Raw genomic sequence first — 137,097 nt, forward strand, 5'->3', positions numbered from 1 at the left:
GATTCTTCAAAGTTCCACCCACCCACCCAGCCAATCTTCTTCTTCGGGTGCATGGCGAATTTGCCATGACTTTGTCCTCCGCCCTCCCTCCTTTTTCTTCCACTGTAACAACAGCCGGAGACGACCACGAAGGCTGCGCCATTGCAGCCATGAAATTCCATAGCAACCTCACCTAATCAACCCTTTCTGTTTCTTGCGAGGATATTTCTGTGCACGTACAAATTTGATTTTCCAATTTGGGATTATTTTCTTGGCGAGGACATTTGTTGGGTTTCTTTATAAACTAAAATAAAATTAGAGTTACAGTGTAAGAAGGAGAACGGAGACATGGTGATTCACCATGGCACGAAGAAGATTGGCTGGGTAGGGGTAGACTTTGAAGAATCAATTGAAGGGGTGGCGTGGGTGGGTAGTTGTTTTTGGTGTTTGGCTGGGTGGGGAACTTGAAGGGTTTCAGTTTTTATTTTTAATTTTTAATTTTAATGTTTAAAATTAGTTTTAAAAATTGAAAATTATTTATTTAATTAGCAAGTATCTAAGGTTAGAAGGATGACACATGGCATTGAATAAGATGTACGGTGAGCATACCCTAAAGTTAATATGGGTTAACAAAAATGCACTCGTGTTAAAAAATTAATAACTTAAAAAATAAAATTTTTTAATACTTACATAAAAACACTTGATTTACTACTCGTGTTCTCATCACAATAAAAAATTTCTTCTAGCAATGAGTTGTATATGGCTTTACCCAACTACATCCTTCATGAGCGAACAAAATAATATAAGAATAATCTATGTATTTAAAAGAAGAAGGTACAAATGTTGAAACTTTCATAATCCCAAAACTGACAATCTTCCATAAGTATTAAAAAAAAATACAAAAATAAAACCACCAAGAAGTGGGACTGGTGTGATTAATTAGTAAGTTTATTATTTAAAAAAAAAAATTAATGAAAATTGTTTGAAAACTTTGAGTTTTAACTATAAAGATAAAATAAAGGGGTAAAATGAATAGTACCAAGATTAACTTTTGAGTGTAAAAATATGATTTTTTGTCAAAATGAACCGTACCGGAAACTTTTCGTTAAATTTTTTTTTTTTTTAAATATATTATTTACTGTTTTACTGTTTTTTGTTTTTCCTTCAAATTGAATAATAAATAATGAAATAACAATGTTAATTGTCTTCTTAAGGGCGTGTATCATGAGACTAGTAACATAATAATATTAACCCAAATTATTCATAAAATATGAGGAAAATTATAATTTCACTAATAAAATAATATTAATCATATTAAATGTTTACACATCGGGTCTTATATTCGCATATAAAATATCCAAAAATTGCTTTTCTTTCTACGCTAGGCGGAAATCACTTGACATAGCTGGTGATTTTTGTTTAAAACTGGATTATTCGCACCAATGACCAGGGAAAAGAGAAGCTTCTATGGCTTGGGGACCATATACAGTTCGGACCAAGTAAATCGAGACAGAGTCTACTCGTATATCCTTCAAATCTTTGAATAATGATAGCTTTCAATTTTGAAATATCTTGTTGTCAGCTGGAAACTTCTCAGTTAAGGACTGTGACAGGCCAGTCAATCTAACATAAATTTCCAATAGGCAACCAAAGACTCCATGCAAATGGGAACATAAGTGATAAGAAGCATGTCATACCTGTTTAATTTGTATTCATACAACTCTCACTTGAAGGTGACAAGTTTTTTTATCAAATAACTTGTATGCGTGATGAAAGAAATAAACTCAGTTGTTACAACAGGCTACGTTAAAGATTCGCTCCTCACAATACCTCATAGACCCTTAACTTGTTAGTGCAACAATCTTTTCTTTTCTTGCTTTACTAGCAAGAAAGACCACTTAAGTGATTTGCACATATTTTGTACACAAGATAGATATTTACTCTGGACCCAAAAAAGTAACTTGTCCACAAAAGAACAGAAACTGAGGTACATTAAGTGTAGGTTTGAAGCAAATCACTTGAAATCAGGTCATGTACTGGAGTAGAAAAATCACAAGACAACAAACACAAAGGTACTGACTGAGAGACGTAGGCCATAGAGATAAATGCATGACATGAACACATGAGGGCACACTAAAAGATCACACAGTATCTAAGTACATGGATTTGATAGAAACAAATCTCTCTCGATCGGACTGCTTGAAGGGGACCGTTGGATTATATCCTACATTGGATTGATACTCTCCTATACAAACTGACTACTCTGATTTCCAATAGATTGACTGACATGCTTTGTAAACAAATTCCACAACCAACATCTGAACGCCTTACAGTCCAGCCTCCACATGCAAACTTCACCTTACCTTGCAAAATAAAATAAAAATCTTTGAATACACCGATTAATTACATACCAGAATCTTTAGCGTTGGATCATCAATTGCATATTTCCAATCCTTCATTTATCTGATGTGTGCCCTACCTACACCAAATCATAGTTGAATTTCCGTTGCGTTTATTTACCCAAAAAAAAAAAAACTTAAAAGTTGTATTATAATACTTGCATCTCGCAAATGGAAAATGCACAAATCTCCCCTCTTATAGTTAATGTATCTTTACTATATAATTTTTTAATCGTTTAGTAATTCAAAAGTATAAAAGAAAAAAAAATGGTTTATCATGAATATTTTACTTGGTAATTGATATTTACATCATCTATACATTCCATACATTTAGATGTATACTCTGATTTAAATAATTTTTTTTGTAAGATTGTTTTTAAATGAAAATTAACAAAACGAACTATTCCAGTCATAAAATTTATATAATAAAAATACTTTATTCGCAAGAATGGATTATATAGATTCTATGAGAAGATGCAAGTATTATTCTCAATTGTGCAGGTCATCTCACGTCCCATCTAGAGGAGGATATGGGGGGTCCATATTTACAAAGAATATACTCTCGATGCTGGCCGCTCAATTATCACTGTTTCGTAAAGCACCACCACCATAATAGTATAATACAGATAGTATTCATAGTACGGGAGCTATGATGTAGTTATATGAGCAAGTTGCTCGTGTGGCTGTGTTTTGTCAAATTTGTTGAAGATTATTTTCCTCCATCACGTAAGCGTAAAACACCATGTATGCATATGTGCACCCAACTTATACTCAATAAGCTAGCTATACAAGCTTCTCCATATGCACATACTTAAAAAAATGTATGTACTAGAGAAGTTTTTATAGGTCATGTTTGGAGTTGTTGGTTCTGATTTTGGATGTTCTCTGCATCGGCACTTTCGTCTTGTTTTTGCTGGAGCCCTATTGGGTGCCATTCTTTGTTCAGTTTGATTTTGCTTGGCCTAATTTTTTTGAATAACCACAACCAATCATTATTTTCTATACGCACATACGTATATACATACATAGTATACCCTAAATCCAAAATTATAAACCCTAAACCAAACGTGTATATATATGATCGAAATGTTCCTTGATCTTGTTGGACTACTATGGATACAAACCACTGATTAGATTCATGAAATGTGAACAAAATAAGGATTTTCTACTGTCGGACTATTGGTAAGAAAACACTACATTATCATGACAAAAATTCGCTTTATATAAAGATAATTTGAATAAAAGTACAAGCCTGGCTAACAATAAAACCATTCCCCTTTTGCTTTTTCTGCCCAAATGTGATGGTTTAATATAATTAAATCTACAATTCATTTGATCTCACATTCCAAACTTTTCATCACCTTGCTACTTTAAGAAATAATTTTCTAGACTATGAAGGTTCGTTTAATAATCATTTTGTTTTTATTTATTTATTTATAAATGAGAGGAAAAAAGTGGATGAAGGATGGTGAAAGAGATGGAGAAGAAATGCAAGGACACAAAAAGAAAACTATAAAAATCAAAAGGAATTGTTATTGGCACTCCAAAAATCTTATTCTACACTTCAAATTTTCTATATTTGGAAAAGAAAAAACACTCGTGAAGAGTGTAGAAGTGCAAATAACACTTCCCAAACCAAAAACCAAAACAAATGTTGAGGTGTTTAAACTTCCTATGTTTGTTTTCATTGATTCTTCTGTATCTCTCCCTTTCTCTTTCATTATCCTTCTTCATCTATGTTTTTCTCTATATGTATACTCTTTTCATACTTCAATCACAAAAATGTGAAATAAAAAACAAAAAAAAATTTGGTTATCAAACGGGTCATAATATTACCGTTTTCTTTCTTTTAACTTTGGACCGTACATATGAACATTCACTGCGTTAGTGGGAGCCCCTGTTCAACATACATCATATACTACGTATACTGTCCTGCTCGAACTTCATGGTTCATGCACGTATGGACGGATACGAATGTATAGTATGTGAGAGGAAATCAAAAAAATACGACAGTAGATTTTGGCGGTAGGTGTGCATGCCACAGGTTTTTTGTTTCTTTGGACCACGAGATCTTGTGTGCTAATTGACTTAGATCCCGATAAAGATTTTCAGAATCTTAGACAGTCCCCTCCACGAGGCCTATATACATCTTTGTCTACAAACCCTTCTCTCTCTCTCTCTCTCTCTCTCTCTCTCTCTCTCTCTCTCTGTGACTCAGTCTTTGAGTTTAAATGCTGAAGAAGCGTAAAGATATCCACAAACTCAATGTTTGCGTTGCCATTTCGTTGTTAGAACTGATAGGCAAAATCTTGAGATCCCCTCAAAGTCCACAATTTGACAGGGTTAGTCCAGATTCATATCTGCTCGACAACCAAATAAATTAGTGAATATATTGGGTGAAATATAATTGTCACCAATTTACTAATCAACGTAACTCCTCCGTCAAAGTCGCCATAGATTGTTCAAGATTGAGAATTGACTTGGGTCAATGGAGTGCGTTCCATGATAAATCTGCTTGATATTGATTGAGATCAAAATGAGCTCAAAGTTCACCTGAATGCTTTGAAATCTCGCAGGTGAATTGGTACTATACTTAACCAAGTTATATTAAATATTCTATACATAAACAAAACTAAACTAAGGATTTCTAATGTAAAGCACTTAATGAGATTATATGTTATAAAAAGGAAGAAACTAAGGATTTCTAATGTAAAGCACTTAATGAGATTATATGTTATAAAAAGGAAGAAACTAAGGATTTCTACAGTTATCCATAGTATTTTTTTCTAGGGTGACTTTGGATGCGGTCCTTATTTATCAACGTTCTTTGATTGAAACTTTATTGGTTTTCGATTTTTTATTGAAGTTCCTAAAATTAACGCAATAATGCATTTCTATGTAGGTTATTATAATTTTTAAAATTAAAATTTGATATTTGTAGTTATTTATATTAATGAGATTTTATAATTTGTTGAATCCATAATTTGTTGAAAATATTAAAAGAAATTATACTTAAATAAAACCCATGATTTTTCATTACTTATATTAATGGCATTTTACATACAAAAAATTGATAATTCTTATACGATGCATTTTACAGACAAAAAGTTTGTACATTTTATACAAAAAAAGGTGATACGTTTTATATAATGGGTACATTTCATATAAAAAAAATGGATACATTATACATATAACAAGGTGGTACCTTTTTAAAGACAAATGGGTACATTATTAATAAACTATGGGTACAAACAAAAGGTCAAAAAAATATGAGTACAAATAAAAGTTTGAAAAATATGGACACAAAGAGAAATTAATATATGGGTACAAACTAAAACTGAATAGAAAATTGGCACAATTCAAAAAAAGGGTTGCAAATTAAAATGGGTACAAACTAAAAATAAAAATATATGATACAAAATTTAGCCATAAATATAAATATATCAAATGTAACGTTTCTAACACTAAATGAATAATTTAGAAATAAAATTTAATTATCTTGATATGTAAAATATTTTATTATTGAAATAACTAATGATGTTTATTAAAACCAAGGGACCTTGATTAAAATTTGAAAATGAATAAGGTTTCAATTAATGGAGTTGAAAAAAGAGGGATGTGAACCTAATTTCTCTTTTTTTCTATCCAAAATTTCTGCATATATAGGAGAAGTACATATTGACTATTTTGGAGTGACAGTAATCCAAATCCTTATAAGCACATGAAAGCCAATCATGGAGCCACAAGGGGAAACTCCGACCCCTTTGAATTTTTTTTTCTCAAAGTCTTTGCATGTGTACATATATGAAAACTAAATCCCTTAAAAAATTTAGGCTATGTTTAGGTGAGGAACTTCCAAGTCACAAGATAGAGATCAAGTTCGTAACAAATAGATCATAAAATGTCAATAGGAAGGAATAGAAATACACCGCATGAGTATTACAATGACATAAAGTGTTATAGTGTATATCTTCCTCACTTGGCCTAAAGCTCTTGTGTTGTTTGATCTGAAGAAATGTCCCGCATTGGAATTTTGGTAAGCCTTGCATGTGCTTATGAGGAGTTGGGTTACTTCTCATGTTGTTAATTAGTTTTATTGTGAAACTGCAACTTCTTCAAAGTAGGTTGGCAAATGTGAAGCCCAACAACCACACATGCTTCACATCATCCAATTTATTTTGTTTACATGTTAGGTTTGAACTTTATCATATGTAAAAAGGCATATGAAGATGTGAAGAAATGTCCCAAATAAAAAATTTAACATAAAATCTTCCCCATTCAAACATAACCTTAGACCTCCTCCTCCGCTTTTGCTTATTATTTTTTTTTGTTTCTAGAGATTGTAATTACAATATTTCCTCATTGACATATAGTTCTTTAATTAATATGAGTATATTAGTCAGAATTCATCAAAAGAAGTTGAGATTTCGTCGTAATATTTCATTAATAATATAAGGAGTAGTTTAATTAATTCTTATTAGTATATTAGGTCTCTTATTTCTCTGATGTAAGATTCATATTCTCAACATACCTAAGATTCATATTTTCAACACTTCCCTTCATGTGTAGCGAATTTTCAAGCCTAATACGTGACTAACACAAGTTTGATGACGGGAAGCACATGTAACTGCTGGGCTTCACATGTTGGACAACCTACTTTGATACCATAGAGAAGATTGAAATTCCATTATAAAATCAATTGACAATATGAAGATTAGTCCGACTACTTTTAAACATATCTACTTTCTCTTGTTTCTCCAATGTGAAATTCATATTCTTAAGTAATAATTTTGAATACCTTTGGTTAGTGAAGCATATTAGGTAAGATGATACCAAACTTGCCAATAAAAAATACGATATTCATGCATTCTGAAATTCTCTCCCATTTTCTCTTTTTTTCAATATATACATATACACACACACACACACACACACACACACACACACGTACATATACATATATATTATGATTTTACATGGTATAAAGGAGCCCTCAATCCTAACGTGAATTTATGGCTCCACTACTATAAAATTTCTTCATTTTTCAATGTGAAGTTCACACTATTAAGTTATTGACAAACAAAGAGCACCAAGTGTAAGCGGTTGTGTAGTCGTATCTAATAATGCTCACTCTCTTTCATTTGAAAAGCTCCTGTACTATGATTACATTTGACAACAGATATTATGTAATCTACAATATTTAAAATCCTAAAGTATTGGCAATGGATTGATCTTTAAATTTTTAATTTGTCTTCTCAACTTTATATGAATTCTTAAAGTAATGGCTAAAGATCACTATTTCGGTAGTATATAATAGATTTTGGCCTATATATATGCTAGCTCCAATACAAAAAGAGAAATATAATACAACCAACCTTTTCCTATATATATGCTAGCTCCAATAAAAAAGAGAAATATAATACAACCAACCTTTTCTGCCATATTTTCCAGCCCTTTTTGTTAGGCAGAAGACCTAACTATCACTGTTTATTCATGTGATAAGGTGTACTTGGTTTTTTCCATTAAGTTTCGCGATTTTATAAATTGTTCCTCACTATAATAACCTAATTAACCTGACAATCTATCAACTTATATCTACACATTCTATAGATTCTCTAATTATTAGTTATTGTTTTAATTTATAAATTAATTTAGTTAGCTTCAATAATTAGGAATATGTATATGTGTTCAAGATTACATTCTTAATTATACGAATAGTACTAATATATGATTAGACATCAAGCATGGTGAGCATATGCATATGTGTTCAAGATTACATTCTTAATTATATGATTAATACTAATAGAATGTTGTTTAAAAAAAAAAGTACTAATAGAATATGGATGCATGGTACCATGCATGGACCAGAGAATGGTGGAAGGTCTTGCCACCCGATAAGTCATCCTACCTGTGAGATCTATAGGTCAAAGATTATCTGTTGAATGGGGATATATATTTGTTAGAGTATAGTCCAACACACATTTTTAATGAAAATCCTTGCGATCTGGAAGTATCTTTGGCTATATATAAGGTGATGCTATACACATACTATTTTTTACTTCTTATACATCCTTTTAATTTTCAATCGTAGATTCAAATAAATTAAAGAATATTAAATCACAAAAATTAACAAAAAGTGTATAGGACGTAAAAATGAACGTGCAAATAGCACACCCGACCGACATGTAAACATGACAGTGCGAGAGTACAAAACCTGACCCAAAAATACAATTGCCCAGAACACAAATAAATTACTATATGATTTATTCTTTTATATATAATAATAATGATAATAATATGTATATTTCTGTTGCGTAGCATCAATGTATAAACTTGTACTCTATGATATAACTAAACAGGCAGGGACAAGTTCTGGTGAATTTTATACATCAGATTCTCTCGTGTGAATGGCATGCAATTGTTTTCTTGCTTTTTATTTTTTTATTTTATTTTTTATGAATGCATGCAAGACGCTGAAAAGTTATTAATTTATTAATAAAGTTATAATATGTTGCATGTCGAACACATTATCTTATCATTTTAATTAGGGTAAATTACACTTTCATACTTTAGATTTGGGATCTATTTTATTTCCTTACAACATCTTCAAAACATTTCACTTTCATACCTTAAATACTATTTTATTTCAAAATAATACCTCCGTTACATTTTCCATCCATTGATCTGTTAAATGATGACATGGCTGCCAAATGTCTGTCACATGGCAAATAAAATAATTTTTTATTTTTATTTTTTAAACCGAACAAAAAAAACCTGCAGCAGCAGCAGTAGGAAGAAGAAGAAGAAGGAAAAAAAACCCCAAACCCAGTTCGTCCCCCCCGGGCGCCGCACAACCTCCTTCCCATGACCCACCTCCCCCCTGGTGCTGCGTGACCTTCCCCCTTCGCCGCCCCCCCCTAGGGTCAGGATCTCGTGATTTTTAGTATGGGTGGATTTTGAAAATACTTTGAGTTTGAGATGATTTTTGGACTGGTTTTTTGGTAGATCCACCTAATCTTGGGTGGAATTTTTGTGGGTGATGGGGCATTTTTGGGAGGGGTGATGGGGGATGGGAGAAATGGGTGGCTCAGGTGGGACGAACTGGGTTTTTGTTTTTTTTTTTCTCCTTCTTCTTCTTCTTCTTCTTCTTCTTCTTCTTCTTCTTCTTCTTGTTGCAGGTTTTTGGGTTCTGGGTTACGGTCACTCGAGGGGGGGGAGGCTGTGATATCCCACATCGCCCAGGGGAGTGATCCATAAATGTATATTCCCATCCCTACCTAACACGAGGCCTTTTGGGAGCTCACTGGCTTCGGGTTCCGTAGAAACTTCGAAGTTAAGCGAGAAGAGGGCTAGAGCAATCCCATGATGGGTGACCCATTGGGAAGTTGCTCGTGAGTTCCCAAAAACAAAACCGTGAGGGAATGGTAAACCCAAAGCGGACAATATCGTGCTACGGTGGTGGAGCGGGCCCGGGAAGTGATTCGCCCCGGGCCGGGATGTGATAATTGGTATCAGAGCCTAACCCTGGCCGCGTGTGTGCCGACGAGGACGTCGGGCCCCTAAGGGGGGTGGATTGTGATATCCTACATCGCCCAGGGGAGTGATCCATAAATGTATATTCCCATCCCTACCTAGCACGAGGCATTTTGGGAGCTCACTGGCTTCGGGGTCCTTAAGAACTCCAAAGTTAAGCGAGAAGGGGGCTAGAGCAATCTCATGATGGGTGACCCACTGGGAAGTTGCTCGTGAGTTCCCAAAAACAAAACCGTGAGGGAATGGTAAGCCCAAAGCGGACAATATCGTGCTACGGTGGTGGAGCGGGCCCGGGAAGTGATCCGCCCCGGGGCGGGATGTGATAGAGGCACTGGTTTCATTTTTTTTTTTTTGAAAAAATTCAGGTTTTTTTAAAAAAATTAAAAAAATATTTTATTTACCACATGGCAGACATTTGGCAGCCACGTGGCATATATGTAGCAGCCACGTCAGCATTTAACAGATCAATGGATGACAAATGTAACGGAGGTATTATTTTGAAATAAAATAGTACTTAAGGTATGAAAGTGAAATGTTTTGAAGATGTTGTAAGAAATTGAAATAGACCCCAAACCTGAAGTATGAAAGTATAATTTACCCTTTTAATTATTACTAGCAATTGTTAAATAGAGCTGGAACTTGCATAGTATTTATGCCATTATATTTATGGTATATTTAGCATTACTCGTTCATGATGGAAAACAATTTGATTAATTTAATAAGCCAAGAAATAAGCATGCATGGTTATGTCATGTGTTGTTGCTGAGAAATTGAGATTATATAATTATATGCATTGAAACACAAGGGAATTTCGAATGACATATTAGACAAACACGGGCTGCATGTAATTATGCCCAAATTGACTTTTCCCCTAACTTGTAGCTGTAGATACACACAACAAATCTTTCATTGAAGAAAAACTTTGATTTATGTCTCCCACTTTTGTTTTTGTTAAAAATTAAATCTATGAATCACAAAATCCATCGATGCCTTGGTTCTAAAGTTCCTCTGTATCCCCGAATGGAAAATCTTATAGATTCTTTTGATGATTACCAAAATTTGACCGCCATCCATCCTTAATAAAAAAGGGAGGGGGAGAGAGAAAACAAATACACAAATAACGATCGAGTAACCATTATATATTGACCAACCTTGACATTTCTTGACCTAGAGATCACAATCCAACGGCCGAAACGCAGCTAACTTGGTCTCCAATTGGCCCACAGATGAAGAAATCTGAACCCTCCTAATGGCCCACAGGGTTAATGGAGTTGGAATTCTGTGGGTGGCCATCATACTCTCTGATGCATTCAAAAAACGTATACAAAACGTTAAAGAGTGAAAACTTTTATTCCTATTTCAAAACTAACATGCGTTGCTGAAATAGATAGATTTTGCGTAGTTCACGTTTATTATGGAGTGTGTAAAAAAATGTGTCAGCTATGTGAGCATTGGTTTTCAACTAAAAATTTAAAACTATTTATTTTAAATATTACAATGTGGAGTTATAATAATTTTGGGTAACACTATCACAAATTTCGTCCAAAATAAAAAGTTTGAAAGGCAAGTATTCCAATTTTCTCCAGTATTGCAATTCAATAAAACTATCTAGATACATTTGACTGGTACTCTTTAATAGAAATGGACACAATGATTATAATTATATGCATACGGGTTTCACCTATATTAGAGTACTGTGTATCAATAAATATATTAATTTTATATATTTAAATAACATTATCCGTTTTATTTTCATGATTCCATTGCACGAGTAATTCGTGAGATTGCAAGGAAAAACAACAGTGAGATCCAAGGCCTCGTCCTTGCGTATCTTTGAAAGAAAAAAGTATATAGTTGTTACGCCATGACGACGTCGCTGCGAAATTTCTATCCTGGTTCTCATGCAGCTTTATTTGTCTATTTATATGCACACCTCTGCCTTTATCTCCAAAACCAAACCTCTCTCTCTCTCTCTCTCTCTCTCTCTCTCTCTCAACAAAACCTAAAATGGCTGAGAGTTTTCCCTTCCCAACATTACTCATATTCTTGATCATTCTGAGCGGTCTGATTTTCACCATGGGTTATAAACTTCGTGACGATCCAGAAGCCATTAAATTAGCTTCTAGTGATTTTGGTCACATTCATAGATACAACCCAGCAGCCGTTTTGTACCCAGCTTCCATAAACGACATTTCAAGCTTGATCAAATTCTCAAACAAAGTTTCGACTCCTTTCAGCATAGCTGCTCGAGGCCATGGTCATTCCACCAGAGGACAGGCCATGGCCCCGAACGGTGTTGTGGTGGACATGACCTCACTGAAAAATTACCGTCCACATGTATCTGGAATTAGTGTTAATTCTTCTAAAAATTCGGGTATTAATATTAATAATAATGATAATTATGCTGATGTGGGAGGTGGACAGCTTTGGATTGATGTGCTGCATGCCACATTAGAACATGGACTTACACCGGTCTCGTGGACCGACTACCTTTACTTAACCATTGGCGGGACTCTCTCCAACGCTGGCATCAGCGGCTCGGCCTTCCGGTTTGGTCCTCAGATTACCAATGTTTATGAAATGGATGTTGTCACTGGTATGAATTATGTGAATTTATTTGTTCATTGTTTTTTTTGGTAATTAACTTATATATTGTTTTCTTAATCCTTTTTTGGTAATTGCTAATTTTCTAATTTCTGTTTTTGGTAATTATCGTTTCCTTAATTGTTATCTCCATTTTTGTAATAATATTAATGTGTTACAGCATAAAAACAACATTGTGGAATACTAAGATACAAAAATATGGTTGTTAAGAAACATGAATGTACAGTTGTTTCTGAACGCATTTTACTAACGTTTGAAGCTTGTCCCATGGTCCCACACGTTTGGAAAACGTTAGGGATAAGTTCACACCACCAGCTTGATCCTTATTATCAATTAATGATTTACAATTTGTGTGACAGTTGCATCGAAGAATCATTCAAAAATTAAGTCTAACTTACTGCATAATTTTTTGAATAAAAGTTAATGCAAATTTATAACTTTGCATGCAAGCACTAATTAGGTTTGTGTGTATTTTTCTTTTGTCTTGCAGGACAAGGGGATTTTGTGACTTGCTCCCCACAAAAAAACTCCGAGCTCTTCTTTGGAGTCCTCGGAGGATTAGGTCAATTTGGGATTATAACTAGGGCAAGAATTTCCCTAGAGCCAGCACCTAAGAGGGTAAGTATATACTAGTTTAGCAGCCGGCTGCAGCCATATTCATATTTTGACTTAGACTTTCTCTAGCCTAGTCATATATTTTGTTCCCACTTTCACCTAAGTAAACGAATTCCAATTTGTGATGCGGATGAACTCAATAAATTAATATTGCACTTTTCAACTTTTCAATATAAAATGACTTGTCTATGTTGCTTAGAGACATGATCATCAAAGCCATCACGTAATTAAGTTAAATTAACCTCTTAATTTAATCCCCTTTTCTTTCCCTTTTTATGTTTAGTGGTGGAACCCTATTAACACCATTTCTCCTAACATAAAAGTGTTGTTTACATGATTGATTATAATTTATATTTTATATGTCTCAATCAGTTAAATTTGGTGATCAATTTGTTTGTAGGTCAAGTGGGTACGAATGCTTTACAGTGACTTCTCTACCTTTGCCAGAGACCAAGAACGTTTAATTTCTCTCAACGGAAGAAAACAAAGCAACGCCCTCGATTATTTGGAAGGTTCACTTATGTTGAACCAGGGTCCTCCGGATAATTGGAGATCCTCCTTTTTTCCACAATCTTCTCACTCAAGAATTATTTCTCTTGTAACCAAACGGGGCATCATTTATTGTCTGGAAGTATCCAAATACTATGACGAGCACACTGAAACGACCGTGAAGAAGGTACGTTAATGTTTTAATAAATAAAATAAAAGATTATGCGATATTAAGTACACGGTTCACTGTGATAATTTCATATATATGCCTTGTATAGTAAATATATGTGTCAAATTAAGTGCGCGCGACCCAAATTTTACTTTTAGTGACTATAAATTTTGTTTTGATGTAGGAACTTGAACTTCTATTCAAAGGGTTGAGCTTTCTTCCTGGATTTTTGTTTGAGAAGGATGTGTCTTATGTCGATTTTCTGAATAGAGTTAGAAGTGGAGAGGAAAAGCTTCACTCACAAGGACAATGGGATGTCCCTCATCCATGGCTGAATCTTTTTATTCCAAAAAGTAGCATCTCGGACTTTGATGCAGGAGTGTTCAAGGACATTGTTCTCAGGAGAAACATTACCACAGGACCAGTCCTCGTTTATCCAATGAACCGGACCAAGTAAGATTAATTTCTAAGATGCACGCAAAATGAATAGAATTATTTAGGACCACATTTACAGACGGTCGGGTTTCCTCGTGATCTCACAAAGTGAGCACCTTCGTCTTTTTTAAAGAGGCCAAGTAAAATGACCGGTAAATAAATGTGGTCCATACAGAAGTGTTACTCAATTAAATCGTAAGTTCCGCTGCCTTGATATTTACACACAAATTAATAATGAACCTTTTTATGTTATTTAAATTGCAGATGGGATGACAGGATGTCAGCGGTTATACCTCAAGAAGATGTTTTCTACACCGTAGGATTTTTGCATTCAAGTGGGTTTGACGATTGGGAAGCATTTGAGGAGCAAAACGAAGAGATATTAGGGTTTTGTGACAGGGCTGGTTTAGAGGTTAAGCAGTACCTTCCTCACATAAAAACACAGCAAGGTTGGATAAACCACTTTGGCTCTAAATGGAAAGCCTTCCTGAAGAAGAAAGCTTTGTTCGACCCCAAGAGGATACTCTCTCCAGGACAAAGAATTTTCAATAATTAATCTTATATATTATGTTCGTTTAGTAAGCTAAGGTAGCTATAGTATTTGTTAAAATTAATTATTAAAGTTATCTTATTTTAGTTTTTGTAAACTTAGTTATGATATGGTAAAATATGAATTTAGCATTTCTAATTAATTTGTTAGATCTTGTTCTTTTATTATGTTGGAGAATGTAGATGAAGTTGTGCAGTACAATATGCTATCTGTAACCCCAGTAGTTGTTAGATTCCTGCCACGTATGCCCTACAAAAGTGAAAAACAGGCTGGGTTCGGAAGCCCTATTTAACATCTAGTAGTCAATAATATAGAAGTTCACATACAAAAAAGGATAATCGGTTTTTTCTGCACTTAATGGACGATATATGGAACAAGACAGTGCTAAGTTTCAACATGCCAACCCCTCATGGGACCCATCTAAACAGCTCCATCGAAATGGTCCTCCAAAACGACAAGAAAACTATATTAATTCATGGTCATCAACAAAAAATTTAATACATCCTTAAAACTCATAATATGACTTAATTTACAAACCTAAGAATAAGTTATTCGACCGAATGATCAATATCCCCTTTCTAACCTTTCATCAAAATCATTTAGCCAAACTAAATGCTTAATTTAGTGAGATTTTCGTATACATACTATACACTCACATAAACTGATCACGTTTCAAATGCCTTAAAATCGAACTATTTGAATCCATTATAAAGGAGTAACTATTTTCAGGAATTTCCCCATCCAAAATTGGACAAAACTGTTGGCTGAGAACTCTAGATATTCTGCCTTTTTAATAAAGTTATAGTACTGCAGTGATAAAAGACAACTAGGGTGTGTTTGTTGCACCAAACAATTAGGAAATAAGCTGGACTAACTTTAGTAAAGCTTTTAATGCAATGTCAGAAACAGGATAATGAAAAATTATATCACATTCATCGCCCAAAAAACCAAATTCGATGACTTGAGTCACTTGGCCAGAAAAGTAAAAATCACCCAACACAGCAATTTAGAACAAAGGAGTGACTATTTTCAGGAATTTCCCCATCCAAAATTGGACAAAACTGTTGGCTGAGAACTCTATATATGCTGCTTTTTTAATAAAGTTATAGTACTGCAATGCCGAAAGACAGCTAGGGTTTTGTTAATGAAGGGCAAATTAGATTGTTTTCCAACTCTCTCATTGCAGCCTGCTGGCAAGCAGGAGACATTAAAGTAGAAGCCACCATAAAATCTGGACTTTGCATCCTTTGCTAATGCTCAACTAATGAGTAGTAACAATATAATTAAGATGTTTTCTGAACTACTTAATTACAACTAAATTTCCCAGACAAGAAGAAAAAGCACATAATTGCTAGCAGAATATGCATCAATCCTTTTTTTTTAAAGCTCCGTTTTTGGAAAAAGGACACCGTCCCCTCCCTTTGCACTCGATCATGCTCTGCGATGCGCACGTTCACATAAAACAAACTTCTAAAAAGAAAGGCACTAATTAATTTCCCCTTTAGTTAAGCAATAAAGCAAATCATATCTCACAAAAGTTTTTATAATGTGCATGGTCGGTTTTGTAATAATTTGTTTCCACATTCATATCTGGAGTTCACTATCATTAAGTAATTTTAAGTTCATACGTAGAGGGATTTCTTATACTCACCACACATTGTATTTGCACCTTGCGTCATTCTTACAAAAAAAAAAAAATTTGTGAAACCATTGAGCCATCTAATTAAACTAATGCCTTCAGAAAGCACTTAACTAAATGGTCGAATAATTTCCAATTTGGAGTGATTTTTGTGGAGATGATTTTGAGTGAACTTAAAAATAAACTACTTAGATTATCATAATGAACTTCTAAAGAGTGTCCCTTTATTCAAGCTCAATCTAGAAATTTTAGGTGTAACCGGCACATACAATAATTTTTCTGATGTTGTCGTTTTAATCAATAAACAACGCCATATTGGACATGCTATACATGCAGGACAATTTTTGCTAGGGGTGTGCTATCCACACACCACATTTTACTTCTCACACACCCCTTGATAATTTATGTCCGTTGATCTTCTTCAATTCATTTGATCCGACGGTCAAAAATTAAAGAGGTGTGTGACAAGTAAAATGGGGTGTATGGATATCGCACCCCTTTTTGCTAGGGAAGTTACAGGCTAGTCAAAGAGAAAAATATGAGTATATATATTGTTTCTAAAATAATAGGGCTCATTTAGAAGTGCTTTTAAAATGACTAAAAGTGTTTTTAGAAAAAATTGTTTTATGGGTTATAAAAGCACTTACAATGCATCTTGCAAGAAGCATCATTTATGTGCTTCTAGCACTTCAAATACTTTTCCAGGATTCACTTGCATTTTTACTAAATATTGGTTCAAAAAACATTTTCATAAAAAAACATGTCAATCATTTTAAAAACACTTTTAAACCGAACCCATACTTGTTGCAAGTAGTGACTTATTCAGGTGGTTAGAACTTTTCTTTTCAACTCATTGCTTCATGGATTCAAAGTCTCCCTTTACTTTAGTGTAGATAACTGTAAAATATCGTTTGTTAATAAAAAGTTAATTGTTAATTACTATTTTGTTGGTATTATTTTAACATTTTTTATTGAATGGAAAATAAATAGAAGAACAATTGACATTTTGTCAAAATTGATGACAACCTTCTCTTTAAAATAGCTTAGAAGCGATGAAACATGTAATGATATTGCTTTCCCTTACGTCATTGAAGCAAAGTGACAAAAACCGACAATAATTAACACAATTACTAGACTACGGGGTGCTTAAAGAATGAGCTAAGTACACAATTATCTCATTAATTCATATTCTAAAACCCCACAGTGTAAAAGCTCCTGTACGACTCAATTGCAGCTTGCAGGCAACTAGGAGACATCAAAAGGGCCGTCATCACATTAGCTTTTTCCATGGTGTTCTATGGCTGTCTTCGTTGATTTTTGTTAGACAGGATCCAGACATTCACACACTGTGCGAACTAAAAGTGAAAAAAACATAATAATAATAATTAAAAAAAGACAGATGATGACTTTGTCCTCTCCATAGCTTCGAGGCAGCTGCATTATAAAATGCTATTCCATGAAAATGAAGCAACACAAAACGCTCCATAAAGAATTTGTAAGTAGGGATGGCAATGAAGCGGATTGGGTTCGGATGTGCCATCTTCATATCCAAATTCGTTTATTTTCTCCAAATTCGAACTTGTAGAATCACTGAACAGGTTTTTCCCATAACAGAATCTGTCGATTGACAGATTTTTGATTGAGAAACGGTTTTCCCCATTTGATATTTATATATTTATTTATATTATTAACTAAATGAAGAATATTAAAAAAACGATATTAAATAAATTGCTATTATTAATGCAATTGATACAATGCATTTAATAAGTAATATTAAAAATTTATTACTAAGAAAACATTTACACTCGTGAAATTATAAGCATATAATTTCTATTATTAATGATATAAAAGCAAATAATTAATTTCATATTTAATAATGCATGATTATTAACAACCCCTTTTCATATAATAAATATTTATATTTTTTTTATTCATAGATGAAATGGTTCCGTTTTGGGTATGGATTAGGGGCGGATACCCCAATAACCATAACTGAACCCGAAACCGAAAAATTTACCTGACGGTTACCCATAACATTAAAATACCCAAAATTTTATGCCCGAAACCGAACCATTTGGATCGGTTACTTGCGGGGGTTGGATTTGACAGGTTAAATTGCCATCCCTATTTGTAAGGTAATGTTAGCAGACAAAATTTGTAAACTAAATTACTTGGAAGTTAGTGATTGGATTAATACTTAAACGTTGATAAATATATTCATTTTTTTTTATCAATGAAACATCATTTAATTTATCATTTTATCTATAAATTTAGTCTTCGTGGCATTATTTAATGGTAAGTACCAATGAAAGCAACTAACTCTCACTCCCCTTTTGTTTATGTAGCAGTATTTGTTTTTTTCCCAAGCCACCTTTTTCATTCCTTGTTTTTTATCACATCACGTTTTTCATTCTTATGGTTAGAAAGTTGCTCCGATTCAAGAATATTCGTAAATTAATGAGTTAATGTCTTCTATGAAACGATAACGTGCACAATATATGTTAAGAAAAGATAAATTTGACGAATTTCTTACACGAAATCAACATAACAAGTTAACGGATCAACAACAATAACTACCATTATGTTTTATTATAATAAGTGAGGCCGGCTACATAAACCTTAGAACACTACTACACTCGGTTTTGCATTGTCTTCCGTCAACTCTAAGTACTCCACATCTTTTCTTATGGTCTATTTCAAAGTTCTCCTAGGTCTTTATCTACTCCTTTTGCCCTGAGCCTCCATTCATAGTCACATCTTCTAACCGAAACATCTGTAATTTGGTTCAGATGTTCAAACCACCTTAACCAATTTTTTCTCATCTTATCTTTAATTGTAGCCACTCTTACTTTACCTATGATATCCTTATTCCAAATTCTATCCTACGCTCATTTTTTCACGTGTTGCTAAATTCGAATTAGATGAAGAAATTATATGGAACAAAACTCGTTTGCCACCAGAACTTTGGATAGAATGGGATCAGCCCAACCCAAACTCATTTGCCGGCCCGTTTAGGTTTAGCACTCGGCGCCGAGTAAAAAGTCAAAAAAACCCCTCACTGAAAGTACCCGCTTTATTGACACCATCGACCCCCCGCTATCTACAGAGTTTCAACTTTCAGCTTTGCTCGTTTCTCACTGGCAGACACTTCTCCTCTCCCGCCCTGAGCCTGAGGTATTCTTCTCTTTTCTCCTCCTTCTCTCTCCATCCTCTCTTCCAAACTTATTTAATCTGGTTTATCACAATTTAATTTCATTTAATTCAGGGTTTTTTTCTGTGTTAGATTGGATCATTTTCTTACATTTTTTTTTTGTTTCTTTAATTCAGCTTTGCTTGTAGTGGCAAATTTGAATGCCAATTGGATTTCTCCCAATTGATTATGTTTTATTGGGTCGAATTAGATAGAGAAATTATATGGGTTTTTACTGCTTGATTCAGTAGTTACAATTTTTATTTTATTCATGTGCAAAATATATAGTAACAGAAGTTCCATTGTTTTATGTCTAATTTCTGTTTGTGGAATTGCCTGAGAGAAGGAAACATATCTCAGTAGAATATAGGATGGCAGTGATGGGTTTGCTTCCAAATAGCTATCTTTGTTGCTTTTGGATTCGGGTTTATTTACATTCCGTTTTTTCTTTATCTATTTTGTAATTCTTTGCCTTTGTTGTTTACAACCTTCCTATTGTCAGTAGCAGCAGTTAAGAAGGCAAATGCATCGTGTTTGGCGTTAGGCAATTGCTGCAATTTGGTTTGTCACCTAGCTTAGCTATCCTGGGGTTATCTTATCAAGTTATACAAACTAGTTGCATTGTCAGGAAACTATCATGTTATGCCTTCCATAATATATAGCTAGAACACTAAAGATATTGGGACATCCAGTACCATGGCGCTGCTGCTGGTCTCAGTGAATCCATCTACTACTAGTTCCTGTGCTTGCAGTTTCCATGCATCTCAATCTAGCTACTTTTTTTTTCAACCGTATCAAACGGTTCAAGCCCATTATTCCAAAAGTTGCAGATCTCTCAGGTTCAGAGTTTCGTGTAAGACTGGCCAAATTGACACGCAGGAGCAACCCCAAAGAACCAAAGTAGCTTTTGAGCCCACAAAGAAGAAGAGGAAGCCCAAGCCAAGCTTCTTTGAGCAAATACAGGACAAATGGTCTATGAAAGTCAATTCCCCAAGAGAAAATTTTCCATGGCAAAAACAAAATGTAGTATTGGAAGAAGAAGAAGAGGAGGAGGAGGAAGAGGAAGGTCAGAAATCTTCTGGAGTTTCTGCGTCTGAACCAGTGAAACAGACAGTGAGTTTTTCTTTGCCAAACCGTGGAGTTTATGCTCCTTGGTCTCATGGAAACAAACCCATTAAGCCCCAGGTTGATTATGAGTCTGCAACCTCACAACACAGTGTTGCACAAGGGAAAAATCTTGGTGGGTTTGTTAGGCACTCTGAGATTGATACTACAAGTGGTGGTGTTGAAAAAGAGAAAAGACTTGAGCAACGGTTTGATAGTAATAAGAAACTGGGGAGAGAAAGTGTTGGGGCAAATGGTGGAATTTCAAATGGGGTTTCAAAAAAAGAGGAGAAAATGATTTCAAATGGCTCAAATGGTGTTTCTTTCAATGAAACTCTATCTGTGGATGGTGGAAACGATGAAAAGATTGAAAAAGAGAAGAGCATTAAGCAACGATTTGATGGTACAAGGAAGCTGGAGAGTAAAAGTATGGGGGAAAATGGTGGAACTTCAATTGGGGTTTCGAAAAAAGAGGATAAAATGATTTCAAAAGGCTTAAATGGCGTTTCTTTTGATGAGACTGTATCTGGAGATGGTGCTAAAAATGAAAAGGTTGAAAATTTTGTGCATATTCATAGTGGTTCTTGTGATTCTATCCGGTTGCCTTGGGAGAGAGAAAGTGAGTTGGATTCTGAGGAAGGTGATAAGGCAAGGAAAAGGAGGAGCAACACAGATTTGGCGGAGCGAATGCTTCCGGATCATGAGTTGAAGAGGCTGAGAAATGTTTCTTTGAGGATGTTGGAGAGGATAAAAGTCGGAGTTTCTGGCATCACACAGGCATTGGTGGATACTATACATGAGAAGTGGAAGGTCGATGAAGTGGTCAAGTTGAAGTTTGAAGAGCCGTTTTCCCTTAACATGAAAAGGACCCATGAGATATTAGAGGTTGGTGTTGGTACATTGTTTACTTTCTTTGTTATCCCTTTCCAATATATCTATGGAGTTATTGAATCATTCTTTAGCTGTTTGATGATTAATGTCTGCTCAACTATTTTAAATTGGAGATTGATTCATGTATCATGTTGATCATAGCAGGCTCTTCTCTCTTTTTATATTGTTTAGTTGTTTGCAAGAATTGGTTACCGCTAGCACCTTATTTAGTTGATCATTTGTTCTCTGCCAGAGTAAAACCGGAGGTTTGGTTATATGGAGATCAGGCAGTTCGGTAGTGCTTTACAGGGGAATGACGTATAACATTCCTTGTGTACAATCATATGCTAAACAGAGTCAGACTAATTCACAAATGCTCCACCACACAGAAGATGCTACAAGGGATGGGATGCACAAAGTAGGAATGAAGGATGTGTCTAGGACTTCAGATTTTCCAAGTCTTGAGTCTGCAGAGTATTTGAAGGATTTATCTCAATGCGAACTCATGGACTTGAGTGTCCTAAACCATTTGTTAGATGAGTTGGGTCCACGATTTAAGGATTGGATAGGCCGTGAGCCTTTGCCTGTTGATGCTGACTTGCTTCCTCCCGTGATTCCTGGATATAAAACTCCTTTCAGACTTCTCCCTTATGGGGTAAGACCTGGTCTAAGAAACAAGGACATGACAAAATTCCGTAGGCTTGCTAGAACTGTACCTCCACACTTTGCTTTAGGTATGTAACACTTATTGCTTATGATTGTATTAGATAACCAAATCTTTTTTCTTGATATTTTTCGTGTATGATTAATTGTTGTAGGAAGGAATAGAGAATTACAAGGTCTGGCTAATGCAATGGTGAAGCTTTGGGAGAAGAGTGCTATTGCAAAGATAGCCATCAAACGTGGAGTACAGAATACTTGTAATGAGAGGATGGCGGAAGAACTTAAGGTGAGACATAATGACCATTGTATGCCACATTATCCTATCTATTTCTGACGACTGTTGCATGTTATATATGTAGAGGTTAACAGGGGGTACACTTCTCTCTAGAAACAAAGATTTCATCGTCTTTTACAGGGGTAATGACTACTTGCCGTCTGTTGTCACTGGGGTTTTAAAAGAGAGGAGAAAATTAAGAGATCTCCAACAAGATGAGGAAGAACAAGCACGACAGATGGCCTCAGACTTTGTTGAGTCAAAACCTGAAGCTTCTAAAGGCCAATTGGTTGCTGGAACCCTTGCTGAAACCTTGGCAGCAACCACTCGCTGGAGAAACCAACTGACCATTGATAAAGTCGAAAAAATGACGAGAGATTCAACTTTGGCTAGACATGCATCTTTAGTCAGACACCTCGAGAAGAAGTTGGCTCTTGTAAGTCCAAAATGCAATATGTCCAAGTATTTTATGTACCCCACAAGTCTAGGATGCGAGAACAAGTGTCATTTAGGAATTTCAATATTGCGACTTATTTCTAACCCTGGATGATTCTAGGCAAAAGGAAAGCTCAGAAAGGCTGAGAAGGCTTTAGCAAGAGTGCAGGAAAGTTTGGAACCATCAGATCTCCCAGATGATTTGGAAACCTTAACTGATGAGGATAGGTTCTTGTTTCGTAAGATTGGTCTCAGTATGAAACCCTTTCTGCTTCTAGGTAAGAACTACTACCTCTTTGGATTAAATGAACTTTTTGGGGGGAATCAAATGCTTGAGTGATTTATATTTCAGGGAGGCGAGGGGTTTACTCTGGTACCATAGAGAATATGCACTTGCACTGGAAGCATAGAGAGTTGGTGAAGATAATTGTTAGGGGACAAAGTTTTGAGCAAGTCAAGCATGTTGCAATTTCTTTGGAAGCGGAGAGTGGTGGGGTGCTAGTGTCTCTAGATAAAACTACCAAAGGCTATGCAGTGATTGTTTATCGTGGGAAGAACTATGAATGCCCTCTTCCATTAAGGCCTAGGAATTTATTGACAAGAAGACAGGCATTGGCTCGGTCAATTGAACTACAGAGACGCGAGGTAACATATAAACCAATCGTGTTTGTTATTCTTCAAAAATGATGGCTATTACATCAGTTCTAATATATTTCCCATCTTTCCCAGGCATTGAAGCATCATATCTCAGACTTACTGGAGAGAGTTGAGCTCTTGAAGTCCGAACTAGTATGATATCCTTTGCATTGTAGTAGTTTTGACGCAGGTAATGTAGTTTGCGTTTCCATAATATATATATTCTTCTGGCGTTAATTTCAGAAGGACACAGGAAAGGGGAAAATGGTTGATGGCGGAAGAACCTTGCCTTCAACAGTAGATGATTATTCTATCCCCAGTGATGACAGTGACGAGGTAACTGACCCATTTATCTCACTCTCAGTTAGTACAACGTGCCGCTTTTGTCAAAATGGCACTTTTGGTTTCCGATAACTGAGATGTTTCCCTATTTTCTTGAACCAGGAGGTAGGGGAGGAGGCATATCTTGAAGTATATGATTGTGGCAATGTGGATGACGATAACGAAAATGAGACTGTTGATCAGTTTAGTAGTTAGTCCGCAAGCTGATTGTTACTTCAGAGTTGAAGATAGGTTATGTCGGAAAAGGAGATGTATAGTTTCTTATTGCTGAGTGAATGAATGAGTCGGCACAAAGGAATGGTTTTTGATACTCAGAAGTCAGAACTCCAAAAACCTAACTGCAGAAATCTAAGTATTTATCTTCTGGCAATGAGGTAGACCGGCTGCTATGTTGGGAAAACTTTGGAGGGTACGACAGGATCTGAATGTCGGTCAGGTTAAACCGTAAACCTCCTATATACCAGTAAATGCAAGATAATGAAGCTGTTCAAACCAGTTCAGCAAATTCAGCGAGCTGATTGATACTTCAGAGGTGAAGATTGCAGATGTCCAGAAAGATGTAAATAGCTCCGATCAGCATCATTTAAGTAATAGTTGTAGTTTTAACGGCGTATGAATGTGTAATGAGGCCATCCGTATGGCAACATCCGGTTACATTCAATCATGTTCTTGCATACATCGTCGTCATTAAATGCTTCACAATTCAAGTTTTAAAACCCATTTGAGACCAACTAGCTATTCATCTAGCAATATTTTTCTTTCTTTCACAATGTCACAAGAGGCCTTCAGTTCAGGCTCCCACTCCCAATAGCAAACAAAAAGCACTCTGAGCTTGCTTTATGGATGCTTTTTTTATGTGGGTCGGGATCATTGTCACGTGGCATTCAGTTTTCCGCTTTGTAATATGGCTAAACGACAAAATTGATATATTGAGCTTGCAGTTGACGCTAAATGGGTTAATGTTTCCCATTTTCTTTGGGAAAAAAAGAGTAGAAATACCTATATGTCACCGTAGCGGTATAAAACTTTGATGGCTTTTTAGCCAAAATGGTTTCTGATATTTGCTTAACTCTTCATTTTGATCATTGAGATTTGAAATCAATAGAAGTGGCCCTTGTGATTGTCCACCATCAATCATTTTGATCATTCGGTGAAAAATTATGTTAAATAAGGATCCAAATGATAAAATTACCCTCAATATAATAAACAATAGGCTAAAATAATTTGAGAAAAGTTGAGGGTATTTTTATCATTTTATCCTTATTTTATGGAGATTTTTTACGAAATGATCAAAATGATTGATTGTGGACAAACTCAATGATCAATTTTATTGATTTCAAATTTTAGGGACCAAAATGAGAAGTAATGCAAATCTCAGATAACATTTGGACTAAAAAGCCAACTTCCGTTATAAACCCTTCGCCTTTCTCTCTTCACTACGCAAACAGACTTTCTTCCTTGGCACAACAGACTCAAAGAGGCAGCAGCAGCTCTCGTTCGCGCGCCTTTTTTCTCTCGATAAACAAAACACCCGTGAATTTAGTGAGTTGAATTCCTGTACAACCTCTTCAACCTGCGACTATAAACACTAATTTTTTCGACATATTTTTTGCCGAACAGGTTAGAGAATGTCATACCGAAGGTCTCATCTTTTTCGATTTCTTATGATATTTCTCTTGTTGGTTTCCAAATATTGTGTTTTAGAATTTAGGACTGTATATTGTGTTTATTTTTTTCAGCTCTCAGAGCTTTTCGTTTTCTTTTGCTTTTTTTTTTTTTTGGGTTGCAATTTTCCATTTTTCTGTTAGTCTGTTTAAGGCAGAGATTATGTTGTTGTTATTGTTGGAATTTGGGTTTTTTTTTTCTTTTTTTTTGTTGGATTTGGATTGGATTTTGGTTTAAAGTTTTACGGTGTTGTTAAACTTGAATTATATGTTTTTTTGGTTGATTATTAGGGATGAATGATGAAGTTGTTGTTTAATTTTATGTATTTGGGTTTCTTATGCCTCACAAAGCTGTCCATAAAACGCCTTGCTATTTCGAACTTGTGAAAAAACGAAAAGGTTAATGGAACTGTGAAAATTTTGTCTAAGTTTGATGTGTTGTTGCTTGATCGTGATTCATTGTACATAACCATTGTCTGCTAATTGCGAAGGAACCTAACAAACAAGCTGGGTTTTGTAACATATCAGAGACAAAGATGGTTTTAACAGAAGAAGAAATCACAAGGCTTTACAGAGTCCGAAATACGGTGATGCAAATGCTGAAAGACCGGAATTACTTGGTTGGAGATTTTGAGATCAACATGACAAAAGAACAGTTCAAGGACAAGTATGGAGAGAACATGAAAAGGGAAGACCTTATCATCAATAAAACTAAGCGAAGTGACAGCAATGATCAGGTGTTTCCCCAATGCCTTTTAATTGCAGTGGATGTAGTACCGTAACCGTTGGCCGTCTCTGATTGTTGGTTCTTGTGTTTCAGATTTATGTCTTCTTTCCTGACGAACCAAAAGTTGGGGTCAAGACAATGAAGACTTACACCAACCGCATGAAGTCGGAGAATGTGCTCAGAGCAATCTTGGTTACTCAACAAAGTCTGACGCCCTTTGCAAGGGCCTGTATCAGTGAAATATCCGGAAAGTTCCACTTGGAGGTTTTTCTGGTGAGGTTCATTACTTAAATCTGTTGTTAGTATGAAGCTTAGACCAAAGGCGAATTTGAATCACGTTATTATGGCTCGTCCATTGTCAGGCTTAGCCCACTCCCCACCCACTTAGCGTAGATAATATCGTTTGTTCAAAAAAAAAAAAAAAATCTGTTGTTAGTATGAAGCTGTGTTTCTTGAAATTTCATGAATATCACGACAATCTATTAAGCCTTACGCAAGAAATGTAAGGTACCACCGTACCAGAAATATCAGAAATTTGAAGGCTATACATTCAGATCACCGATGCAATAACTTGATTTGTTTGTTTATATTCTAAGCTCTAATGCCTTCTAAAGAGTGAATATTAATCTGATGATCTGATCAAAGCTCTTACTAGTATTGTTAGTCTGATGAATGGGTATGGCCCTACAGTGTAGAGGGTTGGGTTGGATGCATAGGGTTGGGTTGGGAAGAGAATTTTTGTTTACCCCACATACAAAATATTGGCTCCACCTATAGTTGCATCAGGTGCTTCAACCTAAGAGGATAATAATGTTTGCTCTATTTCTATGATTCAGGAGGCAGAATTGTTGGTGAATATTAAAGAGCACGTTCTAGTTCCTGAACATCGGGTGCTTACGAATGAGGAAAAGAAGACTTTGCTGGAGAGATACACTGTTAAGGAAACGCAGGTCAGTTCTGCACTTTATTGTTAATCTTGCATTACGAAATTTATATGCTACGTGAGACATGCCATGACTTTAAATCTAGATTTATGACTCTAACATGACTACAAATTTACCACTTCATTCATTGAACTGTTTGGGTTGAACATTTTAACTCAACTACAGAGTCATGCTTAATGCGTATTTAACACCATCCAAACTATTGTGACAATGCTTGCTTTTTCTCCCCTTTGTGGATGTTTTATGTTATTGGTTGAATCGGGTCATGCCCAATGCATCGTAATACCATCCAAACTACTATGACAAAGTAACAAAGCTTTGTTTCTCTCATCCTAATGGCTTTTTAACGTTTGTTTTCCAAACACATCTTAGCCTGCATATCTGTGGCAAATTAAGGAAATTTGCTTGCTAATTGTTACCCTTGTATTTGTATTCTTTTGGTCCAGCTCCCTCGGATTCAGGTGACTGATCCAATTGCAAAATACTATGGCCTTAAGCGTGCACAAGTTGTGAAGATAATTCGACCAAGTGAGACTGCAGGGCGATATGTCACCTACCGTTACGTCATATAATACTCTGTCAGCGCGACCTGATAATTTTTCATTCATGGTTATGTTGGAAATGGAGCTCTAAAGCGAGCTGTCGCTGCAATCGGGATTTTTTTAACTCATTTTGTGGATTCCTCGGTAGTTCATGTGATTTATGCATGCTCGTATGGAGCTGTAATCCAATTCTAGTTTATATAATTAGTCATAGCAACTTGCTAACATTGTTCTCTGCCTTTTTATTGATGTAAGGTATAAATTCAATGGTTATACCAAATTCTGAGGTAATAACTCAAATCGTGATGCAATGGCTTGCATCGTGTTCATCTAGTTCTGTATTTAATGTCACAGAACGTAGCGAAAACACAAACTTGCGGCAAAGCATGAGAATGTATGCATCAAACTACTTCGAGATAAGGAATCCACCCAGCCCTGACTCGTTGAAAAATTTATACGTGTCTAGTTGGAAGTAGCCTTGTCCTGCTGCAGAGCTGCCTTAATGAAGTTCAAGACAACCGATGCTAACTCGGCTTGATGCGAGGTGTACGAATGATTAGCGCCTTCTATAAGATGTAATTTGTGGTTAGGTATTATCTTGGCAAACTCTAATGCATCTTCAACGGGAATGATCTCGTCGGCAGTTCCATGGATTGTCAACACCCTGTATATACAGAATCGCCGATAAACTAGGTCAGGAGGAAAATGAAGGGAAACATAAAAGAATGAGAACCGAGTTAACTAAAGTTTGCTTACCGGCATTCTTTGTCAATCTGAAGGCATGATTCGTGCATATCAGTACTTAGACGATCCATCAAACTGTCCTCGGTCACACGATAACTAACAGCTCCTACAAACATGGCATCCCATCACTGTGTTAAACGCCAGCATGCACCTTACTCGGTTTCAAGTATATATATGTAAGGGTGTGTGTGTGTGTTACTGAAAGTAAATGGATACAAGCTGAAAACACTCAGATTTATCAGTTTATTTATCCATGCCATCTTCTGGTCTCACAAACAAATTTCACAAATTCACCACGCGATACGAATAAGCAAATTACCTGACTTATTCTTAACATCAATGAATCCTTCCTTCTTGATTACTTCCATATAGTCTTTCCCCAAGCGTTCTGCAATGCCTTTCTTCAGATCATAACGTCCAGAAACATTGACAACCGTACGAACGTCATGATACGTAGAAGCATACAGGAGCACATCATCACCTCCTGTAGTAGCAATTTTCAGCAATACCTTTGGTACACAATACGAAATTACTCTTTCGAAACATTCATCAATAGCATTTTGTCCTCTATTTATCAGAATAAAATCTCACACATCGATCGTGCAAAACAATCCAACGTACCTTTACTGTGTCCAAGAATTGAACTGGGTGCACGTTTTTCTCTAGAGAAGTATTCGACCACAGAGTGCAAGTCATCAGCCTCTCGCCGATAGTTACCATACTGAAAGGTGCCTTCACTATCCCTGACAACCAAAAATACCACAACTAATCAGCATCAATGTAATCTTAGATCTCAAATTGGAAAAATGCAAACTTTGCAAGTATGAACAGTATGATAAGGACAGAGCCAGGCTTGCAACTATGAAACTAACGAGGTGCACACAACAGAACTCTCCACAGAACCTGTTATATTTAAGAATTCAAAACCCTGTAAATCGACAGCATTACCCATTTCCGGCAAAGTCAAAACGGAAGGAACTAATCCCTTCATTTTCCAGTGCAACAGCAAGGTTCACCATAACTGAGCTTTCCTGGAAATCAAGACACACAAGCTTTGAAACTTTGCCCACAATGCAGCCAACTAAGCATTACAATTTTCCACGGACGAAGTACTACTCTATTCATTAGTTATTAAAACATAGTTGTCTTCAAATTACAAACCAAATCATTAACAAACAAAGTTCGCCGATAGATTGTCAATGAAATATTAGAAAATATAACTTAAATTAGAAGCCTAATCAAGCTGGAACCAAACGAGAACTCGTTTCCTCTTTGAGCTAAAGCTAGATCCCCCTACTCTTTCTTAATTAAACAACGTCAAATCCACTCCAGCATTGCTACCATGTAAAGACATTGTTGCGACTATATCAAAAATCCAACCTTGGTGGATCGAAAACCATGGCATAAGATTACAAGGTCCGGGGAACTGGTTTCGTGTAACAATCCCACAAGGTTTTCACCGTGTTTGTTGGGCACAATGATTTTCTGCTGCTGACCCACTGAAACATTGCAATTCAAACGAACAAAATCCACTGAAATTCTGATAAAGTCGGCAACTTGATGGCAATAACCACATGAATATTTCAAATCAAACATATAAAGCGTGAGACGATGAGATTTCTGACCTGGGTTTTTTGCAGCTTCTGCCATTTTCAAGATTCGTTTTGGGCTGCGATTGCGGGGAAGATTAAAGTTTGGTGAAGGGAAGCTTATGGAAGTGAAAGAACTTGAGAGCAGCATTTTAATTGAGATTATAAGTTAATTAACGATTAATTAATCCTCAAGGCAGTAGAAGTTTACCTAGAAACTTTTGCTTGCTGCTCTGCAATCTACACACCTCCGGTGGGTTTGGAACTGGGAGAGTATCGGACAAATCCAGTCAGTTCCCAACCAAATAATGTTCTGGGTTTTTTAGGTTTTGGTCCACAACAGTCTCTTTTTTAACTGTTGGACCCTGATTATTTATGGGATTCTTAAAACTGCCATGTTTCTATCTTTTCTTTTGAAAATGATAAATACACATCATTTTTAGTTTCTTACATACCTATGTTTGATCATGTCCGCTTTTTCTAACTTACTATTTTTGGTTAATCAAAAAATATACTAATATAATCTACACTTTGACAAAGAGAGGCCACAAGAACTACAAGTTAGTGATATTCCATTTATATTTTTTTGGGTTAATGGTTCATCTTCATCAATATAATCATTAGATCAATAGCTGAGCAACATCAGCACCAACCCTTGAACCCAAGACCAATATTTTCATGCAAGTGCACTCAACCATCAGGTTGGGAGGAGGGTAGATAATATTCTTCTTTACTCATAATTGGGAGGTCTCATATTATCGGCTCACATGGATAACGAGTAAAATACCCAATTATAGTTGACCCACTTTGAAATTTAGACAATCATCATTAAATTAAAAAATTATTGAATAAATAAAAAGACTATAAAGAGGCAGCATGGATTAGAATTTGAGTGCATAGGAAAAACACATCACACATAACTAGCTAGGTTCATATCAACTATGGCTTAATTGTTGTTATGATACAGTGAATTCTCATTGTGCCCCTAATGTCTCACTTAACCTCCCGTACTTTCCCCCAAGTCTCACATTATCCATTTCGTCAACTCTCATCAAAACCCTAATGCTTCAAATTTGAGTTGAATAGAATCAAACGACTGTCACTAACTCAGATGATGTGAGGTGTAACAATGGTTAGCTCCTTCTAGAACATGTAATTTGTGGTTTGCCATTATCTTTGGAAACTCGAATGCATCTTAGGCAGGGACGGCCTCATCAGCAGATCCATCGCCAATAAGCTTGGTCATGCGTGCAATGCAAGAAAAAGGAAAAGGAAACATAAAACAGTGAAAACAAAATTAAGTAGAGTTTGTTCAGTTACCGGCATTCTTTGCCAACATGAAGACATGATTCAGGCATATCAGTACTCAGGCGATCCATTAGACCTTCCTCTGTCACACAGTAAATCACACTTCCTGCAAGCACGGCATCCCTTAACTGTGTGAAAGGGCAGAATATGTACATATTGCTTGTTTTTGTGTGTTTATTTATGTGGCCTACCTCAATGTGGATTGGCGAATGGTCACCACGCATGATGAGAATACACACAACTTGTACATGATTTTTTTCATCAAAATTTGGTGATTCATACTGCAGAAATTGGCGATGAAATTTTTTATAAAAGTTTTAGGCTAAGCATGATCCAACACCGACTTAACCACCTATTGCTAAGTGTTCGGATTTATCATAAAAGGCATCTCGGTGATATTAAAGGTTGAACTTTCACTTATAACATTGTATATTATTTTGAACTTGTAACAAGCATGAACTATAAAACCACAATCCCAATTCACACAGACAAGACATGATCATGTATTTGGTAACTTCATAAACACATCGAAGAAAGCAAAATTGAAATGGAGGCCTAGTTTCCTAGTAGTAAGACAGCATGAAATATAATTAAGGTTTGCATGAAGGTTAAAACTAGGATCATAAAGCTTCGTCTGTTACATTTCAGCCCAGGGCGAGCCTTGCTTCACCAATCATAACCCCGGTAAGATGGGCTTCTGCATATCTAATTTATTATACGGAAGAGTTCAATAATAAAGCAACCATCCACTACAAACATTTCCACAGATTTTTCTCTACTCGTATCAAATTTTCACCATAGCAACTGCGACAATGTTGTTCCATGCTTCTAATGGCTTCGACAAAGCACTCCAGCAGGCAATGTAGATACCACAATTTAATTTCTTGCATGCGTTGCATGTTCTCTTTTCCATAGTGAAATGGCCCTATTGAAACTAAAATTTTGGAACAAAAGCTTTTTTATTATGCCTCCGTAATACGCTAGGGACTCTCAATATGCAACTACAAGCCGGGAACAAAGGCTGCTGGTGTAGGTTTCCTCGAATCGAGGATCCTATCAACTCTACTTCGCTTCTGTTTTCACTCAAGGAATGCACATTCACATTATTTTCTGCCATCTTGAACTCCTTTCTGACTCCTATTTAGTAAAATCTGCTTTTGATACAGGAAACTAAAATTCGAAACTGTTACATAGCTAGTCAGCAGGATTTTTTTCTCTCCAAAGTATTCGGTTTGCTATTTTTTTTCTTCTAAAAAGTGTAATGTTAGCAAGGGCTTGTACGTGAAAAAGACCATAATAAATGTATAGTTGACAACATCTTAGGATTAAATACCTCTAAATACTCTACGCACTACATTTAGGAGAACAAATAAATGAAAGTTATATACATTAATGCATCTTAACAAGTCGCTATGTTACGTTAGAATCGAAGCATCTTATGATGACATATCGACACATCTATTCCACAACCAAACTAGCCCACATATAATCGACAAAGGTAAAGACTAAAGCAAAACATGTTATTTAATTGCCTACATTAATTTGAGGATTTGTAGAAGAGACTTATGAGGATGATCGAGTTTGATGCAGTTCTCCGTTGCAGGCTCTCTCTTTAGCTTGGAGGGAACTTTGAGAAGGAGAAATTCCTCGGACTTATTATATAGTTATAGCTAGCTACTTCTTGTCTCCTTGATACTTTACGTCAAATTTCGGCCTTGTGTTGGGTCCACAATTGATAGAGAGCCATGGGACCTAAATCATACGAGTATATACGCTGTTAATTAGAAGTAAGCTTGGCTTAATTAGCTAAAAATAAGAATTTTAACTGTCTAAAGTACACAGATATACGTTATACGAGTATACACATTACTATTATTACACTAAATTTATCTAAACTACAGGAAGGGGAGAATTCAAACTTGGGTGCGATGGGTGGAGCACACTGCTGCAAATCAGGAACGTTATTGAAAACCTTTAAATCTTTCCAGAATTTTTCAGTTAGCAAACAAATCAGTTTTTTCTCTGAAATCACATACTTCTGTTCAAAACACGGCTCATTTGTCCACCGCGCTTCAGCTAATTCTGCAGGATCGTAAGCCTTCCGCATCAAATGAGTCTGGCATGAGGTTACAAGTAGACGAAGAGATTTTCACAACTTTTGGTGATATTAGTGATGGATTTCGTTCTTTACTACAAACACTAGCCATGCGTGGATATAAGTGCAAGTAACTGGAGGTTTCGGACGATTAACCACGCGGATGGAGAATACTTGCCCGAAGAGTAAAGCTCACTCTGATAGATTTTCTCGAAATCCTTGATGACCAAACAAATTAAACTTTCGCAGAATATTACGGCAATGCATGAATGTATCCGACTACTAAGGGAAAGGACCCAAAACTATATGCCGATTGGCATGACAGTACCTAATTAGATGTGGCCTTATAGTCCTCCTGCCAATAAAAGCTGGTGCTAACTGGGAAAATGGATACATTAGCACCAAAAGAACTGTCAGATATATGTCAATACATTTTATCCCTGCCATCTAAAACCTCACGTATGAATTTTGAATTTTATAAGAAATAGAAAATTACCTGTCTTGTTTGGTAGCGCAATTGAATCTTTCGTCCTTGATTATTTGCATGAAGTTAAGAAGGATCTCAAACAATATAAGTAAGTGTCCCTGGAATTTTCTCAGAAGTGACCGTGGCAAGATGAGGGCTCAACAAATATGTACATGTTATGAGAAAGCATGAATTTATTCAACTAGGGGAATAAGGACCTACGTACCTGGCCCTACCGTACTTCGAAAAATGTACAGCTTCAGAAATTTACATGTTGATCGGTGACTTACTATGTGAAGCACACTAATCATGTGTATGTGGTATTAATACAATAAGAAAAAAAATGGATTTCGTGATTTGCAGTAAAGTTGTAGCCACAAATGAATTTAGTGAAAGTAGTTAGAAGTTTATGAATCGAGTATGAATAGTACATTTGCCAGAAAAGGGTCATGCAAGTTATTTCTAGGTACAAAATTCGTATATATACACATACACATGTAAGCAATTACAGCCGTGGTTTATTTTGAACATACAACAGATTACAGCCTTGGATTTTACAGCACGAGCTAAATACACAATTCCAATTCACGATCATGTATATTTAGCAAAGTTACAAAGATATTGACAAAGGCACAATTGCACAGTGCATACCGGAACCCTAGTAGTAAGCCAGAACAGTATATATGGTTTGAATGAAGGTCATGCCTAGGATCATGAGAGCAGCAGCAAACGACAAGATTGACCACGGATTGTTAAAATAATCACGCCTGAGAATTGTTTGCCATCTGTTCCACCGGTCCTGATAGAATGCATTCACATTCTTGGTGAGTTCTGCGTAAGAGAAATAGCCAGGAATAGTGTCATTGTAAAGCCTAGTGAAGAAACAGGCTATGTCCTCCTTGCTCAGTACTGTAGTTATAATTCCTTTCTGAATGAGAAAGTCTACATCTTTGCTAGAATTGATAAGGTTATCCAACACCACAGCGTAAGAGGTAATGTTAGAAATCGAGATGCTTGGATTACACTGCTCGTAAGCTATGAGGTTTCTGAAGAGAGACTCTCCATTCTCTCGGATGTTTACTGGTGGAATTTCCAACACTCCATTCTCGAAGGTTATATCAAGCATGTTGTCACCGGTGTTTCTGATTTTGAATTGGACTCCAGCTTGTAGAAGTTCTGTTACAGAAGGAATTGGTTCCCAATAACTTTTAAACGTTAATTGTAATTGCGTATATGAGCCAAGTAAAGAGTGTCGTATGATGTGAAGTAAATGTTTACTTCCTGATTTTCCGTAAAGCTGTGTAGACTGTAAGAATGTGGAATTCCTAAAGAAGTTGAGAGCAAGATGAGACAGAGAATAGGCCGGTGGTTTGTCATTATTTTCCCTCGTGTGGTGGAATAAACAGTCAAGAACCTTCCAAGGAAGCTGGTTTTCGAGTAGAAACAAGTCATTTATAAGTGCCGAGTGCATCCATAACGTATAGAACACAGGATCATCTTTATTACTAGGCACCACTCTCGCATACTTGCGAAAGAGTTCTATAATAAAGCAACCATCAACCACCATCATTTCTACAAACTTTTCACTACTCATATCAATTTTTTCACCATAGCAATCACGACAATGTTGTTCTATACTTCTAATTAGTTCCACAAGGTACTCCAATCTGGTCTCTGAAGTTGGTTTTCGATCAAGGAGGCAATATAGATACCATAGTTTAATTTCTTCCATGACTTGCAGATTCTTTTGTCCATGGTGAAATGGCCCTATTGAAACTAAATTTGGAAGAAAAGCTTTTTCATTATGCCTGCGTAGTACGCTGGGGATTCTAAATATGCAAGTACAAGCTGGTAAAGGAGGTTGCCTATGAAGCTTTCCTCTAATCGAGGATGCTATTAACTCCACTTCATGTCCATTTCCACTCGAGGTTTGCGCATTCGCATTATTTTCTGCAACCACATTTCCACCACGATGACTAATTAGCATCGTGTAGAGATCATTAACGTTCTCTACCACCATGAACTCCTTTCTAACTCCTAGTTAGATGGATTCTGCGTTTAATATAGGAAATATGGAAATTGTTACCACTGAATGTCAAGAGAAGTACAAAAATTGGAACAATATAAGATCAAATAGCTTTAGATATATATAATCTTTTTACCAGGAAAAAAAAAACTAATCTGATTAATGTCTGCATGTAACACTAGTTTGTTTCATACTACTCGCTAACAAATCATGCTTATAACTATTAAGATAAATCAGGTTTCCAATATATAATTAACTCATCAAGAGTCTATCCCACTATGAAAAAACAAATATTTATCTTTCTCTTATTATTTTTACTTATGATATCTAATGAACAATCTTTATTCTTGCAAACCCTACATGGAAAACCAAAATCTAATTATCACAGTAATCTCCGAAAATTTTAGCATGAGATGATTGTATCACTACATGAGATTGATACATATGAAGAACAGTGGAGGGTATTAATTTGGATTGAAATTCGTTTAACAATCTAATAATTTACAGTGATTTTCAATACACATTGTAAAGAGAAAGCACCGATTCGCACGTTTATATATATATATATATATATATATATATATATATATAAAGGTCAAGATAATCATGTTTTCTTACCTGGTTGTATAATTTGTTGGAGAACCTTATGAGGATGATCGAATTTGAGCAACTCTCCAATTGCAGGCTCGCTCTTTTGCCTTGAAAAAAAAATCACAGAAACAAGGAAATGTTGATCCCTTTTTTTAGGCCTATGAAAGACAATTAATTGAACAAAAACCAAAAAATCCGAAAAAAACGAAAGTGAAAGAAGCCCTGTGGGAAAGGCTTGGAGAAAATTTGGCCAACGAGTACAAGCTAAACCACAATTATTGGGTCTACAAAACACAACACAAAAAATAACAGATTGGGCCAACAACAAAGAAACAGATCAGTGGACATCGGAGATTCGGAATTTCCACAATGCGAATTTGTATTTCATGGGGACGCGCTTGTAGCCGTTAGGTCAACGGACATTCTTCTTTACTAGAAAATTGATTGAATGAGAATACACACCGAAAATGCAGATGTCGATTCATAAGTATAACAAGAAAGCATAAACAATCACAAGTTAAATGGATTCAACATTCTGCATGCAAGGCTCAAACTGTAATAAATTTTCTGAGAGTTCTTGTCATCTTGTGGTAACTAAACAAATCAATTTTCTCAAAACTGACCATGTTAACTAAGAGGAGAACCCAAAATAAACACAATGGTATATATTAAAAATTAGCATGATGTATCAACAGGTACAATATTAACCTGAGAAATTTATAACTTAAAAGCTATAGAGTGCTTAACTAGAACTTAGAAGTAGCCGGGGATAATTTTATCGGCATTCTTTATCAATCTGAAGGCATGCTTCATGCATATTCGTATTTAGACGATCCATCAAACTTTCCTCGGTTACACGAAACACGTCCTACAAGGACAACATCCATTAGATGTGTTTATAATACTACCCCTCTTGCAATCATCTGTGACGTTTGCAGGGTAGGGCAGTGCTTGTGGCAGCGAGGTTTACTGTAGTTTGTTTGACTACGTAAATTTACTCCAGATCAGTTTCTTGATCATTGGAGCTATGTACCTGATTGGCAAACCTCTGTAATTGTTTGTGAAGTTCAATCAAATACCACTCTATTGTTTTAGTAAAAAAGAATAAATAAATAACAAACTGTACAAAATTCCTTTACTCTATTGTTTTTATGATTTGAGATTCCTTTATCTATATTTAGATCTAATTAATGATGAATATGCTTAAACCCATGTATCATGTAAACTCTACATTATTAATGAAAACTCATTTACCTTCGTGGACGTAGCGCAACTTAAGGTGAACCACATACACCTTGTGTTTGTTTCCCTATCTTTACCTCTCTACACACTACCTTCACTTGGTGATTGAAATAACCAGTGGCGAAACAAGGAATTGTCGGGGAGAGTGGCAAAATGTGTGGAAGCCAGACTTATGGCCAGGGGGAGATTGAAATGCCTCTGCGAGTCTTCCCAGCCTGCGGAAAGTGTGGATGATCGTGGCTTGCCACTAGTTATCCCCCTTTAAAATAAAAAAAAATAAAAAAAGGTATATAATATCAATTAATTATATTATATTAATCTATATCTTAATTTAAATTAAACTAACAAAAATTCATATAAATCATCAATTACTTTAGATTATGCAAATGAAATAATGTAAATTTAAATTATCAATTCAATAAATTTTATATTAACTTATCAATCAAACAAAATTTAATAGGGAACTTTAACGAAAAACTCCCGGTACCATTCACTTTAACGAAAAACCACATTTTTACACTAAAAAGTCAATCATGGTACTATTCACTTTACCTTGTATTTTGTCCTTATCGTTAAAACTCAAAGTTTTCAAGTCATTTTCATTAGTTTTCCTAATTTAATATGGGCTTGTTAATTGCTCTACTATTTGAAGGACAACTATGTCGATTATGATAAAAGAACACAACAAGACCTACAAATAAGGTTTTAAAAGACGCTACATGCTATCAGGGCGATGGGTTGGACCTAACGCCTAGGTGGGGCATAGGGGGATTTAAGTAAATTTATTATAGGGTGAAGTGTCGATTTAGTCACTGAATTATCACATCAGTGAAAATTAGGTCCCTGAATTATTTTTTCGGTAAAATAAGACCTTAAATTCATTAAAAATTGTTAATTTCATCCCTACTATTATATTCAAAGCTATTTTATCCAATTTTTCGTCAACTTAAGTCACTTGACACACTTTAGAGTGTAATATTGTCACTTTCTCACCTATAAGCCCTTAACATTTCATATGGGATGCAAGCCTATCATTTAATTTACCCTCCGAAATTAACTCTATACACTATTTCTTTATGACAAATTACCAATCTACCCTATTGTGTATCGCATGCAAGTAACGTGACTTAAATTGACAGAAAATTGAATAAAGCAGTTTCGAATCTAATATTAGGGATGTAATTGGCAAATTTTTATAATTCAAGGATTGATTTTTTTGAAAAAAAATAGTTTAGAGACCTAATTTTCATTTAGGTGATAATTCAGGGATTGAATTGGTAATTCACCCTTTATTATATATAGTATATATTAACAAAAATACATAATTGTATTGAGATACATAAATTGCAAAATAAATGACATAGAGTACAGTATTATAACATATTAAAAATATGGAGAACAAGTGTATAATGAGTGTTCATCCAAGTATTCAACAAGTCTCTTACAATATATTGAACAAATAAAATCCAAATTGAAAGTTATTGATTTTCTATCTAAATGAGAGTTGCAACCTAGTCGGGCTGAGTGGGCGCCTAGGAGGACGCTTAAGGAAGTTTAGACGCCGTTTCTTAATTTTCAAAGTCTAGAGATTAACTAGGGCGGTGAACAGCTGCCTAACGTTAGTAGGAATGTTTAGAACAGTGCATACAAGCATTCACAATTCGATCGATAAGTGATGCAAGCATATTGGACATCGCTGGAGCCACAATTCCCTCCCCTCCATTCATTACAACGATGGATAACAGCGATAGGCGAGGTCGAGGCCGAGAATGCAGTTTCAAGGCATTTAGAAGGCGGATTCTCGCTCTTAGAGTTGAATTTCGACGACCGGACGTGCGGCTGCAACTCCTTGAGCCTCTATGGCTTCACTAGTGGAAATAACTTTGCGAAGTTGTTCCATGACACTTATGTTTTTTCGGAACCAGTGGACGCATACGCGTTGAAGCTTAATTGTTTAAGGGTTTCAATGTGAACCCAATGTTCTATTTATTGGATAGTTTATAGGATCATGTTCTTTTTAATTTTGTTATTCATGTTGTCTATCAGTTTTTCACACCCAAAGGTTAGAGTTTGTATCATCCTCCCCGACGTCCCCGTTTGACCTTCCTTTAAAAATGAAAATAAAAATAAAATAAATAAAGAAACAAATGTGAAAGGGCAAGAATAAATTATAGCTTGTTCAAAATAAGAATAAATAATAACAAATTTTTTATTCGTCACCTTGGGGAGTAAAACCAACAAGTAATAGAAAACAATGATTGACGTGAAGCTATTCTTTGGCTCATGCCTGTTGCATTTAACTAATCCAAGAGAGGTTTGGGACAAGAAATATATTAAACCCTAAAACTATAGACTAAGAAGATGAGAAGACTTTGGCAGCTAATACTTTTATCTTCGGAGCGGAGCCAAAATGTCATGTTCGAAGGACCAAGGGCTGGTTTGGTATTGCTGTGCTTTGAAAAAAAACTGATTCTGTTGTACTGTGAGAATAAGCAGCTGTGAAATAAAGCAGCAGAGTGTTTGGTAAACTTTTTTGTAAAAGTGCTTTTGAAAGAAAAAAAAAAGCAGTATTAGAGTGTTTGGTAAACTTTTATGTAAAACAGGTGTGAAAAAAAGCCGGTTTTTCAAAGCTGGGTTTTGCAGCTTCTTGTTTTTTACTTTTTTTCACCCAAAACTGTGAAAAAAAACTGAAGCTGAGTGTTTACCAAACACAAAAACAGCTCCCAGCTTTTTTTTATAGCAGCTTTTTTCAAAATCAACTTAGTACCAAACCAGGTCCAAATATAAGATACAAAACGTAATATTATTTTACTCACAAGAGCACCAGGTGTAAAAGATAGGCGAGCGATTATCCTTTTTTTTATTTTTGCTTATGCATACTATATATGAATTACAAGATATAAAAAGAAGAGGAAAGGATCAGTCTCAGGCCCATCAGGGTCAATTGCGGTCAATGAACTGGTGGTGGCTACGATTCTCTCAACAATCGCCATTCGACGATTTCTCACCAAATAATATATGCGCCGGTCAAGCATTTGACTTAAGAAATTAAAGATGACAAGGTGGAGTGGAGCCACTATGTTTTTTTCTTCTTGGCCTAATTAGATAAATAATCTATGTGATCATAAGATATTCGGAAGATAACTCATGTGGTAATAAAAATTCAAATTTAAACTCATGTGATGAAGTCTGTTAGGATTCACGTCGAAAACTTAAACTTCTGTCATTCCTCCGTTAGTAACCTACACGTAAAGCTCACATTTGAGGCTAAAATGATCATTTCATCCATTCCATTCATCCATTCAATTCCCTCCCTTCCCTCCATTCGCAATGTGGAACCCAAAAAAGCAATAAGATGTGTTCTACTAGCTTATTAAACAACTAATTGGCTTCTTGCTATCTTGTTTGCTTTGCTCGTTTCTTTTTTGTTTCCTTCTTCCTTTTCAAAACCCTAGACATAAACTCCTATATCTCCATCATAACTGTCCCCACTGATCTAAGCCAACCCAACTAAGGAGAAGACCGATTGGAAAAAAGGGGAAAAAAAAAAAATTCGAGCAAAAGACCACACCAGGTGGATACGAATAAACCATTTTCAAAATAGAAAAATCACCTATAAAGCTATCAAGATTGCAGCAATACCCAAGTATTTTGGTGCGCTGTTTCCATCCACTCCATCCATTCTTCTCTTAGCCATCGATGTGGCTTTTCAACTGAGTTCGAAGTTATTTTAGTTTAGACAGTGAAGTTATGATGTTAGCATGCCCTAATTAAGCAGACAAATTATTTCCAACTGTTTATGGGACTTTTCTAGATTGATTACAGACTAGAAAAATGAAAGTGCTTATTGACCCTTAAGCTCGAAGCTTGTGTTTGAGCATAAAACTCAAAATTAGGGAGTGAGTCTAAAGTTCAAAATTTAATTATTATAATTAAATTTAATTTCAGAGTAACTTGTTTAAATATTTGACATTTAAACTCAAAAATTAATGTTATTCTTACCACATATTTTTATCAGCATTTGTATCATCTCTCTAAGAGCAACTCCACCCCTATCCACTTTGCGCCAGCACCCAGCCCATTTATCCACTTAATTGAACAGTAATAGACCCAATGAACAGTAATAGGCCAAAGCATCTCCACCTCAAAAAAAATGTGTTGGCACCTAGTCTAAAAATGCGCTGGCACAAACGATATCCACCCCTACAAAATGCACTGGCACCCAGTCCATTTAAAATATTAAATAATTTTTTTATAAAATAATAAATAAAAAAATAGTTTTAATTTCGGATAGGATTTTTAACCAATCTCGTCACGCCACGTGTCATTATCCGAACGTACTATTTTTTTAATAGATTTCCGCTAAGATTTTCAACCAATCCCGACAACCCACGTGTCACTTCCTGTTTACAATAATTTAGGCAAGATTTCGATAAGATTTTTAACCAATCTCGTCACACCACGTGTCATTATCCGAACGTACTATTTTTTGAATAGATTTCCGCTAAGATTTTCAACCAATCACGTAGTGCCACGTGGCATTGTCCAGAACCTCATCTTCTTCTTTTTTGTCCATATAAACCCTACATCCCTACATTCATCCTCACACTAAACTCAATCCTTTTTTTTAGCTCAGAATTCTTCTTTATCGTTTTCAAATCTTGAGTTCTTACAATGTCTTCTTCAAGGAGAGCGTATAAACAGTTGCAAGAGCAGCAGAAAAGGTTGTTGGCACAACAGGAAGAATTGGTCAATCTTGACCAAGGTGGAGGTGGAGATGAGGCATTCGCAATGGAGGAGGATGAGGATGATCACCATAGAAGGCGGAGGGCCTCACATTCCCGCCGTATCATGGAAGCTATGGGTCAGATAGCCAAACCCGGACGTGCGGCAAACATCGATAGAAGAAGGGAAAGACGAGGTAAAGATCTCTTGGAAGATTATTTTATTCCCAACAGCGTTTTCCCTGATCATGTTTTTAGACGTCGTTTTAGAATGCAACGAAGTTTGTTCGCTAAAATCATGAGTGATGTTTGCAACCATGATCCATATTTTGTGCAAAAAGATGATGCTTTTCATGTTCTAGGTCTTCTTCCTGAGCAAAAAATTACGGCTGCCTTGCGAATGCTTGCATATGGAGCATCTGCAGATCAAGTGGATGAGATCGCAAGGATGGGAAAAACAACAGTTCTGGAGTCCCTGATGCGGTTTTGCTCTGCGATTGAAGCCCTCTACACCAATGAGTACCTTCGGCAACCCACGACAAGGGACATGCGAAGGCTTCTGAGGAAGGGTGAGATGCGAGGCTTCCCTGGCATGATTGGAAGCATCGACTGCATGCACTGGACATGGAAAAACTGTCTAAGTGCACGAATCACGAGCCTCAGTAGCTGCAATAATTGCAATACGAGCCTCGTTCTCTCGATTAACTATTTCTCTTTGTCTCTCAGCCGCCGCATCACGAGCCTCAGTAGCTGCAATAATTGCTGCCATAGCAGCAGCTTTTTCCTCATCTTTAGCCTTTTCCCATGCCATGTTCAGTTCACCTTGACGAGTAAGTTCCTCCATATATTTAGTGTAGTCATTTTTGGAAGAACTACCTTTTTTCTTTGATGCCTTTTTACCTTGAAGCCTGAGGGACTGACGAGTCGGTTGGGTCTCTGGCACTTGTTCAGGCGTCCCTTCCGTGTCTTCAAATGTGTTGGCTTCTTGTTCGGCTGTGTCTGCTTCTGGCGAACTGTGTAGACCCATACCGTGCATGACAACTTCTGGACCGGTTGCCACAATTTTGTATCTAGGGCAATCTTTGACAATTTGCCAACATTCCCATTTGTTGAATGATTTGTTATGGTTCTTTGCATTGTAGAATGCTTGTGCTTGTAGTGTCTATAAAAATGTGGGATAAGATAGTATTAAAAAATACGGGTGTAACACAAATAAATAAATTAAAATATTGATGGACGTGGAATGCATATAAATTACATAAGAAATTACATAAAATATTGATGGACGTGGAATGCATATTACATAAAAATTACATAAGAAATTAAATAAATTAAAATATTGATGTGGGTGGAATGCATATAAATAAATAAATAAAAATATTGTTACCTCATCCGCTAAACTTGTCCCACCACGCAGATTACCAGAAGCATGAGAGAGGGCGTTTTTCCAACAAGTAAAGGATGCGTTGAGTTTTTTCCAACGACCTTGAAGACCTTGACTAGATCTGGCATCTTTTCCATGTACATCGCAAAACGATTTCGTAATTTTACTCTACATTTCTCGCTTATCCATCTCATTACCCGTAATCGGGTCATGAGTAGTGCGAACCCAATATTCACACAACGTAACATCTTCACCGAGCTTCCACGAAGTCATTTTTTTCTCTCAAAGTGTACAAAATATTCAAATGTAGAAAGTGTAGAAAATATTGAAATGTGGTGTAAGGTGGAAGATGAGGGTTAGGTATTTATAGAAAAAAATAATTAATTTTTTAAAATTTTTCTGTATTTTTTAAAAAAATTTTGACAATTTTTAATTATTTTTTAATAAATTTTAATGTTGTAATTAATCTGGACCGTTGGATTTGAAAAATAATCAAATCCAATAGCCAACACGTTGCCACGTGGCCAACGGTCAAATTTCTGATCGTTGGGCCTTTTTTTTTTTTTTTTTTAATTTTTGGTGAAAAACACGTGGACCGTTGATTTGTGATCGGACGGTCCAATTTAAAAGTGAAATTTAAATTTTTTTTACCGTTGGAAATCCAATGGCCTACAAAAACTAGCCGTTGGAAATCCAACGGCTCTGAGAAGGGCCACGTAGCCCTTTGACAGACGGAGTCAACTTGCCCTGCACGCGGGCCCCACCGCCTGCAGACGCTGTCGGCTACTCGCGAGGCGGAGCGCGTGTTGTGCACGCGTCAGGGAAACGGACCGACCTCTGGGTCTGTCCATTTTGGGCTGGGCTCTTGACTGGCACGGGCTGGGTGCCAATCACTTTTGCGGGCTGGAGCTCATTCACTTGGTGCCGGGCCATTTTCTTCACTTGGTGCCAGTCCATTGGGCACAGGCTGGAGTTGCTCTAATAGAGATGGGACTCATATGTGTTGGTGGCCTTACTACCTCTATTAAAGAGATGGTACAAATGATAGTACAAATATATAATAAGTGTAGCATTACTCTTTAAACCCATGTTGATAAAGAAAGTTCGTTTAAGGGTAGTGTTATCCACACACCTATTTTTACCTCTCACACACCCCTCTCAATTTTTGGTCGTTCGATCAGATGAATTAAAGAAGATTAATAGACAAAAATTAATAAGAGTGTGGGAGGTAAAAAAGAATGTGTAAAAGAGCACTACCCTTTTTTTAATTCATAGTATAGTTGTAAAGAGCACTACCCTTCGTTTAGAAATTTTATTGTTAACATGATTTTTTTATCGAAAATATATGTTTGTTTGTATACAGTGCAAAGTAATATAACTAAATGTTTTTTAATTTGAGTAAAAATTTACAAGTGTGATCTTTCAGTAAAATACAGTATAAACTCAAAACAAATATTTAGCATCGTATTAACTAACTTGTACTTGCTCGCTAAAACTAAATATATACACTAAAAACATAGTGTATATTAAATCAATGTAGTCAACTCAACTGCCCTCGTAGAACTCATGCTCAATGCATTATAATATGCCAAATCAAAGAGAAGCTTCGGGTGATTCTGTAATTCAATATTAGGTGCGCCAGAAGATCTACTCAAACAAAGTCTAGACAAACGTCACAAACCTTTAGACAAACCTTTGCATTGATCGATCCCTTTATTTTTAAATGTGATATAAGAAGGTGTTGCGAAAGAGCGTTCATACCCACATGGTGAAATTCATAAACCAAGTTCATTGGTAGATAAAATAAAGAAAACACTGAAAATTTTATAAAAAGGGGAAGAATTTTTTTTTTTTAAATGCTGGAATGTAGAAAAAAAAATAAAGAGGGGAGTCTGCCTTCCTCCCTTGACTCTTTTCAATTCAACATGTACAACTAATTAAGGCATATATCCTCTCTTTGAGTTACGGGTGGACTTTGACCACTACTTTTCTAACCTACCTCTGTCTCTCTCTCTCCCTCCCTTCCCTGGCTGCTTCTCCTCTCATCCTTTCTACTTTTCAAGTCCTTACGAACTAGAAACATCTAATTTTCTCTCTCATCATCTGTCTCCTTCCTCTTCTTCCTCTTTCAGTTTCTTCCATCACTAATATGAACGCTTTCTTTTAATATTCTTATCTATGTGTATAAATATCACCATTTTTCAAATCTCCCTCATCTGTGCCAGCTTCTTCCATGATTAAAGCCACTATTAATCTGCTCACATCTTTCCCCAACATATATTCATGCTGTTTGGCCCTATACTTTTCATTTTGACATGCGATAGTATATTCTACATTAAATTCATCTAGGAGAAGAACTTAGGTGTATAATGAGAATACATTGCTCTAGCCAACTTAGCTAAACTCAGGTTTGCTAAGCCCTATACTTGTTGTCTTATTATGACTTTCCCTTTGCCGCCTTCTAGTTAAACGACTCTTCTTATTCTCTGTAGCTCATCAGGTTCTGCATATAAATCAAGATGAATAAGGAGCACACATATTGGGTAGGGTCATCCTATAGTCATGACCAAAAGACATAAAGGTCGATTGAAGTGTAGCGGGGAGATCCAGAGAGACTCCCATTTCCCACCTTTGTCTATGGACACTGCCTTCCACCTAGATGAAGGTTCTCGCGCCAATTTCCTTCGACTTGTCATGCAATCTTTTGGCTGCTTTTACATTTGCCTGTGGTCTTATGTGCCACCTCCTTCTAAGTATGTATGCATCATTCCTCCCTCACTCTCCGTCTCACACACACATCGAATGTGGAAGGAGCTCGTATTAATGTTGGTTTGATGTGTTCGTGCAGCTGCTTATTCTTTCTCGATGGTGTCTATGATGAAGAAAATCAACCAAGCTCTTCTTCCGGCATTTTGGCTCGGCGGCTTTTCGATGAGTATCGGCTATCAGTTTTCAAAGTCCTCGAAAACGAGTGCGTAACTAAGCCTATTGGTTTGCTTCTAATTATTAATGTTGCTATTTCTCTCATAAGTTTTTTGCTGCATGTATATATGTACATGATCAGATGTGTTCCAGGATTCGCTTTCAGGAATAGTTTTTCATTTGTGGAGTTGCAAGAAATGGACCTACAAAGACTGGCATCAGATGATAAACAGAGGCAATTTTATCGGGTAACTAATTTAAAATATAACTGAAGTACATTCATTAATTTACTCAGGCAAGATATCGTGCGCTAATTGAGTATTTTTAATCTGCTTGTAACAGGAAGCAAGGATTAAGGTTTGTTCATATTGGTCTACAACATTAATTAATGGATAAAAATCTCCAAATTGAATACTTTTTGCACATATGATCATTAGATGATGACAAAGAGAATGAATTATTCCAATTATGATGTTCTGATGGTAAAGATTCATTAATCGAGAGGGAGGAAATAAGTAGGTTCCCGCATAAGGGGAACACAAGCATTATCCTTAATTAATCGGTATTTTCCTCTTATAGTTTCCTCTTAAATTACAGACTGCAGTTTTCATGGGGTGCAAGAGTGGAGAAATTGAGCTGGGCTTGTCCAATGTGTCTCAAGTAAGACCAAGTCATAACCTAACTTGGAATTATTTTTATGAAAAAAATTTGGTTACACGGAGGTTTCGAACCCTGAACCTACCATAACCCGCCCCCACCAGGCTGATCCAAGTGGCTTTTAATTATATTAAGAATCTTAATGCATAATTGAGGTTTATAATTAACTAATTTATTTGTTGTTGTTTTGCAGATAAATATAAAAAGAGAAATGATGAGAACCTGGTTGCCAGAAGTTTTTCCAGGACAATTATCTCCGCATACAGAAGTTGCCAGCAGGTCAATCAACGGTCAGCAACAATATCCAGCTTCATCATCTTCATCTTCTTTGAGATCACTTTCCACAATGGATAGTCCTGAATATTCCTCCCTCCTCTTCAACATTCCCACCACCACCACTACTATTTCTCATAACATCCCAGAACTCTTTACACAATTATCTTCCAATCCCTTGCAACCAATCAATACTAGTTCATTGGAACCTTTACCAACCATAAATGTCGTTACTACTACTTCTTCTACTGGTGCTACTAGTCCTCATCAACAAGCCATTCAAGCAATTTCTCAAATCCGAAACATCCAATTCCCAACTCCGGAGATCGAAGATGCCACGATGACAAGAGCCATCCTTACAGTTCTATCTTCTTCTTCATATCAACCACCCCCACAAACTAATCCACCTTCTTCTTCTACTACTGATCGTCACTTGCAAACTCCAAAGGCCAGTGCTTTCAAGAGTTACAACACCTCAGCTTTAGCCCCAAGAACGCAAATGGGTGCTAATTTACGCCTGCAAAACATGCACAAGCGATCCATTTCCTTCTTGAGAAGATTGAATCTAATGAGGCTTCGCGAAGGTATCCAAGCCACCCGCCCCACAAGCAGCCAGTTGCATCATATGATATCAGAGCGCAAAAGGCGTGAGAAGCTCAATGAAAGCTTTCATAAATTGAAATCACTACTTCCCCCGGGAACCAAGGTATTTAACATGCATATATACTCTGTTGTATAAAAGGATATTGGACCGTACTGGATTGAATTGGACTACAATAAACAATACTAAACTAGATTATATTGAGCGTAGTTTTAGTATTCCAGTTCAGTCAAATACGGTCCAGTATAGCTATATATTAATTTACACATTTGTTGGGCAATGCATTAGAACATCTTTCTCTTTTTTGCATTGGTATATATATTGGTTTCGTTGCAATCGTGATTAATTAAATTTTTTGGTAGTGTAGAAAGACAAAGCCTCAGTTCTTACAACTGCAAGGGAGTACTTGACTAGTTTAAAAGCTCAAGTTGCTGAGCTTAGCAAAAGAAACCAGCAGTTAGAGGCAAGGCTCTTGCCACTTACCAGCTTAGGAGCTAATGAAGCAGCAGCAGCTGCAGGCTCCTCAAATGAAAGAGTTAGTCTTACGGTTACGCGTGTATCAACCGAATCATCCCCGGATCAAGATGAGCAAATTATTGACTTGCAAGTGATTCTAAGATCACAAGAGAGTTGCACCGAAGATATGGTGATCCGCATTTTGGAATTCTTGAAGCGGGTTGAGAATGTAAGCTTGATGTCCATGGAAGCCAATACTTGGATATCAGAATCAAATTCTAACATCAACCGCGTAATCTTGAGATTAAGAGTTGATCAGGTATGTAATAAAATACTTACAAATTTCTTAAACGCATTGATTATTAAAATGCTCCCTGGTATTGAAGCATGTGTGAATGAAATTCACCTAGGGTATACAGAACACCTTTTATAAGCTTTTACAACTACAAAAAGTTAAAACAGCAAAAAACAATGGAATAATACGTACACGTAGGGATTTGAACATAGGAGATTGAGTATAAAGATAAACTCTTGTAACCACCTAAATTACAAGCTTGCTTTTGAGAGAGTTGATATGTAGCCTTGTTAATTGTATGTTGACCAATGTTAACCTAGGTTGAGTTTTCTTTGATTGTTGTAGATTTAATGTGCTAACTACACAAATAATTGAAGGGTTTAATGAGGTCACTGATTAGCAATGAGAAGGGAAATTAGAAGGAAATTGAGTAGTTGCTTTATTCTTTTCACAGGGAACCGAATGGAACGAGGCTGCCTTCCAGGAAGCAGTGAGAAGGGTGGTTGCTGACTTAGTACGTAGGATCGACTAGTCTTTATTTTTATTTTTTATGGTCCAAATAGTAGGACTAGTCAAGATTTTGATATATGGATTGCATTCTACTTTTGCCCATCGATGCTTCCCAATTCGAACCCTATCACATCCGGGATACCCACCATTTAATCAAACATATCAATTTCATTCATTTCATTGTGTTTATTGACCAAAAACTAATATATTTTTTTCTTCGATTAAAAGTGTAGAATACTTTTAAGATTTTTTTATTTTTTTATAGAAAGGTAACAGTTTTAATGGTTTCTTTCACTAATTTGTCTTTTCTTCATAAGAGATTTGTTAAGGAGTTTTTTTTTCAAAAAATGGAATCTTTATAGACTATCTGTTACCTTATGTTTTTTGCATAATTTTTATAATATTAACGCGAAAATTAACGTTAAAATATGAGATGTCAGATTGTCTATGAAATATCTCATTTTGAGAGTCTCCTGAACATTTCTCTATATTATATTTTATATTATTATTTAATCATCTGTTAATTATACCACAATTGTTGGGAGCTTGCGATGGTTTTGTTGGGAGCTCCAGCAGTCGGGGGTCAGTCAAGCCCACCAAATATAAGTCTTTGTTTTCCATCTTCTCTTTTTTGAGTTCTTTGTTTCTTGGTACGAATTTATGTTGCCCAAATTGACTGCAAATAAAAAGAAAACCGCCAATACGACCAAAAAGAGATTGGTTAATGATGCAGAAAAAGAGTATTCAAAGTATTGGACTATTGGTACGTCAAATATTCACTTTTTCAATAGTTGCTTCAAGAGAGGGGATTCTCACAGGATTCTGTTTGTGAGAATTTTGAAGATCTTTCAATCATATCTATTTATTATATATCATGCAGCCAAAGGATATCCATAATCATAAGTTAAAATATCCATAATATACGATAAAAAGATATAATCAAAGGATATCCAGAATCCTCATGAGGATCTTCCTGGTTGCTTCAAAACCGCTTATAACATTTTCCCAGTTGGCACCTACAGTCAAAACCACTTATAACATTTTCACAGCTGGCAGCTACATCCATCTGCCACGTCAAGTTGAGTGGTTGAGGCTGAGATAGGATTCATGTATCAAACATCTTAGATTAATGATATTTAAATCCCATTTGTCTTTAGTCATTTGGCCACGACATCTGCTTTGAAATTCTAGGGTCTTGTAAGGGAATCTGTAAAGGGGTTTGGAGACGGCGGCTTTGACCCTGTTGTGTGTGGCATGCACTTGTTCAAGAAATAGAATAGTTATGTTAGTTTTTAATTTATTTTTACGAACCTTCTGCCATCCTACTTAATTAATCTGTAGAAATCTTCCAATAATTGCAAAGATAAAAATTAGTAGTAAGTAGAGTAGAATCGATTTTTAATAAAGCATCTAAATATTTTCATAAAAAAAAAGGTAGAATTTGTTAATAATTCTAGTAAAATAAGATCAAAGTAATGGGTAACTTATGTCAAATCGGTGGATAACTGTAGTATTGTTAATAGCTGTAACCATATTTATCTAAATGGGAAAGTAATTTGAATACGAAATCTCAAGTGTAAAGATAAATACTTTTAACTAACTGAATTATAAGAATTATAAGCTATGTTAGCAAAGCTTAGAGTTATTATTTTAGTGGGCTTTTGGGGAGCAATACTAGTAGCTTTTTGCACTCTAAAGGGCTTAGTACTTTTCTCACTTGTAGTCCCCCTGGGTAGGCTGAAAGTTTTGGTTTACAATCTATTCCTAATTTTATATGGAAATGGTAAACCAACAAAGTTTTTTTGAAATTCATTAATATTGTTTAATTGTAGCATTGTTTGTTGGTTGTGATTACAATTGTAGGGGGGAAAAGAGTGAAGTAAAAGATTATCTAAAAATGCAAAGTACATGAAATGGTAATTTCGGATAATGAACAAAGTATTATCATTCTTGGATAAACATATTAATGTGGTGCAATAATATCAATCAATTTGTTAATTAGCTCATAATTAACACGCCTAGAACGGTGGTTCAGGCATCGATTCTCACTATGATGTGCTTCAGGCATAGCGGTTGCACCAGTAGGTCGAGCTTGATGATTCTTCATCAACAACTGATTCTGCACAAGAAGTAAAGAAAATATCAAATCCAAAAACTTAATGAACTTTTGAGCTCTATATTGTTGTTGCAAGACAATATTGGTCGTAGAGAAGGTCGAATAGGCCTTCTCCAGGAGATCGTCTTCGATCAAGTTCTCGTTATAGAACTTAAGTAGTGATCAGATTCGACAAACTTTAGAATTGAATTCATTCATAGACTTAAAAGTCCTCAAAGCACAAATGCTACCAGTCGTGTCTTGCTTCAAGCAAGAAGATGTCCCTTTAGTCATCAAAACGATCAGCCAAATGACCCATAAAGCTCATGGATCTTCCTCAGTAAGGTACTCAGTTTGCAGTGCATCATGAATGTGTGTCTTTAGATGAAGATCATGGCAGTGAGTTTCTCAGCTTTGCCAACCAAGTTATTCGTCTCAACTTCAATGGATGCTCGTAAATTCTTAGCGATAAGGTGGAGCTTCACATCTTGGACCCACTTGAGGTAATTTCTTTTCGAGACCTCTAAAGCAATAAAGTCGAGTTTGTATAAATTCGACATGTCCCTGTCAAAAATAAATGGACGAGAATGTGATTAGTGTAATGGAGACAAATCAATCCATTCACATAGCAGTTGGGTTCTAATAGACATGTATTGGTTGAAATTTACAGGAAAAACTTTGGTTTTCATGAGTGATGTTTTAAGAAAACTTTGGGTTTTCAAAATGCATATTTTTCGAAAGATTTATGAACTTCAGGTTCATGCGTTCCTGCAAACAAACATAAATAAATACAAAAAATATGCAACAAATATATGCATGTAAGTCTCGGGGCCTACGATAATGGTTGAATTAAATATAGGACTTGGGGCCAAATTTAGAGGTTGGGCGAAAAAATTAAAAACCCAAAAGGCCTAAAAACTAGACAATAAAAAATGGGCCAAAGCCCACGGGTGGTCTTTACACATAAGTACTGTGAGGCCCAGGCCCAAAACTGGGCTGAAATCGAGTTGGGCTAGTTGGAAGGCCCAATTTCATAGAGGTGTAGGCTGTAGGCCCAAGAGATCAGAGACCCAAAATGGGCGTGGATCCTGTGCGGTGCACCGATGCACCAGCTGCTGGCTGGGATTGCGTGCGCGCAGAGAACGAATGCACCAGCACAAGGTTGGGATCGAGTGTGGCGCAGGGCTGGGACACCAAAGCCCATGTGGGCTGGTGTCGCATGGGCTGAGCAAGAGTGGAAACGGGCCGCGACTGCAGGCAAAAAAAAAAAAATCTGTTTTTTTTTCTACTGCAGGCCGAGGTGCATCCATGCCCAAAGGGTCGTGGTTTGGTCCAACCAAAAATCCTAGCCGTGCTAGGTGAGTTCACCGGGGAAGAAAATTGGAGCCATCGTTTCCGGCGGCGATGCTTTGGTTGGGAAAACCTCATGGAAAGATCGTGGTTCAACGGTGACTACGGTGGTGAACGGAGAAAGGTTAAATCTCAACGTTTCAAAAACCAAAACCCTAGAAAAATCAAATCGGATTTTTCGAGAAAATCCGATGAGATTCGAAGTCAAGGCTCGTCGGAGATGAGCTTCTGGTCGTCGGGGACGGTGACCCGTGGGTCGAGGCATTGTTGAAGGCCAAAACCCTAAAGTTTAATTATTTTTTCAATTTTAATTCAATTCATGCATATTCAATATATATAATTCATAACAATATCAATTCACAAAATTTAACAATTATGAATATAATGCATATACAATTTATGTAGAATTTAAATTTCGTAAACGTAAAATTGGATCATGCATTACAGTGAATGTTCATATTCATGTTATCAAGGCTGCAAGAATATTGAGATAAAAATCGTTGTTTTGGAAGAATCTGATTGCATGATGATATTGATAAACTGGTTTGATGCAGAAAATTTCCACATCAGATTCTTTAGTGCAGCGAAGAAGCGTGCTGAAAACGTGTTGTGGACAATTTATCTGGCAAGGGAGAGAGGGGTGGAGAAATATGTGATATTTTGAGGGAGTTATTCCCCTAATGCCTTTATTTATAGTAATAAGGAGGAGAAGAATCATTTTCCTCCAAAAAAATACAATTTTAATGAAAAAAAATAATTAGTAATCAAATCTATCTAGAATTTACACAATCATACTTTAATATAATATCTATAACAATTTACTCATTTATCATTCACTGCATTTTCTGCGGGAGCCTGCTTGTTCTGGACATACATCATATATAGGCTTGAGAGGCTTATGGGAAGCCTACTCTTATTGCCCTACACGTTTTTGGTTCTTTATTTCCGTCGTTAATTTATATGTGAATACGGTATTTGGAAAGACCACCAAACGTTTTGTTGTTCCATCTTGGACCATCGCGTAGGGTTAAAGATTTTGATCTGCACGGATGGTATGATTATGCGATGCTCCGAGATCAACCGTTTCCAAATTTACGAAAACAGATGAGTGCGAATACCAGTCGTGTGTGCTTAAAGTCGCAGTGTGCCGGATTCAAAGTTTTGACGATCGATGTGGTAGTGCGTGTGCAGCGATAATGTTCGACTGCTCATTCCCAAATTACCACCCCGACAGGGTAATGTACTAGTCGGACGATGTGAGAACTACGTCAACAATTAGTCTGAAGTGGTGAGAAAAATCGGCAACGAGAGCTCGAAATAGAATTCACTAAACAATATATAACATTCCGTTTGGTAAATCAAATGATATATAACACTGACCTCACTGACATGCAAACTGTAGCTGAACAAGTAATGACAAGCTGCATCGTTCCCAAATTCCCCCCTTTTGAACCCAAAAAATTTCACCACATCCATGTCATTCCAAGGACAGCAGGTGATTCTACTAGCTGCTCGGGAGAATGCAGTAGCCGCTCCCCTATAGCATCGAACCCTGCCAGGTAAAACAGGTAAAAACTTATCTCCACAGTTTGAGGCCATCCGAACACTTACGCTCCTACTGCAGTAACTGCATCTTCGTCAGTAGAATCAGGTGAAACAATTTCCTCTGCAGGACCTTCACCCATGAGTTCTGTTTCTGCTTCCCTGGCTGCCACATCATCAACTAGCTTCTCCGTGAGCTTTGCTGTAAGTTCCTCCAGAGCAGTACTATTCTCGGACAAAAACCTTTTTAAAGCATCCTTGCCACGGAAATTTTGACCGTTTAAGTCATACATTGCACCAGCCTTCGAGATGAATTTGTTTTTCAATCCCAAATCAATGATCTCGGATTCCCGACATATACCCTTACCAAACTCAAGCTCTATCTGAACAGTTCTAAATGGAGGGGCAAGTTTGTTCTTCACTATCTTCACTTGAACTTGACTTCCTAAAGTCTGCATGGAAAATTAACTTGTTTGAAAAGGATGCATCAATAACATAGCATCCAATCCTCAAACCAAAAAAAGAAAAAAATGCACAAAACAACATGTAAATAGGCCATGTTACTCTATTCAGGTAATTTTTTTTATCAGATGACTGGATAGTCACTGAAAGTAGCCTAAATAAAACCAAGATAATTTCAGGCTTCATTAAATGGATACTCAACGACAATTCAAAGTTTCAAATAAGCCTAGGTAATGGCTACCAGGCGAACTACCTCACTCCAAGAAGCGAAGTTCAAATTCATGAACAAAATTGAAAAATGGTACCGGTACCTACCTCTTCACCCTTCTTTACAAGTCCTATCCTCCTCATATTAAGGCGCACTGAAGCATAAAACTTCAAAGCATTGCCGCCACAAGTAACTTCAGTTGGCCCACCAAATCCTCCAAAAGTAGAAAGCTTTGCCCTCACCTAAAAATAGACAAACAATTAGAGATGTCTAAGCTCTGAACAAATATTCATGAAATGGTGAATATCAAATTATCTTCAGATAATAAACCCATAAATTTTAGAAAATGGAAGTTTATATACAAAAGTTTTCACACAAGTCAAGTGAAACCATATAAATTTCACAAAATGAAAAGATTTGTATGTTACATAATATTATCACACATAATAGTGAAATCGAACGAACACTGGTACCTGATTTGTAAAGATTAATATTGTCTGTGATAGAGATAAAGAGTGACTCAATTTGCGAAGTGCCTGGCTCATTAGTCTAGCCTGCATTGCCATATGAGCATCACCCATCTCGCCATCAAGTTCACCTTTAGGCACAAGTGCGGCCACCTGTAATCATATGGAAAGCATTCATCTACCGTACAACGGAAAAGACAAACTCTGTCTAAAAACATATACAAAAGCCTCATGAGATGATATGAAGGTGAAAAATATTCAATAAGAACAAAAACCAAAGAGAATTTATAAGAACACATCTCAACGAACATGGAAAACGCTAATGTGAATAAACTACCCTGAAAACAAAATGTTACTGAAAAGCACCTTACTTACACTGTCAATAACAACAACATCAACTGAACCACTCCGGATTAGAGTGTCTACAAGACTGAGAGCTTGCTCACCACAATCAGGTTGTGATAGAAGCAGATTCTCAGTGTTTACCCCAATAGACTGAGCCAGTGTAGGATCAAGAGCATGCTCAGCGTCAACAAAAACACATGTCCCTACATAAATTAAGTTGCATAAGACAAGAAACTCAATATCATGACAGACAGCAGCCAACAGAAAAATCACCAACGGAAGATTATTAATATGTTAATTGACATCAACAGAGTAACCCACACCAAAGATGGTCTCATTGATTCTTCATTAGTAAATGTTGAAACATGAAGAATTTACATTTTACACACGAGCCATACCATTAAATGTGCATCAAACGCAAAGAGTAAATGCCCAATGCATGGCTCGCTTCAACATTTCAAACTTAAAGATAAGAGAAATTTACTAGTTTTTCTAGAGTAGATCAACAAGGAAAAAAAAAAGATATAGGTGCTGTAGATGCAGGGAAAGAGACACAGTGATAGATAGCATCAGATAAACACTCCAAAAACCTGTTCAAATTCTAAGAAACCGAGATGATTTGGAAACACATTTTAGATGTGTGTGTGTGTGTGTGTGTGGAAGTACTGTGTTAACCTATAACGAACAACTGAAACAAAGAACAAAAAAGTAAGTGTCTTTCGCATATAACAGCCATACCATGTTCTATATGTGAAGTGTAATATGTTAATTTACCACCAAATAATAGTAAGAAATGTCAGTCTAACCTCCTTGCTTCTGTGATTCGGCTATTACATGAAGAGCCAGAGTAGTTTTCCCAGAAGCCTCAGGACCGTATATCTCCACAACACGTCCCTGCAGAAACTCAACAAATGAAAATCACAAGAAGCAAATACATATTCTGTGGTGAAGTACAAGGTCAAATCTGTCTCGCGTCCTATGCCAAAAAAAAAAAAAACATTCATATGACCAAGACTACAAGTTATAAGCGCTATAATGACCCTAAACATTTAGCTGATTATGTATGCATGATACCTTCGGAAATCCACCAATTCCCAGTGCTATGTCCAAAGAAAAAGAACCCGTAGATACCACTGGGACTTGTCTAGGAGAGACAGACCGACCAAGCCACATTATAGATCCCTTTCCAAATGAGGATGTAATTTGATCAAGAGCTTGCTTCAGGGCTAACTCCTTCTTCGACAAATTCTCATCACAGGAGTCACTTCCATCCGACTTAGATTTCTTTCTACCTTCAGACAGAATTTCAAATTTTTTAACTCATAAGGAGCACAAACCATGTTTTGTGTCAGCACATAATGGATAATAGTGGTCCTATTATAACAAGTTAGTAATCAATCAGTAAAATTCCACGCCATACAGAATACACTTCATGCAATGCAATCGTTTGGACGAGGCCACAAAGTTATTGAAGTTTACAACAAATCTTAATACCATCACACTGTCTCTTTTTCGGTCCAGTTTTCACTCTTATTTTCTGATTAGCAATCAAATACAGTATTCCTTTATATACTTAAAACTCCCTTATAAAATGCGCGAATTCATTCGAAACAAATACAAAAAATGTAACATTTCCCGAATGCAACTTATTGAAAGCATCAAGAAAAATTAAATTTAAAAAATAAAAAAATAAAAAACTAAAAGCAAGCACCTTTAGAAGAAAAATTGCAAAACTGAGTAGATGTCCCTAATATTCCTCTCTGATTCACCTGCGAAACAAAGCAAACAAAAATTAGATGCCGGAAACTCATAAATCATAATTTTGATTAATTCAGACACTATTTTTCCTAAACTTTCCTAGTAACCAAACAGAAGGTTAAAATATTCAGAAAGAAAAACTTTCGTTTTTCACAAATGAAGAAATGGAAAACCTGTGGCGGGAATAGGAAACGTTTCATAGAAAAACCGTTTCGGAGAAGCCTCGCCATAGGTGACAACCTCCAAGCTTCTCTCCAGAATCAAATTCGTGAAGAGATGAGCGAGGTAAAAGGTGACGGAAAATCAATTTCCCGAAGCCATGCATATGAAGACACTGGCAGAGGAAGAGGGAGAGAGAGAGTCTGGGTTTTAGGGTTTTGGGGTTTATTTCCCTCCTTTTTGAAATGCTGGAGTATCGCAGTGAGAAGCGGAAGAGTGTCAGAGTGGAGAGTGGAGACCTGACTGTTGGGCTCACAACCCATTTTACAATGGGCCTTTCCCATAACCTCACTCCAATTTTATTTTCATTTTTATTATACAAAAACGATACTGAAGAAGAGAAATACGATAGTATAAACTTCGAATGCATGGATAAATGCTCGGATAATGTTTAGCTCTGGTGAAGGCCAAGTCATTCCTTCAATAGCAACATGACATTATTTCATCGCATTAGTATAAGTGAATAATAAATTGACTCACCATACAACTTAGAATGCATTTATGCCTTTTAAGTTGGTTCATTTGGATTTCCTTAGAAACAAAAGTTGAATAAATTGGAAGCCTGATTCCTCCACTTGTTTTTAAATGAACACTACTAAGCAGGGGTGGATGTTGGGTGAGTTGGTCAAGTTGGACTTCAACTTGTTAGCCAACCCAATAGGCTCGGGTTGACATTATTGAAACATATTTCCCTCCAAGAAAATGGACAAACCAAGTCAATCAAACCATTCAAAGGTGGGTTGGTTTTGGTGGGTTCAACGGGTTGTGAATTATTTACTTTCTTTCTTATTCTTAAAGTGAGTATGAGGATAAATATTCCAAAATACACGTCATAATAAACTTAAATAACGTGAATTTTGTTGTAGAATCACTATTTGTTACTTAATATTTAGATTTCATCATTTAACTAAAGTACAAATAAACAAGTGTGTTTAAACAACAATTAATTTTATGTATATGTAATGTAAATACATTTAGGTTTAAGAAGTGTTGATATTCTTGTAAGAATTATTGATATTCATGTGAGTTGATTTCAATCGGATTAAAAATACCTCAACCCAACCAACCAACCTATTGAACAGGTGGTTGGGTTTCAACCCGAAAATGATTTTTTTAAAGTTTACAACCCAGCCCTGCCCAACGAATTTCGATTGAGTTGGTCGGGTTGATTGGTAAACCCATTGAAGTGCCCACCCTACTTCCAAATTCTTAAAAATAAGCGTGTTTGAAGAAAGAGTGCGTTTAAAATGACAAAAAAGCACGTTTAAGAAAAGTGATTTTAGAACCGTTTGTAAAAAAACTAATGAATCTTTAAAAAACACTTGAAACATTTCTTGCAATGTGATTCAAAAATGCATTTCTACCGTTTTGGGAATAATACTTCAGGCGCCTAAGAGAAAAATAATGAACCTTTAGGCATCGGTTGCTATCTCGCGAACAACTAAACAATCCACTGGAAGGAAAAAAAGGCCACATCTCGAGTACAACTGATACGAAATGAGTACAACTTATACGAAATGAGTAGACGGACTTAACCCCCAACAGTGTCCCGTTTCAATTGTAGGGTGTTGAATTTCAACACATCATTGTTTTACTGAATTGGGTCACTACGTGTCAGTGAACCCATTCCATATAAGTCATCATACACAAATCATTAATAGATTACTAAGCAACGTTGTCCATCAAATTCCAACATAGGTCAACAGATCACAATGACATCCAAACCATCTTCGTCACATTCCCCCTAACCAACATGGAAAAGAAGACCAATGACTCCGACTATCACTCATCATATAGCGTAAGGTAAAAAAATACATTGACCATATAAAACTGCCCAGCAACCATTTTCTATCAAAACAGTCTCAGGGTCCAACAAGAACTCGCAGCTACTAGCCCGCCTTTCCGAAACAATCATATTCTACTGCTGTTTGCATTCTGGAGGCCGCTCACCCTGCTCCCCGACTTGTGCTCTTGCATTCTTCTACATTTATATAACACAAGTGATCAGTATATGCATACAAATAGTTCATTTTCGACGCAACAAAACTCGTATAAGATCTTCAACTTATAAACAAATTTAAGCAACTAGGCAACATACCTTGTGACTGGCCGATGTCTGCATCAGAATCAATTCCACAAAAAAACAATAACCGTCAGTTCAAACTACAATAATTACAAGGAAGAGAAAAATGCAAGCGGAGACAGATGATCCAAATTCTACAAACACTGCACCTTCTTTTTGGTTTTGCCTTCATCTTCATCGTCTTCATCCTCCTCGTCTTCTTCGTCCTCATCTTCCTCCTCTTCGTCATCTTCCTCTTCGTCGTCTTCATCTTCGTCTTCCAAGTCACCAAAATCTTCTCCCTCAATAGCCTCTCCAGTAAACCATGAAACAGCATGAGGGATGATCTTATCTCGAATGGTAGACCTGCACAAAAATGAGTGAGAAAAAACAATTTAAACAACGCACTGAATTAGAAAATTACCAAAATATGTAGCACTAGTAACAAGCTCAGAAATCCGTCTACGGGTAGAAGTTATAAACTCACCCAATGTCATAATCTTGTTCCATCTGGTTTTGGAGTTCCTCAGCCTGTTGAAAAAGTGGTACAAATAAGAAACTACAAAAAAAAAAAGCCTTAAAGACAAACAAAATCCCTTAAAGACAAACAAAAAGTAAAGAAGAGAGTGTTACAGCATCTTCATCAATATCTTCATCGTCCTCAGGGACTTGAGGTGGACTGAAAAAGTTGAAGAAACTTTCGCAATTTTCAGTTCTAGTTATTGGCTTAGCATTCTTAGATCCCTTCTTAGGCTTCTTCTTAAGAAGCTTCTGTGTCAAGCATTTAGCAGGATACCATTCAATCTCGGTCCTACAAACCACCAGGTACCAGATATTGTAAGTATGTACAAACAACCATGTATAAGCCACCTTGGTAACAGAAGTATAAACTAAGAAACCTAACTATTTAGCACAAGGCAAGGCGGGAACCGAACTTACCCTATTGCTTTCTCGAGAATGGGTTCATCTTCATCAATCATGTGGTATGTCTTTGTCAAGACAGAGTTCTTAAAAAAGGGATTGGTGTCAAAGTAGAACTCCAGTTTGAATCCCTTAGGGTTATCTATCCTAAACCACTTGATGTCTCTAAGATATTTAAGAGCACCTTCATCACGCTCAGATATCTGGTGATAGGAAAATAAATAAGAAACAATTGAGCTGACAACAACAATATAATTATAAACATCAAATATGAGAACTTTATGCACAAATAACCACCTCCTCAGCTAGCACTTCGTTGTTTTTCATTGCATTGAGCCAGAAATCAGGCACTCCTTTTTCTGCAAAATAAATACGCAAACAAAAGAATTAATATTTGCCAACAATAAATAAAACCGATATGGGTTCTGACTCCTGAATAACTATCAAGAGTATACCTTCAGAATCTTTACCCTCTTCATCTGTTGCTGCTTCATTAGTAACGCCTTCAGCTTCAACAACACCATTTACGATCTCGTATCTCTGCAGAGTGATCAGTACAAATTATTTTAAAACCAAATACATACAAAGAAATGCAGTTTTGCTCCTCATGCACAATATAGTAATAGACCTATAAGCAAAACAGAACCTAAAATGCAGTTAAAAAATAAGATCAATCACACTAACACAGGCTACGGGTGCCACATCTACCTCGCTCAAGTAGAGTTGTGACAAGCCACTAAACCACATAGTCGTACAGAATCCACATAAAGCAGCAAGGATGAACTATTCATGTTCCAATATAAGATACATAATCAGTGCGGTATGTAGAACAGTAGAATACCTTGGTATACAAAGGTTGATACAATTTCTGATACTTGGCTTCGAGAGCTGCTCTCTCCTCGAAAAACTTTGCCTCAAGTTCATCATGTTGGGTCTGTAAGTAAAGAGAATCTCAGGGTGTTTCACACTCGGGATAATATACGCACTTTTTTTCATATCCCATCACATAATACTAAAACAGTGCTCAAGAAGTTGCACTCAACAAACAACACCATCAGTTCATGAGATATCAACTCCAACCAATTTGTCAATTAAAATGAATATTTTGCACAATCCCAAGTAAAACCTCAACCAGAACTCCAATTGTAAAAAATTGTTAAACTATAATATGTAGCGGAAATCCGTCATATCAATCAAAATTATGCTAACTAAATAAAATTATAAATGATACAAGGGTTTAATCTTATTAATTAGTTAATCAAATAAAGTATGTAAAGACATGAAACTATGAGTAATCCAGTATATCAAAGCACTAAACTACAAGCTTCAGAGCGAGAGAGAATCATGCCTGGATTTCTCTAAGAACATCGACGCGCTTTCTGACAACAGGCGATAGGCTCTCGAGGATATCAGAGTGCTGCCCGGCCAGACTCTCTATCTTATTCTGCAAAACACACAAGAAAAACAAACTCCATAAGCCAATCAAACACTTAACTTCTTTGTTCTAACAAACAAACAGAAATCCAATCAAACTATAAAATTGAAATTTCCTTCTATAGTAACAGAATAAAAATCTGTTTGGTTGCCGAGAAAATTGAATACTGACTTTGAGAGCATTGACGAGGCCGGCTCGATCCACGTCGTTGAGAGCTTCAGAAACAAAAAAAAAAAAAAAAAAAAAAAAAAACAGAAGCCGAGTAAGATCACCGCATCGGATAATACAAAAATCAGAAGAGATAGGGGAGGAGAGAAAGAGAGTACCACCAGAGGAGAGATCGGACATGTTGATGTTGTCCTTGTCGCTGCTCATTCCGATTTGCAGAGAGAGAGGGAGGGAGGAGGAGGAAGAAGAAGGCGGCAAGGCTAAAACCCTAGAAGCGGTGGGAGGGGGAGGAAAAGGGCAATGGGGATTTCAAAACGTGGCCTCCGTTAAATCCTCTCTCCCCTTTTAAAAACCTAACCCCCTCTCTCCTCTCTCTCTCTCTCTCTCTCTCTCTCTCTGGGTATTATTGTGGATGGTAGTGCTGATCTGTCCAAAATTTAAAATATTTCTAATTTTCTTGTATACATTGGGCTTGATTTGGTGGCAATGAGGCCCAAAATTATGTTTTATCTTCTTTGTTCTAAAAACGTGGATCTCTGACAGTAGTATAAAATTTGGAAATGTTGGGTAGATTGAGGAAATATTCACTTAATGATTATACTCGTACAAGAGTAACGTTCTTTTTTCAAATATGCGGTATCATAAGTGATTTTAAAATCATTAGCTAATTAATAAGTCATAAGTGATTTTAAAATAACTGAAAATATTTTGGGATTCAAAAACACATAAAGTGCCTCATGCAAGAAGCATCAATGATGTGTCGTTTGTGAATAGCATTTCAAGTGTTTTTTCATGATTTACTTGCATTTTTTTTAAGGATTGGTTCAAAGACATTTCATCAAAAGTGCTTTCAACTATTTTAAAGGTACTTCCAAACGAACCAACAATGTTACCAATTACTTGTGTTTTTATGTTAAAAGGATTTTTTTTAGGCATGTTTTAACGTTCAGCTATATCATGGATCGCATGCTTGCTTACAAAAATGTATTGAGAAAATTTATAATATCGTGATGTGTTTGAAAGAAAAAGTTAAAATCATCTAGGTCATAGAAGCATTTTTTGAATAAGTACTTGTCATATGCTTCTTCAGGAAGCACTTGTGTTTCAACAAAAAAAATTAATGTACTTCTAGCAAAGCTGCAAAAGTGCTTCCTACAAAAGCAATCCCAAACTAGCCTCAATTATCTTTGCATTTTCACATAGAAAAATAGAAAATGACAACGATCATGAGGTGATACCAAGAACAAGCTTGAAGGTCATTACACAAACTAAACAAAATCAAACATTCAATACAATAGTATTCTGGAACACTTTAGCTATTTAGATAGCACTTATGCCTACATCTGAAGTTAAGTACTGGTTATCTCTTCACAAGCCGTTTAGAATTGACCGATATCAAGCCGCTTATCCTGCAATCCAATATGAAAGATTGTTTCTTGCAACCCCTCTTGCCTCCAAAAAGATACAAAGAAACGACCTTATAAATTTTGGGAAATGGAAGATCTTGGGCCGTCTTAACCAACGTTTTCAGTGCTTTCCGCATCTTTCCCTTGATCACCACTAGCTGCTGGCTTCTCAGGAGTCACGAACCGTCCACTCATAGGATCAACAGGTCGTGTGTCACGTGGCCCTCCCTTACGTCCCATTGCCACCATTGGTGGTGGAGGCAACAGCCCTGCTCTGAAAAGAATGCGCTGCACGGGATCTGAAGGCTGAGCTCCTACAGATAGCCAATACCTGCAAAAAGAGTGAACAAAAATTTATCGGATACAGTATATAAACCTAATTTCAAAACACAAGAAACTTTAGCAGCTAATACTCTAGCAAAAGAAAACTAAAATACGACAGGAGACATTAACTATCTCATAAGCCTCCTAGAAAAAGTTGTTTTGGCTTCTCAGTATTTCAAAACAATTTCTTAACTTTCAACTTAAAGTAGCCACAGAATTACAATAAGCACAGAATCAAGCACCTCCACGATTTTTTTTGGACGAAAGCAACTCCATGATTGAGATCTAGATAACTGACAATAATTTCCACAAACATAGTCCATTGATCAAAATGTCACAACTTTTCAGTGAGCACCGAGCACATATGCTCCATATGTATAGACTCGAAAAACATCTAGCCTCCGTCATCATTAGCGGGTCAAGATTTACACTTGATTAACGTCCACACGGCACACCCTTCAATACTGGCACATAAGCCATTACAAGTTAACCCTAACTGTCGAGCGATAATTTGTATATGCTGATATGCATGAGGAACAATAGGAAGCATATAATCAACTACATCACAACTTCCCAAAGTTAAAACTAAAAACATTGATTATGATTCTTGAATAACTGGGGACAAAAAAATCGAATTTTAACTGATAAACAAGTACCACTGCAGGCAATTCACAGATAATTAAACATACGAAATGAGAATTGCCGAAAGACACTTACTTCACTCTTTCAAAGTTCAGACCCATTCGTTTTCCACCATCTTGGCCTGTAAAATTACATAAACATTGCAGAGCATTAGCATATCACTAACTATATTACTCAGATGACAAAAAGCCCAATACTTTCTCTGACTATTCACATTCAAAATCTGGTAGACATAATTTTCAAACATTTTCTTCGCAGCCAAACACCATCCATCTGAATTTTGCACAAAATTCAGTAAATTCTGCTTTACCAATATAAACATGCTACTTCCATTAAACAAATCGCAATCAGAAACTCGAAAATGTTTGGAAAAAAAACTATAAATTACGAAATCAAATACAAAGACACAGAAGCCAGAGAAGACCTGGCAAGGGATTGTAGTAGCCCAAGACTTCGAGGTGCTTGCCGTCTCTCGGAGATCGGCTATCGGCGGCCATGACGCGATAAAACGGCCTGTTTTTGCATCCGAATCTCGCCAATCGGATCCTGACCACCATTTTCTCGGCTCGACCAAATCGCCTGGGAAAACTCAGTAAGTCCACACTGCGCTTATCTGCTTTCCAGGGTTTAAGGAACTGAGAATTAGAAAGTTTAGGATCCGTATTCTAGCTCTTCGGGTCCAATTTTAAAACCGCTTTGACCGAATAGTTCTTGGGGCCTATTTAAACTACGTTTGCAAAAGGGCATAATCGGGGACACACATTTTAATATCTATTTTGTAAGGTTTATTGGAATGTATTTTAACGATTTAACTGTTTATTTTTTAGATATTTTGTCAAATATCATGATTACAAAAAATTACTCAAATTCAAAATTATTTAACCATTTGATTAAAAGATAGTCATTTTAGTGTTAAACGAAAAATCGTATTCATCAATAAACTTCAATATAAAAGAATGTCTTAATAGTTTTCTTTTTTTTATTGGTCTAATGTTTTGTAAAGATGATTTATGAATGTTAAATTGAAAAATAAACGGTTTGATTTTTAGAAAAATTTACAAAATATGCCATACAAAATAGGTCTCAAATGTGTGTAAAAAAATAAATATCCCCTTAACCCTAACCCATTTTGAAAAAGCTAAAAGCAAAATGTATTTGCCAACTAAAAATGTTTGTGACATCGTTTAGAAAAAAAAAATTATGTAAGTATTTTCTAGATAAGTACTTAGGTCTCGTTATGAATTTACTTAGGTAGAAATTATTTTTGTTCATTTCAGAAAGAAAAAAAATTGTTTATGAACATTATTGAGGTATGCTTATAATAAATATGACAATTGTTATTCCTGAAAAAAAACATATACCAAGTGCTTTTATAAAAAGTGCTTCGACCCATAAGTCGTTTTAAGGTCTAACAAATGTTATTCGAAACGCTTCTGAAGTGTCAAAAAAATTCTTAAATGGAAAACTTAGAAAAATAACCAAAATTTACCTTCTAAATAGAATTATAGTCACTCTTTCAAATTTATAATAATTACAACCAAAAGTTAACATAAAAGTACTAATATACCTTTATTGACTGAAATTATTCATTGCTCTTAACCGTGAAAAAACAACGATTGGTTGAAATCTTGAGGAACGCAACCTCTTGAATACTACCCTACTCTCAAACCCCTCCATTTCTTACACTCTTCTTCTATATATCCCGTATACACACACACACACTGTTCCTCAACCTCTTGAATACTACCCTACTCTCAAATCCCTCCATTTCTTACACTCTTCTTCTATATATCCCGTATACACACACACACACACATATATATATATATATATATATATATATATATATATATATTGAGTAGATATTCAAATGTAATCAAAGAAAGCGAAAACTGAACGGAATAGTAAACTAAAAAGCCTAAAAATTAATCAGAAGCTGAACATCTGAAGCGAAATTTGAATATAAAAACAGAGGAGCAAAAACCCTTTTAAGTTGAAATCTATGTGAGGTTTCTATGCTGAGATTTGTACAGTAGTTGGGGAACAGGAATCCACCATGGTTTCGGCAAAGCTGCTGTCTTTGGTCTTGAATCTTGAACCCTACTGTAGCATATGTTTCCTGTGATTAGTTTTCCAATGGTCTCTGGTTTGCAATCTCTTACATTGTATTGCTTTTGAACCTGTACCTTTTCAGGTGGACGAGATTAATCATTTCAATCGGTTCGGCATTACTTTGGGTCTTATTTGTATCCTCTGTTGGAAGAAACTCGAGCACAAGTGCATTCAAGTGAAACTATTTACAAGGCACCAAAATTTGGCTAATTTTCCAAATTTCCCTTCTTAACTTGGTTCACTGAAAAATAAATAAAACAAATAAAAACTCTTAACTAGCCATTTGGGCTGGAAGTTCGAGTGTACACCCGGCCCATGACCCGGTGATGAAGGCGGTTAACGCTTACCCGCTGAATATCTGAACAATATTTCAAAACCCTTATGGATCGTTAGGGTTTCTGACTAAAAGAATTCGAATTTCTCTTGTAATTTGGGCAACAATGGAGGAAAACAAAATCGAAACCGAAAAGCCCTCCCAAACTCCAATCGTTTTCCCTCCTCACCGTCGAAGGCACCTCAACAGCGGAACGTACCGTACATTGGTACGAATATTCTCTCACTTCAAGGAGTCCCAGCATTCAGTTTCCGATCAAAATGTACCTCAAGAGCTTAATCGAGGTATTTGAATTTTCACAGCTCAGTCTTTAATATCTGTTTGATTACTGAGAAAATGAATTTTACTTGTTGAATTTGAATTGAATTGTTTATCATTTGGTTGCTCGAAACCCAAAAGTGAAAGATAGGTTTTTGGCGATTGGAATGTTTAGGTTTAGTTGCAAAGTTTTGGTTTTCTTTAATTAATGACCTAACCTTAGTTCTAATTGTGTTTTTTATTTATTCTGACTTTGATGTTCTTGATTTTGTATTAAGATAATGGCAACAACGAATCGGTGCAAGAAGCTGAAAAGGAAGTGCCGGAGAATGCTGAATTGGTTGGCCCTGACAATGGGAAGGGGAGAGTGGCTGATGAGTGTTGTAATGATAATGGTTTTCGAGAAAGGATAGAGCAGATAGAGAGTTTACTGAGCGTGGAAGAAAATGAGGATTTTTCGGGACTGGAAGACACGATAGACATAGAAAACATTCTTGCCATTGATTTAAAAGATATGGGGTTTTTTCCTAAGCAAATGCTGGTGGATGAGCCAGAGTTGGTTGTGAAAGGGAATCGTGAACCCTCCGTCGCATCATTGGACCACAACCAGAATGGTGGTGATAAGGCTGCATTGTTGACTAACGAAGAAGAACATGTAGAAACTGTGACATCTCAAGATTCGGTTCAAATGGTTTCTGTAAGCCATGGTTCATCTTTAAAAACTGTTGAGGTGACTGAAAGTTTAAATCCAAGAGAGTCTACTGAACACAAACATTCCTTGTCGAAGACTAGCGCATTGGATGTAGAGCCTATAATGCAACTGGAATCAATGGAACTACAGACTCCTGTTTCTGCCGAGGGTGCAATCGAATCGTCTATTCCAATTACTGAAGTTGGAGCGATTAAGGAGACAGAAATCTTTAGTCAAAATGTCCCTGAAGCCTTTGATTTTTCTTTGAATAAAGATATGTTTGCTGAAGCTTCAAAGCCTACTGATTATAGCAAAAACAAAAGTTTGTTACCAGAAACTAATTCCTTAGAAGTAGTACTTGAAATGCCTGAGAAGTTTAAGGAAACGGAGAAACCAGTTTGTGACATAACGGCAATGAGTTCTACCAACCATATGGATGATGGAGATATTGAAGAGGGAGAAATTTCTGGTGACAATGGGATGGATGGCAGACCAAGTGATGAGCTTTTGCAAGATACAGTAGTACTTGAGGAACAGAAGGTTCACAAGGGGCAGATATCTAAAGATGTAATTGATAGAAAAGAGCAGCTTTGCGAGGAAGTAAATGACAAGGATTTTGGTTCCAGTTCCTTTGTGGTGGACGTGGTTGATGATGGAAAAATTGGCAGAGGGGTGGAACTGAGGGAAAGTAGAAGGACTGATATGATTTGTAGACCGGGTGTTGTTCAGGGTCAAAATGTAAGTGACTCCCATCCTTTGCTAGATGGTGGAAGAATTGAAATGAAAGATAATCGAGTTGAAATGGGTATTGACTGGTCTGCAGCTGGAAACCATGGAACCGCGTCCGAAGAAAAGGTATTGTTTCACTTGTATACTCTTTTTCCCCTAAGATTGCATACATGTGGATGGTTTTTGTTTCATTGTTGTATGCTCGTACTGTTGTAGCTGTTTGAATGCTTCATTCTCTAGACTTTGTATGCAATTCAATGAGTATTTTTAATGCTGGATCGTCATCAAAATTTTGATCCATATGTTACCGGTCTCTTTTTTATTGTGTGCAGTGGGATTCTGGTGCCTGTAACAAAAGAAAGCGCGGTCCTCCAAATAAGGAAAAGAAAGAAAGGAAGAAGGTATTTTGCAGTTGTTACTTTGTTTTGAAGAGATCTTATTGTTATATTCGTAAGAATTTGTCCTGACGCATTCCGTTGCCTTGTTGGCTTGTATAAATATCTCCTTCATGAACAATACATTGTACAGGCAAAAGAACGAAAGAAACGGGCAGAGAAGAACAGGGAACTTGGTGTTAAAAGGCTGAAACTGCAACCATTACAAAAACCAAAGCCTGTAGCATATTGCCGCCATTACCTGAACGGAAAGTGCAATCTGGTATGTATTGTGTTCTCAGTTATATCATTTGTGTTTCATTATACTGAATGTTTAACTGACTAGAGTTTTACTTTACGAATCTCCTGGAGCAGGGTGCATTCTTGTTGCTTATTGTTTATTGACTTATTGTTATCATATTTTATCTTTGTTTGACAGGGTGACCAGTGCAAGTATTCACATGATACAGTGCCCTTAACAAAATCCACGGTACTCCCACTTCGACTGTGTTTTTAATACGCCCTATTTGCTAAGCCACTGCCCTTTTGAAGATACATGAAAGGTCTAATGAATTTTCCTTATTTTCTATTCTGGTGCTGCAGCCCTGTGGCAAATTTGCACGGAATGAGTGCATGAAAGGGGATGACTGTGGATATGATCATGACCTCTCTAAGTATCTCTGTCACCATTTCAGAGACAATGGTTTCTGCGGCAGAGGTGATAGTTGTCTGTTTTCACACAAGGTAAACTTTGTCTATATACTCTGTTAATTTCAGTCACTTGCTATGTAACTCCTTCTTGGAAAGGTATATCATTACACTATGTGACATCTTTATCTTTGCCAGCTATCTATCATGAATAGTTATCACTGGAGCTTACCTAGTACATTTGCTGCTAAATTAAGTTTAATCGCTAATCAAGTTTACAACGTTTCTCAGATGCCATCCAAGGAAGAGAGTGAAACTACTGCTTGTAAACCTGAATTGAAGCCTCCCATGGTACAGAGTAATTCCAGGTCTCAACAAGTAAACATCGGTGGTGCCTCCCAGCAGAATGTCCATGCCTTGGGCTTCTCAACGGGGATCCATTCTCACAATAATACTAAACAGAATGTGAGGGAGAATGTTTTGAAGAAACCTGAACTAGCTACCACAGGGATTAGCTTTCCCTCTGTTGAGAAATCATCATTGGTTCATTCTAGCATGTCTAAGCAAGGAGGCGTAACCCCCAATAGGAATATGGGTACCAAAGCTGGGAGCCAAATAGATCAAAGTCCATTCAGTTCCGTTCAAAATTCCAATGAGATTTTAAAGAGAACACCAGTAACCACTCCTAAAGGAATAAATTTTTTATCATTTGCCAAGGCTTCACCAGATGTTGCAAGAGGTAAAAGCCAAGTCAGCCATCAGACCAGCCCAGGTGTGTCAGAGACTGTACAAAACTCAAATGGGATGCTAAAGTCTGATAAAACAGCAGCATCTCTGGGAACAAGCTTTAATCCTTTTGGGAAATCTTCGGTAGCTAGTCCTACTGGTGGTCAAAACTTGAATGCGATGCTACAGGTTAATCTACCGGCAGCATCGCAGGGAACACACTTTAATCCTTTTGGGAACTCTTCGCTAGCTGGTTCTGGTAGAGACCAAAACTTTAAAGGCATTCAACCAGCAGCATCACAGGGGACAAGCTTTAATCCTTTCCGGAAATCTTTGGTAACTAGTTCTAATCCTTTTGAGAAATCTTCGGTATCTAGTTCTCGTACAGCAGATCCAGTTAGTTTGACTTCCTGCTGGGGTAATGGTAGTAATAGGGATTCCCATGAGAGTCAGAATACAGCTGATAAACCCCAAAATTCAAGCGCGGTCTCATTGAGGCTGCCACCTTCTCCAATTACTTCAGGTCAATCTTCAGATCATGTAGCAACCAAGTTTTGTAAAGGTACAGCAAATTCTTTCCAGAGGGGACTCTTTTCTACCCTAGCATTTGCAGCGAAGTATAGAGCTCAAAACATGAACCAGTCAATTGGTTCAACTGATACTCAAGTCGATAAAGGAAACTAGAATAGCAGCATCAGCTACAGGTTCGCAGAATGATTCAGCAAAAGCTTTTGAAATTTTGGATTTCTTGTCTCATATTGGGAGTAAAACCAATCGGTGAGTGTGTTGCATGGTGTTAAACAGTGAATGGCTCTGTAGACAGGATTGAGTTGCAAGAAGGGGATACTGCTGCCAGAACTGAGATTGTTGTTTGTTCAGATTGGTCAAATATACCGTGAAATATAGAAAGGTAGTAGGCTAGGCGGCATCTCACTTGCTCTTAGTCTGTGCAAGTAGCAAGTCATTCGTACAAATTCAGCTGTCAACAAGGTACAGTTTGCATTTTTTCAAATACCGTTGTAAGTAATATTTCCTTACATGTTCTTGAAGAGGTAGTAATTTGGCACTGTGGTTTAACAGGTAAAGGCTAACTTTTAATTTTATGTTGTTTCTATTTCTTTATTAAAAGTAAATGTAAGGAATTTGATGGTTCCAAATATAATGGATTTTGGCGACTCAGGATCTTCTTCATTGGATTAATTTCATCCTGGCCAAATTTTGTAAATCGATACTCGATGAATACCAATCTCATGTGGCTGCGTTCTTAAAGTTGAATTCCCACTCCCTAGCAATTTCTTTAGTTATTTGCTTCTTCGGTTGCAACTTTGTTCTTGTTGCCTTCATGCTTCGGTTTAGTAAAAACCTAAGTCTTATGCGCTATATTTGTGTAAAACAGATGTTCGTGATAACATTCTTTTGCGACCTTGCATCACTCTGGAAAAGTGGAAATCCATCCACTTTCTGCCACTGCTGGAAAACAGATCGTTTAGGTATCGGATTTACTTACTAATCTGCTGCTCTTTTCTAATAATCCAAGGAGTCGTACTATAAATGAACGTGTAGCATACATTGCATTTTAAGTGACTCAGATCGACTCGCTAAATTCTCTTAGACCCTTGAATTTCGGCATGTTACTGCTGTAAGATCATCCAGCACGTAACTTGGGCTAGTCAAACTACGCGGGAACTTTTGTAATGCATTAGCTATTGGATTGTATGTAAGATATTTGGCGCTATTGTGTTGTTAACTTATTTAATCTTCAAAGATTAGACTAAACATATTGCAACTTTGTTAATCTTAAGAAAAAATTGTCGAATACTTTGTTATATTGCATGTTGAAGAAATGGCTCGTTTAGAAGTACTTTGAAAATGATTTAAAGTGTTTTACCAAAAATAATTTGGGTTTCAAAAGTAAGTATTTCAACAAGCACTTCAAGTGTTTTTTTTTCTGGATTCATCTACATTTTTACTAAGAATTGGATTCAAAAATATTTTTACGAAAAGCGCTTTTAGCCATTTTAAAAAGGGAGCTTTAATGAAAAGGATTTGGGCTAACAAATATTTAACCAAAAACCATCCCAAAATGTTATTTAACCAAAACGGCTCAAAGTTTAATAAAAGTTCATCCAAAACTATTGTCCACCAGTCAAACTTACAAGTCCAACTCGCTACAAATCTACAATTCCGTAAATACCCCTAAATGATTTAATGATGTCCTGACTTTTCACCAACCTCAACCCATCACGAAACTGCCATAATAACTCCCTGTCTTCCTATCAAATTGAATTCCCCCATTTCAAAAGCAACCAAATCAAAGTTCAAATCAAAGTTGAAAAATGAAGCATTCATCGAAACAAAGCTGCCGAAACAAGTTCAAAGAAGTTTAATGGCAAAAACCGACAAAAAAGTGTCTTGGAAAAAAAAAAAAAAAAACATAAAACTGTTTCTGGAGATCCCAAAACATAACACTGTTTCACAAAACAAACACTGTATCTGGAAAGAAAATCAAAATCCAGAAACAGTCTATGTTTTAACCTTTGACTGTTTCTTTTCTTTTATGCATCAATTGATTATATTTAAGAAACAGATTGCTTATTTTGCTTTGAATCCAAATATAGTGAATTTCACTATTTCTTTTCTAGCTTACATTTAAGAAACAAAGTGTTCATTTCATTTGGATTCAGAAACATCAACTTAGATTCCAAAAATAATGTTACTTAAAATTCAAAAACAGTTTATTTTTACATTCCATAAACAGTGACTCGTCATTATTATTGAATAGCATGTAGATCTCAAATTTATTTTTTGGAGAAACAAACGATGAACTCCACTGATGAAGAAAAATTGAAAAAAGTACCTTGAATACGTTATGAATAATAATGACGATCACATTTAAACGAAATAATACAAAATATAAATTACATAGCATGAGGATCTATATTTTTGTTTCAAAGAAAATGAAGAAAGTCTGCAAAACAACGATAAACTCCATTAACGACGAAAATCTGGAACTCAACCTAAAAAAGTTAGAGGTAAAATCGACAAATTATAATTTATATAGTTGGGCCATTTTTAGTTGGACTATTTTAATGTGGGCTTTATACTAATCATTAAACAAAACTTATAACATGGTTTTTATTTATTTATTAAAACTAAAACTTTTCAAACATTTTTCATTAGTTTTCTTTTTTAAAAACACTTTCAAACGATTTATAATAAATGTAATGGTCTTTTGCTATATTGCAAATAAATTACGCATCAGAAAAACATTTTAGGTTGTCTTTTGCTATAACGGAAATTTTTTATTAAAATTAAAGTGTTTTAATAACATTTTACTAAATAAATAAAGTAAAAACACTTTTAAGTGTTTTAACAACATTTTACCAAATACATAAAGTAAATAAACACTTTAAAATTTAAAAGAAAATTCCTTAACTTCATTCACGTAATGGCACATAATGCTTTGAATGAATGACGTTTATGGAAATTCAAGTGACGTTAGTAGAGCCTTATACTTCGCAAATAAAGACAAACAACTGAGTGAATGCAAATGAGAAAAATTAACAAAAGTGATCGCGTAATCCTTACGATTTAAACCAAGGAAAACTAATGAAAATGACTTGAAATTTTTAAGTTTTAACGATAAGGACAAAATAAAGGGTAAAGTGAATAGTACCAGGATTGACTTTTTAGTGTAAAAATATGGTTTTTCGTTAAAGTTCCTTTTAAACTATCGAAAGAAAATCTAACAGTCGAGGAATTGCCACGTAATCTTCTAATGATGTCCGAAGATGGATCAATTTCATCGATTCAATTACAGGCAAGGTTCTAAAAGACGCTAGGCGCTAGTCGAGTGGCGGGTTGGGGCCTACGCGCTAGGGTTAGGTGGGCGCCTAGGCGGATTTAAGTAAATCTATTATATTTCATGTAAATAAATGTGTTTATACTTAAAATATATGTAATCACATCATAACTACAAAATAGAATAACATATATATTATGAAGTATTGGAATGTAATGAAAACATGGGGAACTAGCATATAATATGTGTTTATTTAAGTATCCAACAAGTCTTTTACAAGTTATTAAAAAAATAAAATGCAAAATGAAAGTTATTTATTTTTTGTCTAAGTAAGTCGCAACCTAGGCGAGTCTGAGCGGGTTAGGCGGATGCCTAGGCGGTTTAGGTGGACGCTTCAGTAGGTCTAGGCACCATTTCTTAATTTTCAAATGCCTAGACATTAATCGAGGCGGTGGCCAGCCGCCTAACGCCTAGGCAGCACTAGGCGGGGATTTTTAGAACAGTGATTACTGGAAATGGTTTTAGACTAATTTTTGGACATGTTAAGGGCAGTGATAATACATTAGCTGATATTTTATCAAGACTAATTCATTGGACATGAATGAAATATTGTGGACCATCATCCTCAAATAGCACAAGACCACAAGGCATAAGAGAACCTTTCAGTAGCATAATGATGCATTATGGACCTCTATTATTCAGGGGATTCCAAAATAGCATAAGTAGACCAGCATCCCCACCAATACCCACCTTTAACTTTATTGGCACTGTAGTTGAAAGAATGAAAAATCCTCCTTTGAGGCATAGGTCAAAGGTATCAGGACTCACTAATGAGTAAAAGTTTCTCTTAGATAACTTTTGGAATGTTCAAATTAAGCAACCAAGCATGAGCTTAGGTCATACAAAATTAATTAGAGCTTTAAAGCAAGAGTTTGATAGTTTAATTTTAATTTTCTTAAAGCCAGCACCGTATTCATTCTCTTGAACACGACCTCCAAACCTTTCTCTGGAGATCATGAGGCATTAATTAACCAATTCACCAAAATAAACCAAGAAGCAGTGGTAAGTAACACCTTGAAAAGAGAATTGAAAATTGAAAATGATAAGTAACATCTTAAAAAGAGAATTGAAAACCACAAGTAACACCTTAGAATGCAGCAGAGGCAAGTAACACCTTGAAAAGAGAATTGAAAATTGGCACATAATATAATCAGCATGAGAATAAAGAGAAAGAAGTTATTGAACCCATTAATAAAGAACAAATGGCTAATAAGCCCGTTGAAGAGAGATAGATTAAGATTAAGATTTTCAAAGGAGATGCTAAAATGGAGCAGCATCAGACAAGCGAAGAAAAAACATAAATATAAAAGATTTATTAGGACTATACCATTAGACTTAATAAAAGATGATATCTTATTAGAAGGAATTTCAACAGCAAAATTAAGAATAATGTCCATAGATATGCAATATAAGATCTTGAACAGAACATCATAGTTCATGAAAGAACTGCAATCACAATTACAATGTGCTTTGTATAATGCCAATAGATATGTAGTATGAGATCTTAAACAAAGCATCACAGTTCATGTAAGAACTGCAATTACCATTACAATGAGCTATATATCAATCCATCTTTGATCCTAAACCAGAGATAGATATTATTACAAAGATATCTCCACCATGTCTTTGTGATAGTAGAGAGAGTTGTATTTGTAAATCAAAAGTTAGCATAACTTTGACCATGATTAACATGAGAGATTTTAGATCATGACATTTTAATTATGAGCATCAGAAGAAGCATAACAGAGTACAAGTTACCACAACCTTACTATTATAGTTTGCCTATCTTGATAAAATATTTATTAACCATAGTCCCCAATTAGAATTATTCCTTGATAAGCTTAAGAAAGCAGTGCAAGATTACTTAGAAGAATAGAAAGATATTCGTATAAGTTTTATTCGTAGTTCTTTAGATGGGTATATGCATATGTATAAGGAATAAGCTAGGCATAATGTCATACTAAATGAATTGTCTTCCATAGCACCCTATAGATGGACTTCTTCACACTAAATTATTCTGAGATATCGAAGAATCCAAATGTTAGCCTTAGACGAGTTTGAAGATTTTAAGTATGATATGTTATTAGTAGTAGAAGATAAAGAAATGTACATTTACAACAAAACAAAAACCCGCCATCAGCCCTATTGGAAGTCTCAAAATTTCAAAGGAGAAACTGCAAATACTTATTACAAGATAAAAGAAGATAGAGAAAGAGAGGCTGAACTAGAAAAAGAAGATGAACAATACTGGAATAGTATGACAGAAGAGGAACTGCACATCGACAACATGATAGAAGCATAGAAGAGCTGGCAACAGACTAGCAAAAGATGAAAAGTAGCACAATAATGCAACAAATCACAGTAACATCATGCAAAATTATGTACAATAATTCAAGCATCAAACAAAAAAGTAAACATCATTGTGGGACCCACCATGATGAATAGAATAATGGCATAAGAGTAAATAAAGAAAAAAGTTTGATCCATTATGGACTTTTTATACTAAGAATGTCTTTAAGATTAAATATGAATAATACCAAAGGTGTTTCCTTAAAACCCCCTTATTTTAATACATTAATGGGAACCAAAGTCATCGTGTGAATAGTAAACTTTAATCATCTTTCAAAGTCTTCATTCATACTGTTTTTTTAAGTGGGCATTCACACTGCTTTTATAACATTAACTTCATTCACGCAATGGCAAATGATACTTTGAATGAATAACGTTTATGGGAATTCAAGCAATGTCTGCAGAGCACCATACTTGGCAAATAAAGACAAACAACTGAGTGCATGCAAATGAAAAAAAAATCGACAAAAGTGACCACATAATCTTGACAGTTTAAACTAAGGAAAACTAATGAAAAGGGTTTGAAAACTTTGAGTTTTAATGATAAGGACAAAATAAAGGGTAAAATGAATAGTACCATGATTGACTTTTTAGTGTAAAAATATAGTTTTTCGTTAAAGTAAACAGTACCGGGAGTTTTTCGTTAAAGTTCCCAATGTAACTATTGAAAGCAAATCTAAAGTCAAGAAATTGCCACATAATCCTCTAATTTAGACAAAAAAAAAAAAAAAATTCAAAACATAAACATATTGTTGTGGATGGGTGGGTTAGTTTGATTGGACTTTAATCCGTTGATCAACTCAATAAATTTCGGGTTGGAATTGTTCAAACTCGTTGTTACCTAAGAAAATTGGCAACACAATCCAACTAGAGACGAGTTGGATTGGGCAGGTTCCAAAGGTTAGGCTTGATTGGTTTCTTTCTTATTCCTTTTGTGATTATGAAAGCAAAGTAATCAATACTTATATAAAACAAGCCTAATAAAAAATTTCACTATTCAAATCAAGCATTCTAAAAAAGTGCAATTAAAAGTTATTAAATTTTATTTTTAAATCTATTTAATAAATCAGACTAACATACTTTAACCCAATTTAACCGACCTATTAAATGTGTGGTCGGTTATACCAAAATTAAAGTCTTAAAGTTCAAAACCCAACCCAATCCAACCCTTGTCTAATGGGTTGATCGTGTTGGTCTGTAAACCCACTAAAGTGCCCACCCCTACTGCGTAGTATAGGCAAGTGACCGAAAAATTATATCGTGTGCAACTCTTCACAACGTTACTGTGGACCTCTCTAAGGCCTAAGCCCCACATGTTGAAATGCATAAGAATTATTTCGAAGTTACTACAATGTTAACCTAATGCCTATATTGATCATTCCTTTGTTTAAAAAAAAATCACTAATAAAAAAGAGATGGGGAGAATTTGAAACTATTATAATAAACTTCAACATCCTTGAAGGGCATTTAATGTGACAACATGTCCCTACTTTTATGGTTTTATTAATTTTTAAATGAGTGAATTGACGATAATGCCCTAGAAGCAAGATTGTTGACTTTAGTTGACTATCTTTTAGTAACTTGTACAACCAATTATTTTATCGTATTCTCGAAGTACTCGACGAAATGAACGCGTAGGTACAAGCGGAATCAGAATTGGAGCTACGGTTAAACTTTTACGAAACTTTGAGTATCGAAGACAAATTGATAAATTTCATATTTGGGAGACATTTGTGTGACTTGTTTTAGGGAGCCACGTGTTTGGCTATGAATGGAAAGTTAGGGAGAAGAAATGAAGGGGCTACTGCCCAATCAGAGAAGAAAATAAAAAAAAAAGAATGGTGCAAGAGAAATGAGAGAAGAATGAAGAGGAGAGAGGAAGAAAGGCTGCCCAATCAGGGAGAAAGAGAAGAGAGAAGGACCAATCAAAAGAAGAAGAAAGGGGGGAAGGGAGAGAAGAGTGAGGCACGAGATCATGGATCATTTGCCTAAATCGTGCAACCTAACCCAGTTGGAAACAATGGAACTGTTAGTTCCTCTGGCCAAATTCTAACGTATTAACCCAAGCCACCACCTGGAAAACATCCCATAACCTCCCATCTTCCATTTTCATCCATTAATTGGTGGATTTTAAGCCTAGGTTTTGTGATTTCGCATCGACGGCTTCAAGGGCACCCACGACGGCGATCCGCCATTTCTGAAACAAACTCCATCAACCACCACCACTATTAGAATCTCCTTGAGCCCAGGAACAAACCCCAAATAACCTTGGAGGTGGTGAAGCACCGGAGAAGCCGAATCGAATGCCACTATTTTTAGGGTTTTCGGCGGGTTCGAGACAAATTGGAGCTTTTCCTAGCCAAATTGGACTTGGTCACAGGTATAAAACTTGCTCTGATTGTTGAGATGTTCATTCCTATAAAATTTGAGAATTTTTTGAAATAGTTGAATTTTTCGGCGAGTCGGGGCGATCGACCACCATGTGCAGCAGCACGTGACCAATGGGCCGACACTGCCTTTTTGAGTTAAATTTGATGTTCTGATGTCAATTTGATCACTATTTGTTATAGTTCGATAGTTTGAACCTAGTATGGAATATTACGTCATTTGACCATTTTATGTTTCGACAATCCGACCATTGGATCGTCACCAAACTTTAATACATTATGGTACGTAATATTTGTGGACAATAGGAATTGACGGATTGGGAATCTGACTTACGGATCTTCCCAAATTAGATTCCTAAGTTCGTAAAATAAAACATTGACCGCCATTTAATTTTAGCAATTAGCGGAGATCCGACCGTTGGATCATTCTAAAACTTTAGGATATTGTTATAGAAGCTTATTGAAACCCTTGGGAAGTTACAGATTTGAAATCTGAGATGTAGATCTTCCAGATCGAGTTACGTAGGGTTGTGGACCCTATCGTCAACCTTTGACCGACGGTTGACTTTTGGTCAATGGGTTTCAAATCATTATAGAACGTCCTTGGGGATGTTTTTTTTATGTAAGTTACGTGTTCTATTGATAAGAATTCTGAGACGTGATTTGATATTTGTTCTAGGAGACGATCGTTCGTGACGCCTCAATATTTGTGTTAGTGAATTGTAGTGCAGACTTCAGGTGAGTGGGTCTTTTCATTTTTATAGTATATATATAAACTTTATAGTTTTCACAAATGCTTTTGAATTGATTTATGCATATCATGCCATGACTAAATAATGTTACAAGATATGTTGCACTGTTGTGAAATGCCAAAATAATCTTACAGGATGCGCATGTAAGTTTATTATGTTGATTAGAATTATTGCATGATTATGACATGCTTATATTCATGTAGTATGTTCATCATTGTTGCACCCTAGTGTTAGTGCTCGCCCCGGGCCAGGGCTAGTCATTCATGTGTATGTTCACCTCCCGCACCGCACGCTCGCCTTGGATCCAAGTAGGTGCCAATATTGTCGTATAGGTCGCATTAGGCGACTCCGACTCGTAGGTGACCACGATTATCACCAGTCTTCACGTGATCATAGCACTAAAGCATATATTATGATTACACCCAGTCCTGTCGTACATGTCACATTAGGCGACTCTGACTCATGTGCTAGCTGTTTGAACCCGATTTTACACTATCGGCCTGAGCAATCGAGACCGTAGAATGAGTAAAATTCTGAGCCATTGGATTGGAAGAAGGTTGAGATAATTGATTAATAATTTGTCTAGATAATATTATGATTTTAATAATCACAATGTTATCTGGCGAATTATTAAGAAAATTATTTCTAAAAATGTGGAGATAATTAAGGAGTCCAAAAGATTGAATGCTACCGGATTAGAAGATCAAAGGTGGCTTAAATGTCGTGCGGCTATGCATTTTCAGAGAAGGTGTTTTGCATTTGTGCATGTGGTTGGAAGAAAAGCATGTGGCATGCATGGTTGCACATGGGCAAATAGGTGGTGATAGGCTTTGGCCTATCATGAAAAAGGGAAACATTTTGATGGTCTCCACGTGGAAGGCAACCCATGAGTCATGATCACCAAATGGCCTGCACCTTTGGAATTTGAGGGATTTTTGGCGGTGCCTTTTTTATGGCCAAGTCCTGTTGGAATGAATGCCTAAGGGATAGGCTTGCATGCTACTTATCTGCATGCTTTAGTTCCAGTGCCGTGAAGATTATCAAATTGGCTGATGCATGCTAATTGTTTGCATGAAGTAAGGAGATAATGATGACATCTAAAAGATAGGTTGTTGCTTATCTTGAGAAGTCTTTGACCTAGACTCTAGCTGGTGAGTTTGAATTAAAATCAAATTCTACACAAGTGAACCCGCACCACACATCTGCTTCTATAAATACAAGGCTGCGAACACCATTCAGAGGACCTCGAATTCAACACACAACTGCCCTGCGCAAAACCTCTCAAACATCTTGAGATTTTTTTATTTTCTTTTTCTCGCCAACACATCTTCAGTTTGGATAAACAGCACTATGAAGGCAACCGGCGAACATCTTCAGTTTGGATAAACAGCACTGTTGCCGTAGAATCAGCCGTTCTCGAAGCACCTTTAGTTTGGATAAACAGCACTGCATCGAGGCCGGCTGGTTATTTATCCAAGTCTCGGTCGAGAAGGATTTTCGAATCCTTATTGGCAGAGGTCATCTCATTAGCCTTCTGGGCAAAGTGAGGTGTTACCAGGTTACTACATTCGGCACCATAAGAGCCGAATTTGATATTGAACTTCGCAGAATTAGTAGCCTTGTCTTCAGGCTATAGAACCCAGAGACCGAGAGTGTTCCTTCCTTGGTCGCAATCGCAAGATAGAGAAGTCAACGACGCGCTCAACGCGACATCAACAAATTTTACTCCTCGGCCAAGCTCGGCCGACGAGTTGGCACGCCCCGCATTCAACCAAAGGACGTAGTTAGCTTATTAGTTACTCGGCCTGCGCGCCACGTAGGTTTTGTAATTTTTAGAGTCAACACTAGCATAGATTGATGAGCAATAGGTTCAATTGTACAGGTCGCATTAAGCGACTCCAACTGGTGTGCTAGCATAGGTTGTTGAGCACCTGATTTTACTTATATTACTGTTGAGATTTTGGGATGTCATGCCTTATTTACGTTTTGCAGGTTACGATAAGTATTTTCATACTATACGTAGTATGTATATTTTGGAAAATATACATGTTTTATGGCAAGGGGTTATAACGTTTTCAAAGGTTTTTATTAAAACTTTATTTTCAGGCCTACTCACCCTTGTTTTTCGCTCCCTCAGGTTTCAGTAGCTAAGCTCACGTATCGACGATGACTCTTGGCAAATCTTAGTATTGGAGATTACCTTTAATGATATAATTCTCACCCTATCTTACTATACTGTACTTATGCTCTGTCATCACATGTGAAATTGGTTCATTCCCGCTCACCAACGCACTCTTATGTTTAGGCACTTTTAGGTTTAAATTTATTCACATTTTCCACATCACTACACTTTATGGCTTCGTCACCTTCCAGGTGTCGGCCAGCACAACTCGATTTGGAGTCCAAGTGGACATTATGGGTTGGGGTGTCACTTAATCTTTAGTCTTAACTCTTGTGCTTAGATGTTGTGGGACTCTTGAGACTTATTGATCAAGTCTCACACTTGGCACTTGGATTGTGGGATCCTCTAACAAACTTACACTTTAAAGAGTGACTCATATGAAATGAATTTATCAGTATGTGACTTTGGATTATGGGGTTCTTTAACAAAATTAAACGTTGAAGCATAACTTATACAAAACGAATTCATCAATATGTGACATCTTGATTCAATATACAATGTGATGTTGAGCGATTACATTCAATAATACAATGTAATTGCCCAAGCACATCTCCACTTCTTACGGGGCAATTGACATTAACAATTTTTTTTAATTAATAAATATATAATATTATATTTAATTTCAAAATCTGTTAGTTTAAATTTTTTTCCATTTTTTTTTGTGTTTTTTTAATAATTTTTAATAATTATTTTTTCAAATGAATGGTAGAGACCATTGTGTCACAATTTTTTGCAATCCAACATCTCAGGTTGTGCCACGTGAGCTCAACCAGTTTTCAAATTTTTTTCGTATTTTATTTATTTTTTATAAATTAAAAAAGACTGATTAATGTGGATCGTCGAATTTAAGAAATTCAACGGCCCACGTTTGAACATAAACTGAATGCTAGCAACGCGGGTCCCACCGACAATTTTCAGTTGGCTCACTCCCCATTTGCGCGTGAAGGCCATGCAATCGTGGTTGACATCAGACCTACTCAGGCTAACAGACGAGCAATAATGGTCTATTGTTTGGTGTGTGGGGGTTAGGCTTGTTGAATAACAACGGGGATTTAGGTGAGCCAGAGCAATTTTTGTTAGGGTAGCGGGATTGAATCACCCGATTTACTAGAAGATCGGAAGGGGTGGAGTTGCTCTAAGCTGTGCAACATAGGATTCACCGCTCAATTTAAATTTTGAAATTAGGGTTCTGGTGAATGTAGGGGTGGGCAAACGGGTACTAGACCTGCGGGGCGGGTCGGGTACATGCGGTCCCGACGCGGGTCTTAAAATTGTAAAACACAAACGGGACGGGCCGGGGCGGGTTTAAGAAATTAACGGGGCGGGGCGGGTCCAAAAGGCCCAAGAAACAAGGCCCTGGCCGGACCCGTTTCTCTCAAGCCCACTCAATTTTCTGGTCCAAAAGTCCAAGTACTGCGTTGGTTTTGTGCAGTACACTAGTACTTGTACTACATTTCACTTATTTCTTTCACTCATTTCACCCTCTCTCTTTTTTCACTCTTTCTTTCTTTATTTTTGTTTTACTTTTTTCACTCATTTCACTTTTTTTTTCCCACTCAGACCCTCTTTTTCTCCATCCCAGGAGACCCACAATCCCCAAACTCCATGAAAGACAAGAAGATTGAGGACTCAATTGAGAGACTGCCATCCAGTGGTTGGACAACAACCAGTTATCGGATGCCGATGAGTTCGAAGACAAGACGGAATTGGAGAGCATCTGCAACCCAATCACAAGGTGAAATTATTTAGGTTTTGTGAACTTGGAAATTTTATGTTTTATTTGGGACTTGAAATTATAGATCAATGCTTCTATTTTTTCCCTATTTGCATAACCTTTTGGTCGATGAGTAGGAAGTGGAAATCACAAGGGAATTGATTGAAATTGCTTAGATTCAGAAACCCTAAGGTATTCCCTTTCTTTTATGATGAGAAGGCAAATTGGATTCGTAGGTTTGTATGAAAGAGTTATGTGAAAACCCTAATTTAATCCCTAATTTGCCTTGAGAGTGCAGATCTTGCGGTGGTTGTTTTGATGGAACCGCCGATAACGATGTTGTTCGAAGAAGCGAATCTTCGAATGAGGAGAATAAAGAGGAAAGACCACCAGAATTGAGGCGTGAGTGAAAGATTTGGACCCATTGGGACCCGTAAGAACCGGCCCGTTTCAAAAGGGCCTGGTTAGGTCCAAATCCTGTTTTAAAAAATCCAAAACCTGCCCCGCCCCATTGTATTTACGAACGGGTCCGATCCGATTCCTTCAATTTTGGGCCCGGCCTGGCCCGTGCCCACCCCTAGGTGAATGGTGATGCACTAGAAAATAAAAAGATGGAGTAATTAGGAAGTTTCTAGAAAGTAGAGGGACTGTGAGTAGGTTGGGTCAATTTAGTAAACCCAAAAATGGAATAAGCACAGAGACGTGGACAAACACTCGGATACCGACTGAAAACCCAGAGAGAGTGAAGAGGCAAATTCAAATAAAATCCAAAAAAATTAAAGAAAAAAAAAACCCAAGATTTGAAGAGGACAAAAGAACCCCCAAATAAAACAGAAATCTCTGCCTCTTGGTACATGATTTTCTGTGTTTCCGCATGTATATAAAACTCTGCAATGTTTCACTAACCGCCACAATTCATTTGTAAAGCATCGAAAGAAGAAAAAAACAAAAATATACGACCTCCAGTAGACCACCCAAGTCGATTTTTTCAGGCTTGCAAAATACCCTGTTTCTTATTCAAGAGAAAAATGGTGGTTCCTGACGGTGGTGGAAGTTCAGGCGGTGGAGACGGTGATGGGACGCCTTCCCGGCCACTGTCGTCGAAAACCCAGTTTCCAAAAACCAGCAATGGTTTGAAACAAGCAGAGAACGAGCTTGATCAAGTCAAAGAAGAAGTGACCGAACTGAAAAAAGGGATAAAGACATTGACTTCTTCCAAAGGCGGAAACTTTGACCTCTCGTCTTCCTCGTCTTCCTCCGCCGCTCCGCCGAACCGAGCGGCGGAATTGCTCCACGTGAAGGAAGAAACAGTAGATGTTGTGGTTGTGGAGGATGATGACTTCGACGGTGGAGGCCACTTCAACACCATCAACGGCTGTGGTGGTGATTTTGGGTCTTCTTCCATGGAGCTGCCTAAACCCATGGAGGGTTTGCGCGAGGTGGGCCCACCGCCGTTCTTGAACAAGACTTTTCAGATGGTGGACGACCCGGAAACCGATTCCGTCGTTTCGTGGAGTGATACTCGGCAGAGCTTCATTGTTTGGGACTTGTACGAATTCTCCAGGACTCTCCTGCCCAAATACTTCAAGCACAACAATATCTCAAGCTTCATTCGCCAGCTCAACACTTATGTAAATTTTCTATCTTTCTTCAAGTTTTGTTTTTTACTAATTTACTTGGTTTTTACTAACATACGAAAGAAAAAAAGAAGTAGAATTCAGCTTCAAATTGTATGCATGTTTCTGATTTAAATGATTATTTGGGTTGGTAGACTCAGAGTTTAGGCCAGTTGGTGAGAATAGGGTGTCTAACTCTTACTCTTACATGATTTGTTTGTTGCATGGCCTTTTTTCCCCTCTAATTTGTTATTTTTGCTTGAATGCTTATAAATTGTTTGTCATCTCGATTTGTTTAGGTCATCGAATTGAATTAATTGAATCACACCTTCTAATTTTTTTCTTTTTTATCTTTCACACACCTCTCAATTTTCGGTCATCGGATTGAATGAATTGAAGAAGATAACAAAAAAATATTAGATGAGGGTGTGTTGATCCCTTTGTTTATGCTCGAGCTTTCGTAATCTTTGAGTTTTTGAAAGATTTTGTTGAATGTTATGTTTTTAGGGATTCAAAAAGGTTGATCCGGACAGGTGGGAGTTTGCAAATGAAGGGTTCCAGGGTGGGAAGAAGCACTTGCTGAAGAACATCAAGAGAAGAAGAAGGTACAACAAGAAGCCGACCCCAGTCGCTGCCCATTCAACCAAAGCCAGGTTGGAAGCTGAAATTGAGTCACTAAAAAAAGACCAGGACTTTTTGAGGTTGGAAATCTTGAATCTCAGACAACAGCAAAAGCACTCTCAGCATCAACTGACTGCGGTTGAACAACAAATTCGAAGTTCCGTGTGTAAGCAGCAAAGTATGCTCTTTTTCCTCACCAAAACCACCATGAATCCCACTTTTGTGCAGCAGCTAATGCTGAAGAGAGTGATAAAGAGAGAGTTGGATGGAGGTGATCTAGGCAAGAGAAGGAGATTGTCTCCGGCCCAAGACATCGAAAGCTTTGATGAGTGGATAAATGCCAGCCTCAGATTTGATTGTAGAGGCCAAATTGAGGAAGAACTGGTGCCTATGCAGTCTGCACTTGCTGAACAAATCTCAGAGGGAATTGCTTCCAAACAAAATGAAACCCCGTTATCATCTCCCATAGTTGATAAATCATGTAATGCAGGTCAAGATCTAAATCCAAGTGTGATGGCCGGAACAAGCAGCTCGGAGGATGTGCCCTCTGCTTATGATGACATGTCCGATAAATTTCTGGAAGAGTACATAGTTTTCGATGATGAATGTGCACTGAACGATTCCAGTTTATACCAAGAATTGGAGGATTTGATTGTCAAGCCGTGCGATTGGAGCGCATATGTGAGTAACTCCTTGGTGGAGCAAGCTGGTTGCATTGGCTCAGTGCCTTGAATTTCACAGGTAGAATTCTTTTATCTTCTCTTCAATATAACTCTCTGCTGACTGCGGAAAAATATAATCTGTTTCGGGTATTTCACTTTTACAGTGTACATCTAAGAATGAAGATGCAACCACAGGTGAATCAAGAACTCCTCAATCCTGTTAGACTTTTTGAGTTACGGAGTAATGTTTTGTACTTTTGCTGTATTAATCCCTAAGTTTTAAACATTTCTCTCTGTTGTACTGATTTTGCACAGCATGGTTAAGAACGTAAACTCTGCGTAGTGCAAATATGTTCATTCTGTTCACATGAGGGGTTCGGAAATGAATACTACTTAGCACCTTACATTCCTCTTTAATTGTAAATCACAGTGTAACGCATATCAAATTTTGATCTATATATTTGACTTTTTATGGGTAAAGAGTCAAGTATTTTCCGTTGGAAATGGTCTCGTCTTTGGGACACAATGCCAATCGGTGAACATATCTAATACAATACAATACAAAACTCCTTTGGAACCACATTTTACAGAACAATATTGTTACTTGGACACATAAAATTGATCACATTGCTGAAATACTTTTTAAGTTTGTGTGTTAAAATGACATTATTTTTGTCAATGAGGGTTGGTTGAGTTCGTAAGAACTAAAATTGAGCTAACACTTCTCTGTAAGTCTTCGAAGAGACTTGGTATTCCCTGGCCCTAGGATGAGGTAGCCTTTTATCGCCTAAACTTTTCTTGATAAAGCACAAATAGTGTGGAGACATAAGTTAACTCCAAAACATTATACATTATTTGCTCCTCTTGCTATTCGAGTTCAGAGACGAAAATGCAACTCGGGACATAGTTCAAGAGCCATTGCTACAAAATTTATCTCGTATTAACCAAGAACGTGATTATGATATTAACAAAGGTACATGATTTAACATAGAATTACGATCTAAAACGAACAGTATACAAACGCGAAATCATCGCTACGAGATGCTCTCCTATAATCTATGTATCAAAAAGAAAAAAAGAAAAAATGAAGAGCAGGTGAGAGAGAGAATGAACATTCTACCTATTAGGTTTGGCAAAAACTATCTTATTTCTTGATGGTGATCTTACCACCATTAGACCTCACCACGCCTATCGATGTGGACGACGATGAAGAAGATATGCCGGACCGATCGAACTCCTCCTTGTCCTTGTCGAATGCCGGGGTTAGTACTTCCTGGAGTTCCATGTACTTTCGTCTCTTTGTGAGCCACAACTCTGGCGTGTCATTCCCCGTGTATTGAAGCTGTGATATGTCATCACCGTCCATGATCTTATTCGGTACTTCTGAGCAAAGAGGAAAGAAGCGTTTCCGATCTCCACTGCAACATGAAAATTTTCAGATACTGAAACTTTAGCAGACGTGGGTAAGGCGGGTTCAAATCCCCTCCTCGTAGATTAGAGTGATTTAATATATCGTCTTATCAAACAAAGAAAAGAAGTGATGGATAATACTGTGAAACAAGATTATACCAGCTCGAGATAGAGCTTGTAGACGGTTAAGGTGCTCTTCCTTGATTTTGAAGGGTGCCTCGTTTAAGTCCACAGTCGTCCTCTGAGAACTGGCCAGATCCTTTGGTAACTCAGAAGCGCTGCCATCGATTTGGGAGATATCCATTACAACCTTGGCTTCCATGGGGAACAGATACTTTGCCAGTCCAACTGACAAGAAACAATCAATCAGCAACACAATCAGATTTCATAAGCCAAAAAAGAAGAGCAAACTAACACTCATACGCTCTAATTTAAACACAAACAAGAGCGAATTTTACCTCTATTCTCAAGGTACAAGAGTTTCATGCGCAGATCATCGCCGGCCATAGCAAGCGAAAGCAAGGCTTCTCCAAGCAACGTAACCCTTCTTTCCGCTTGCTCCAAAATCTCTATGCACAAGCGATCATTGGAAGAAGACTTGCCGTCGTTGTTAGACTTAAAAAATTCTGCAGCCCGGGTAAGCCACTTAGTGATCCGCACAGCTTTCCTCCCATCCAGCATAAGATCCGAAGGGCGAGCACCCTTCGTGACAAGGGACACAATGATCTTAGGCTCCTCATAGCCGCAACGAGAAGCACAGTTTACCCCCTCGAATTCCTACAATTAACATCTGCGATTCCAAGATCAAGCAGATCCGTTGTGGTCTTTGCATCACAGTACGCCATGGCATAGTGCAGCGCAAAGGCATCATCAAGATTGGTATGCCCTTCTTTCAGCAGCATTCGCACCAACTCGACATCATCTGAATCCAAAGCCCGGTGTATCCTCTTGGTGTGTTTATCTGGGAAATGACTAGTACTAGCACTAGAGGAGCACTGCTAAGGGCTGTCCAAGCCGAATGCAAGCCTGGTGTCGGTGATCTGCTTCACAGTGTGTTGCGGCAGGGCTTTCTCCAGAGTTACAACATCGGCATCAGACTTCACTATCATCTCAATGCACCTCCCCGCCAATCTCTCGCACGGTTTGCCGCACATGTTGGCGACGTACAGAACCACCAGTGCGTCATCTATGACAACTTTTTCAAGAATATCTAGCAGATGCCTCTGGAAATTAATCATCAATACAAAACAAACTAACAACAAAGTTTCAGAAAGTTGATAAACATCATTCACTATTATAAACACACGTATGAACGCTGAAAGTGGAATGTTTTTTCGTCAAACTATTTAAGATGTTTACGTATTCAAACTATGGATCTCAATCTTTATTGTGATTAGGTGTTAACCGAACATGGTAACATAAACCTTCAAATTCAGACAACAAAAATATAAACGAAATTTTAGAAAGCTGATAGCTAACAATTTAAACATCATTCACTATCATGCATGTATACAAAAATGGCAGCTCCAAGCCAACGAGGCTTTCGGCGTTACGAAGATTGGGGAAACGTTTATCGTACACAACATTACCTTTGTTTTTCACTATTATGCACGTATATAAACACTAAAAAGTATCCAAATTTGTTCATCTACTAAACTATCAAAGAATGTAAGATGTCTATGTTGTCTGACTGCAAATCACAATAATTAGTCCGATTAATTATATAGAGTTCAAATTAATGATACGACAACATAATAATCTTCTATTATCGTTATGTGAATCTCAACCTCTCGTCGGAGTCGGAATAATTATTGGAAAATATCATTCAAAGTTCAAACTAATCACTGTAAAAACAACCCAACGCAATATGTTTTAGAGAAATGTTATTGGCACTCTAAAAATCTTATTCTACATTCTTTATAAGTGTTTTTTTTTTTTAAATATAGAAAATTTAAAATGTAGAATAAGATTTTTAAAATGACAATAACAATACCCTATATTTTATGGTCATACTATGGATTTTGACCTTATACGGGGCGAATAACTAGTTTGACCATGAAGTCGCAGTCCGACAACTTAAGCACGTGTAAGTATGAAAAAGATACTAGTGAAGTTTTTACCTGATAAAGTGAGACCAATTCGGAGATCTGAAAAGTTGCAGAAGCATATAGAATCTCCACCATGAAATCAACCACCGGCCGGCAAGCGACATGAGCGCAAGCGTCGTCCACGCAGACGCAAACGCCTTTGGGCAACGACCTAAGCTTCCCGCTGTACAAATACCCCAAAACGGAGAGGAGCGCGTCCAATCCGACGTCGTATTCCTTCGCGAGCTCCTTTAATTCAAACCGAGGAGCCGCCAACGATGATCATCTGTCCTTCGCCGAGAACACGTTCTTAAAAAAAACGAGCTCCTCGCCGACAAGACGCAGCGGTGGACAGGAACTTCCAGGGTGGCGTTGACGACGATATTGGCGTCGGCGAGTAGCCGAAGTGGGCGGAGTCGAAGATCGAATCGAGGTTGTCTGAGAGGCGGTTGAGGGCGGAGTCGGGCGGGGGAGGGTTGTGGGGTCATGCCATGCAGGAGATGCTACTGCTGTTGGAGTTTCTGTTGCTAACAACGTCGTTCGAGTCCGAGACGCCGATTTTCAAAAAATTCATCGGGAACAAGAGAACTGAGTCGGGTGATCCGAGTTTGTGAGTTGGTGGGTTGATCGGGTCGAATCGAAGTTGTTTAAATACATGAGTTTTGAAGTCAGAGCAGAGAGAGAGGGAGGAGAGAGAACATGGGTGACGATCAGTGAAAACAAAATCCCGATTACGCAAAAATTGCTGATCAAATTTTAAGAATTAAATTTTTTGTAACAATTTACAATTTCTTGTTTGTCCTTGCGTAAATTATGATCAAACACAATTCAAAAGTTCCAAGTTGATGGATGCAAAAAGTTATTCTGTGTTGGACTGCGACCGATGAGAACATTACGCTACTTCAAGTCAAAAACACGTTGTAATGCAATTTTCGATTAACTTGAAATATTGTTACAGTATCATCCCAATGCAAGTAAGATTCTCGAATTTGAAGCTCAATTTGCTGCTGCATGAGTGCATGGAAATCCGGATAAAAAGACTGCATTTTTGCTCACCCACATTAACTTTGGTGTATACTCAACATATATCTTATTAGCTGTCATGTGTCATATCCTTGAACCTAGTAAACTTGTTAATTAAATATATATTTTTCAAAACTTTAAACTAATTTTAAGCATTAAAAATAAAAATAAAAATCCAAACCCCTCAAGCGTTTCAACTTCTCCACCCAGCAACCCCATGAACACCCACCCACCTACTGCCAAAGATTCGATGATGACGATGAGAACGTTGTTTTAACCTTTTCTTCAACTGTGACTATATGATCGTCAACTCGATAATCGAAGACCATACAACAATAGCCGGAGACAACTACGACAGCTGCACCATTGCAGCCATGAAATTCGACAGCGGCCACACCTAAAGAACTAGCCCTTTCTCTTTCTTGGCGAGGACATTTCTGTGCACATTGGGATATATTTTCTTGGCGATGACATTTGTTGAGTTTTCTTTATAAAATAAATTAGAGTTACAGTGGAATAAGAGGGATGGCGGAGGGCGGACGATAGAGATGGCTGATTCGCCATGGCTTCTGAACAAGAAGATTGAAAGGATGGGTGGGGGTTGGATGGTTGGGGAAGTTGAAAAACTTCTGGGAGTTCACTTTATTTATTTAATCATGTTTAAATTAGTTTTAAAAATTAAAATAGTTATATTAATTAACAAGTTTACTAGGATTAGAAGATGAGACACATGGCAACTAACAAGGTTTATGATGAGCATACACCAAAGTTAGTGTGGGCGAGCAAAAATGCACCCTTGGTTTTATGTCACCGATGGCATCATTGATGGGATCGGAGTCTTCGGAGGATCGTCATGACCACCGTTCTGCAGGCTTTGCTAGTGACTAATTCATTGCTACAAAAGTAGATGTGTAGCACTCTAGCTCTGTTATGCATGAAAAGGCAAGGTCTCGTTGCTTTGTGAGACCTGTTTTTGCAAAATTTGGGAAGTCTCGCCACGTGTGAGATTCACAACAATCAACAATCATCGACAGATGAGCGGGTGATGCTAGAGAGATCCCACATCTTGTTTCTATTACGGATGAAGATTAAGAGACATTCAGCCTCTAAAGTTGAATAGGAACGGATAAACCACGATGTTAAAGCTCTTGAGGTGAATGAATTTCATTTTTGAGGAGATAGATTGGACATGAATAAAACTTATCACACCCAATCTTCCGTTTTGGGAGATTAGAATGTACAAGTTTCTGTAACGAGTAATCTATCTTCTCAATTCAAACTGGACACAGAATTTTCATTTTGTTCGTCAACGTGCAAGGATTATTTATAGTAAGTTGTCCATTCCGATCCAATCCCGGACTCCAAATGAGGCCATCAAGTGATAAGAAGGATATATGATGCACATGAATGCCATATAGAAACTAAAGTAACCAAAAAATCTTACAATTTTTCATGTATATCCCCTGATTTGTCATCAGGCAGAAAAGAATGAGGATGAAGTATCACACAACTTGACAAAAAACTCACAACTAATCTTTGTTTCCATGAGGGGAGCACACCTTCTCCAAACCTCTTCCTATTGACGCCCCAAACCCACCTTCCTTCTTAGGTGTGGAAACCGGATTTTTCTCTTCTTTCTTGGGATGGATCGCTTCGACAATGGCCTCGATTTCCTCCTTTGCTCTTTCAAAAACATTCGGACCCTTAACATGATCGATTGGGATGCTCTCGTCAATGTCATCACTCCTTCCGTGAGTTTCTTTGGTATGATGCTTTGGTGACTTCTCGTGTGTCTCTTTGTCATGATTCTTCGGCGACTTCTCATGGTGCATCATTGTCTCAATCTTCTCCTTGGCTTTCCCAATCAAACTGACTATCTTGACATGATTTTCTGCAAACATCAACTAAAAACTAAGAGCACACAAACTTTGGGTTTCAAGAATCCTCCACCAACAGCATTCAGACAGCATGCCACAAATGGAAAAGATTTCTTTTTGGTCGAACAGAGAAGATTACAAAGGTTGACATCTAAACATGTGATTCAGAAAAGCAATATGAAAACAATCACGAGGACCTTAACAACTAGAATATTAAATGTTTGTAGTCGCGGGCGGAACCACCTTAGGCTCAGAGGCTGCGGATGCCCCCACTCATTTTTTTTTTTTTTTTTTTGTGTATGAAAAAAAAAAATTTACTCTTTCAGTTATTTGTAGCATTAGTACTAACTTTTTCATATGCTATTTTTATTGTGGAAAGAGCATTTTCGGTCATGAAATTTATGAAGATCGATTGTGGAATTGTATGAGAGACTAATAGATAAATGATAACATGGTTATTTTTGTAGAGAGAGATGTTTGATGGTATTGGTAATGAGGTTGTCATGCACCGCTTTCAAAACATAAAAACGCATCGATGGATATTGTGATATGTTATATGAAAAACCTTATGGACTAATATATAAGTGTTTTGTTTAGTATAATTTTGTACTTTTTAATTTGTGACTTTGTTGTTTAAAGATGCCCCCATCCATGCATATCTCTGGCTTCGTCCCTGTTTGTAGTAGAACAACTAACAATGGAGAAGATCAAAGACTCAGAGGCAAATACAAACACAGAACAGTTTTTACCACAATCCATTCAAGACGAAGCCTGGGACGCTCAAGAAAATGAAGGAAAATGGGCTTTCGATCGAATTTCAATACAACCAATTGGGGAAACCAAATGTGACCTTCAAGGTGAAACCGAACTACGAGGACAACTACAGTATGTAAACCCATGCAAAAGTTCCGACAAAAAAATCTCATACAAGCAACATTGTCATGAACGTCATACCTGATAGAGAATCAGCTTTCTCCTGTTTTTTCGACTCCTTTTTACTTTCGTCCCTGCAATCAAATCAACAAACGCAATGAGCACATATTTAAGCACATCAAAAAGACCAAATTCAGCCTACATTTCAACTTTTCAATTTGTTCAAATTAAGGGGAAAATAAAAACCAACTTTTTTCCGTGAGTGGGAGACTCTTTCTTGGGATGAATTGCTTCAACTATGGCCTCAAACTCCTCCTTCGCCCTCTCGAACATATTCGGAGCTTTGACACCGTCTAACGGGGTGTTTTCATCGATATGATTTCGCAATCCATGAGTTTCCTTGTGATCATGATGTGATTTGTCAGTGTGCCGCATTGCCTCAATCTCTTCCTTTGCTCTTTCAAGCAAATTAGGTGCCTTTACGTCCTTATCTGTTACAAATTTTCGACATTTACAAGAAATTCATCCCATTAATTAAACGATAATCCTCTTTTCTACACAAACACATTATAATCTACCAAAATTAGATAACTTTAAGGAAATTCAGCAAAACTAATCGAATCCGAAACAATAATTAGATCCAGAAAATGATCAAATTGGATAATCTAACAAATGGGTTTCAGGGGTAAAACGAGAATCAGATATTTGGAAAAAAATCGTACCAGGTGGAGCTTGCGTTGTTCCAGGTTTGGATTCTGCCATTGGAGTTGCTTGTCAGAGAGAGAGAGAGAGAGAGAGAGAGAGAGAGAGGGAGATGGAGATGGTTAGAAGATCAGTTGGCGAATCGAGAGGATGACAAGTGAGAAAATAGAATCGAATCAAAACGTGTAAGATGCCAGATTGGGCAAAGGGCCTACCTGTTAAGTCTATTGCGGCGGCTTGGACCCGCTATAACAGAAAAGAATGCGATTCGAGATAGGACCGCTTGTCCCCTATCAGAAGGTTCCAAAGCATTTATAGTAGTGTATCGGGTTTTTAACTGCTAATCTGATAACGATCTCAAATGTTAACGGATTATTTAATAACGACATAATTCGTTAACAAGTTAACCTAAAATGTATTATTTTTGTGTTGTTTGATATCGAATTAACAAGTCATATAAGAAATTGTCAGGTCTAGTATGTATATAAACTGTCATTCGACCTTTTGAACTATTAGCCAATTGAAAACGACCTTGTAAACTAATCTTCTGGTAAATTAACCTCCTAATTTATTTATTTTTTCAAACGATAGATTTTGTTAGATTAGATGTTATATTAGTCACCGACACAGTTTTGAACCCACGCCGTCATGCAATAATTTAACACATTTCCATCATTTTGGTAAAAAGTCACTTGCTACCTCCTGGACTATTTGAAATCAACCAATTAACATTCTCATTGATAGATTCGATAAAATTTCATCTACTTTATCGTCAAATACTGGCGCGACTTTACTCTTAGGAGTGAATCACGTGTTAATCACCCTTAAAAGGCCTATATATATGACTCAAAGACGTCTAATCTTGTTTAAATTTGTAATCGGAAGAGAATATATGTATGAACATGATCAAATTATTAATAACAATTGAAATAAACAAATATAAAGTAAAAGGAAATTAAAATAGATAAAAGAAGCATAAAGCAAATTAAAGATGTAAGAAAAGAATAACACAACCTCACATTTATTATATCTTCAGTCAGAAAGATGCACACAGGGTAGTTACAACGGACGCGAAAGCACTGTCAGACTTTTAGACTATAATTTTACAATTTGAAGAAAAAGCTTGTTTACAACTGAGCACCAAGGCTCTATTTATTACAAAAACTAAAAACAAAACGATAAAGAAATAATCTTCTAGGTGTTGCTTAAGTAGAGGGTCACCATAAAGCAGTCTTATATAGTGGGTGATATATTCACTTTATTCAGTGGATCCAAATCAACTTCACATAAATGAACAACAAAAGGAAAGACTCTTAAATAAAGAATCAAACAGACAAACATAGCTGCATAAAAAGTAGCCAATTATTCAAAAGTAGAATAATTATTTACTTGTCTTGATATCAAGCAACATTTCAATTATTCTTATCTTGTTTGTTTTCATAAGAAAAGCAATTCATGCTTTTTTGCCTTAAGGAATGGGTGAAAGAATCCCATAACGGTCATCTCCATTATCATCTGCTAAGTCTTCATAGATTAGTTGTTGAGAGGAAGTGGATACTGATGTCATTTTTTCGTCCAAGTGATCGAGGTCAAGAATTTGTAAGAACTTTTTCAGGTCTGCTTTAGAAGAAGATGAGATAGATTGCTCAATTAAAGACTTTAGTTTTTCAACCTTAAGAGAGAATCTGGTACTAGAAGAGAAGATCCATCCTCATGAGAAATCTAATTTAAGATTATTTTTGCTTGAAAAGAATGAGGCTTAAGGTAATCTAGTTAAATTAATGAATATAAATTCGTATTTCTGGTTGGGGAATATGACACCCTCTCAATTTTCGATGATCAGATTGAACGAATTAAAGAAGATCAATGATAAAAAATTAACAAAGATATCAAGGGGTAAAAATTGAGTGTGTAACTATCCCCCCCCCCTCTCTCTCTCTCTCTCTCTCTCTCTCTCTCTCTCTCTCTATATATATATATATATAGACACACACACATACATGCTTTTTTTTTTCTTTTCACACACTTCCATTTATTTATTCATTTATTTATTTTATTTTATTCAGTTTAAATGTCTAAATTAAACATAAAAGCACAATAAAGAAAATGAGTATAAAAAATCGGAAAGGGATCCTCTATGATCCCTTTCATCAAATCCATCACTTCGAGCCCTTGAAATTTGATCCAACGGCTAAAGTTATTATAACTTTTAAAGTGAGCCCCTGTTTTTAGCCGTTGGATCAAATTTCAAGGGCTCAGATTGGTGGATTGGATGGATTTAATGGAAGGAATCCTCCCTAAAAAATCATCTCATATGCATATTTCGTCCTTGAATAAAAATTAAGAAAATGCCCTTTTTCCTGAGTTTATGCAAGAGACTAATATATGAGAATGTTATTAGCACTCCAAAAATCTCATTCTACACTCCTCACAAATGTATTTTTCTTTCTAATTATAAAAAGTTTAGAGTGTTAAATAAGATTTTTGAAGTGCTAACAACAATTTTCAATTAGGTAAAGACATTCACCTTGAACTTGAAATTTTGGGTTTAATTCTCCAAAATCCCGTGTCGCACCAAATCTCCAAGCCGGCCAGGCCCAACCTATTAAAAGCTGTAAGCGGGTCTTTTTCTAACCAATTTGTTAGAGAGATCTTGCATCTGCACAACGCTGGGTCCATGGACCTGGGTAATAGCTAAGATAGGCCCAGCCCATTTGACTCACATAATCAGGCCCATATATTTTTTTTCTTCAGTTAAATACTCAAGGCCCAGTTTGGCAGCACCCATTACTTTTTTTTTTTCTCTCTTTTTTCATTCAATTTTAATTTTTACTTGATTTTATGAAGTCTTAAATTGTTTCCTGATAATATTGCATTTGGTGGCGTGAGTTTGACCACTCAAAATTGTAAGGTTTGGCCACTTAGTACTATGGTTTAGTAGTATTCCTCTTCACTTGTAAATGAGAGATCTTAGGTTCGATTCTCATCAAAGTCGAATTTGAACTACATTATTACTAGCTCATTGTGAGGCTAAGCCCAACCACCTCCCTTTTAGTATAAATAGTATCAGTTGTTCAGAAAATTTGAAAGGTTTGAAATTGAAGGCTGCAGACATAACTTAGAAGCCCTACCTTGTAGGTAAAGCCAATAAACATTTTCAAACGTCTGCATAAATTAGCCTAAATTATATGCACTTGCAGACTGCAGCATTTGCATAAATACTTTAAAAATGGAAAATTATTGAGCTTATGGTCTATATATATATATATATATATATATATATATATATATATATATATATATATATATATATATATAGCTGCAAATTGAGGTTTTGTAATGTTTGATAAAAATTGGGTGCCTTGTGGGCTGCTAATTGAAATCAAATAGTCAACCTAATTTTCTTGTATTTATTTATATTTTTATTTACTAGACTGATTAGTAATTTAAATAGTCAGTTATTAATTTTGGAATAAAGTTAGTTATTAATTATTATGAAAGAGAAATCAACAGAAATTGAATACGCATCGATCAGGATACATAGTTTTTAAATAAATAGAAAGAGGAAGCAGTTGGAAAATCCGACCCCATTACATATTTTTAACTTTTTTTTATATTTCTGTTGGCATTTTTTTTTTTTTTTATTGAAGTTTTATAAATATGACAATAGCAAGCAGTTGGAAAATCCGAGTTGGTGAGGTATTTAATTCAGCGTAACAAAATATGAGGTATGTATGCCCCAAACTATAATTTGTTTGACACATTTATGAGTCTGAATATCTAGATATTTATTTAGGGTTGTGCACCTCCATGATTAATGGTCAAATAAATTTAAATTAGAATATAAAAATAAAGAAAAAATATAAAAAATATTATTAGCACTTTAAAATTTTAACTCTATATATATTTTTTAATATTTAGAAAGAAAAATGTTTTTTTTTAACAAACGATATTATCTACACTAAGGGGGAGTGGAGGAGTGGACTACGCCTCACACTGGCTAGCTATAATAATGTGGTTTAAATTCATCTTTGACAACAATTAAATTTAAGGTTTTTAACTTACAGGTAAAAAGGAAAATACTATTAGAAAGGAACAATTAAATTTTTGGAATTCTAATAATAGTTCCAAACAAATAATGAGCCATTAGGTCCAAAGACCTTAAGCCATCTCCAACTGATCCGTCCAGATGGCCGAAAATAGCCTGAAATGGCACGAAAACCGTCTTCAACCGAGGGCCAGGCCAAAGGCCTCGTGGGCCTCATCATGTCAAAAAAGGAGAAAAGGGCCAACCGGCTAGCCCATCCCAGCCAGCCAGCCTGGGGCTGGCCAAAAATTTTGAATCCAAAGGTAGCTGACTTCAGCGTGACACCAACTAGCAACGGCTAGTTGACATTAGTTACCGTTGGATTCAAAAAAAAAAATTTGGGCCAAATTTTTTTTTTTTAAATTAAAAAAATCCCCATTTTTTCCTATAAATACCTAAGTCATTCCTACACCATTTCTCACATAATTTTCACCATTCCATACTATCTCACTTCATTCTATTTCAATTCTTCACATTCTATTTTCTTACCTCTTCCAATAATCTTTCCTTCAATTTTTTCAATAATTTTCAAATGGTCACATCTGCAATGAAAAGTAGGGTTTGGACCCGAAAAGAAGATGAAGCTCTTTGCAGGGCTTATAGATGGATCTTGGAAGATAGTGTGAGGGGGACTTCTCAAACAAGTGAAGGTGTTTGGACTCGTGTGTCCAAAAAAATACTTGGAGTTCTACGAATGCACCACTCCACTGAATACCCGAAACCACGAGAGTTGTTCTTCAAGACGGAAGAAACATCTTCATCCAAGTTTGAATAAATGGCATCAAACACTGTTAACAGCAACAAGTAGACATGAAATCGGCGTCAATTACTACGACGAAGTAAGTGTTTTCACAATTTATTTTAAATATTTAATTATATTACATTTAATTTCATAAATTAATTTCCTTTAATTTTTGTAATTATATTTTCTAGGTACGCCAAGCGGAGGAATTGTATATGGAGGGCAACTTGAAACCCTTTCAGCATCAAGGTTGTTGGGAAATTTGTAAAAGATGGGTCTTATTTGAAGATCCACCTCAACATAGAGTAGGTCCTACGCCGGTGTTCGGAACTGCATCCTTAGCTATAGATGGGGATGAAGATGGATCTCCTACCATTCAAGAAATAAGGGTAGAAAATCCGTCTTCGGGTGAAGGTTCCATACCTAGAGCTATAAGACGAAACAAAGCCCGAAAATTGAAGGAAAAGAGCAAGGCAAAGGATGATATCGCCTTTCAATAGGAAATGGCAACCTCTTTGCGGTTCATGGTGGAGCAAAATGCCATTAATGCAGAAAAAAGGAACCGTAGGCATGAAGGACGGGCTAAACAAATACAAGAAGAGATGGACTATAGGAATATGTCACACCCCAAAACTTGAGGTGTGAGATTAAGAGAAATAAATAGAACAAAGTGGTTGTTTAAGGGTGTAAAACAACATTAGCTTAAGATTTTGTCAATGAAAATTTAAACTCAACAAATACATTAATCCAAAACTACAAAAGCTAACTTAAAGAAATAGAGTTAAAGACTTCTTGTGGTAATACAAACTGCAAAGATGACCTGAACCATAAAATTCACCAAAAATAACTCGTTCAACCAAAATATGTGAAAATTTCCAGATCCAAAGTAGACACATAAAACTAAGTTTAAAATTTCATTGATTTTTGAGTTCGGGAAGTCTAGGAAAATTTAAATCTAAAACAAGCATGCTGCTGTTTTTCTAAAACAAAACAGTTTCACGCTACAAGAAAAATGAGCACTGCACACAATAAATTATATGTGCCCTTTGAGGCCAAAAAGCACCAACAATTGTGCTCATAGACCAATAGTAAGAATTAGACATGGCATTTTAAACCCGACCCGACTCGACCCGTTAAAATGAGTATTCGGGTGAGTGTTTACCAGGTTAGGCGGTTAATGGGTCAACCCGTTAAGCACCCGTTAAATAATGGGTCATTTTGGGTAAACCCGGGAAACCCGTTAACTGCCTGTTAACACCCGTTATTGAGAGTTTTTGTGTAATTTCAATAGTCAATAATGAAACCCTCACTCTGTCTCGCGTTGCACTATTGCAGTATTGTGCACGCTGTTTCTAAGAACTTCTGCCTTATCGTCTTCCTAAAAAATTACCACTTTCTCCGGCGTCTTCTTCCATTGCGCGCGTGCCCTCATATTTTTCCTCCATGTCCTCCGTTTGCCCTCATCTTCCTCCACTCCGATGTCTTCTTCAACGCTCTGTATTACACAAGATAAAAGCAAAGCTCTCTCTCTCTCTCTCTCTCTCTCTCTCTCTCTCTCTCTCTCTCTTTTCCCCCTGCAACCCACTTTCATTGAATTTCTGAAGAGTTCATGTCATCAAGTACTTTATTGTGGTGCGTCTAGCCACACATTAATAATGCTAATTTCTTCTCTTTGTAGCTAATTTTGAAACTTTTGGATCCTTGATCTCTGACAGGGGCGCTGTGACAAGTGTTCTAAATACAAGCCTCCCATCGCCCATCATTGTCGGGTCTGCCAAAGGTGTGTTTTACTTATACAATTTCCCGATTCATGTTAAGATTCTAAGACGCATGTAATTAATAGAAAGTCAAATTCTACTATATAAAACAGGGCTGCAATTGATTTGGATGAAATGTTATAAAATAAAAAAATAAAAAATAAAAGTTAACAGGTGAAATGGGTGAAACGGGTGACCCGTTAGCTTAATAAGTTGGGTTCGGGTGATCCGTGAGCTTAGCAGGTTGGGTTTGGATGACCCGTTAAATTAACGAGTCGGGTTCAACCTGACCCAAACTCAGTAAACCTGACCCGTTTACAGGTCTAGCAACAATGTAGCTACTATCTTTGTGTATGTGCCCCCTATAGGCGTCACCATTTCCAAAAAGGTACAATACACTGTTTGATGCTGAAAGAGGCAGGCACAAATGAACTATTATTTGTGCCTGTTTCTGACAACTTTATCATAAGACTTTTTCCAGCCATATTGACACTTATATTATAATGGACTCTTTTTTTTTTTTTTTATGGGCTTGTATTTAGATTGTGGGATGCCCATTAGACTCTCTTTTCCTTGTATTAGTCTTTTTGTTTAATGGAAAAGTAACTTAGTTTGTCCAAAAAACAAAAAAAACTATTAAACCGGCAACCATGCAATGCAGCAAGTAGATAAAGCAGTACACGTCAGCAGTGAGAATAGTCCACTACCTAGACAGCTGTGGCGGGAACTGGGGAGTGTGGGGACGGTCCATAGGGGAATTTACATAAATGCCCAACACATCTTCTGGGAAATTTTATGATTGACTGACTGTACAATTGGATTTGTTTCTCCAACAAAGAAAAACAAAAATTCAATTAGGTTTGAACCGTACGACTAGTCAATCTGTCGCGTACGTACGAGTGTTGATCTCATTATGTGAAAATTGTGAATTGGTTGTCGTTGATACGTAAAATAAAATTACGTTCACGGATATGTACATATATAAGTGTTATTTTGATAATCGTATGATTTTTACTTGTGTAAATAAATAGTGTGAATTATATACATCTTTTATTTTAAAAAACTTCTACGATACAAAGAAAATGTTTGGTACTCAATTCATCATCTAACAGGTCGTTTTAAATAGGATAAATAATTTATAAATTAACCCCACAATATATATGTGTAGGTCAAATGAATAGTTTGGATTTTTAGGATTAGGTGACTCGTACGAATTGCATATATATGTCCCATGAACACGGTGCATGAATGAAAAATAATTATAAAATAGATTGACCGTGTTTACTAATGAAAGCGATAATTTGTTAATAATATATACCTCCCACTTATCATTTTATCAATTGTAACATTTGTTAATTATAATTTGTTTGTTACGTCTAACACGTTGATAAACAGTACATGTCGTAACTTAAAGTCGATTTATTGGTGTTCTCCTCTTGATCAACTTTTGCTTTTGTATCATGTTATGTTACGCTAGCCCATTTTCTTAATAAGATGCTATTTTTAATTTTCTTTTATAATCTTATAACGCTTTTATCGTTTTGATTGGGTTGCATAATGTTAAACTATTATTATAAAAAGAAAATTAAGTGTGAAAACCAAATTTATTTATCTTGCATCACACTACCTCGTGATTTCGTGAGGAAGAAAATAATTTTCAATTTATTGCTCCGTCATGCCATAATTTATTTGTTTATTTATGGTTGTGAATTTGGGAAATTCCATGGAATGAGAATCGTTATCTTGACGGTTCAACGACCATTTTATTTTTTTGATTTAATTTTGGGAATAAGACCGCCATGCAAGTTGTAATTAAACAACGACTAAACCTCTGGACCCGTTTGTAGGTACGGTCCACTTTGTATGCGTTGTCAAGGGACAGAATCCGCCGTGCAACTAGTGCTGAGCCATGTACACATAACAAAATATACTGTGTAATAAATTCAATTTCTTAGTGTACCTAGACATGGATTTACTACGTTCTCTCCGTCTTGCAACTAATGATGTATGTTTTTCTTGTTACGTGACGAGTCATGCAAACATAATAAAATTTACTTCGTTACAGAACTAATTTCATGTTGTTCATGGACATGGATTTACGAAGTTCTCTATCTTGCAACTAATGATATTTACAGCTCATTTGGAAGCGTTTGAAATGAACAAAAACGCTTTTAAAGAAAATGTTTTTGAGTTGCAAAAACACTTGAAGTGGTTTCTGCAAGACACAATGGTGGAGCCAACATGGGGTCTTCGATTGTCCTTGACCCCAACAACTTCAAAAGCCCCATATATATTTGTGTTGTATATTGTATTTGACCCTATAAACACATAAGGCAAACTAAATTACAACCTTATTCTCCTACTTCTTATATTTTCTTCGATCGTATTTATCTTCCTTTTCTCTCTTCTTGTATGAAATACTTTAGTTGAAAAGCTTTGGCATCCTTCAACATTACTCTACAGTATCCTGCATCCACACTTAACAAGCCTCTACAAATAATAGTAGTTGTCGACATATGTTGATAGGAATTGGCAGGTGCCTACTAGGTGCTTGATGAAATAGCCCGATGAAGCTTTTTTGGCTGATATTCTGACCTCATTATTTGAAAATCCTGGCTACGCCACTGGCAAAACATACTAGTTTTGTGCTTCTTCCAAGAATCACTTTTACATGATTTACTTACATTTTTATTAAGGATTGTTTTCAAAAATATTTTCACCAAAAACGTTTTTCGCCATATTAAAAGTACTTTCAAATGAGTTAATATTTTTTCAGTCACGTGACGAGCCCTACAAACACAACAAAATATACTTCATTACAAAACCAATTTTCTCATCATTCATGGGCATAAATTTACTAAGTTAAAATTCCATAACAGTATCAATTATTTTTTGGGAGTTTTACAAAACACTTCCGATACTATTCACTTTTAACGAAAAACCACATTTTTACCTTTTCTGGTACTATTTACTTACACTTTTATTTGTCGTTTTTCATTAAAACTAAAATTTTTTTTGAACTTTTCGTTAATTTTCTTTTATTTTTAACTATACTAATGAATTCACAGATTTTTTTAAATTTGGGTTTATGGATGTCTTGGGTCTTTGAGATGAGTGGGAAAGATTGCATTTGATTATTTGACAAGCAAATTGAATAAATATATGGATTCCTTAATCTTGACTTTTGGCTCTGTGTTATTTGGACTCAATGTGTCTATGTGCCGTGATCAAACACGTCTCCCGCATCACAATTGTAGAGAGCATCAATTCAAAGGCACACACTCTTGTGGACAAATTTTCCAATGCCAATTTCCACATGCTCCTCTTCTCTGCATAATCTTGTTTAATTTTCTTGGTTGTTGACTTGTTCAGCTCCAATATCACCAATATTATTCCTGTCCAACATCTTAGTACATTCTCGTTGCACTTCACTTGTAGTAACTCTATTGGTATTTCTCGTAGTATTATCTGTTAATATACTTTGCAACACTTGCATGAAAGTATTACGTTTAGCAAGATATTTTTTATTTCAAAGATTTCAAATTTTCTACGTATTCTACTACTAGTAGTATACGTACATTACTTGTCACGCAGTTTTGCTCCCCAACTAAATTGCTCTTGATCTTTGAAGGGTGAAAAAACCTATTTGATGAGAATCGTGACACCCTCACAGAGAATTCTTTTTTTTTTACTTGATGACCACATAACATTTATAATAAAATGTTTCGTTAATATCTTACTTTACAGAAGTAGACGTGTTCACATTTTCTAGAATGAATGTGTTTATTCTATGCATTCATAAGATGACAGCCAACAAATCATTACCGGAGACTTCTACTTCTACATGAAATATTGTTTCTCCAAAGAAATGTATTTGCTCAAAATTGATTCGACCCTCTAGTTAGTTTAGAATATCGTTCGCGTGGAAAATTATTTCCGAACCCCTAATATTTCATATTTAAGCACAAAACATGAACTTGATCTTCAAAACTTACCCCTTATCTTGAAACTTGGAACTTTGACCATAACAGTAACCACGACAAATACCTTTATAGGGTTTGTAACTTTGGCGCGTACTGCCGCCACCAACAACCATCACTTCACTGCCCGGTAGAAACTGAAAAAAGAAGGGCATTATGGTAATCTCGATCAGTCCGTAGGAGAAGGACATAAAAGCAGTGACAGCAACAAAACATACAGTAAGGGACAAAAAACCTTCAATCAAAGAACTCCAACAACAGATCCGCGTCGATGACGAATCCATCCGACTTCTTAATTGATTGTTGTTTGTTGACTGTTGCGATTAGCAAGAAAGCACACAAGAATCCCAGTTTCTGTAGAGTTAAAAGCACGGCTTTGTTCCTGTTGGAAAATAAGCACTTCTGGGTTTTTTCACGGAAACCCCCTCTCCAACTCCAAGCTTACTTTTTTGACCGCCCACTCTCTCTCTATCTCCCCTCTTTCCTTCTTTCTCTACAACTGCTAATGCCCATGTTTTGTATGTTATGAACAACACAAGCTCTACAAGCAGCCTGTTCACATCTGTGAGAAGCAGTTTATAAGTGCTTTTCTCAAAGCTTTGAATACATCAACAACTCGTGGGCTTTGAACCAAATAAAATAAAAAAAGGGAAAGAAAACTCAAACGTTGAATCCAAAACACGTTCCCCCACCATTCCCTCTTATGTCTTCCAATTCCACGGCAACCAAATCCCCAAAACTTTTTTATTGACCTTGAATTCAAAGTTTCATCGTTTTCCATTTTTTTCCATCCTCCAAATTTCCCATTCCGTCGTTTCGACACGTATTCGAAGGAGAATAGTGGGGTTAGTTGTTTGTTTGTTGAGGCGTATTTGTATATATATATATATATAAGTATATAGCAGTCAGACTCACTCAAATCCCATCTTCCAATTCAATTCAACATCTCTCTGGAGTTTTGGAATTCCAAAAGCACTTTTCAGGACTTTGTGAAAAATCCCATTTCAGGTTAGGTAATGATTCATCTCTCAATTCTGTTAACAACCCATGTTGTAGATTTGATTAAATCTTTGGTGATTTGAATCTTCCGTCTAATAAAAGATTTTTATGTTGTTATTAATTAATTAGCAGGTGACGATTGTGTGCCTTTCGACTTTGAACCTGTTGAGAAATTCTTATGGGGCTATCATTCTCACTACTTGCCTCAGCCTGGGAAGAAATTGTGAGGCATAGATTCTTTGAGTTGACCTACAACATCAGTTTAACTCCCAGAGATATTGGAGCACAAGTTATTCGAAGAACACACAGCTTTAAGAAAATAGAATCCGAATCCATGACAGTTAATTCAAACAGTTCTGGCAAGTCGGGGACTAACAATTCGAATCGTCTGAGGGAATACAAACCCGAAAATGTGATGCTCGACAAGAATCTTTCGTTTAAAGGTCTTGTCCAAGAGCAACAAGACATGGGGTTAGATTTTTGTAAAGGCAAAAATGAATTGAAGCACAAACCAATGCCTGCACTTGCTCTGCCTGAGCCGCCTGTTTTTTCTTCGCCAAGGCCGGTTAGCGAGCTTGATGCTGCTGCTGTTAAGCTTCAGAAGGTTTACAAGAGTTACCGGACCCGAAGAAACCTTGCAGATTGTGCTGTGGTGGTTGAGGAGCTATGGTGAGTCTTTTTGCAATTTCATTCCATTGATTTGATCAAATTTCAATATTTTTAAATGGTTTGATTAATTTTCGTTATTTCGAAACCTTTAGGTGGAAGGCATTAGATTTTGCAGCTCTGAAGAGGAGTTCTGTGTCATTCTTCAATGTTGAGAAGCCGGAAACTGCTATTTCGCGGTGGGCAAGAGCTAGGACTAGAGCAGCCAAGGTTGGAAAGGGTTTGTCCAAGGATGAGAAGGCACAAAAATTGGCTCTTCAACACTGGCTTGAAGCGGTAAGGTGTTGCGAAAACTCAACAACGATTTATCTGACCTTAAAAAAATCGATGACATTTCGTGCTTATTCAAAAAGATTATGGGATTCATGATCTAACATTCGGATGTTTCTTGATGTTTTATGCAGATTGATCCACGACATCGGTATGGACACAATTTACACTTTTACTATGATCTCTGGTTTGAAATTGAGAGCAGCCAACCTTTCTTCTACTGGTAAGTAGTAGTGTATATATTGTTCATTTTTTCTAAGATGGTTTATATCTCAACTACTGATCAATCTGTGTAATGCAGGCTGGATGTCGGAGACGGGAAAGAAATAAACCACGAGAAATGCCCGAGGACAGTTCTACAACGTCAATGCATCAAGTATCTTGGACCGGTTAGTCACATACCCTAAACCCGACTTTCGTTTACAACCAACATAATGCTTGTTAATTGCATACTAAATTGTGTTTTGTTTGTGCCTGCAATATTTTCAGATTGAAAGAGAAGCATATGAAGTAGTATTGGAAAATGGAAAACTTTTATACAGGCAAAGTGGGGTGCTTGTGAACACAAGCGAAGGTTCCAAATGGATATTTGTCCTCAGCACGACAAGGTCTTTGTATGTTGGGCAGAAGAAGAAGGGTCAGTTCCAACACTCGAGTTTTCTAGCAGGTGGTGCTACCACAGCAGCTGGAAGATTGGTTGCCCGTGATGGGATTCTTGAGGTACAAAATTTATCCCTACATGCGCGTAAGCGCGGGCCAAGAGGCTAGCAATGCATTGTGTGTTTTCTTATGGTCCAAGTAACTTTTATGTCATGTCTTAACTTAATTTCAATTGTTAATTTCAGGCTATTTGGCCATATAGCGGTCATTACCACCCAACAGAAGAGAACTTCATGGAATTTATCAGCTTCCTACAAGATAATCACGTCGACCTCTCCAATGTCAAGGTAAATGCTTCATGTTTATTTCTTATCCAATAACTGTTGTTTATGAAATTTAAACTCAGAACCTCGTCAAATAAAGTGAAAACTAGAGGTCACTAGCTCAAATGATCACGGTTGTGTGCTTGTTTGCTCACGTTCTAACTTATATTTCTCTTGATTTTCCTCAGAGGTGCGCAATTGATGATGACTCTTCTTATACGAAGACCACTGAAGGGGAATCAACAAAGGACGGTTCATTCAAATCGACCACCGAATCGGACGGTGCAAACAAAACTGATTCACATGGCTTGGCCAGCAATGCTCCAATCACAACCGTTGAAGAACAAACTAAGAAGGCTGATAGTGCCAATGCCAAGCCACCAGTTTTTGACGCGTCCAAGCGCTTGTCATGCAAATGGACTACAGCAACTGGACCCCGAATCGGGTGTGTCCGGGACTACCCGACCGAGCTTCAATTCAGGGCACTTGAACACGTCAACCTATCTCCCCGGGTCGGTCCTGGACCGTCAGTGCGTTATGGCCCAATTCCTTCTCCAAGGCCCAGCCCAAAGGTCCGGCTCTCACCCCGGCTCTCATATATGGGCCTTCCTAGCCCAAGGACCCCAATCCCCGCAGCCAACTAAGCTCGCCGAAGTTAACATTAGGCTCGTGGGCTGGGTTAGGTAGCCGTTGGTAAATAATGGGCCAAGTCAGCCGTACATGGAGGTGCTCCTTGTGCCCAAGAATGGTGGGCCTCTCGCTAAGCCCAATAAGGAGGAGTTTAGTGGACTAACCCAATTTTTTCGTTCCTTCGATCTGGGCCATTTGATTTGTCGTACATGCCTTGCAAACCAAGCGGTTTCTTTCTTTCAATTTTTCTACTGATTTGACTCATGTATTTTTTGGGTCGGGTCGGGCTTAATTTATTCATTATTTGTATACCAGGAAGTCGAGGCAACTGAATGAAATATAATATTCAAGATTTTCGTTTAGTAATTGTTTTATTTTAGAGCGTCGATAGCATTTTTTAATTTTTTGGCAAGCACTCAAAAAATCTACAATAATATTTACGAAATGATACATGATTTTTTTAGAAAGTGTTATTGGCACTTTAAAAGTCTCATTAAAAGTGTATTTTTTTTTTCTAATATAGAAAATTTGAAAAATTAAATAAAAATTTTAAAGTACTAATAACAATTTTATTTTTTATATTTTTTTTAGCTACAAAATGATACATGATTTTTGTATTGGTACGAAGAAAAAAGATGAACAGAGAATTAGGAGGAATATTTTATGATTTTATATTATGTTATTTTCAATGACATCATATGGTTGTGTCTGGTTCGGGAGACAAGAGAGACGGAGAGAGTAATCACGTCCATCACTCAACTCAAGCTGACACGCTCCAGAATAAGTCAAAAAGATAAAAATACAGGGTCACCAGACCTACCTAGAGTTTGAGTAGCCTGCAGTGCACTGCGCTTGACCAGTCTCTCTTTCCCATCGCCCAAATTTTGGAGAACAATTAGGATTAGAAGGTTGCAAGCATTCTACTAAGGGATTTAATATCTACACACCTTATTTTACTTTTTACATATTTTTTTTAATTTTCAGACGTTGGGTCGAATGAATTGAAAAATATCAAGGGACATAAATCATTAAAGGGTGTGTGAGAAGTAAAATAAAGTGTGCACATAGCACACCCCTCTATTAATAATACAAGATGATGTAATCAAGAGCTAATACATGTCTTTGAGTTATTAGTACGGAATTTTGTAACAGTAAACTTCTGTTATGTAAGTCTTTCTGTAAATTCTTTGTGAATATATGAGATTAGTGAACATTCTTATATCAAATCACGTGATTAAACTACTATAAGACGTGATGTTTGACATAAAAATGAAAAACAAAACCGTCTCCAAGTTGATGCTTAAGTTCTATAAATGAGGCATTAATTTTTTGTTAATAACCCTCTCTTAGACGGTTTACTCCAATATTTTGGTATCTTACAATTCTTTTTGACAGGGGCAGAAGAATCACATAAAAGAAGGCATCCGAGGTCTTGTTAGAGACTCTGCCCCATCCACAAATATTGTTGTGCCTGTCATGTACCGTGATCCATCGCTGATTAAATACATGACGGATGATGAAGCCAGATCGTTTTTAACATCAAGCCATCTCCCCAATGGAGCTGCCTCCACCACCTGCTTCTTGGCCGTCTCTACTCCCACAGAAATTGGAAATTGGAAATTAGTCTTGTCGATGCAAACTACGGGCAATAGCATTGACCCTAATCTGGTATAGTCCAATCTCCAAGGCTGACGTCAGAAAATAGCAACAGGAGAACTTTTCAGAATATTCAACTAAAATGAAACATAAAAAGTAAAAGCAACAGTGTACTACGAGTTGAGATATGCAACAAGCAGTTCGAAATGCACTAATGTTTTGGAGGTATACAGTAACAACGTTGTAAAAACCGTTCAATGCGAATGCCTTTGGTGTGTAAATACTAAATTGTAATGTTGTATTAGGAGATGCCAAAACAACGACACCTTACTAGGTTGTCCCAATGATGATACGCCTAAAAGATATGAACAAAGATTGAAGTTCAAGTACTTCAAAAGCCCTACGGTCCACAAAGTACTAGCAGCTTCTTGACTGATCAAACAATACCAGGGGAGCCACAAAGAAAATTGACTGATATGAACAAATGTGAATATATATATATATATATGTATACTTTCAAACTAGACCAAGGGAGCCACAAAGAATCAAAAAGATGAATCAAGATGTCAAATTGTGACAATTTTTTATTAACACTTTACAGGAATGGATTGGCACACATTATTGATTTGGATTGGATAGCTCGCTAAATTCAATTTTCTTTTAAAGGAAAATCATCTTTCAAATAATCTCCGACCGAGAGAAATTGGAATAGAGCAGTCATGAAGGAAACTTGTACCTTCGTAAGTATAGCAATGCACAAATGCATCCAAATTGCCCAAGATGTTGCATGCCTTCTCCACCGCCTCATCAAAAGTTCCCTCCCTCTCGTCCTCCATGTCCACGTCCACCACCTCCACCGGCGCCACCGCACCTTCCAGTGGGCCCGTTATTTTCTGCACAATACCCCTTAGGCAGCTCTCCTTCCCCATCAACACCAACCTACTTATTCAGAACACAAACAAACAAACAAACAAACAAACACACAAACAAACCAAAAAAATTAAATCTTTAATACACAGAACAGAATAAATCTCAAAACCCATTTGTCAGATTAATCACAAAATGCACCCAAATGGAATCCGACCCAGAAAACCCGAAATTCAAAATTTCACATTTGATTCAGCCCATGGAGATTTAATCACCTGCAGCCGCGTTGGGCCAGAGAGAAGGCGATGCTCTGTGAAATCTCGTCACCATTGGAGGTGAGCAGGACTTTCTTCGCAGGAGGACTCCCCATTTGTTGGCTGATATAATTAAGGATGAGGTTGCTGTGCCGACGCTCAGAGCAACCCCACCGCTGCTAAGGCGCTATATAAGGCTTTTCAGTATTTAAAACAATAATCGTACTTAATAAACAGTAATTATCTTTTCCATCTTCATTTGTACATTAAATAATCATGGTACTAGGTAATAAAATATTAGTATTTTATTTATTTATAAAATAATACAAAATAATTTTATTTATAATTTCAGATAAGATTTTTAATCGTTTTCGTTGTGTCACGTGTCATTATCCATCAAGACAATTATTGGTGATGGATTTCAATAAGATTTTTATCCAATATTGTCGTGCCACGTGTTGTTACCTTTTCAGAATCGTTGATGATATATTTCCGATAAAATTTTTATTCAATCACATCACGCCACATGTCACAACCTGTTTACAATCTTTAAGGATAGATTTCGATCAGATTTTTAACGAATGACGGCATGCCACGTGGCACTATCTACAACCTAATCTTTTATGAATCCTCCATATAATCCACCATCCATCCTTAGAAATCTCACACCAATTTTCTTAACATCTCTATCATTATTCATAGTTTCTGCTTCACTCTTACAATGTCTTTTTCTTCAAAGATGATGTGGGAAATCGATCAACAAGAGGAATGATTGTTTAACCAATTAGAATGAATGTTCAATCTCCAGGTGCCCCAAAATGAGATGGAAGAGGATAAGGAGTGTAGAATGAGAGATGACGAAGCAAGAATGGCCAGAGCCTTACATTCCCGTCGAGTCATCTAAGATGTGGCTCAGATCTGCAGGTCCAGCCATTCCGCAGACCTTGATAGAAGTAGGCAACGACGAGGTACAGATCTCTTGGACGATTATTTTGTCCGTAACAATGCATTCTCTGATACGTACTTTAGACGTCGTTTTAGAATGGAACGACATTTGTTCAACAAAAGCATGATTGCTGTTTGCAACCATGATTCTTACTTTGTGCAAAAGAATGATGCTTTTGGTGTTTTGGGTCTCTTTCCTGAGCAAAAAATTATTGCTGCCTTATAGATGCTTGCATATGGAGCATATGCAGACCAAGTGGATGAGATAGTGAGGATGGGGAAATCAACCATCCTTAAGTCCCTTATGAGGTTTTGTGAAGTAATCTAATCCATCTACATCGTAGAGTACCTCTAAAGACCTACTGAGATGGACTTGCAAAGACTTCTGAAGAAAGCCGAGATGCGAGGTTTTCCTAGGATGATTGGAAGCATCAACTGTATGCATTGGACCTGGAAAAATTGTCCAAGTGCACATGAAGTCGCTTATGGGGATAGAAAATGAGCAAAAAGTATCATTTTAGAGGTGGTGGCATCTTTTGATACATGGATTTGGCACGCCTTTTTCAGGGTTTTGGGAGCCTAAAATGACCTTAATGTCCTTACCCAATCCCCAGTGTTCAACGATATCCTACAAGGAAAGGCACCAAAAGTCACGTATTGGGTCAATAGACATAAATACGACAGACCATACTACCTAGCAGACAACATTTACCCCAAGGTAATCATCATTTGTTAAAACAGTGCCACGTCCGTGAAGTGCAAAGGAAAAACACTTTGCAAGTTGTCAAGAGGGGTGCATGAAGGATGTGGAGCGTTGTTTTGGTATCCTCCAAACTCATGAAAACTTCTGAACATGCGAGGCGTGATCGGGCATAGAGTGTAGAGGGGTGTTGTTCATGAAAACTTCTGGACCGATAGGCACAACTTTGAATTTAGGACAATCTTTGATAATATTCCAACATTCTCACCGGTTCAATGATTTGTTTTTGCATTTGGTTTTGGCATTATACCAAGCTTATGCTTGAAGTGTCTACACAATGCGGGAGAAGAAATAATTATAATCAAAGTAGGTAATGTAAATTTGGGTATAGTACAAACAAATAAATAATATATTGTTACCTGATCCGCTAAATTTTCCTCACTTCGAAGATTATTACTAGCTTGTGCTAAGGCGTCTCTCCACATACTAAACGATTGGCTGAGTATTCTCCAACGACTGGACATCGATTCTTTTGTTCTTTTCCCACTAATTTTCTCAAGATAATTGGCATGAATAAGACTCCACATTTCTCGCAACCGCATCTCATTACCCGTAATTGGATCAAGAGTAACTTTAATCCAGCTAGTACACAACGTAACATCTTTAATAAGCGTCCAATTTGTACCTGCATCATTTGTCATTTGGTTGGAAAAAAATTTAATTGAAACTTTGAGAAAAAGATAGGAATATGGTTGAAACTAGCTGACAAAATATAAAATAGTGGTGTAAAGTAGAAGATAATGATAAGGTATTTATAGAAAAGTAAAACCATTTTTTTTTTTAATTTTTCAATTTTTTTTTGAATTTTTATTAAATTTTTACATTTAAAAAAAATTATTTACATAATTAATCTCTGCCGTTGGATTAAAAAAATTGAATTCCAACACTCCATATTGTGCTACGTGGCACAACGGTAAGATTTCAGAACTTTAAACTGTTTTTTTTTTTAATTTATAAAGCCGAATAACGTGGACCGTTGATCTCAGATTCAACAACTTAAATTAAATAAGCTTTAAAAAAAATTTACAATTGGAAATCCAACGGTCCATAAAATGTTGCCGTTGAAATCCAACGGTAACATCTCAGAACCCCAGCTCTGAATTTGTGTCGGGCGACGCGCGCATGCAGCTAACTCAAAAAAGAGACAACACATAGCTGACGTCAGCCTTGCATCATACCCACTTTGGGCTCTTGGGCCAGCGATTCCCCACAGTCCTCTTGCTCAGCCCCCTTTCATCCACACGCCACTGTGGGTTGGAGCATGCAACTTAGGCCATTGGGTTGGTGTGGGAGCTTGTCCATCGGGCTATTGCCCATGGTGGAAGTGCTCTAAGGGAGCCCGGGCACAAGATTTTGTTCTATTTTAGGAGTGAAACTTCCAAGGAGACGACGAATATACGTTTCTCACTAACGCTAGTATTTATGTTAAAAGGGTAGGATAGTGCGTTGAGTTTCAAAATAAGTTATTAATAATGTGATTCAAATTCATTTTAATGAAAATCAAGTTTAAAACCTCTCATTTATAAAGTCATAAATAAAGAAAAATATATATATTTTTTTGATAAAACAATAAAGAAAATTGTTATTAAACCTTAATTATTAAAACTTCTCAGATATGTAAGATATGCTGTTTCAAGAGAGAAGAAGCATTTTGCTTAATTAAATTCCATTTTCTCATCAGTCTCATTATATATAGTCATAGACCACCCTAAACTAGCTAGCTAGACATGTCATACAATGCAGAATCCCATCCCCATCTCCCACTGTCTCGCTCTCTCTCTCGGTCTGGATGTCGATAGATGCTAAGACTCAGAGTACGGCCTCATTCATAACCATATGATAGCTTGGCTACCGATGCTAGTAGGGGTGAATATAGGGTGGGGTTGGATTTTAATTTGTTGTTCAATCTATAAAATAGGATGCGGATCCCTTCGGGATTTAAATAGTATTCTCACATTTGTAAATTTAAAATTTTTTTTACGTAAAATTAAATACAAATAATATTTAACAAAAATTAACCGTATGATATAATATAAACAGTTTAAAAAAAAAGATTCTTATGATTCCAGTAACTAAAATCCGAAGAGGATCCTCATCAAATCTAATACATTCGGATTGACATTTTCATTAAAAACAAAGGCAAACAAACCAACCTAAATCATTCTAAAGACAAGTTGGGTTGGTCAATTTTCACGGATTGAGATTTCTTTATTATTTACAAGGCCAGTATGTGATTGAAAAAACATGCCAACATATATGTCATATTTAAATTGATGTTATAAAGGCACTATTTGTTACTTAATATATTACTTTAGTTATTAAAATAAGCAAGGAGACAAGAACCTAATTCAAATGGACTAAGCCCAAATTCAAATACTAAATAAATAACTATTTTCCAACACCTCCCGTCAAACTCATGGTGGTACACGTCATGAGTTTGTCAACAAGCAGATGCGAATGCAAGCTCTGTTAGGCGGACACGACAAGGTAAGCTCTGTTAGGCGGACACGACAAGGTAAGCTCTTTTAGATAGACACGACAAGACAAGCTCCTTTATGTGAACACGACAAGACCAGCTCTGTTAAATGAATACGACAAGACAAGCTCTGTTAGACGAACACGATAAAACAAATTCCATTAGTCGAACACAACAAAGTAAGCTCTGTTGACACTAATAAAGCTTGTGTAGCTAATAGCTAGCTATGAGTTGGACTAAATTAAAGGGTGTATGACAACAAACTTCACCAGAGATAGTAATTGAGATTTTGATGTGAGCTACTCACAGGAAATTGAATAAGTCTTCATTGCAACAGCATTATGACTATGCAAGAAAAGCATCAATCCCAACATAATAAAATCTTTTTTGACTCATCAATTCGCTGGAAATTTCAGATTTTAGAGGGCACAGCCAGATGGACTGTGTGTTCTCCATCAACCCTTCCTGTTTGAAAATTGACCCCAACTTCAGACTTCAACTACTTTTTTAATTTACTGTTTAGTCGGCCAATTAAATCAGAGAGCAGATTATTGATTGGTGTCTCAGGTACTTACTTATATGTTTGAAATTCTGAATAAGAGGGTACCTAAGCTAAGTTACTAGCTCCAAAACACGAAATATAACGCCAAAAAGAGTAACTTAAACTAATTATGCAACGGTGTATGAAAATGTGTAAATATATGATAAAACATGACATTTGGGATACTATTATTTTAGCCGTCTTTTGTTTCAAATAGATCTCCTCAACGGCGAAATTTCTTGTGGCCTTGACCAATCCGTCCGAAGGGACAGGGTCACAGTCCACACCTTTTCACATAAATCAGACAGTTTTCATTTTCAATGTATTTTTGACAGTTTTCACGTTCTCTATGTATTTTTTTCCCTCTTTTATTGACAGACTCTGGGACTGATTGAGTTGTCAAAAGAAAGACAACCGAAGGGAGCATTCCCCAAATTCCAATCTTCTTCAAGTCATTTTGTTTCTTGGTTTATGGTTCTGTTTGACAAGAAGTTCGAACAAATTCACCTCTCCTCTCTCCCTGTCCCTCTCTCTCTCTCTCTTCTCTTGGTAAGAATCTCCCCCCTCCAGAGTCCACCAGAATCACTGCCACAAGAAGAAAGAAAGAAACAGTATATTTTGTCTTCTTCCACTGGTCTTCAAACCCTCTCTCTCTCTCTGTCTATATATATATATATATGTATATATATATATGCCATTGCTTGCGTTTTGTCCCCCCGCCACTCACAAAACAGGTCATCACTATTGCCATTTGGATATTTCCAACAAAAATGAAGAGAAAGACAAGCTGCATTACTGTAGTGGTTACTCTTCTGTGTTGGGTTTCTGTTACAAGCAGGCCTTTTGCATCCTATGACGTTCCCCATCAAGAAGGTAAAAAGCTACTTGTACCATATTTCTCATGGGAGACTCTCAGCTGTTTCCGGAAATTTATCACCATATCTCTGTATTTCTCATCACTCTATTTTCGGTTGTATGCTAGAATCCAGTCTTTTCATATAGTTATATGTTTACCCAAATACCTTTTCTTATAGCTGATCAAACAGAGAGAAACCAATATTCCCCAGGAGCTACCTTTGACTCAAAACAGGTACATCTTTGGTTCTCCATCTCTGGATATTATATGTGTATATATAACATATATTATAATATTTTTGTGTGTGTATATATATATGTGTATGTGTTTGGGTGTATGGATAATTAGGGTTTGTCTTTAGGAAGTTGAGGAAGGCATGGAACAAAGAAAGTATAGAGGGCTGAGTAGGCTGGGGTCAAGACCACCAATTTGTAAGCACCTATGTGGAAGCTGCGAGCCATGTGTTCCAGTTCAGACACGCACAACCACTGACCACTTTGGAGTTCAATATGCAAATTATGAGCCTGAAGGTTGGAGATGCAAATGTGGCTCTACTTTCTTCACTCCATAAAGAAAATTGTTCTGTTTCAAGCGGTTTTCCGGTATATGCTCCGGGACATAGGATACATGCGTGTACCGGAACATAGTAACATTTTCGCTAGCTATTTCAAACTTCAAGCTCTTGCTCTAAAGAGACTTGCGATGTGTAAACTGAAAATTTCGTTTTTGAATTTCTTTTAAGCTTTACACAGTTAGGAGTGTAGCTAGACACAGGCTATTTTGGAATTCCCCTTCTTCCTATCCTATCATTCAGATCTGAGGTTCGACTTGTTCGATGTCAACTAATTGTAACTGATCTAATTGAATATTATTGTGTTAAAAAAAACCTGAGATGATTTATGCACAACGCTTTTTAATAAATATATATCGTGTCGATAAGGTATTTGATCTATTGTCAATTAACTTGTTAATAACAAAATGTATCAACCAACATGTTATTCATACATTAACAATGATATCAGTACAAACCCGACTTTTAATAAAAGACGGAACTTCCCAATTTTGCTCATATATATAGTTTAATTTCCATGTAAGGTACAACTTTACATTACATAAATAGATAGAGATTACCATAGGCCTTTCTTTCACTGAAATTATTGCCATTGAAAATTTCCAGTACGCATTTGGAATAATGTTCCTCACCCTCCAAACCAGTTAGAATTTAAAGAAAACTAATTCCAAATCGTCGTGGGGATGGAAAGGTGTATTGTTGGGGAGGCAAGGTTTGGTCCGTGGGATTCGATGGCGGGTTGGAAACGGTGAATCTAATAGGGTGGCTGGTGATCCATGGATACCGAAGCCTCATTCTTTTAAACCGATGTTGTGGGATAGGGCTCTTAATTTAAGGGTGAGTGAACTAATTGCTACGGATAGGCAGGGGTGGAAAAAGGAGCTAGCTGTTATGTTTGCACTCGAGGATGTGGAGTTGATTCAAACAATTCCCATTAGTCGATGTTGATGTGATGATAAACGAATTTGGCATTATACAAAGAATGGGATTTATTCGGTGCGCTCGGGATACTATGTAGCAATGGAGATGATGAAGAATGGTGAGTTTGGGCGTAAAGGTGGGGTGGGGGGGGGGGGGGGGTGGGGTGGTGGGGAGAGGGAATGTCGAGTTTGTCTGGTTCGACAGTGGGGATGAGGAAGAAAACGTGGTCTTTTTTGGTGCCGAATAAAATTAGATTCTTTATTTGGACGGCCTGTCGAAAAGCGTTGGCAGTGAGGCATAATTTGGAGCGACGGTAGGATTCGGGTTGTGAATAAGTGTGAACTATGTGGTGCACCTGACGAGGCTCACCTGATCTTTAGGTGTGAATTTAGTCATGCTTTCTAGTTTGGGACGTCTTTGCAAATTGATATGGCGTCTATGGGGGTGAATGATTTTATGGAGGGTTGGCGGAGGTTGGTAGAGCGATTGGATAAGGAGGTGGATGCGGAGTTGATAATGTAGTAGGTGGTGTTTGGTTTATGGCAAATTTGGAAGTGCAGGAATGAAGCTATATTTAATGGAAATAGAATCCTACCCCATGTTGCAATTGATTTATGGTAGCAGCAGGTCAGCGAGTTCAAGGAGGCTGTGGCAGTGGAGGCGGGGGAGAGGCAAAAGAGTAGGGGCCCAAAGGTGGGTAGTAGTGAGACGGATGGGGTTGGGGGTGATGGATTCACATGGACGAAACCCCTCTTTTGCACCTAAAGCTTAACTATGATGCTGCATGGCGGAAAGCTACGAGGGTGAGTGGTGTGGGTCGGGTGCTCCGGGATTTTGCCGGGATACCAAAGCTTGTGGGAGAGGTGGGTAGGGAGAGTTTTGCTGCGGTGATTATGGCGGAGGCTGAGGCGATTAGGCAAGGGATGGAGATAATTATTGCTAGTGATGTTGCTAGTGATGTTATGAAGCCTGGGATTAGGTTGGCTATGGAATCAGACTCAAAAGGGTTGATCCAAATGATTAACAAGGAGGATGGCGAGCTTGTTCCAATTGGTGAAGTTTTGCTTTACCCCTCGCAATCGTGCAACTCACTTGGTGGCGACACAAGCAGTTAAGCATGAGAGGAGATTTGGCTAGGATGAGTTATGTCTAGAGTTTCTTTTTAATATTTTAGTACAAGATGCAAATGTAACCGTTTGTATTTAAATTCAATAAATTTCTATCTTTCGACCAAAAAAAAAAAAAAAAAAAATCCAAAACAAGAAAAAAAATGTCTTAGCGTAACAGTGCTTGTCTTTGTATTGTTTGTAAATTACAGTTTGACGTATATAGATTTGCGTGACAAAATGAAAAAGTAAAACTTTTATTTGTATACGTCAAACTGTTATTTGTATGTAAAAAATGTGTCATATATGAAGAACTTGAACATAAGTGTTCGACTACGTGCTTGTGTGCAAGGGCGGATGGAAAAAGGGACCAAGGTGGTCTCAGGACCATCCAAGTCTGAAAAATATTCGTATGAAGGTCTTCGGATGACCCTCCAAATATTGGCACGGTCCCTTTTGTGCTTACTAAAATGTGTAGTGTAATGCATGCTAGGTATATCTTGGCATGTTGCGTCGACATCATTCAACAAATTCTCTCTATATCACTCATCAAATTGTTTTGGCATATGACGATATTTGTTGCAATGTGTATAATAAGCCTACCAAGTGAATAAATTGAATTTTGTTTTTTTGTGCGCATTTCGTGCCCTGTTTATATCTAAAAAACTTTTATTTAATGTTGGGCCACAACGTTTGAATTTTGGATCCGCCACTGCTCGTGTGACACACTTGACAAATACAAGACATTTATCTAAAGTGTCTATCAAGTTCCACATGTACGAAACCAAATATTTTCTGCAAACTACAAATGTTGACATGTGAGTAACTCATAATTCAAGTGGTCTCTGCTCATCTAATGCCGCTTGTATTAAAAATGATGTACATTTTCTTAGTAAGTTCGATCGGTGTAAATAAAAGATTAGGTAGTATTTGAAGAAAATAAAGTATGAAAGGCTCAATAAATGGAGTGGGTGTCACGTTTTTCATGGGTAAGTCCGTCCTTGAAAATTAAGAACATCCGACTCAAATCATACACGGTTGGACCATGTGTCAGAGTTCCTCCAGTTTTGTGTGAAAAAGTCGCGTCACATCACTCCCCAAACAATAAAAAAAAAAAAAAACCAAAAACAAAAATTCTTGAATGCTATTAAGTTTCTTACTTATGTCAAGTATTTATATTATATTTTATTTATATAACGATATTTACAGAAGAAGAAGAAATGAATTGATTGAGAACTCCTCTATTTTTATATTGCAAAAGATATTTTCTATCTACGATTATTAGCTTGCTGCCATAAGCCAACAAGCCCTGCTGCTGCTTTTGCTTTTCCCCTTCTCCTTTTGTAATTTCAAATCCAAAAGTGCTTTTAACCCAACAAATAAAAGAAATTAAATAAAAATAATAATTCAGAAAAAGAACAAAAAAAAAAAAAAAAAAAATGGAAAAGGAGAATCCTAACCTAGATATCCAACAAGAAAGAACCCCGAGAGGGGCCAGCGCATCGCTGTCCGTACGAAATTTGTTTGCTTTGCTTTTGCATTATAATTTTTTTTCCCTTGCTTTGCTGTTATTGGATGGACAATCCGATGTCGTTGCGGTTGAGTCGGCCGACTGCCTTCTGCTGATGCGGGGTCGTTGTTGTTTTGATTTTTTGGAATCATCGTCCAATTTCTTCCCCATTTTTTGTAGTTTTTGTAATTTTAGGGTTAGGGTTTCGATTTCAACCGATTTGGGCTGCTTTGGAAGATATGGAGCCTCGCGTTGGGAATAAGTTTCGGCTCGGCCGGAAGATCGGTAGCGGTTCGTTCGGAGAGATCCATCTGGGTTTGTTGCTTCTTCATCTTCCTGTTAGTTGTGGATTTGTATGTGATTATGTATGTAAGTAGGTGGTTAATTGTGGATTTGAATTGCTTGTTTGCAGGTACAAACATTCAGACGAACGAAGAGGTTGCGATTAAGCTTGTGAGTGTTTTTCGTTGTTCCAATTCAGCTACGAGTTGTGATTTTTTATTATTTATTTTTGTGTGATTTAAATGCCCGTTTGCTTGCTTTTTACTTATGTGTTAATTTAAGTTTAATCCGTGGCCTGAGAATTGGTAAGAATGATTCTTTAAGTTCACGGTCTAGTTTTCGTGCTTCGGCTTTCACTTTGCGTTAGTAATGCCGAGGAATCAAACGTTTGCGGAACGACTAGTCCTTAGATCAATTGATTTTTCTGATGATGTTGACGCATTACTGCTAGGAGCTTGCTCTTCAGGCTATTTCCTCGTTATGGCCTGAGTTCCGTGCAATGTATTTGTTTGATTGATTGATTAGTATCTAGAGAATTATTTTAGGAGGATCGTGTTTTTTTTGTAAATATAGAGGTCTTCAAGTTTTGGTGGTGGTGTTGAAGTTTCCTTTTATGAACTGTTATTAGCGGGGTATGAAGCTAATTGTCTTGTTGTTTCTTGTACTTAGGAAAATGTGAAGACAAAACACCCTCAGCTGCTGTACGAATCCAAGTTATACAGGATCCTATCAGGAGCAAGTAAGTGAAACTGCTGCATTTTCTAGTTAATCAGCAGTTTCTGTTGCAAGTTTCTGCTGCAGGTTTTCTGATTTCTAAATTTGGTTCTTGCAGCTGGAATTCCAAATGTGAGGTGGTTTGGAGTTGAAGGAGACTATAATGTTTTGGTAATGGATTTACTGGGCCCTAGTCTTGAAGACTTGTTTAACTTCTGTAGTAGGAAACTTTCTTTGAAGACCGTTCTTATGCTGGCGGATCAAATGGTAGGTGTGAGTCAATGCACAATTGCACTTCATCGTATTGGTTTAATATATTTGTGGGGAAGATACTGACTCTTTCTGTGCTTGAAATTTATTTCAGATCAGTCGTGTTGAATTTGTCCATAGTAAGTCATTTCTACATCGAGATATCAAGCCAGACAATTTTCTTATGGGCTTGGGAAGGCGTGCAAATCAGGTTCTCTCTTAATTTGGTGTACATGGTTTTGTAGGTCTATATATGCTTGTGTTTCAGTGCACATATTTCATATGCCAATGAATCTATATTAATACGGTAATTGATTTTTCGTTATACGTAGGTGTACATGATAGACTTTGGTCTGGCTAAGAAATACAGAGATAGTTCAACCCGTCAGCATATTCCTTATAGGTGAGATGATGCTTGTTTTTCTGTGTTCTCTAATATGGTCTCCGAATATGATCCTAGAGAAATATAGCAGTAAACTAGAAATGGACTTGCACTACGAGATTTGTAGTTGATGTTATAACTTAACCAAGTCATATTATCATTGTACATCGGCATGAATGGTGCAGGGAAAACAAGAATTTGACTGGAACTGCAAGATATGCAAGTTTCAATACTCACCTTGGAATTGGTATGTCTTAGACTTTAGTCTTTGTTTTTGCCCTTTGTATCCCTTTTAATGTACTTTTGTTCAGTTAAATCCACCATCTGGTTTATTGACATTGATTTAGAAATTCTTTTATGACATTCTGCGGTTTGTAGAGCAAAGCCGGAGGGATGACTTAGAATCTCTAGGTTATGTCCTTATGTATTTCCTTAGAGGAAGGTGATTATTTCTGAAGGCCCCTTTTTTTTTTTTTTTTTTTTTTTTTTTGTGTTGTGGTGCTATCTGTTGATGTTTTGTTTAATGGTTCTTTTTGCCTTTAGTCTTCCTTGGCAGGGACTAAAAGCAGGAACTAAGAAACAGAAGTATGAAAAAATTACTGAAAAAAAGGTTTCTACTTCAATTGAGGTATGATGCTTGTGAATGTTAATGTGGTTGTATACAATTCAGGCCTTATGTGTCGCATATTATGACTAGAGAATTTAATGATTTCGCAGGCGTTATGTCGGGGTTATCCGAAAGAGTTTGCTTCATACTTCCATTACTGTCGCTCACTACGGTTTGATGATAAGCCAGACTATGTTTATTTGAAAAAAATATTCCGGGATGTCTTCATTCGTGAAGGTTTGAATTCTATTGTCATTACAACGAGCATTGTAAGAGGATTTCTACATTACAGTGAGCGTTCTATTTACACTGATTGTATCCGTTGGGTTTTGCTTCAGGCTTCCCGTTTGATTATGTGTTTGACTGGACAATATTGAAGTATCAGCAATCACAGCTGGCTGTTCCTCCAACCCGTGCCCTTCCCGGTACTGGAACAAGTTCTGGAATGCCCCATGCCGCTGTTAATGCGGACAGACTCGCAGGTACGTTGTTTAGCATTGCTCTAGATGAATTAAAACAGCATTCTTATAGGTAAGTTTATTCGTCACAGCTAGAGGATGGTGGTGTTTGGAGATTACCACATGTGTTTTTCACCTATTTGTTTATTTTAAAATTTGACTTGTCCGTATGTTAATATATAAATTTAAGGAATTCTTTGTTCACTTTCGAGTTCGACAACTTATTACTAAAGGTTTTCTGATATCTGGGTGTCATTTCTCCTATATTAGCTTTGCATTTTCTAACATTTTACTTCACGGCTTCCATATAGATGAGGAAGATGGGCGGCCAACTGGTTTGAGATCATCGGATGCCTCTCAGCGGAGAATACCTGGACCGGCGCTTAATTCATTGAGCCTTTCGAGGCAGAAGAATCCAATTGCTAATGATGCTTCATTAACTAGAGAGGTGAGATGTTTGGAATGCATTATTTATGGAATTGAAATCCTTTTTGCAGGGTTATAACGGAATAGTTGAGTGTTTATTCGTATGTCTTGAGTCTTGACCCACTTAAGGACGGCCCTGCGTGCAATAAAGTTTGCTTTTATGCCTTGTGACAACAATCTCGTCCATGGTTGGGCCTTGCAGACGTCAAATAGCAATATGTATGGCCGGTCAGCCGGATCATCAAGGAGAGTTGCTGTTTCTAGCAGCCGCGATGCATTTGGCAGAAGTGAGTCTGACATTCGCCCTCGAACAACCGATGCTAGCCCTGGAGGACACAGAATTTCAAGTGGTCGAAGAAGTTCACCAGTCGAGTCATCGGACCCCACCCGGAGACATACATCTCAAACGGGGAACTACGAGACTACCGTTAAAGGCGTCGAAGGTCTGCATTTAGATTAGGGGTGGTTTTGGTTTGGTAACTGATCTGAAATGGGCTTACTGGAAATTGAACCGAACCGAATCGAACCGAACCAAACAGTTAGGGAAGGAAAAAAAACCGAAACCGCACCGATTATTTTAGTTTACCGAAATTTGGGTCAGTTTCGGTAAAGGCCTATTTTTTCAGCCCATATTTGATGGGCTTCTAAATTTATGTTGCTTTTCAGCCTAATTTTGTTGGGGTTTTGAATCTTTTCAATTTTTTTGCCAATTCACGTACAAAACTCTACCACCTGAGCTTTGTTGACAATTCACATGGACTCTGCCACTTTGCTTCAAAACATTGGCACAATTTTGAGTTTTCCCTGCCCTTTTCCATTTCCACAAAAGCACACTCAATGCATCGGCACGCAGACGGGAGACGACAAGCTAGCGAGCTAAGGATGCAGAATACCGGAACAGTCATCGCTAAATTGTACAATCGTCGATATTCTCTCTCCTTCGCCCGACTGCTCTGTCACGCTCGAATATAACTACGATAAACATGAAATTGAATTACTAAAATGAGGGACGCTCTAGGATATTTTAACGATGACTTAATTGGGGAAACAAGGATGTCACAGGGAGGCAGCCAACTTAGCTCAGTTGGTACGAGAAAATGTATCCGGAAAGCTAAAAGCTTACTCACTGCCACCGAACAAGATCAATGACAATGACGAACCAATTTGCACTGCTGTACGCTATTTCTTTGTGATTTCCCCGGAAATCTTTCTTCAGACAATGCATTAGGCAAGGGTTTGCATACATGTCGGAAATCGGAAACAGTTCCGAAATGCATGACAAAGAAGGAGGTAACGAAGATCATATCAAGTTGACAACAAATAATAATAGGCTATTTAGTTAAAATGGTTACTGAAATTGGCATAACTGCTCTTTTTGGTCTCTAAGATTTAAAATCGATTGAAGTGGTTCCTGAGATTGTTTAACGTCAATCATTTTGGTCATTTCGTGAAAAATTTCTGTTAAATTGAAGGTATTTTTGTCAAATCAACATCTCTACTTGAACTTGTGGTTTCTTCAATTTAACAGAGATTTTTTCTGAGAATGACCAAAATTATTGATAATGAACGGACCATTTATATATATATATATATATATATATATATATATATATATATATATATATTTTAACAAACGATGTTACCTATAATAAGAGAGTTTTTTTTTTTTTGGGGGGGGTGGTTTAAGATTACTAAGGAATTTTAAAATGACGGAAATTGAATTGACGAGATTTTATTTTTTAGAATTTGTAAATTTTCTTATTTGGTTAACCTAAAAGAACAATGAAATTGAATACGGAATTTGTTATTTTAAGCTCTCAATCATATAAATTGGGAAATGACACCTACTTACATGGAATTTAAAATTAAGAATTGGAGGTCCCAAATTCCAGGTTTTTTTCCACACAAAAATTCTAAATTCCTATGTTTATGAATCCAAACAAGAGAATTTGTGCATGCCAATTTACAAATTTAGACTTTTATCTAAATTCCAAGTTTATTTTTCTCTTCCAAACATAGTATAAGCCTCACAATGAGATGTGGTTCAAATTTGCATTTGGTAAGAATAGAACCTAAGGCCTTTCACTTACCAATGAACAAGGATACTATTAGACCGTAGTACTAAGGCCTAGTTTGGTACTGAAGTGATTCTGAAAAAAGCTGGGAGCTGTTTTTGTGTTTGGTAAACATTCAGTTTCAGCTTTTTTTCACAGTTTTGGGTGAAAAAAAGCAAAAAACAAGAAGCTGCAAAACCCAGCTTTGAAAAATCGGTTTTTTTTCACATCTGTTTTTACATAAAAGTTTACTAAACACTATAATACTGCTTTTTTTAATTCAAAATCACTTTTACAAAAAAGTTTACCAAACACTTTGCTGCTTTATTTCACAGCTGCTTATTCTTACAGCACAGCAGAAGCAAATTTTTTTCAAAGCACAACAATACCAAACCAGCCCTAAGTGGCTCTATTAATTTTAAATCTCATGAACCAAATCAACTAATTGAGGACTTTATGCCTATCTCAGACCAAAAACCTACCATAATATTACCGGAAATCGAATACGGAATTCATATTTCAGAACCTCATTCACACCTCCTCCTTGAGGTACATGGGAGATTAACAACGCTAATTTAGTTATATGATGCCTAGAAACTAATTTCATACAAAAATATTATGAACCACCAAAAAGGCTTACATTAAATTTATTTATATAATTTTCAGATTACCAAAAATACACAATAGACAAATATTCATAAAAAAATCACATTACAACTTCATAATTTCCAACACAAACACTCCGATTTTACAAATTAATAACACCGAGCATAACTTAAACAATTGAAATAAATAAATAGTGGTACGAATTTATATAATATATATTCAGAAATGATGATTACCGCCCATAGACGACTCTATTACATGTTTCCTTGAGCCACCGGAAGCTCTTCCGGAGCGACCCTTTGAGCTTCCCTTCCACCGTATACACCTTATAGCTCGCCACCCTCTTCTTCCTCTGCAGCTCCGGATCGCTCAGGCTCCAGCTCTTCGTCGCCGACCCGTTCGCCGACTTCCCCTTCCTAATCTTCTCGCCGTTGTTTCCCGCCTGGGTTTGCTGCTGCTGCGGGTGGACAGAGGTCGCGTAGGAGGCGCTGTAGCACCTGAGATCCTGCATCCCATTGACCCCCGATGAAGCGGGTCCCGCCGACCCGCTGCCGCCATTGTAGCTCTCCATCTGCGACGTTCCGTGACCGCACGATCTGGATCTGAAATCTTCCATTGCGAATTCACTTAGCTCACACTGTCCCTCTCTCCCTCCTTTCTCTCTCTCTGGACTCTGGAGCTCGTCCACTGCAGTGGATAATAGATTGTTTGAATTTGGCAGAGAGGAGGGAAGATAATCTTTGGGATCGTGGTTTGTCGCAGAACAATGTTTATTTATTTATTAGGAATTTTTAATGATATTTTTACTTTCTTATTATAATTAAAGAATGAATGGTGTACTACTCCTGGCCTCTTCTCCGCACTGGATTTTTTTTCACTTGAAAACGATTTTCTTGTACCATTCATTTTTTAAAAGGAAGTTTTAACGAAAAGTCTGCGGTATTGTTCACTTTAACGAAAAATCATATTTTTACATTAAAAAGTCAAATCTAGTATTATTCATTTTACTCTTTATTTTGTCATTATCGTTAAAACTCAAATTTTTAAAACCCTTTTCATTAGTTTTCATTTTTTAAAATTCATTCATTCATTGGTGTTACATTAATAATCAAAGAAAAAATAAATACCATTCTTTTTTCAAAATTCATTTTAGGCATTCCCATGACTACGGAAAGAATTTACATGAAATAAGTTAACCGCTATGTAAGGTTCGTTGTTTAATAATACATTGTTATATGTAGATTTTTTTTCACATGACATGTATTATTGAATTAAGACGTTATATGGTTGTATACCCCATTCCATATAAATTTTTATCATCATGATCACAAAATTCTGTTATAACTAATTTAGATAAAATTTTGTTTTCAACCAAAAAATAAATAATAAAAAAAACTATTTTAAAGTGCTAATAACAATTATTAAAAATAAAAATGCAACTCAATGAATCAGAAGATTGTTTTCAAATGTTTACGGGCTTGTTTAACGCTTTTAGTTTTTGAGTTTCAAAAGTACTTGAAGTGTTTCCTACAAGAAGCACAAATGACTTTTTGCTGAAAGCACTTTAATTGTTTTTTCGAAATTCACTTACAATTTTACTAAAGAATAGCTCGAATAATACTTATACTAAAAGCGCTTTCAACCTTTTTAAAAGCACTTTTAAACAAATCTTATAATTTTTTATTGAGTGCGCATGCAGAATATCATGGAAATCATGTTGAAGTCGCGTTACATCAAAGATTCGAGATGTAGACCTTTCTTTCGACCCAAAGAAAAGAAAAAGAGATGTAGACATTTCAAGGTAGGGGTATATGATATAAGGGTGGGGACTGGGGGATGATATTGAAACCATTTCTTCAAAGGGAATTGTTATTCGCACTTCAAAAATCTCATTTTGCACTTTAAATTTTCTATAATTAGAAAGAAAATTACACTTATGAGGAGTGTAAAATGAGATTTTTGGAATGCTAATAACAGTTCCCTTCTTCAAATTTCCCAACTAAATATATACCGCAAAAACTAAACCAGGAGAAGACTGTCGTGGCTCTACTCACTGTTAGAGAAAGATATTCAAAATTGTAAATAAAATCAATTGAATTAAAAAAATATATATAAAAAAAAGATGAAAAACGTATGGAACATGAAAACGTTGAAACCAGAGGAAGCGGTTTAAGTAGTTGCCTTGGACGAAGGAGGAAAGCCGGCTTATCGGAAGGCAACACCGCTTCCAGAGCGATTCGATCCATACTTAGACAGACTAAAACTTCAGTCGAGTTTCCCTTTCCGATTCATCAAGTCGTGGTAATACAGAAGCAGGCACATCGGTTGACCAAGAATGCAAAAGATGAACCAGAAGATCATATTTCCCACCTGGAAAAAAGATTCAAATAACACGATTAAAACATTACCGGTATCGAAATGGTATGAATTTGGATCTGTTGTGAAGTTTGGCGTAAGTGGATGAATAGAACTCAGAGATGTAGAAAGTATATGTGCCCTCAACAATCCATAGAGCACGAACAGAGTACCGGAACTAGTTAAAAAAAATTAAAGGCCTACAGGTACTATTATTGCGGGGTTTACTTTCGAATATGTAGAATTTGGGGGTCATGGAAATTTCTTAGAAGAAACTAAGAACGATGCATTACACCCCTATCCCTCCAGCAGGACTGCTCCAGGTATTTAATTCTCTCTAGAAACTAAATATTTAACTGGTGGTTAACGCCCAACTAAGTAGGCAAAACTATGCTACATTAATATGAGTTTTCTACAAAAGTATGTTTTAAAACAAGGACATACCATCGAGTTTCTGAATTTATTTTGCAGGTAATTTGTGATCAAGACAAGTGGTACCTGTGACGAAAACGCAACAAAAGAAAATTAGGACCATTGATCATCAGTATGAGTAGGACTCATGAATGTGGCAAGGAAACTAAAATGTTCTTGCCTGGAACATAATTCCGATAAAAGCCCACAACTTGAAAATGTGGCAGGGAACAGCTATGCATAGCTGGAGACAAGTCAAAAAGTATTGGATAAGATAATAGAAACACAAACAGCTATGCAAGGTTCATTGTAGAAAAAGGCCATGACAATTCAGATCCGAGTAAGACACAAAAGGGGAAATATTTCAGATGACCCCCAGATAATGTTTCACGTGGAGTTTGCATTGGTGATCACGATGAGGAGCTCTGGTTCTAATATAATTATATATTTCCATGCTCAAACTTAGTCTTTAGCTTTTGGCCCAAATCAAATGTTAAGAGTTCATATTGCGATTACCTAAAGACATCGGAATTCATTCTTACGTGTATGGGTATTCTACTATTGTAAGGTAATCAGGAGTGTTTGATCAGCAATACCTTTCAATAAACAATGGTAGCATAACCCTTCAAGTTTGTGCTTGATAGCAATTACTTTATAAAAGCAAATTACCAAGTGTGCACATTCCTGGGTGGTGTACATCTAAATAGCTGAAGTCTTGGTTAAGTACTAAGATGATGATTCGCTTGATTCAAATGACATGCTTCAAAGCCATTCCTTCAGTTTCAAATCCTATAAGTCGTTCTTATAATCATGACACCATATCAAATTCCAGAATCCCACTTTCTACCAACAATCACGTTCGAAAACGAGAGAATGCTAATTCTCATTATGGACAACAGAATATGATGAAGGGAGGAGCAATAGAATAGTCCTTATCCTGAGGGAAAGGGTCACTAAATAACAACATTAAACTCACAGAAACAAAGCAAATACCTCATGAAATACGGCAGATACTAGGAAGGCGATTACGATGGCAACTCCCTGAATTCAAAGAAAGAAAAGAAAAACAAATTAGTTTTGTACTTTATAAAACAAATTAAATGTACATCCATCACGCATCACTTAATATTGAAATAAAGAGAAATTAGATACCTTGGGTACTCCGTGACGTAGGCATGGAAAATAGATATGGCGAACCATCCATTTATGAACAGGCTGAAATGAATACACCCAATTAGTATTACACTTTCACTTGGGCATTAGCACAAATGAAAACTACAAGACCACAAGCGCTCTTTCAAATAAGTCAATATATACTTATATATTTATATACACAACTTTAAGTCTTCATTGCATCCAGCTGCCTCGTGAATAAGGCGAGCGAGAAAGAGAGGGGTTGTTATCATTGTAAAATGTAAACAACAGATACCATCTAACTACGTTTTGTCATTACATGGCAGCTTTGATGACAATGAAATTGGGCTTATACAGCCTCTTTTCAGGCTTATAAGTTATAACGCTTATTAAATGATAATGCTAATACACCTATTCTTTGATACAAATTCAAACACATTAAAATCCAAACCCACTAGAGTCCTATAAGCAACTTAGATTCAAAATGAATATCGAATAAAAGTCAAAACAATAATTTATCGTAGTACTTTAAAGTATATGAGAAAAGATAACAACAGAATTAGAGTTAAACATATATACCATATTCCACATTCTCCAATACTGATGACAGCCACCAGAAGACCCATGCAACAAAAGTAAACAGTAAAAAGTTTCAATTAAGCAAGGAGCTGTAATAATATAACCTAAGAATAAATTGCATATAACACAAAACGCACCTCCTCAACAGTTTTTGCATTCCACCAATCTTTATAGAACTCCCGATCACCAAAACAAAGCAGCTCAGCAAGTATATTTAACCTATATTTATAACACTGGATGTAAGCATAAACTCAAAACTGAAATGAAAGTGCAAACTTAGAATAACAAGTATCTTCCAAGCAGCTATAGAGACATCAGAAAGAAAAAAAGGAGGATGATGAAACAAGACGTACCAGAGGTGGAAAAAGCAATAGAACATGCATAGCCACACATATAAATTGGGAACTGAAAGCTTCAAAACCCTCTCTATGGCATATAACCAGTCCCCCTTCAAAGGATGTTTTGAATTCTTGACAATCGGGTTAATGTACTGCAAAATATACACATGGCAGAATTCATCAATAATCAAAATTAAATAAAAGAGCATTAAAAGCTTGTTGAAAACAATAAATACCAACTTACTTGTTCTACTATAAATCCCATCACTCCAGTAAAAATGATCAACTTCACAAGTTGACGAAACACCCAACCTTTTCGAACACATGCTGTGCGAGGGTAACTAGTCTGAAACAAGGGTCAGATAAATCAAAATTAAATTCATTTCTCCATTAATCATGTAATGTACAAGTTTATCTCATATGATAAGAACCACAAATTAAAGACTAAAACATGAATTACCATTCTTTTAATTAAGGATGCCAATAATATACCGTAAGAAAATAATCATATTGTTTTCCGATGATTCATTTAATATCATTTTAAAATGAGAAAAAATAATTTAGCCATCTTCGACCTACATACTAAATAAACGATAATGAGTCGTGAAAATATAAGAGTTATAAAGAAAATTGAAGCAGAATTCAAACTTGTAACGGCAAAACTCACAACACCAGGTTGGAGCAAAAATGAAGTTTAAGAGACCGCATGACAGTCTATAAATGAGGGAAAATATTTGTTCAGTTTGTAACAAATGCGATATTCTCATTCATTTTTAAAACAGGCAAAGGAAAGGCCAACACATACAAGGAAAGGTGACTTAAACTGACTAAAGCATCAAAACTCAAAAATTTGTACTTTCTGAATAAGGATTAACGGATAAGAAAACCTAGGTTAATTTATGAAATAATAGTGCAATTACCTGGTAACATAATGTTGGAGCGACCATAAAGTATGCCAAATTTTTTAAATTGTTACTATGAGGGTACTCTGTATTCAGAGAACTAGGTGTGGCATCCCCCTGCAATCAGTCAAGGACTTCAAGAATTAGAAAACAATCATTTATTAAGGACAAATTGTTGACGAACATTAAACATCTCCTCGAGGAAGAAAACATCTATTAAGATTTAGGACCTTTTTAAACTTTCTTCAAACTTCATATTTAATCTAAAAAGCGGGAAAGGAAAAGACAATATTCACTGTTAAATAAAAACCTTATTCACAAGTTCATAGTTACCTTCTCAACTGCTTTGTGAAGTGCTCTCATATCATAGTTTGTGTGCACATAAGATACGAGTTTTAACCATACAATGCAAGCAAAGAGCATCAACGCAACACCAAATAAAACTGCAGAATCACACCTGCAGAAATGAAGTAAATCAAATAAATGCAACATTTTCACTGCTATTCACATATTAGCCAGCTAAAAGATGTCATCAATCAATTTCTTTTTAAACAGCCTTTCCTATTACGTAAAGACACAATCTTTCAGGCAGTATTTCCATCCAACGTCAATTTCAGCTTAAGTACTTATCCCCTCAAAGAAGTTTCTAAGATCTCCACAGAAACAAGCATCTTTCAAGAACTGGGACAAGATTGCAAATCCAGAAAATACGCCAATAAATGAAAAGCACCGAAATACATGTCATGGACTAGAAACGAGAATGTAACAGTGAGAGTTCAAACCCAAATCCTCCAATCAGCACCATGGCCAAAATACAATAACTAGTTACACCTCCTACTAATACCAAAAATCGGGGATTGCAACTAATGGAAACTTAATATGCAGTGAATTCAAACTGACCTGAGAATCACCACAACCGGATACAAAATTGAAGTAGTTGTAATGACTATATGAAGAGAAACAACAGCCTGCAATGCCAGACAAAGAAATTCAGATTTCAGATACAGAGTTGCGGAGACCTATTTTTTTAAGCAGTACAAAATGAGTTTCTCACAGCTTCAGATATACACTTTTGTTGCACTAACTTCTCAACTACAAAGGCCGCAAGTGGAAAGATAGGAAGAGTAAGGCTGCAAGTCAAAGAACAAAGAAGCCGAATAAATTTCCCACCACTTGTAATTCAAAGATGGTAACGATAATTAAGTAATTATTAAACCAAACACCGTATCGAAGCATAATAAAAGGAAACATTACCCGCACATAAAAAGTGGCCAATCTCGCAATGATCTTGAACTAAACCAGAAACCAGTTTTAATTAACCAACCATACTGCAACAATAATTGAACAGTCAGAAATCTCTATAAATGTCCGTAAAACAACATTATCAAAGGGCGTAAAATTAGCCGAAAAAACAAAGGACGCGGGCACATGGCAAACCTTCATTAAATTCTCGATGATTAGCCGGCTGTTTACAGCAACAAGTACTACTATACACAGATTGATGAGACCTGCATGGCTCTGCAAAGTGCAAACCAAACAAAAAAGATCAAAGTTTGCAATTAGCATCTCCTTCAAGCTCCAAAGAACGCTAAAAGACAAAAACTTGTTACCCGGCAAACATATTTTCATTACTGGTAATTGATCACGGATTAACGACACTAATTACAAGTGAAATTAAGCAAGGCTTAAATACCTGTCTGAAGATGGCATCAGAGCTGAGAGGGCTCTCCTTAACTCTCCGATGAGCCGGAACGGACGGCCGATACGCGAATTTCACAGCCGAGGGATCACCGCCCCGATCATTCTCTCCGAGTCCCTTCTTGTCTTGAACAGCATTGACGGACTCAGCCGAGCCGTCAGAGCCTCCAATATGGCCGTTATCGCCTCCGCCGCCGATCTTGGCGCCAACCGAGTCATCAACGCCGGAGTCCCTAACCAAATCGTTCAAGGAATCGAATTCCGCCACGGTGGAGGCCGAGGGTCTGCGGCGTAGCGTGTGGTTGAGATCTGAGTCCGCTCGGGGGCTTGTGGTGGCGCCTGCGATGACTACTGCCTCAGGCGAATCCGCCATCGCCATGACACAACCGCCAATATATATGTAAATTATATGTAATATATGTTTTCCCAGAGAGATGAAGAAAGAGAGAGAGAGAGAGAGAGAGAGAGAGAGAGAGAGAGAGAGATTTCAGAGTATAAATGGGGTGCGAGATTTCAGAGAGTTCCTGCAGAGAGAGAGGGAGAGAGAGATTTCAAATGGAAAAAGATAAAGAGGAAGAATAAATGGGGTGCGAGAAAATTCGCGAAGTGGCGGTGAATGACAGGGAAAGTTGAGCGGTCTTTATATAATAAGCAACAAAAAAACACAGAGGAGAGAGAGAGAGAGAGAGAGCTGGCGATTGCAGGTATGATGACGAAGCGATGATGTCAGAGCGGGGGAGGGAGGGAGCAGGGGCGGTAGAAGGGGGAAAAACGACAAGCGGACGGTTAACAGAAATCAGTATCGTCGTGTTAAGAGTGTGACAGGGAGAGGGAGGAAGGCAGGAAGCTGCAGACCTGGTCCCGTGGAGCTTTGTGCATACAAACCGTTTCCCCGTCCTTCCTTTCCTTGGCTCCCGCTACTTCCCAACCCAAATTAAGTAATTTAACTATTAAATTAACAAAACCGATAATATCATGAGACAAATTTTTAGAAATGTGTACATTTATCAACGCTTAACTACTAACTCAACTCAGTCATTTATGCTAAAAATAAAGTACTAACTCAATTATTAACTTCTGTATCATTTAATTTACAAAATTTTGTCTAAAAATTTAGTATCCCTAGCATAATCTAAACAAAATAGGTTAGCTTAAGTAAATCTTCAAAATATTTACGAAATTGTCGATACTACCTTCTAAATATATAAAATAAAATTAAAAAAAAAAATCAAATATCAATTAGAAGGTGTGAATGCAAACTTGACTCTATATCAGTGAGTTGATGTACACACCTTATTGTCAATTTTCACCAAAACAACCGATATTAATGGACATGGATCCTCTCCGAATCCATTGGTTCTAATCCACTAAGTCACATCATCTGGCCCATTGAAATTTGATCCAACGGCTAAAATTATTATAACTTTTAAAGTGAGCCTCTATTTTTAGCTATTGAATTAAATTTCAACGGTCCGGATGATGTGACTTGGTGGATTAGAGCCAATGGATTCGGAAAGGATCTATATCCGATATTAAAATATCCATCAATATTTTCATAAAGTCGCATATTAATATTTTACTATATCCATATTTCAAACACTTTTAGGTTTGCATCGAATTAAAAGATGCTGATTTTTATTTTTATTTTTATATGGGAAAGTACATCGTGAGATCAGAATAAATATTTGTGCAAGGATGTCCAACTGCAACCTTGCTCTCTTAATGTTCTCATTTTGAGAATATGTGAGAATCAAATGCATATTAACCACAAGATTATATCATTTTAGATTCAATGGCTTAAAATATTTGACAACTTAATCAAGCAAAACCAACTTAAAATCCGCAAACCATTAGAAAACTCATTTTCTTGTTTTGCTTTATTATGTTACCAAATGTTTTTAGCTCTTGGATATAAATTAATATAATTTTGTGACTAATAATGCATTTGTCCTCACAAGTCCTCAAAATGAGGACCTTATGAGAGCAAGACTCCGACTATGTGTATACATACTATGCCTCTTAGCAAGAGACCCTCCGCAGTAAGAGACATTTTTGAATGCTCTGAACTATCCGGTACATAAACGTTTTAATTGTTAAATTTTAGGTCTTATTCAGTGTGAAATTTTTCTTACCATGCATCAACTATCTTCTCTATCTAAAATTTCTTACGTCATTTAATATTACGATTTAGTAATGTTTTTTTCTACTTGTAATTATAGGCATTAAGGTTCTACCCTTGGTCACTTCCGTAGCAATGATTATGACTAGACAATTATGTTGTTTAGCCAAATTAGCAGAAGCTTAGAGTAAAAACCCAGGAATAATGCTTTTTGTGGGTCTTGATTTCGTCATCGCATTGCCTTCCA

At 36.6% G+C, this 137,097-nt stretch overlaps 18 protein-coding genes and 1 pseudogene across 28 annotated transcripts; 9 read left to right on the forward strand and 10 right to left on the reverse strand.

Moving 5' to 3' along the window:
- The first annotated feature begins 11,903 nt into the window (after window positions 1-11,903).
- LOC137719622 (cytokinin dehydrogenase 3-like) lies at window positions 11,904-14,806 on the forward strand. The gene is made up of 5 exons (XM_068458658.1): window positions 11,904-12,507; window positions 13,006-13,133; window positions 13,531-13,806; window positions 13,973-14,241; window positions 14,488-14,806. Exons 1-5 carry the CDS (start codon window positions 11,919-11,921, stop codon window positions 14,777-14,779), a joined length of 1,554 nt encoding a protein of 517 aa, XP_068314759.1. The 5' UTR covers window positions 11,904-11,918; the 3' UTR covers window positions 14,780-14,806.
- A 4,720-nt stretch (window positions 14,807-19,526) lies between these two features.
- On the forward strand, window positions 19,527-24,651 carry LOC137741408 (CRM-domain containing factor CFM3, chloroplastic/mitochondrial-like). 4 transcript variants are annotated; one of them, XM_068481130.1, is made up of 10 exons: window positions 19,527-19,586; window positions 20,105-21,591; window positions 21,830-22,310; window positions 22,395-22,525; window positions 22,599-22,949; window positions 23,070-23,226; window positions 23,301-23,593; window positions 23,678-23,737; window positions 23,828-23,920; window positions 24,029-24,651. In XM_068481130.1, the coding sequence occupies exons 2-10, from the start codon at window positions 20,299-20,301 to the stop codon at window positions 24,119-24,121; spliced, it is 2,952 nt and encodes a 983-aa protein (XP_068337231.1). In that variant the 5' UTR covers window positions 19,527-19,586; window positions 20,105-20,298; the 3' UTR covers window positions 24,122-24,651. The 4 variants fall into 4 exon arrangements, with proteins under 4 accessions (XP_068337231.1, XP_068337249.1, XP_068337242.1 ...); XM_068481148.1 differs by having other exon boundaries at window positions 23,831-23,920; XM_068481141.1 differs by having other exon boundaries at window positions 20,111-21,591.
- A 720-nt stretch (window positions 24,652-25,371) lies between these two features.
- Window positions 25,372-28,468, forward strand: LOC137738052 (DNA-directed RNA polymerases II and IV subunit 5A-like). Of its 2 annotated transcripts, none has more exons than XM_068477659.1 (5): window positions 25,372-25,546; window positions 26,119-26,327; window positions 26,411-26,590; window positions 27,154-27,267; window positions 27,708-28,468. In XM_068477659.1, the coding sequence occupies exons 2-5, from the start codon at window positions 26,127-26,129 to the stop codon at window positions 27,831-27,833; spliced, it is 621 nt and encodes a 206-aa protein (XP_068333760.1). In that variant the 5' UTR covers window positions 25,372-25,546; window positions 26,119-26,126; the 3' UTR covers window positions 27,834-28,468. The 2 variants fall into 2 exon arrangements, with proteins under 2 accessions (XP_068333760.1, XP_068333766.1); XM_068477665.1 differs by having other exon boundaries at window positions 25,372-25,468.
- LOC137738037 (putative uncharacterized protein YDL057W) lies at window positions 28,022-30,469 on the reverse strand. Of its 2 annotated transcripts, XM_068477651.1 has the most exons (8): window positions 30,348-30,469; window positions 30,173-30,216; window positions 29,928-30,046; window positions 29,496-29,578; window positions 29,169-29,290; window positions 28,867-29,031; window positions 28,560-28,653; window positions 28,022-28,467 (listed from the first exon to the last, which is right to left on the reverse strand). In XM_068477651.1, exons 2-8 carry the CDS (start codon window positions 30,195-30,197, stop codon window positions 28,266-28,268), a joined length of 810 nt encoding a protein of 269 aa, XP_068333752.1. In that variant the 5' UTR covers window positions 30,198-30,216; window positions 30,348-30,469; the 3' UTR covers window positions 28,022-28,265. The 2 variants fall into 2 exon arrangements, with proteins under 2 accessions (XP_068333752.1, XP_068333746.1); XM_068477645.1 differs by lacking the exon at window positions 30,348-30,469 and having other exon boundaries at window positions 30,173-30,341.
- Window positions 30,470-34,663: 4,194 nt separating this feature from the next.
- Window positions 34,664-35,737, reverse strand: LOC137733408 (UPF0481 protein At3g47200-like). The gene has a single exon (XM_068472563.1). It carries the CDS (start codon window positions 35,735-35,737, stop codon window positions 34,664-34,666), a length of 1,074 nt encoding a protein of 357 aa, XP_068328664.1.
- A 10,317-nt stretch (window positions 35,738-46,054) lies between these two features.
- LOC137711232 (putative transcription factor bHLH041) lies at window positions 46,055-49,954 on the forward strand. 3 transcript variants are annotated; one of them, XM_068450473.1, is made up of 8 exons: window positions 46,055-46,725; window positions 46,821-46,943; window positions 47,037-47,142; window positions 47,237-47,251; window positions 47,492-47,554; window positions 47,745-48,530; window positions 48,793-49,200; window positions 49,631-49,954. In XM_068450473.1, the coding sequence occupies exons 1-8, from the start codon at window positions 46,535-46,537 to the stop codon at window positions 49,706-49,708; spliced, it is 1,770 nt and encodes a 589-aa protein (XP_068306574.1). In that variant the 5' UTR covers window positions 46,055-46,534; the 3' UTR covers window positions 49,709-49,954. The 3 variants fall into 3 exon arrangements, with proteins under 3 accessions (XP_068306574.1, XP_068306568.1, XP_068306562.1); XM_068450467.1 differs by having other exon boundaries at window positions 46,055-46,380; window positions 46,465-46,725; window positions 46,821-47,142; XM_068450461.1 differs by having other exon boundaries at window positions 46,821-47,142.
- A 4,463-nt stretch (window positions 49,955-54,417) lies between these two features.
- LOC137746358 (DNA repair protein recA homolog 3, mitochondrial-like) lies at window positions 54,418-58,351 on the reverse strand. 2 transcript variants are annotated; one of them, XM_068486427.1, is made up of 8 exons: window positions 58,087-58,351; window positions 57,867-57,924; window positions 57,230-57,447; window positions 56,962-57,049; window positions 56,186-56,358; window positions 55,817-55,963; window positions 55,451-55,585; window positions 54,418-55,125 (listed from the first exon to the last, which is right to left on the reverse strand). In XM_068486427.1, exons 1-8 carry the CDS (start codon window positions 58,141-58,143, stop codon window positions 54,739-54,741), a joined length of 1,263 nt encoding a protein of 420 aa, XP_068342528.1. In that variant the 5' UTR covers window positions 58,144-58,351; the 3' UTR covers window positions 54,418-54,738. The 2 variants fall into 2 exon arrangements, with proteins under 2 accessions (XP_068342528.1, XP_068342527.1); XM_068486426.1 differs by having other exon boundaries at window positions 56,177-56,358.
- A 1,421-nt stretch (window positions 58,352-59,772) lies between these two features.
- LOC137736107 (nucleosome assembly protein 1;2-like) lies at window positions 59,773-63,103 on the reverse strand. Of its 2 annotated transcripts, none has more exons than XM_068475445.1 (12): window positions 62,880-63,103; window positions 62,722-62,765; window positions 62,464-62,559; window positions 61,957-62,049; window positions 61,571-61,655; window positions 61,413-61,474; window positions 61,134-61,318; window positions 60,828-61,005; window positions 60,682-60,725; window positions 60,365-60,560; window positions 60,231-60,248; window positions 59,773-60,113 (listed from the first exon to the last, which is right to left on the reverse strand). In XM_068475445.1, the coding sequence occupies exons 1-12, from the start codon at window positions 62,923-62,925 to the stop codon at window positions 60,051-60,053; spliced, it is 1,110 nt and encodes a 369-aa protein (XP_068331546.1). In that variant the 5' UTR covers window positions 62,926-63,103; the 3' UTR covers window positions 59,773-60,050. The 2 variants fall into 2 exon arrangements, with proteins under 2 accessions (XP_068331546.1, XP_068331542.1); XM_068475441.1 differs by having other exon boundaries at window positions 62,877-63,103.
- An 864-nt stretch (window positions 63,104-63,967) lies between these two features.
- On the reverse strand, window positions 63,968-65,769 carry LOC137714770 (small ribosomal subunit protein bS16m/bS16c-like). Its single transcript, XM_068453908.1, has 3 exons — window positions 65,515-65,769; window positions 65,166-65,211; window positions 63,968-64,455 (listed from the first exon to the last, which is right to left on the reverse strand). The coding sequence occupies exons 1-3, from the start codon at window positions 65,645-65,647 to the stop codon at window positions 64,233-64,235; spliced, it is 402 nt and encodes a 133-aa protein (XP_068310009.1). The 5' UTR covers window positions 65,648-65,769; the 3' UTR covers window positions 63,968-64,232.
- A 1,827-nt stretch (window positions 65,770-67,596) lies between these two features.
- LOC137748141 (uncharacterized) lies at window positions 67,597-72,743 on the forward strand. Of its 2 annotated transcripts, XR_011069995.1 has the most exons (8): window positions 67,597-67,820; window positions 68,073-69,340; window positions 69,547-69,615; window positions 69,743-69,871; window positions 70,028-70,078; window positions 70,192-70,332; window positions 70,528-72,231; window positions 72,359-72,743. XR_011069995.1 is itself a non-coding variant. In XM_068488236.1 (7 exons), the coding sequence occupies exons 1-7, from the start codon at window positions 67,643-67,645 to the stop codon at window positions 71,644-71,646; spliced, it is 2,955 nt and encodes a 984-aa protein (XP_068344337.1). In that variant the 5' UTR covers window positions 67,597-67,642; the 3' UTR covers window positions 71,647-72,743. The 2 variants fall into 2 exon arrangements, 1 of the variants encoding a protein (XP_068344337.1); XM_068488236.1 differs by having other exon boundaries at window positions 70,528-72,743.
- An 11,328-nt stretch (window positions 72,744-84,071) lies between these two features.
- On the forward strand, window positions 84,072-87,579 carry LOC137714987 (heat stress transcription factor A-2-like). Its single transcript, XM_068454185.1, has 4 exons — window positions 84,072-84,400; window positions 84,507-85,839; window positions 86,332-87,186; window positions 87,272-87,579. The coding sequence occupies exons 2-3, from the start codon at window positions 85,237-85,239 to the stop codon at window positions 87,175-87,177; spliced, it is 1,449 nt and encodes a 482-aa protein (XP_068310286.1). The 5' UTR covers window positions 84,072-84,400; window positions 84,507-85,236; the 3' UTR covers window positions 87,178-87,186; window positions 87,272-87,579.
- A 672-nt stretch (window positions 87,580-88,251) lies between these two features.
- On the reverse strand, window positions 88,252-91,178 carry LOC137748656 (BTB/POZ domain and ankyrin repeat-containing protein NPR1-like; annotated as a pseudogene).
- Window positions 91,179-93,017: 1,839 nt separating this feature from the next.
- On the reverse strand, window positions 93,018-95,227 carry LOC137727614 (uncharacterized). The gene is made up of 4 exons (XM_068466751.1): window positions 95,100-95,227; window positions 94,628-94,868; window positions 94,459-94,511; window positions 93,018-93,518 (listed from the first exon to the last, which is right to left on the reverse strand). The coding sequence occupies exons 1-4, from the start codon at window positions 95,137-95,139 to the stop codon at window positions 93,157-93,159; spliced, it is 696 nt and encodes a 231-aa protein (XP_068322852.1). The 5' UTR covers window positions 95,140-95,227; the 3' UTR covers window positions 93,018-93,156.
- A 10,911-nt stretch (window positions 95,228-106,138) lies between these two features.
- Window positions 106,139-109,506, forward strand: LOC137710021 (IQ domain-containing protein IQM1-like). Its single transcript, XM_068448989.1, has 8 exons — window positions 106,139-106,658; window positions 106,777-107,313; window positions 107,406-107,586; window positions 107,715-107,803; window positions 107,882-107,969; window positions 108,070-108,300; window positions 108,426-108,527; window positions 108,692-109,506. The coding sequence occupies exons 2-8, from the start codon at window positions 106,823-106,825 to the stop codon at window positions 109,145-109,147; spliced, it is 1,638 nt and encodes a 545-aa protein (XP_068305090.1). The 5' UTR covers window positions 106,139-106,658; window positions 106,777-106,822; the 3' UTR covers window positions 109,148-109,506.
- Window positions 109,507-110,468: 962 nt separating this feature from the next.
- LOC137729343 (uncharacterized) lies at window positions 110,469-112,042 on the reverse strand. Its single transcript, XM_068468273.1, has 3 exons — window positions 111,872-112,042; window positions 111,466-111,668; window positions 110,469-110,724 (listed from the first exon to the last, which is right to left on the reverse strand). The coding sequence occupies exons 1-3, from the start codon at window positions 111,964-111,966 to the stop codon at window positions 110,540-110,542; spliced, it is 483 nt and encodes a 160-aa protein (XP_068324374.1). The 5' UTR covers window positions 111,967-112,042; the 3' UTR covers window positions 110,469-110,539.
- Window positions 112,043-117,342: 5,300 nt separating this feature from the next.
- On the forward strand, window positions 117,343-117,999 carry LOC137734605 (EPIDERMAL PATTERNING FACTOR-like protein 3). The gene is made up of 3 exons (XM_068473848.1): window positions 117,343-117,445; window positions 117,607-117,662; window positions 117,790-117,999. The coding sequence occupies exons 1-3, from the start codon at window positions 117,343-117,345 to the stop codon at window positions 117,997-117,999; spliced, it is 369 nt and encodes a 122-aa protein (XP_068329949.1).
- A 3,491-nt stretch (window positions 118,000-121,490) lies between these two features.
- Window positions 121,491-125,385, forward strand: LOC137736035 (casein kinase 1-like protein 1). The gene is made up of 13 exons (XM_068475380.1): window positions 121,491-121,851; window positions 121,949-121,989; window positions 122,488-122,557; window positions 122,651-122,799; window positions 122,897-122,992; window positions 123,114-123,184; window positions 123,349-123,410; window positions 123,542-123,605; window positions 123,707-123,791; window positions 123,881-124,007; window positions 124,109-124,252; window positions 124,540-124,676; window positions 124,857-125,385. The coding sequence occupies exons 1-13, from the start codon at window positions 121,776-121,778 to the stop codon at window positions 125,112-125,114; spliced, it is 1,380 nt and encodes a 459-aa protein (XP_068331481.1). The 5' UTR covers window positions 121,491-121,775; the 3' UTR covers window positions 125,115-125,385.
- Window positions 125,386-127,420: 2,035 nt separating this feature from the next.
- Window positions 127,421-128,164, reverse strand: LOC137724519 (uncharacterized). The gene has a single exon (XM_068463284.1). The coding sequence runs from the start codon at window positions 127,928-127,930 to the stop codon at window positions 127,547-127,549; it is 384 nt and encodes a 127-aa protein (XP_068319385.1). The 5' UTR covers window positions 127,931-128,164; the 3' UTR covers window positions 127,421-127,546.
- Window positions 128,165-129,094: 930 nt separating this feature from the next.
- Window positions 129,095-135,527, reverse strand: LOC137749079 (diacylglycerol O-acyltransferase 1A). Its single transcript, XM_068489253.1, has 16 exons — window positions 134,727-135,527; window positions 134,471-134,551; window positions 134,288-134,361; window positions 134,088-134,163; window positions 133,934-134,001; window positions 133,367-133,490; window positions 133,052-133,150; window positions 132,376-132,477; window positions 132,147-132,283; window positions 131,931-132,012; window positions 131,794-131,814; window positions 131,233-131,295; window positions 131,074-131,121; window positions 130,262-130,324; window positions 130,114-130,167; window positions 129,095-129,684 (listed from the first exon to the last, which is right to left on the reverse strand). The coding sequence occupies exons 1-16, from the start codon at window positions 135,108-135,110 to the stop codon at window positions 129,580-129,582; spliced, it is 1,581 nt and encodes a 526-aa protein (XP_068345354.1). The 5' UTR covers window positions 135,111-135,527; the 3' UTR covers window positions 129,095-129,579.
- Between the last annotated feature and the right edge of the window lie 1,570 nt (window positions 135,528-137,097).

Source organism: Pyrus communis, chromosome 1 (assembly GCF_963583255.1).
Source record: "Pyrus communis chromosome 1, drPyrComm1.1, whole genome shotgun sequence".
Classification (NCBI taxonomy): Eukaryota; Viridiplantae; Streptophyta; class Magnoliopsida; order Rosales; family Rosaceae; genus Pyrus; species Pyrus communis.

What these genes read in the sequence shown, in the direction of transcription:
- LOC137719622 (XM_068458658.1), top strand. Translation starts at nt 11,919, where the DNA reads ATGGCTGAGAGTTTTCCCTTCCCAACATTACTCATATTCTTGATCATT. An exon ending in TGAAATGGATGTTGTCACTG is followed by an intron (nt 12,508 to 13,005) that starts GTATGAATTATG and finishes TTTGTCTTGCAG; the next exon opens with GACAAGGGGATTTTGTGACT. An exon ending in TATCCAATGAACCGGACCAA is followed by an intron (nt 14,242 to 14,487) that starts GTAAGATTAATT and finishes TTTAAATTGCAG; the next exon opens with ATGGGATGACAGGATGTCAG.
- LOC137741408 (XM_068481130.1), top strand. Translation starts at nt 20,299, where the DNA reads ATGGCGCTGCTGCTGGTCTCAGTGAATCCATCTACTACTAGTTCCTGT. An exon ending in TTGAACTACAGAGACGCGAG is followed by an intron (nt 23,594 to 23,677) that starts GTAACATATAAA and finishes CATCTTTCCCAG; the next exon opens with GCATTGAAGCATCATATCTC. An exon ending in CCAGTGATGACAGTGACGAG is followed by an intron (nt 23,921 to 24,028) that starts GTAACTGACCCA and finishes TTCTTGAACCAG; the next exon opens with GAGGTAGGGGAGGAGGCATA.
- LOC137738052 (XM_068477659.1), top strand. Translation starts at nt 26,127, where the DNA reads ATGGTTTTAACAGAAGAAGAAATCACAAGGCTTTACAGAGTCCGAAAT. An exon ending in GAAGTGACAGCAATGATCAG is followed by an intron (nt 26,328 to 26,410) that starts GTGTTTCCCCAA and finishes CTTGTGTTTCAG; the next exon opens with ATTTATGTCTTCTTTCCTGA. An exon ending in TCCACTTGGAGGTTTTTCTG is followed by an intron (nt 26,591 to 27,153) that starts GTGAGGTTCATT and finishes TCTATGATTCAG; the next exon opens with GAGGCAGAATTGTTGGTGAA.
- LOC137738037 (XM_068477645.1), bottom strand. Translation starts at nt 30,287, where the DNA reads ATGCTGCTCTCAAGTTCTTTCACTTCCATAAGCTTCCCTTCACCAAAC. An exon ending in AATTCTTGGACACAGTAAAG is followed by an intron (nt 29,032 to 29,168) that starts GTACGTTGGATT and finishes TTGCTACTACAG; the next exon opens with GAGGTGATGATGTGCTCCTG. An exon ending in CAGATTGACAAAGAATGCCG is followed by an intron (nt 28,468 to 28,559) that starts GTAAGCAAACTT and finishes CTGTATATACAG; the next exon opens with GGTGTTGACAATCCATGGAA.
- LOC137733408 (XM_068472563.1), bottom strand. Translation starts at nt 35,737, where the DNA reads ATGGAAGAAATTAAACTATGGTATCTATATTGCCTCCTTGATCGAAAA.
- LOC137711232 (XM_068450461.1), top strand. Translation starts at nt 46,535, where the DNA reads ATGACCAAAAGACATAAAGGTCGATTGAAGTGTAGCGGGGAGATCCAG. An exon ending in TATGTGCCACCTCCTTCTAA is followed by an intron (nt 46,726 to 46,820) that starts GTATGTATGCAT and finishes GTGTTCGTGCAG; the next exon opens with CTGCTTATTCTTTCTCGATG. An exon ending in TGAGATTAAGAGTTGATCAG is followed by an intron (nt 49,201 to 49,630) that starts GTATGTAATAAA and finishes TTCTTTTCACAG; the next exon opens with GGAACCGAATGGAACGAGGC.
- LOC137746358 (XM_068486426.1), bottom strand. Translation starts at nt 58,143, where the DNA reads ATGGCGAGGCTTCTCCGAAACGGTTTTTCTATGAAACGTTTCCTATTC. An exon ending in TTATTGACAGTGTAAGTAAG is followed by an intron (nt 55,964 to 56,176) that starts GTGCTTTTCAGT and finishes ATATGATTACAG; the next exon opens with GTGGCCGCACTTGTGCCTAA. An exon ending in TATTAATCTTTACAAATCAG is followed by an intron (nt 55,586 to 55,816) that starts GTACCAGTGTTC and finishes GTCTATTTTTAG; the next exon opens with GTGAGGGCAAAGCTTTCTAC.
- LOC137736107 (XM_068475441.1), bottom strand. Translation starts at nt 62,925, where the DNA reads ATGAGCAGCGACAAGGACAACATCAACATGTCCGATCTCTCCTCTGGT. An exon ending in ATGTTCTTAGAGAAATCCAG is followed by an intron (nt 62,050 to 62,463) that starts GCATGATTCTCT and finishes CTTTACTTACAG; the next exon opens with ACCCAACATGATGAACTTGA. An exon ending in ATCAACCTTTGTATACCAAG is followed by an intron (nt 61,656 to 61,956) that starts GTATTCTACTGT and finishes ATCACTCTGCAG; the next exon opens with AGATACGAGATCGTAAATGG.
- LOC137714770 (XM_068453908.1), bottom strand. Translation starts at nt 65,647, where the DNA reads ATGGTGGTCAGGATCCGATTGGCGAGATTCGGATGCAAAAACAGGCCG. An exon ending in CTACTACAATCCCTTGCCAG is followed by an intron (nt 65,212 to 65,514) that starts GTCTTCTCTGGC and finishes GTAATTTTACAG; the next exon opens with GCCAAGATGGTGGAAAACGA. An exon ending in CTGAACTTTGAAAGAGTGAA is followed by an intron (nt 64,456 to 65,165) that starts GTAAGTGTCTTT and finishes CTCTTTTTGCAG; the next exon opens with GTATTGGCTATCTGTAGGAG.
- LOC137748141 (XM_068488236.1), top strand. Translation starts at nt 67,643, where the DNA reads ATGGAGGAAAACAAAATCGAAACCGAAAAGCCCTCCCAAACTCCAATC. An exon ending in GAACCGCGTCCGAAGAAAAG is followed by an intron (nt 69,341 to 69,546) that starts GTATTGTTTCAC and finishes TATTGTGTGCAG; the next exon opens with TGGGATTCTGGTGCCTGTAA. An exon ending in GTTGTCTGTTTTCACACAAG is followed by an intron (nt 70,333 to 70,527) that starts GTAAACTTTGTC and finishes AACGTTTCTCAG; the next exon opens with ATGCCATCCAAGGAAGAGAG.
- LOC137714987 (XM_068454185.1), top strand. Translation starts at nt 85,237, where the DNA reads ATGGTGGTTCCTGACGGTGGTGGAAGTTCAGGCGGTGGAGACGGTGAT. An exon ending in TTCGCCAGCTCAACACTTAT is followed by an intron (nt 85,840 to 86,331) that starts GTAAATTTTCTA and finishes TTATGTTTTTAG; the next exon opens with GGATTCAAAAAGGTTGATCC.
- LOC137727614 (XM_068466751.1), bottom strand. Translation starts at nt 95,139, where the DNA reads ATGGCAGAATCCAAACCTGGAACAACGCAAGCTCCACCTG. An exon ending in AACAACGCAAGCTCCACCTG is followed by an intron (nt 94,869 to 95,099) that starts GTACGATTTTTT and finishes AATTTGTAACAG; the next exon opens with ATAAGGACGTAAAGGCACCT. An exon ending in TCTCCCACTCACGGAAAAAA is followed by an intron (nt 94,512 to 94,627) that starts GTTGGTTTTTAT and finishes ATTTGATTGCAG; the next exon opens with GGACGAAAGTAAAAAGGAGT.
- LOC137710021 (XM_068448989.1), top strand. Translation starts at nt 106,823, where the DNA reads ATGGGGCTATCATTCTCACTACTTGCCTCAGCCTGGGAAGAAATTGTG. An exon ending in AGCCAACCTTTCTTCTACTG is followed by an intron (nt 107,804 to 107,881) that starts GTAAGTAGTAGT and finishes TGTGTAATGCAG; the next exon opens with GCTGGATGTCGGAGACGGGA. An exon ending in GCATCAAGTATCTTGGACCG is followed by an intron (nt 107,970 to 108,069) that starts GTTAGTCACATA and finishes CAATATTTTCAG; the next exon opens with ATTGAAAGAGAAGCATATGA.
- LOC137729343 (XM_068468273.1), bottom strand. Translation starts at nt 111,966, where the DNA reads ATGGGGAGTCCTCCTGCGAAGAAAGTCCTGCTCACCTCCAATGGTGAC. An exon ending in CTGGCCCAACGCGGCTGCAG is followed by an intron (nt 111,669 to 111,871) that starts GTGATTAAATCT and finishes CTGAATAAGTAG; the next exon opens with GTTGGTGTTGATGGGGAAGG. An exon ending in GCATTGCTATACTTACGAAG is followed by an intron (nt 110,725 to 111,465) that starts GTACAAGTTTCC and finishes CTGTGGGAGTAG; the next exon opens with AGACGGCCAAGAAGCAGGTG.
- LOC137734605 (XM_068473848.1), top strand. Translation starts at nt 117,343, where the DNA reads ATGAAGAGAAAGACAAGCTGCATTACTGTAGTGGTTACTCTTCTGTGT. An exon ending in TGACGTTCCCCATCAAGAAG is followed by an intron (nt 117,446 to 117,606) that starts GTAAAAAGCTAC and finishes CTTTTCTTATAG; the next exon opens with CTGATCAAACAGAGAGAAAC. An exon ending in CTACCTTTGACTCAAAACAG is followed by an intron (nt 117,663 to 117,789) that starts GTACATCTTTGG and finishes GTTTGTCTTTAG; the next exon opens with GAAGTTGAGGAAGGCATGGA.
- LOC137736035 (XM_068475380.1), top strand. Translation starts at nt 121,776, where the DNA reads ATGGAGCCTCGCGTTGGGAATAAGTTTCGGCTCGGCCGGAAGATCGGT. An exon ending in AGGTTTCTACTTCAATTGAG is followed by an intron (nt 123,792 to 123,880) that starts GTATGATGCTTG and finishes ATGATTTCGCAG; the next exon opens with GCGTTATGTCGGGGTTATCC. An exon ending in GGATGTCTTCATTCGTGAAG is followed by an intron (nt 124,008 to 124,108) that starts GTTTGAATTCTA and finishes GTTTTGCTTCAG; the next exon opens with GCTTCCCGTTTGATTATGTG.
- LOC137724519 (XM_068463284.1), bottom strand. Translation starts at nt 127,930, where the DNA reads ATGGAAGATTTCAGATCCAGATCGTGCGGTCACGGAACGTCGCAGATG.
- LOC137749079 (XM_068489253.1), bottom strand. Translation starts at nt 135,110, where the DNA reads ATGGCGATGGCGGATTCGCCTGAGGCAGTAGTCATCGCAGGCGCCACC. An exon ending in CCGGTTGTGGTGATTCTCAG is followed by an intron (nt 133,491 to 133,933) that starts GTCAGTTTGAAT and finishes TCATTTCTGCAG; the next exon opens with GTGTGATTCTGCAGTTTTAT. An exon ending in TGGGATTTATAGTAGAACAA is followed by an intron (nt 132,284 to 132,375) that starts GTAAGTTGGTAT and finishes TATATTTTGCAG; the next exon opens with TACATTAACCCGATTGTCAA.